Source organism: Choloepus didactylus, chromosome 2 (genome assembly GCF_015220235.1).
Source record: "Choloepus didactylus isolate mChoDid1 chromosome 2, mChoDid1.pri, whole genome shotgun sequence".
Lineage (NCBI taxonomy): Eukaryota > Metazoa > Chordata > Mammalia > Pilosa > Megalonychidae > Choloepus > Choloepus didactylus.
In genome coordinates, this window is record NC_051308.1 from 57310090 (window position 1) to 57453338 (window position 143249).

The following is a 143249-nucleotide window of genomic DNA, read 5'->3' on the forward strand; positions in this document are numbered from 1 at the left end:
ATACAATTCAACAGCTCTGTTTCTTTAGCAATCCTCTGTCTAGATGTTCTATCCATTGATGAGAGTGGTGTATTGGAGTCTCCAACTATTATTGTAGAGGTATCTATTTCTCCTTTCAGTGATCGTAGTGTTTGCCTCATGAATTTTGGGGCATTCTGGCTTGGTGCATAAATATTTATGATTGTTATGTTTTCTTGATGAATTGACCCTTTTATTAATATATAGTGTCCTTCTTTGTCTCTTTTAATTGTTTCGCTTTTGAAGTCTAACTTGTCTGATATTAATATAGCTACTCCTGCTTTTTTCTGGTTGTTGTTTGCATGAAATATCTTTTTCCAACCTTTCACTTTCAGTCTATGTTTGTCCTTGTGTCTAAAGTGAGTTTCTTGTAGACAGCATATAGATGGGTCCTGTTTTTTAATCCATTCTGTTTAGGCACAATTTTAATTGGGCTTAGCCTCTCCTTTGCAGTAACAAACTTCATAAGGGCAAGCCCCAAGATCAAGGGCTTGGCTTTCTAAACTGGTAGTCCCCAATGCTTGTGAGAATATCATTAATTTCCCAGGTGGGGAAATTTAATATTTCCACATTTTTCCCCAGTCCCTCAAGAGGGCTTTGCAAATACATCTTTATTCTCTGCCCAAATTAGTCTGGGATGTACTGGGCTTCACAATAACCTGTAAAACAAACCAGATTTCATTCCATATACAACATTCTATGTAATTTTGTTGTTTGAATAATCTGATAATACAAGTCAAATTATATAGTGTGTTACAGAAAATATAGATTTTGTCTCTAATAAACATTTCTTCCTTTGGTCTCACACAGAAGTTGAAGTTTTAAAAACACCATCAATAGTGTCCTTTACCCTTTAGTCTAATTTACCTGAGTCCTATCCAAGTTTATTTCATTCATATCTCTAATTGAAGTCTGATCTCTTTATTCAGATTTCTTAACATTTGTTATATGGGGTAATGCTGACATTCATAGCTGCCAGACTCTAGCTCTGAATTTCAGGTGTCACACAGAGACTCAAAGTTCCAGGGACCAATCAGATTATGCCAAAGAACCAAGCATCTCAGAATTTAGAAATAACCATTACAACTCAGAAATAGATGTAACTGCTATTAAGAAGTCACAGTCTAGGAACCTTTACAATAAGCCTTTCCCGGATAACTTATGCTCTCAGACTCAACTCTGAGAGCTTGCACGTTATAGTTAGTCCATCTTAGTGAAGCATTATAATGTTTTTTTCATTTCTGGTTTATTTCATGCAACATACCGTCCTCAATGTCCATTCACCTCATAACTTCACTCCTTGTAGCAGCTCAATATTCCATTGTATGTATGCACCACAGTCCACCATTCTGTTCATCAGTCGGTATACCCTTAGTCCACCTCCATCCACTGCAAATTGTGAATACTGACACCATAAATCCCATTGTGCAAATGTCCATTGTGTCCCTCTCTTCAGTTCTTCCAAGTATATTCCCAACAACCAAGTTGCAGGACCATATGGCTTAGTTTCCTGTGGAACCACCACACCGGCCTCCAGATGGGCTGCACCATTCTGCTTCCCCACCAACAGTGATTAGGTTCATCCATCTCTCCACATTTTTTCCAGCACTTGTATCCCTCTGTTTATCTTTAGATGGTTTTATTCACACACCATACATTCCATTCTAAGTAAACAATGTTTATCTGTATAATCACATAGTTATGTATTCCCCAACACTATCTGTATAAGGACATTTCCATTTCTTCCACAAAGAAAGAGGAAAGGCAAAAAAAGTAAAAAGAAAAAATGACAAATAAAAAGCAACAAAAGAAAAAATAAAATTAAAATAAATACAATAAAAAAGTCTGACAGCATCAACACTCTTTGTTGGGGCTTGCCATATTGCAGCAGTTTGTAATATATGGCTGAAATTTTCATAAGAGTAACCTCCAGAATGACCTCTCAACTCGATTTGAAATCTCTTAGCCATTGAAACTGCATTTCCTTTTTTTCCCCTTTTGGTCATCCAATTCCACAACGCCAAGGCCAGGCTTATCCCTGAGTGTCATGTACCGCGTTGCCAGGGAGACTTATACCCCTGGAAGTCATGTCTCACATGGGGGTGAGGTAGTGAGTTTATTTTCAGAGTTTGGCTTAGAGAGAGGGACCACATTTGAGTAACAAAAGAGGTTTTCTGGGGGTGACTCTTAACCATTAATTATAAGTAGAATTAGCTTTGCCATTACAAAAATAAGTTTCACAAGGGCAAGCCTCAAGATCAAGGGCCCGGCACATCAGAATGGGAGCCCCCACTGCCTAGGAGAACATCAGGAATTCCCCAGGTGGGTAAGTTTAATAGTTCCATTTTTTCTCTAGTCCCTCAAGGGACCTTATAAATACATTTTTTGCCTAAAATACTTTGAAATGCATCAGGGTATAACAGTAACTTGTACAGAATATCAAGATTTTATTTCTTATTCTAGGCTTCATGTCAAATAAAGTTGGATTAGGTTTTTTAAATAAACTGATTAGACAGGTTAAATTAGATGGTGTGCCACATAAAATTTAAATTTTGAACAAAATAAACATCATTTTTGGTCTCACACAGAAGGCAAAGTTTTAAAATACAGACAATATTATCTTTTACCCTGTATTCTGATTTACCTTAGTCTTAACCAGATCAGCTTTATTCACACTTCAGTCAAAGTCTGATTTCTTTTTCAGCTTTTTAATAGTTGTTATTTGGAGTAATGCTGACTTTCAGAGCTGGAGACCATGAACTCTGAGTGTCAGGTATCACGCAGATATCTAAAGTGCTAGGGAACTACCAGGTTATACAAAGAGCAAAACACCTCAGAATTTAGAAATAACAGTTAAAGCTTAGAATAAATGTGACTGCTGTAAGAGCTTACAATCTAAGCCCTGGTTTTCTTATTAGCATTTCTGAATGAAGCTTTTTTCAGAAATAACAGTTGACAGTTGTTTATACTGACAAACCATAACCGAGGTTTTGTCCTGTTTCACCTTTACACATTTACCAGGGTTATGCTAATGAACAGGTAAGACATATTTATATATTTGTTTCGCTTCTCTTTTAAAGTCCCCTTTTGTTGCAAATGAAGTTCTGACTTACAGCTGACTATATATACTTTTAGAGAAGCATTAGGGCAAAGCAACGTAACTGACAAATAAATTTGGCTGTTTTCATGATCTGCGGCCTTTTTTAAGAATAACTGAAACCATGACTAACAACATCATACCATTGTCTAACATCATGCAGATCAGTATCAGGATATAACATGGACAGTGAGAACATCGTCAAGTTTTAAGGAATTTTATACAATCTCTAAAGATATGAATAACATTTCACCCATACAAATTTAGCTAACAGAAGGATGAAAAAAATCCATTTTAATTATAGTAATGCTTCCCAAACACCTCCTATGGAATATGTTAAACTATTTTAGCACCTCACTTTTACAAGTTGAAAGAACAGAACTTTTGTAACAGTTTTCCTTTAAAAGTGAGAAGACTTGTCTTCTGAAATAAAGGATGGTAAGGTCAACATAAACATCAATAGTGATATTATTCCAGTATAAAATTTTTGTTTTCTAGACAGAGTACTCATGGTTAAGGAAAGTTTTTATAACTTTTCGTTAAGAGCAGACTAATAATCCACATTATTTTAACAGAGAGCAAACTAAACTTTAGTTTCATATGGCTGCAAGGTTTGACACAAAAACTCTTTTAAAAAAAAACATAAAGAATCATCAAATTTTTGGTCAACATTGACCGACAGATAGAATTCACTTTTATAAACCAACAATTTTCCATACCTATTCAGGGCTTATAGTCAGCAATGAGTACAACAAACAAAATTCACTTTCTCAAACCTTCTACAACTTTCCATGTTCATTCAGGGCTTGTAGTCAGCAATGACTACAACAAACAAAATTTACTTTAATCAGAAAATATGGTCATCATAGTATGGAAAATAATAAAAAAAACATGGTCTATCCCACCTATAGTTTTTATTTATCCAGACTTTATATAATCAGAAATAAATTTAATAATAAATTCAGAAAGCTTTTTGAACATGCATACTACCTTCCAATAACAGTATTCATGAAGGGGAGAAGAGACAGAGATACTACAACATAATAGAAGAAGGAAAAATTTTATGCTTAGGTTTGGAATGCAATCGTTATGCAAAACACCAGAAATGGATTGGCTTTTATAAAGGGGGTGTATTTAGTTACAAAGTTACAGTCTTAAGGCCATAAAAGCATCCAAGCTACATCATCAACAATAGGGTACCTCCACTGAGGATGGCCGGTGGCTCTGGAAAATCTGTGTTAGCTGGGAAGGCACGTGGCTGGCATCTGCTGATCCCAGGTTGTGTTCCACCTTCTCTCTCCTCTCTTGTGTATTCTTGGTTCTTTCTCCCTGGATGTTTCTCCCTAGGCACCTAGGAGTCCTGTCTTAGCATATCTGGGGGCAAACTCTGGGCTTCATCTCTTAGCTAAACGTCCTGTCTGCTTCTCCAAGCATGTCTGAGCATCAGCGTCAGCGAGCATCTGGGCCTGGAGCTCTTTTTAAAGGACTCCAGTAAACTAATCATGACCCACACTGAATGGGTGGGGCCACACCTCCATGGAGATAATCTAATTAAAATTGTCACCTACAGTTGGGTGAGTCACATATCCATGGAAACAACCTAACCCAAATATCCCACATGATTGGAACCATGTCTTATGGAGGGACATAAAATATTCAAACGGGCACATGTAGCCAGGCATTTATATATTTTAGACTCAAAACACACAAATGATTACTTCACATATGCCTAAAATTTCTTAGTCCAATTCAGCAATACCTTCAAAGTTTAGAAGAGCCAAAATTGAAATATAATTAGTTCTTTAATAATTAAGGGATTTCTATCCAGAAAAAAACTCAAAATTTTCAACATTATTTCCAAGTTCTAAATAATACCAGGAATATGTTTGTTCACAATGTTAAATTATGGCTTCTAAAAATCTAGTTCAAAACCCTATTTATTCAAATGCTACTTTCTTATTCAAAAGTCTTACAAATGTCATCTCTTCTGTGAGGTCTTCCTAGGTCATTTTAAATTAATCTGCTTTTTAAAATTCTTTAAGCATTTTTATTTCTTTATTCAGATAGTCAGCAGGTACTTTAAATACTACTGTCATGTACTGTGCCCTGGTACAAGTATATTCTAACTAGAATATAAACTCTTTGAAGCTAAGAATTATGTCTTTCCGATTCATGACAGCACTTACTAACCTGATTATATAATATACTCACAGAATATAATGCCTGATATTAACAAAGCCACTACAAATTCAAATTCTTCTGTATACGGGGGTAAGAAAATGACAAAGTAATTAAAAAGCCAGACTATTTGAAATCCAGGTAATCAAGGTTATAAAAATTTCTTTTATATTTCTTACTAAACTGATTTCTTATATAGGATATATTTGAGGCATCAGCATATCTTTCTTTTTATTACATTTTATATAAGTGTGATCATTACCAGATATATTACTCAGTTTATACAACCTGCCTAGTTAGGCTATTTTTAAAAGGAATTTTGAAAATGTACTTATAATACTAGCTTATTTTATCAGTAAGCTTGTACAAATTTAGGGAGAACATACTTAAGCAAAATAAAATTGTATTTATTCAATTTAAAAAGTCATCAGGAATTGGACTAGACTTTGCAACTGCAATTTTGTAGCTGTATTTGTTTTTTATTCCTTCTATTGGAGGCTAAAAAACTCTGTTTTCATAATATCCTAAAATTATGGACAAACAAATTCTGGAAAATATACAACAATTGTTTAATTTGTCACAAGCCTAAATCCAGGAAGAATTTTCTGTAGCTCTCAAAGACTTTTCATTTCATTTGCTGAAAATTTGGCAATTAGATCTTATTCAGTCACTCCTATGCTAAGGCTACTTATATTTTAATAATGATCTGATTACTAGGGTTACCATTGCAAAGGTATTACTGGAAAAAAATAATTTTAACAAACATGGCCTATTCCGCAGCATTTCTTCTATGCCTACTATTTCTAATTTCCAGGCTCAGTTGAAAGAATTACAAACCACACCTCCGCCATCTTTCTACACCCAGCCCTTCCCTTATAGCTGCCTTAGGTGGTAGGCCCTGGGGCAGGGATAGGCCAGACAAGGAAAAGATGAGGTCTGGTTTGTCAAACTTGAATTTAAAAGTTTTAGGTGAGGGTAGTGTGATTTGAGTTTCTATGCCCATCTTTTAATTATTTCCAATTATTAGATCTATTTCACTTAACACTGTGACCCGGACAATTGGGAAAGGTCTTTGCCTTTTCCAGAGGCAGCCCTCAAAGCATTCAGCTGTTTTAGGGAAATTCCAGGGGCAGTTTCTTTCTAATGTCCAGGTTTGTTTACAGTAATTACAAAACTAAGGCTCTGAACCCTGCTACTCAGAGGGATTTTCTTTTTGGATTTCAGGATTACTAATTTATATATATATATGCACTTACCATTTTAAAACAATTCAAATAAGGCTCTTTAAGAATTTTTTGTTAATTTTCTATTACCATCCAGAGGTATGAGAATATTCATTGAATAGGCAGACAAGACACAAACAGAAAGTTAGTCACGAGAAACAGAAACACAAATACTTTTGAGAGGGTCAAATAAAGGACTGAATATTCATTATCTAATCCCATTTCTGCTCTTTTGCAGAATTATAGAGTCATTCTCAGGCCATTTCTCCCCTAATCTTAAATCATATTGAGGTCAGATTGTCTTACAGAAATAAACCTTTTCCTCATAGGCTCATAACTAAAATCTTTCCAAGTTTTCAAAATGCAGCCCAAAAGACTACATTCAGGAATGCTATTGGAATTAGAATTTCCCATTGTAAAAGATTTTTTTGGAATCAATAAACAATTAGGAACACTTGACCAATGGAAATGTAGTAAGACACCAACTAACAAATTTAAAGACACTTGACAGTTACTATATATATTTAAGTAACACACCAATTAATAACTAGACCAAACACACCAATTAACAATTAAACACGCATTATTATATCTAAGTAACACATTGATTAACAAGTAAACAAGCAGTAAACACTTACTATACCTAGGTAACATACCAGTTAACAGTTAAACAGGCCTACTTAATTTCATTAAATACCGATCAATTGTTGGATGACTTATTTTTCAAGAGTACACTCAAAAGGCAAATTTGAGGCAGGGTCCTCCAACCCCGTATGGAATGGTACCCAGAAAACAGAAAGGCATATTGGTCAGAGCAAGGGGATCGTTCTGGAAGCGAGACCCAGGCCTTTAAGCGTAGTTCTAGGGGAATTAAACTGCCATATTAACTCCCTGAGCCACTTTTGCCCTGATGACCCACTCACCCAGTCAGATGTCCGGACTTGAAACTGGAAACGGTTTCTGTCTTTCAAACTTTTCAAGGCTCCAAGGGTCTGCAGTGCTGGCATGACAGAGAAAAACCTGATTGCCGAGTCTCTAGGTACTCCAGTGGCCGCAAAGGGCTCGGTTACTGTGCTTACCCATCTTACCGGGTTTCCGGATTCTCAGCATCATCCCTTCATGGTCGCCAAATTGTTACAGGACCAAGGTGGTGGATTCTTCTGCCCGATGGACTCAAATGACCAATTCCTGAGACACCGGTGTTTCAAAGAACAGAAAGAGTTTTATTGCTAGGCGTGAAGCAGGAGAACAGATGGCCTGTTGGTCCCAAATTTGTCTCCCTGAACTGCAGTAATTCTGATAGTTTTATGGTATCAAAAGATGGGCAGGTTTTAGGATAATGAGTACAGTGGCCCCAGATTATGTAATTAGAAGTGATCTAATTATTGAGCATGCGCAGGTTGATTGCATGCTTAGTCACAGAACATATGTAAGAAAACGGTGGCCTTAATATAATGATGGGTGTGATTTTAGTATTATAATTAGGTATAGGTCACTTGTAGGTTAAAGTCTAAGCTACTGTGCATGTCAGGCAGGCCCATTTTGGTGAGATCCAGCTTCGGTTATCAAGATAACTTTGGACTTGGGTGGGTTAGTTCTGGGCTGACCCAAAGCCCTTCATTAATAAACATTAGGGGCTGTCGTTAGTGATCAGAAGACTCTAAAGTCAAAAAACTAGATAAATGGGTACAAGTGAAGGTTAGTCACAAGGTTTTTCCAATCACAAGGGCACAAGATAAAGGCTACAGAATCATTACCAGAGATCAAGGCAGCTGGATTACAGTTCAGGTTTCAGGTATTTCCCTCTGTCTACTCTAAAATACCAGAAAGTAAAAAGGAATATCTATATAATGATTCGGTAATCATAATCAGTCCTTAAATCCTAACTTCTTGGTTACAAAAGTTTGTGATGCTTGGTGTTGGGTTTTAGAAAATGGGGCAAATAGTAGCATTTCCAGAGGTACTTGTCTAGAGACAAGACTTAACCTGGTGGTGTGTTTCCCAGAACCCCTACAGGGCCTGGGGAGGGGGCGTTGATCTTAGTGTTGAGGGGATGAAATTCAGAGCCCCTGACCCCCAGCAGAGTTTTACCAGAGAAACTTAGAAGAGTTTATTTGTTTCATACGATGGGTTTCTATAAATTCTTTCTCTGAAGAAATGGTCTGGGGCAAAAATAAAAAGAATATAAACAAATACATTAATTTGAGGTGGTGATGCTATGGGTGACACCGAGACCGTGGGTGGATTGGGGCATATCAGTGTGCCCTGCAGTGCACGGTCCTGTTGGTGACATGCAGCTAAGACAGAAAAACACAAAGCTGACCGTTCAGTGATGTTTATGGGGGGCAGGGAGCAAGAGAAGCCTCTCCTCCCTGAGGCTCAGGGCCTCCCTGACTTCAGTCCCTGCAACGCACCCGGTCCCTCCTTCCCATGTTCCAGGAATGGAAGCCCCTCTGCAGATCCCAGGACACACTGGACAGGCCCTTTTCGGGATCCCAGGTGAAGGAGACTGAAGCAACTGACACAGGCAATGATGTGGCAGGGACGGGGGCACACATGGCCGGACCGTGTGGACGTGGACATGCAGTCCTCTGAGGGACCTCACAGGGCCAGACAGAACCAGAAGTAATAACAGCCAGCATCCAGTGTCCTCACGGCAATGCTCTACTGATTTCCTTTTACAGATGAAGAAATTGGAGCTCAGGGAAGTTAAGGAACTTGCTCAAGTTGACACAGATAGTAAGTGGCAGAGACAGGATTCGAGCCCAGGCAACCCTCCTCTAGTAACCAGATATTCCTCCTCAGCCTTCCAGGTCACTTGATTTAGGCTCAAGGGCCAAGCACCAGATCCCCTAGAATCTGTAGTGTTTTGCCAGGGGCCCTGGAGTTCACGCATGCTCCAGACATTGTCTGCAGACAGAATAAGTAATATGTACCTGCTTAGGTCCCTTCATAAAAAGCATGGACATTTAAAACTATTACTAATGTCACAGTGGCCATTTATCATTGTTTTCTGTTCAATCAGTGGGTATGGAAAATATCACAATTGTGCAGAGATCATGAAATATACATTGTATTTCTAACCCTGTCATCTTACAGATGGGGAAACTGAGTTCCAGAGAGGACAGTCGAGGAGCAAGAAGGCTGGTCTGGAACCCAGCTTCCCTGGCTCTTGAGTCATTTCTCTTTCTCCAAAGCCCAGTTAGGTCTGAGGCTGCTCACGCTCCCCACCAACCTACACAAAGGGAGTCAAAGGCATGCTTGTCCGGCAGAAATTTAGAGAAACACTTCCTGTTTTCCTCCCGGTTTGGCAACCCAAGAGCCCAGTTTACTTTTCCAGAAAAGTGAGAATTGCTAAAGGTCATTTGTCAGGTTTGCCCAATCTGTGCCACTTGACATCCCCAAGTCCAGACCACACCCCAGCCCCTCCCCTCTTCCTCCCTCTGCATCCCTGCTTCCGACTTCCACACCCCTGGCTGGGGTCGAACAGGGTGGCCAGATAAAAGGACAGCAGGACTGTCAGGCTGGTCACTTCAGCCCCAGCATCTGTAGCTGAACCAGCACATAGTGCACTGTGGCCTGGGCAGGTGATCGCATCATCAGGAAGAGCGACTGGGCCTTGGGAGCAGTGGGCAGTAGGGACAGGGATGCTGATTGGCTCCTTGCTGCTGTCTATTGAGGAAGAAGAGGAAGCAAGAGGACTCAGGGGAACCTCCAAGGGTCGTTTGCTCCCTCCCCCTGCCTCCTGGCTTGCAGTCCCTTGATTACTTTTCCTGTGGGCTCTGGATGCTTTCATCCCTAGTACCTTTCTGTTGCAAGGGAAGGTTTTTCTCAGCAGGCTGAGAATGACCTCTCTGACCTCTGTTCTGGAATCCCAGAGTCAGTGAACCCTCCTGCATTGGGTATTTTTTTGTCTTTCCTCTGTTCTCAATTCCCTCCCTACTTTAGACCTTATCTAGGAGGCACCCACTGCCAAGGGGCTCTTCCCCGACCCACACTGGTTGTTCTGCAAAGGGTAGCATGGGGGTCATCCACACTGGATGTTCTCCCACATTTTCTTATAGGTTTCGTTAGGTTAACAGGAAGGTCCAAGGTCACCAGAAAGGTGAAATAAATCTCTTTTAAGGTGCCCTGATGAGCCCGAAGAGGCAGGGCTGGGGTGGGGGGCCTTCAGATTCTCTGCTGTCCTCCCTCCCATTTGCTCCACTTCAGGAGCCCTCCACCCAAGGGGGTCCAGCCTGAGCCCGGAAGCCCTCCCTCCAGGCTACGGCCCCTCCCTTCTGCCCTGTTCCATGACACCAAGTTTGTTCAGGGTCCTTTAACTTTACTCTCCCCCCAAAATACAAAGATCGCTGGTTTATAAAATGCTGAGGGACAAGATGACTGGCCTTTGCTTCTGGAATCAGACAGCTCAGGTTGTAAGTCTGGCTCTGCCACATCATCGTTGTGAGCCTTGGGCAAGCTGCTACTGAACCTCACTGAGATCTAGGTTCTCCCTATGTGAGATGAGGAAAATAATACCTCATTGTACTGTTGGGAGCACTAAGAGAAGGCATATGCAAAGCACCCAGCACACAGTAGGTGCTCAGAATGCTGGGCCATGCCCCATCCCCCACAGCCAAGCTGTCTTCTCCTCTCCTCTCAGCTACTCCCTGCCCAGTAGCCCTTAGAAATTTGTGCTACATTTTTTTTTTTTGCCATTGGGCCATTCCCTCCCCATTCCAGGACGCCAGCCCAAGGAGCCTCGAGCCCTAGGTCTCCAAGGATGTTAGTAGTAGAGTCAGTCTCTGTGGGGTGTGATGGGAAAATGGCAGGAGGTAGTTAAGAGTGGAGGGTGGAGGCAGAGAAAGGCAGGGGTGCTCACTGGGAGATCTAATCTCTCAGCCCAGCTCTTCCAAATTGGGTGTTCTCAGCCCTAGGACAGGTTTTCTTCCTGTTCCAGAAGGGAAGCTTTCTCTCTAAATGTGCCTCAAGTTAGGGGCTTTCTCAAAATCTTCCTGATTCCAAGTCGTCCTCCACCGACTCTCGCAGCCTCAGCCTGTGCGCCCTGCCAGCAGCCTGTGGGGCCCGCCCAGGCCAGGGAACGACCCCACCATCTGGCCTGGGTGAAGGGATGGGCATAGTGCCCTCCTGGGTCCCTACTGGGCAGAGGGAGTTTGATTTGAATGAAATCACCCTGAAACTACTCCCTCCCTGACCACCTCAGTCCCCTGCATTTCAATAAGCTTAATAGACCTGGGAAAGTGAAAATGACACCTTAACATTCTGCCCTCTCTCTGTGTTGCTTCAGGTTTGATAGCTCTGCTATGATCCAGTGGGGTAAGTGGTAACGTTCTTGAGGTTAGCCCTTAATTTCTTCCAGCCCCTTTCCTGGGCTCTGCCACATCCACACACATTCCCCTCCCAACCAACAAACCGAGTGTCTTCATCTCCCTAACAGCCCTGCCATTCCTTCTAACTAAAAGGTTCTTGCCTCCTTGTCCACTGGCTGAACCCCTTCACGTGGACAGGGCCACCTTACGTGTCAGCCTCTCTCTGGTCTTTCTGAGGTCCCCCCCACACCCCCCGCACTCTCATAGAACCTGAACACACTTTACAGGACATATCACAGGCTTATGAGGATGAACTTATGTGTCTCTCCCCACCAGACACTGAGCAACTGGAGACAAAACACCCAAGGTTTACTCAGCTTTATGTCCCAGTCCCTTTGCTCAGCAAGGAGAACACACTTGCCCCAGATCTGTGGTTGGGTGTGGAGAGGCAGAACTTGGGAGAGGCGGGACTCCCGGGTCCCCTTCCTGTCCCACCCCACACGCTGTGCGTCAGTGGCCCTGCGAATGTAGGCCCCTCACACCCCAGTCCTGCGGCTGCCTCCCCTTCCCACCATTTGGGTGCCCAGGGCTGCCTCCTGTGAGGCTTTGGGGCCTGGAGAGGCCCCCGACTGGGAACAGAGGCCCCCACAAAGCCTTCCCACACACGAGAGGGAGAGCCAGAGATAGACAGCCTTTTCCTAAATAAAATAAGCTCTTTGTTAGAACCTTAGCAGTGACATTTAATAAACTCTCCACAAGGGGTAACAAGTAAATGCAGACCCACAAAGAAGCATGAGCCTGGGCCTGTAACTGGAGCCTCCCCTCTGCTACCTCAGGCATCTGCATTTCAGTTGACACTCAGAGGTAGTCCAAGCCTTGTCTGACAGTGTAGGAACGTGCGGTGCTTATTTCCCCCTGGGCTGCATGTTTGGGTGCCCAGGGCTGCCTCCTGTGAGGCTTTGGGGCCTGGAGAGGAAGGTCTACTTTGGGGAAACTGCCTTCCAAACCCTGGCTGTAGGACTCAGACTCTGAGCCTAGTGACTTTCAAGGATGTCAAGGGGTCAGGGGACTTGGGTCCTGGCTCCCCGGCTCTGCCCCCTTAGTAGCTCAGGAGTGAAAGAGTGACACCCGGGGCAGAGGGTACGTCAGTCTCCAGCTGGCTTCTGACCCCCATTCTCTTCTTTGCCCCAACCGTTCAGGCTCTGCTGTGAAACTGGTCTGCTACATCACCAACTGGGCCCAGTACAGAGAGGGTGCGGCTCGCTTCTTGCCCAAGGATGTGGACCCCCACCTGTGCACCCACCTCATCTACACCCCTGTGGGCAGGAGCAATCCCCAGCTCAAGTCCACAGGGCTGAAAGCCGACGGTCTTCACAGGAACTTGAACGGCCTGAAGAAGTGAGCTGTAGTGGGGGGGTGGGAGGAGAATGTCTCCTCCCTCGTCTCAGAGCCAGGAAACTTTCCTACACTGCCATCCCTCCACAAACCTGCTGTGTGGCTTTGGACAAGCTCTTTGGGCTTTCCCATCCTTATATGGAAGAGGAGGGGGTTGATTAGGGGATCCCTAAGGGGCATTCTGGTATATGAAAATGGGATCAGGATTATGCAACTGTTTCCTCTGAGGGGAAAGCCCTTCCTGCTCCTAAAATCTATGCATCCTTCAGCTCCAGCCCTGTCACCACCTTCACAAAGCCTCTCTGACAGCCCATCCTGATGCTCTGTCCTCCACCTGGCTCTCACAGGAGCATGTCTTTTCTTTCCTAACCTAGAGCTTCCCCCCAGAGTGCACAGTACAGGTCTCGGCTCACAGAGACTTCCTTCTCTTCCCCCCATCTTCTTTCCTCTGCCCCTACCACCACCCTGCCCCATCAACCCTGCCAAGGCACCTGTCAGCCCCTTGCTTTCCCAGGCAGTGAGGGAAATACCAGGTAAATACCCACATGTCTTTCCCAGGAACCCCAAGTAGAAGCTCCTGCTGGCCATCGGAAGCTTGAACATAGGTACTCAGGGGTGAGTTGCCTGTGGGTACCCAGGAGACACAGTCAGCTGGGTGGGGTCCAGTGCACTAGTGAGACAGCCCTGGTCAGAGAATCAGGGGCCAGGCTGAGATGGGGGGGGGGGGGGGAGCTAGAGGGGAACCTGGGCTTTGGGGGCCGATTTCCCCTCTGGATTCTTGGGTGCCCCATCAGGAAGGCAGAGGAGCGGGCTTAGCTCCAGGCTGCTACAGATCCAGTCGTGCCAGAGGCATAAAACTGGGAACAAGAGCACAGTTCCCACCTCTTTCCAGGCCTTAGTCTCTTCCTCTATGAAATGGGTTGGGGCAGGAGTCCTAACTAATCCCAGATAATGTACAGGATCTGTATTGTCTGAGCTCTGAAATGGAATATCTTGTCCAAGAAAGATTTTTTGTTCCAATTCTGGGTGTAAAAAGCAGTCTGTGTAATTGAGCTTGAATGCTAAAAGTATTGGCATTTCTGGGATATTTTTGAAGATTTATGGAGATAATAGAACAGAATATTTGGAACTAGAATTTTCCTAGACAAGCTAGAATATATGGCTCCCAAAGCTATAAACTAGTCTTTCTAAAATTTTTGGCTTTATGAACACTTTTGAGAATCTGATGAAAGCTATGACTCATCTTTCCAAATAACCTTTCTCACAGAAGGTTTTTCATTGGAGTGCAGAGGTTCCTAGCCAAGGCCTGTAAACCGGTTAAGAATTGCTGCTATGCAAATTGAGATAGAGTGAGACTATAAAAAGCTTCAGATCTCAAGAATGCCAGGGTTATGGGGAAACTGAGGGAACAGGGGGTGGGAGGAAGTTCCTGGGGCAGCTTGGGGGATTTTGAAGAGATCCAGACTAGTGATCTCGGGGGCACAAAGCGCTCACAGGTGCGCGTTACGAGGTTGGTGGCCAGTTGACCAGGCAGAGAAGGACAGTGGGCCCCTGGGGTGCCCAGTTCTTCATAACTTGCTGCACTTCTCTCTTCCTCTTCATTGTAGAGGTGGAGTCCTCTTTTTAAAACCTCCATGCCAGGGTCACAGCTAGCTCTGATTCAGGGCAGGAGAATTCCCTGAGCGGGGACACGGTAGGAGGCTTGTGGGGCGAGTTTTGGGAAACAGGGCTTCTAGTGAGTTCTAGTGTCCCTGGTGATGTCAATATTTTGGGGCAAGAAGAGCTTCTAGATTGTTCTTTTTCCTGAGTCAGCCATGAAATGCACAGCAAATAACCCAGGAGTTTCTGAAGCGTACCCACACCCCCACACCCCCCACCCCGGACCTAGGCACTGGAGCACCCCTCACCTCACCTGCCTCTGGGCAGAGGGAGTTTAATTTGAATGAAATCGCCCTGAAACTACTCCTCCCCTCCCCACCACCTCAGTCTCCTGCATTTCAATAAGCTTAATGGACCTGTGAATGTGAAAATGACACATTAATGCCTTAACTTTCTGCCTTGTCTCTGTGTTGCTTCAGGTTTGATAGTTCTGCTGATGATCCAGTGGGGTAAGTGGTAACATTCTTGAGGTTAGCCCTTACTTCCTCCCAGCCCCTTCCTCACACGTCCCCCTCCCCGCCCAAGCCTGTGCTCCCCTTCATCACCTGGCAGGTTCACAAATACGGTGGCCACGGCCCAAACCGTCAGACTCTTGTCAACTTGGTCATCATGTTTCTGTGCAAATACAACTTTGGTGGCCTTGACCTTGACTGGGAATACCCAGAAAGCCGGGGGAGCCCTGACCCAGACAAGGAACACTTCACAGTCCTGGTGCAGGTACGGCTGGGCGGGGAGGGCCGTCCCCTCCTCAGGGTCAGCGGTGTCACGTGTTTCCATCTCACTGACCTGCCCAGGGGCAGTTTTCATTCTCCTGAGAGTGAGCATCTACGAGGGGCTCCCAGGGTCCTGGCCCCTGCCTCTGGGTTCTCTGAGCTGCCCCCACAGGACCTGGCGAATGCCTTCCTGTAGGATGCCCAAACCTCAGGCAAAGAGCGCCTCCTGCTGAGCGCAGCTGTCCCTGCAGGGCGATCCCCCATGGATGCCGGCTATGAGGTGGACCGAATTGTCCCATGAGTAGTTCTCAGGGGTGGGAGTGGCCAGGGGCAGATTGAGCTTCTCCAGGAGCAGGGCAGGCGTTCTCCTACGAGGTTATCATTTAGGGAAAGCCCTGGCCGTCTGCAGGCAAATCCAGGAAGGGCTCATGGTGTCTGTTACTCCTTTGGATCTTTGCCCTGTCCTTGGGAACTTACTCTTAAATGAAAATCCCCCTGGGAGGGGGAAAGAGTGACACACCAAGTGTCTCCATGGGAATGAGCTGTCTAGAACCTTGCTCCTCCAAGTCTTGTTTGTGGACCTGCAGCATCCACACCACCTGGAAGCTTGTTGGCCCGGCAGAGTTCCCAGCCTCACTCCAGCCCACTGAACCAGAGCCCGCATTTGAATGACAGCTCCAGCTAATTCGCAAGCACACTGAAGTTTGAGAAACACCAAGCTAGATTTCTCTCCCAGATAGCAAAGCAGCACTAGGTTTCCTGAGTGGGAGGGTGCCTGAGAGTTCTGAGAAGACAGTGGGGGTGGAACGTGGTAAGGGGTCAGTGGTGATGCAGACAGGATTCCCCTGTCCGTCAGTCCCGCCAGGGGGTCTTTGGAGCCTTGAGGCTCTAATGGAAAAGAAAAGCAAGAAAACCAAGCAGGGCATTGAGAAACTCATATGATTTTTGATCCTTTGTTTGCTTGCCAATTGTTTTGTTTTTTGTTCCATGCCACTGCTGGGGAGAAACCCCACTTCCATGTAACATCTTGGCTGATATTAGACACAGTGAACAGTTTAATGGCATCACACAAACAAGTGACTGATTGGGAGGCCCTCACTGAGCTTGAGTTTCTGGCCCAAATCTCTCCTGCTTCCTTCACACACACACCGACCCACCACTTCCTTCAGTGTTTAAGGTGGACTTTTCCTCCCTGGCACTGGATCATCCTCTGGAAGGTGCTTCCTGGGGGTGGGGGCTTTCTGAAGTTGATAACATCTCAGGGGATATCACTCAAGGCAGAACTACCCCCTGGAAAGGGCAGGCTGGGTTTCAGACTTGGGGTTGGGGGCTGGGGTTTATTGCCCCACTCCAAGACTTCCTCACTGAACAGGCTGGACATTTTTTTATAAGCCTGTTCTTTATTTTAAAAGTCAGAAGTGACCATATTCTTTTTCTTTCTTAAAACAAACAAAAAACAAGCAAGCAAACGAGGCCACAATTAAAATGCTTTTTCCTTTTTGGGAGGCCACCTCTCTGTGTATCATTGAGTGGGGGTGAGACATCTTTGATTTCCCTGACTCTTGCAAATAAATTGCACTTCTTTGGGCTGGCGAGTCGGGTCCCGTGGAGGCTTACCCCTCCACCCCCGTCTGGAAAGCTGTGTGGGTTCGGCGGGGAGATACATGCCTGCAGTGCCCTCAGCCTGGTGGGGAGACACACAGACAGGTGAGAGGGGCTGATGTCCCACCAGCATGCTGCTTCCCAGGCTGTGTGCCCTGGACCCGTCTGGAGGAAGGGAGGCCTTTTCCTTCTGACAAAGGGGCCGTCTGCTCCCCACACTGCAAGCCTGTGATTGCTTCTGGCCAGAGGAGAGGCTTTTCCAAACAGGTACAAAAGTTCTAGATAGGTTAGCAGGGGACCTTGGCCTCTGCCCTCTGAGAGCTCCAGTTTGAGCAAAGCCAGATTGTATAGACCAAAAAAAGGAAATAAATATAAACAAGAGTGAGAACTGCTCTTTACCTGAGCACTAAGGGGACGCAGTAACTGGAGGGCCTGGACTGACACAGGACAGCTTTGTGGAGGCCGTCAGTCTCTAATCCTGGCTTGAGGGAAGCATCCTCATTACTCATTTATTCAATGTGTTGATACTGGGCACCTCCTCAAGTCACAGGCCTGGGAGTGTCAAGGCAAGTTATTAGTGATGGGGGAAGTTCTTGATCAGAGGTGGGAGAGGAAGCCACGAACTCATTTGCTCTTTGTATTTGAGTTCGTAAGTGCCAGGCATTGCTCTAGGCACTGGAGATACAGCCGTAAGTCAAGCAGACCCAGCTCCCTGCTTTTGTACTCAGAGTGAAGCTTTCAGCAGCAAGAACATACCAACGACAATCACAGCTACCCTTCATTGCATTGGGTTAGGCCCTGTGCATACATCCTATCCTTCGATTCTCATACCTCTCTTACAGGGAGATCATTTTATTTTTTCCATTTACTAGGCAGGCAACCTGAGGCTCACCAAAGTTACATAAGTGGTCAGGAAGCCCTTAGTGGGCCGGGACCCTTGTCTGCTTCCTCGATTGCTGGATCCCGAGCTTCCAGGACAGTGACTGGCACCCCGTAGGCCGTCAGTAAATACTTATTTGGTGAATGACTCTAAAGCCCATGCACTTGGCTATCATGTCATGCAGCTCCTCTCACTGGGGCAGAGGGTCTAAGGCAGGCTCTGAAGAAGATGGGACAGAGTTGGAACACTAATAAAGATCCTTAAAGCTCCAGCTGAGGGAGTCCCTGCCCTCCTAGCTCTATCTCTGGAGGCCTTAGTCTTAGGTGGCCAGAACCAGGCTGCAGCAAAGAAAATGACCCCTGTCCCTCTTCTGTACCCTGATCCCCCACCAGGACTTTGCCGTGCAACTCTGACTGCAGAAGGGGGTCCCCACCAGCAAACTGATCTTCGGCATGCCCACCTACGGACGGACCTTCACCCTGGCCTCCTTGTTAGACTTGGGAGTGGGGGCTCCAGCCACTGGGCCTGGGAGCCCCAGCCCCTTCACCAAGGAGAGAGGGCTGCTGGCTTGCTATTAGATGTAAAAACCCACAGCAGCCCTGAGTCCTGTGGGGGGGCTGGGGTTGCCTGGGTGGAGAGAGGCCTCCTTCTCCCACAGTCTGTGAGTGTGGATGCCAGGGATGGAGAATTCTGACCAGATAAATTCCATCCTATCCCTGTCGTCTTGGCTTTATCCTCAAGCCCAGACGCCTCAAACTGAATCTAGGATTCTGGGTCACTCAGTCTAGAGTCTGCTAGGTTCTCCAGGCTCCCTCTGACAGGAATTGCCCAGTCCTTCATCTCTCCTGGTGGGGACGAGGATGTGCCTACTGGGGCCTCCTCCCTCCTGATCCCCAGCACTGGCCTCTGCTCTTGCAGGTCGGCTCCTGGAAGGGGGCCTCCAAATGCAGGATCGAGGACCAGAAGTTGCCCTGTGCCTGCCAGGGCCACCAGTGGGTGGGTTTCGATGATGTCAAGAGCTTTCAAGCCAAGGTAAGGCCCAGCCCTGCGGGCAAGAGGGTGGCACTGGGTGGCCCAAGGACTGTCAATAACATCAAACCTTTGCAAGGATGAGTCTCCTTTCAAATAACCCAATATTTCACAGATTTCCGTGTGATAGCCTTTGTACCTTGACATCTAATGACTAAGACATAATGACAAAAATTGACTCTATGTTCAATAACACTCTTGAAAAGATTTATATTTTATTAAATACAAAAAATTCTGCAGAAATATAAGGAGGGGAGTTACAGCAAAGCACATCATTTTAGTCAGTCCATTGGCAATATTTGGTGTGTGTTCAAATTATAGACCTTTTGATGTACTTTTGAACCCCCTGCTTCCTGCCCAATATTGGTGGCTCAAAGCTTTAGCACATCTATTTGTTTCCATGCCTCTCTCCCTCATGAGATCATTAGCTCCCAAAGAGGGATGCTGTATTTGTTTACCTGTATATATATGTCACATCAATTATCATGTGGGGCAGACAGTGGTAGATTCTTCTAGAAGTGAAGACAAAATGCTCTGGGAGAAAAAAATGCTCTGGGGGAATTGAGCAGGGAGCCTGTTCCTGGCCTGGGAAGGAGGCGGAAGGGTCATGGTGGGCGAGTGTTTGAGATGAGTCTTAAAGCAGAGAAGATGGGTAGGGTGTCCTGGGGAGGAAACCGCACCAGCAAAAACTTGGCAGAGAGGGAAGTGGAAGCTGGGTTCTGAGAACAAGATGTAGGCCCGTGTAGCTGGAACCTGAGGAGGGACAGGTGAAGAAGGAGGAGTGACTGGAGAGGGAGATTGGACCAGCGTGAGTTCCAGACCAGCCCTGCCCTCCAGCCTCCATCCCCACACCAGAGGCGAGCCCTGTGCTGGGTCCCAGTGGGAGCACCATGGACCCGGTGGGGTCGGAGGGCAGAGAAGCCTTCAGGAGGCCTCAGGAGTCTGGTCCAGGAGAGAAAGCCCTCAGGGAGAACACAGACAGGAGGATAAGAAAGCAAAACTTGATTCTGATCTTTTGGGAAGTGTCAACTGAGAAACAACAAATTAAGCTGCAAGGCAACACAGGCATTTATTTGGGGTCTTAGAATTGCAATTTGGGGAGCACAGATTCAGGGCCCCATCTTGGCATTTCCAGGTGAGGTTTCTTTTTTTTTGTTTTAATGCAATTTTATTGAGATATATTCACATACCAGATAATCATCCAAAGTGTATAATCAATGGTTCACAGTATCATATATAGTTGTACATTCATCACCACAGTCAATTTTTGAACATTTCATTACTCCAAAAAAAAAAAAGAACCATAAGAATAAAAATAAAAATAAAAAGAACACCCAAAACATCCCATACCCCTTATCCTTCCCTATTGTTTATTTATTTTTTGTCTTTATTTTCTTATTCATCTGTCCATACACTGGATAAAGAGTGTGGCAGTCGCAAGGTTTTCACAATTACACAGTCACACCGTAAAAGCAATATATATAGTTATACAATCATCTTCAAGAATCAAGGCTACTGGATTACAGTCTGATAGTTTCAGGTATTTCTTTCTACCTATTCTAATACACTGAAAACTAAAAAGGGATATCTATATGACCTCTTGACTCCATTTGTGATCTCTCAGCCACCGAAAATTATTTTGTTTCATTTCTCTTCCCCTTTTGGTTCAAGAAGTCTTTCTCAATCCCATGATGCCAGGGCCAGGCTCATCCCCGGGAGTCATGTCCCACTTTGCTGGGGAGATTTATACTCTGGGAGTCATGTCCCATGTAGCGGGAGGGCAGCGAGTTTACCTGCAGAGTTGGCTTAGAGAGAGAGGCCACATCTGAACAATGAAAGAGGTTTCTGGGGGTGATTCTTAGGCACAGTTATAAGTAGGCTTAGCCTCTCCTTTGCAGGAATAAATTTCATACGGGCAAACCCCAGATTGAGGGCTTGGCCTATCATATTAGTTAATCCCCATCGCTTGTGAGAATATCAGTAATTCCCCAGTGGGGAAGTTTAATATTTCCACATTTTCCCCCAGTCCCTCAAGGGGGCTTTTTTGTTCTCTGCCCAAATTACTCTGTGATGTGTCAGAGCATCACACTAACCTGTACAAACCAACCAGATCTCACTCCCTATTCAAGGGTCCATGTAATTATGGTGTTCAAATAAACTGACCATACACGTTAAATTATATAGTGTGCTACAGAAAATATAAATTTTGCACCAAATAAACCTTTCTTCCTTTGGTCTCACACAGAAGTTGAGGCTGTAAAACACAGTCAATATCATCCTTTACCTGGTAGTTTGATTTGCCTTAGTTCTAAGCAGATCAGCATCATTCATATCTCTAATTGAAGTCTGATCTCTTTTTTCACATTTTTAAACAGTTGCTGTATGGGGTGATGCCAACTTTCATAGCTGCAGAACTATAGCTCTGAGTCTCAGGAGGAACACAGATGCCTGAAGTTCCAGGGAATGACCCGGTTATACATAAAGAGCTCAGAATCTCAGAATCTAAAAATAACCACAACAACTCAAAAATAGATGTGACTGCTATAAGAGCTTACAATCTAGGAACCTTTACAATAAGCTTCCCTAATAACCTGTGCTCTTAGATCTTACACATTGTACTTAGTCCATAATAGTGAGGTGTTATAATATTTCTGGCTTATTTTCATTTCTGGCTTATTTCACTCAATATACTATCCTCAAGATTCATTCACCTAGTTCCATGCCTCACAACAGGCAAGGTTTTTGTGGTTGGTGGATATTTGGGGTACTCTAATTGTCCTTCAGCTGAGATAGTTAACTGAGTTCTTGATCTTGTGGAACATGACTGTTTGAGGTTTTGCAAACTTGGCAGTTTGTGATAACTGGCTGAGACCTGCTAAGAGTAAGCTCCAGGACTCCCAACTCCATTTTAAATCTCTTAACCATGGTAACTGTTTTGGGTTATTTCATTTAACAGAAGCTTAGATGTCCCCTGTGGTAATTGAACTCATCACGACCAGCAGATAGCACTCCCCAAACACTGCCCAGAAGAGGCCAAGGTGTTAAGGCTTCCAACCTGGGGAGATCCACACAGCCATCCACTCCCCACCTCTCCACACCACCACCCCCAACACCCATCCCAGGCCACACCTGTGCCAGGACAAGGGAATTCCAGAATGACTGAGGCCTGCAGATCATGGACCAGTCATGGACCTGGGGGTGCCGGAGAAAAAAAGCCCCTTTCCAGAGGAAGGAACAGGACCCTGGGGCCAGCCTGGCGAGCTTACCCCTCTCTTCCTCCCCCTCTTACCCTCACACATAGATCAGCTATCTGAAGCAGAAGAGGCTAGGTGGGGCCATGGTCTGGGCACTGGGCTTGGATGACTTCACCAGCTCCTTCTGCAACCAGGGACCCTACCCCCTCACCCAGATGCTGAGGCAGGAGCTGAGTGAGTGAGGGGGCCAGGGCCAGGGACAGAAGTTGAGGTGGGGGACAGGCAGATTGAAGCCTCTCAGCTCAACCACCGGTCCCTGGTCCCTCTGGAGAACTGACTTTGCCCCAATTCTGTGATTTCCCAAATTTCATCCAACCCCAGGTATTGAGGAAACTGTTGAAATGTTTCTCTTTTCCCTCTCTTCTTTTTCTTCTTCTTCCTTCTTCCTGGTTATAGCAATGCCTGCCCAGAGTGTTGTAACCAGGGCTTCCCTCCAGAGCTCCCGCAGCCTGGGAGCAGCAGCTTGCTCCTCACTCGTCAAGGAGAAAGCCTGAACGCTGCCTACAGCAAGGGTCTCCTCATCTCCCCCACTAGTACAGGCCCAGTGGTATATGGCTGCTGATTGGCTGTTGTCTGTCTGCTGCACGTGTAGCCCAGGTATTCTTTGTTCAGCTGTTGCTGCGGCTGTTGTCTGGCTGTTTTCTACCTGGGGCACTTGATTGTGCTCAGCCTGTGGGTGTGGGTTTTAGGCTGCTGCCTGTACTCGGCCTGTGGGTTCAAATCCTCTCTTGGGGACCCTTGGTTGAATCCCCACTGTCTTCTCAGGTATCCCTTATGAGTCTTCAGACCCCACAGAGACTGAAGTTCCTACAACAGCCAGCCCTCTAAACCCAAGAGTGGCCCCTGCCCCAGAGATGATGCCTTCTGCCGGGGCAAAGCTGATGGCCTCTACCCCAACCCTCAGGAATAGTCCAGTTACTACAGCTGTGCCGGAGTGCAGGTCGGGGCGGCTGTTCCTGCAAAGCTGCCCATCAGGCCTGGTGTTCAGCTCCTCCTGCAAGTGCTGCATCTGGAATTGGGCCCTTAGGCTCCTTCTGCCCAGGTCCCAAGCTACCTCCCCAGCTTTCCCTGGGATCTGCCATGTGGCTCCTCTGTGGTCAGGCTTTCTGCTCTCAGCCCTGGGTTATCTTTTCTGGGTCTCCTGTACTGCCTCTTTCACTTGCAAAACAAACCCTTCGGTTTGCACCTGCCTCCTCCCTGGATGTGGTGATGTACCCTAAGCACATTGTTGGCTCCCTAGGGAGGTGGGGAAACAAGAGGGGAGGGTGGCAGAAGGCCTGCCCAGGTTAGATCCAGGTTGGAGGGTGGTCCCTGTGCCAGGTCTTGCCTCAGCGAGCCCACAGTCCAGCAGGCAGCTTCCAGGGCCAGGCGGACGCTTCCGGGGCACAGCCCTGCATCACACAGGTTCTTCCTTGGCTCAGAAGCCTTTGAAGAGAGAGCTTTTCCTGCTGACCTCGGCTCAGGTGTTATTCCCAAGTTGCACACCAGGTGGCAGCAGAGATGAGCTTTTCCCTGACTGAAGGGCCCGGCTTGCCTTCAGCTCAGCTGTGAAATGAGAATACAGAGCCCTGGTACTGAGCACTTTGAGCTAAGTCCTGTCCTAGGCCCTTCACATGCCTTATCTCACGTGCTGCTCACACTAGCTAGATGAAGCAGGAACAATCATTCTCATTTTACAGGTATTTAAACCGTGTCCAGAACCAAGGCCTAAGTGGGCCAAGATGGGCCAATCTTATGTCAGCAACCACTGGGAGCAGAAAAGCATGCATACACAGTACTCTGGATAAATAAAAAGTCATCTAAATATTCCTTGCCGCAGAGGGCTCTCTCTTGGCCATTCTATTGGAAGGAAATTTGCATACAACCTGGCGGTCCAGCCTGTGGTTACCCCACCCCAGGCCTGGGGCTCGGGCAGGCCTCCTGGAACCGGGGCAGGTGGGAAGGGCAGGAGGCAGCCTGGCCCCTCTGTGGGTACAACCAGCCCCAGGTCCCTGTAGCAATGCCTTGCCCACTTGTACACCCTGCCTTTCCTCAGGACTTTTTTAATCTGCCTTTCTTCAGTCCAGCGCACAGGTCTACTTTTGCTTGGGCCTCTGAGGCCTCGGACCAGAAGGTTCCATGCAACATCCACATCCCGACGAGCCCTTGCTGCTCAGAAGGGAGTGCACGGTGGTGGTTTCCTTACCAGGCTGGTCCTGAGCCCCAGTCAGGTGCAGGGTTAACTTCTGGGCCTACCGTGTGCCAGCTGCCTGACTTTAGGCAAGGACAGGGCACCCCGGGCTCCTCGTCTGTGTCTGTCACATGGGGATAATCCCCCCTCTCAGGGGAGGCCATGAGGAAGGAGCCCTCCTGGTGATGTCCAGTAGACAGAGTCCCCCGTGAATGTCAACTCTTGCATCTCTGCTGGTTTTATCCTCAGGAAAGTATTACTCACGGCTCACCTTGACCTCTCTGGTCTTAACATCCCTTCCTCTCTGCAAACTCCAATCCCTGCTTCAGCTCATGCTAGCACCCCTCACCTGGACCAGTCTCCTGGTGCCATCCTGCCCTCTTCCAGTCCAGCCTCCACCAGCAACCAGGTCCCATCCCTGTCCCTCCTGTTGCCTAAGATCTGCTAATGGCTTCCTTCAGCTCAAAGAATGAGGTCCCTGCTCACCAGCTCAGCTCCTTGTCACCCAGCCCAGCCTCCCCTCCTGGCCTCATTCCATCATCCCCACCCCATGCGGTCACCAGCACCCCAGCTGTCAGCATCCACCTCAGCCCTGCTGGCTTCTCTTCTGGGCCCCCCAGGTGTCTGCCATCACCCTGCTGGCTCAGGCCCACCTCATTTTCTGAGTGTGTTCTGCCTGAAGTGAGAGTGGTACCAGAACTCTGAAACCCACCTGGACTCAGACAGAGGGTCTCATGACTTCGCCTTCGCCTCTCAACCCCACTGGGCTCCCAAGTCTCCCTGCAGCACTAAGTCACCAAAAACTACCAAGGGCTACGGGATGCCAGGCCTGGTACCTGGCTGGGCAGGGCAGGGACGAGAGAGCCAGGTTTTGCTTTCCTAGGGCTTACATTCTACTGGGGAGACAGACAATGAACAGATGTGCAAAAAAGATAATTCCAGACAACAGTGAGTTCTGGGAAGGGAGCAATCTGTGTCTAGAGAGAGAAAGGATGGGGCTGGGAAGGCAGTTTACCCAGTATGATCAGAGAAGTTCCCTCAGGGAGGTCACATTTGAGCTGAGATTAAAAAAAATGTAAGAGCTGCCCAAACAGTTCTGCAACCCAGCGGCCTCAAGGGTGAGCCAGGCACAGTTCTTTCCTGGCCTCCTTTGTTGGCCGAGCTTCTAGGACGGGGCTCCTGCCTTGGTCTCCTTTTCTACATGCCCCCCACTACCCAACCCCATTATCCTGCTGTGGCCCCAGCCCCTTCTCTAGCCTGGGTACTTTGTCCAGGACCCCAATCTGGAAGTTGTGATCCTAGCCTCAGGGTCCTCCAGGAGAACAACGCCCACTCCCCTGCCCCTTAGGTCAGCTGTTGCTTCAGTTCCCACCTGATTACGGACCTTTTAGTAATAGCCACTGAGGCCAGGGCTCCTTGGACACTGTTGTTAGCTTTAGAGTCAGCCTTTACCCCATGGTGAGCCCCCAGCCTCTGGCATGCTCTGCCGCCCTGTGTCCTGCCCGGTCCATCTCAATGCCCTCCCTTCCCACCTGCTCCAGGCTGGGCCAGGAAACTGCAGCAGGTGTACCCATATCCCGTGTAGTGACACATGCCCCATGTGCTCCTCGGGGGTTCCCACAGGCCACGCCCTCGGTGAGCACCTCTCCATCCTGTCTTTCACATCCGCCTGTGCTCTTCCTCCTTTTTCTACCCGGGCTCCTTCTAGTCACCCTTAAAGAGTTAGCTCATGGCTCACCTCCTGCAGGAAACATCCCCCGGGCTCCCCAACAGTCAGTGGCTGCTTCCCTGCCACCCTCCAGCACTGGGTCACCTATATAGATGTGTGTCTGGATAGTAAACATCTCCCCTAGGTGCTGAGCTCCTGAAGTCCACAATGCATGTATGAGGCTCAACAGAGATCCACAACTATCGAACCATATAATTTAAGATTTTTCTTTCTTTTATCCTTCCCCAGATGGATTCTGCAGCCAGGTTAGAGGGTTTCCAGACTGGAGTACCATTTCATGACATAGAGCACTATTCTCCCAAACCCTTCTGTTGAATGTCATTTGCCCTTTTAATGCTAGAGTCCACCCTAAGCCCTGTACCTCACAGGGGTGAGGCAATTAACATTTGTGGAGAGGCCAGGGACCGTGCTGGGCACATATGAGGCATGCAATAAATATTTACTGAACGAACAGTAAATGAACAGATCTGTGCTGCTGCATTTAATACTCACCATATCCCAGCAAAGTAGGTATCATTATCTCAGTTCACGCTGAGGGTTACACGGTCGGTGCTTGGCCAGGCTGGGACGTGCACGCAGCCTAGGTGAGATCCACAGCCCACGCTTTGCTCGCCGGCACACTGTGGCGTTTCCTCCCCTGTTAAAGGTCATGTTCATTTTGTTTGTCTCCTCGACCCTGTTGTTGGTGGGTAGACCTCAGGGACGTACTCTGCACCCGGCCACACACTGATGACCATGTGACTGTAACCCTGGCATCAGTCCTGTGGGACCCTGGGGGACCACAGGTGTGGAAACCAGGGCTCCGGGGTTAGGTAACTCGTCCAAGCCAAGTTCGCCGTGCAGTTGGGGCCTGACCCAGGTCCACCAGTGCTCTTGATCCCTGCTTCCTTCTGCACCCCTTCTTTACGCCACAGCTCCTGCCCTCCGTAATGTCCAATTTTATAGTTCAACTGGGCATGAAAGGTTGATAACACTTTAAACAGTGAACATGTCCCAAGCCTTTCCATGTGCCAGGAGCTCTGAGGGTCCAAGTGGTGTGCACAAATGAATGAGGCCACCCCTGCCCTCACAGGGTCAGCAGTTGGGGGGCAGGGGGGGCTCTAGTTTCCAGGAGCAGTGTCTACCGGGTCTGGGGAGGGGGTATCAGTGCAGCAGGGAGGAACGCTTTATCACTGACATCCTTCAAGGCTGAAGGCTCCGTCATCATGGAGATAATAGAAAGCAGACCAAGCCTGGCTTTATTACTGTTTTTAAAATTACCTACATACAAGCACTCTTATTGCCTCCACCAGAGGTGGACCCCTCGCTCCCAGCACTCAGTTTCTGATACACCAATGTCATAAGACAATTCCTCTTAGGAGATCTGAATCCTCTCCCATAAGCAAATAATGTTTTTAGACTTTCTCCCTTCACCCACCAGAATGCGCCCCCCCCGCCTTGTATTATAAATTGCATGGTGCGGGCCTTTGAAGTCAGGTACAAATGCTGCTTGCAGCAATATAGTGTGGAAGGAATCGTGCGTTACCTACTCTGTGGCGGCTTAACCCATGAACACACAGCCACCCTCACACCTGCTGGAACCCCAGATAAATAAGTCCACCTCCCCCTGCCACTGTCAGATGTCAGGCCCAGCTGTCCTCGTGGGCCTGCAGGCCACACACCCCCACCCCCAAGGTCAGCAGCTACCACCCTCTATTTCTAGTTTCACTGAGAGCTGAAACTATTGTTTTTATTTTGTTTCAATTATGAAATCTATCATATGCACAAAAGAGTGTTTAAAACGTATAGGTTTGGGAACTCCCGTGAGTCCGTCACCCAGGTAAGGAAACAGAACATTGCCAACATCTTCGAAGCTCCTGGTATGTCCTTCCCTCATCACATACCCCTCTAGCTAGATTTTGGCCACTCAGTCCCTCTCTCATTTTTCTTACAGTTCTACCACCTATGTGTGCATTCCTAACCAAGATATAATTTAGTTTAGGCTGTTTTTGAATGTTATATAAATAGGTTCATACTGTGTGTGTTCTGTGACCCACTTCTTATGCTTCACATAGCTACACAGCTGTCACTCATTTTCACTGCTGTCTAGTATTCCACCATATGTCTATACTGCCATTTATACATTCTATTGTCAATGGGCATTGGAGTTGTGTCCACTTTTTAACTAATGTGGATGATATTGCCAGGCACACTCTTGAGCATGTCTCCTAGTATGTGCATGTAGAATGTACCCAGGAATGGAACTGCTGGGATGTGGGGTACCTGCATGTTCAACTTTACTACGTGCAGGCAAAGTGTTTCCCCAAAGTGGCTGTACAAATTTTCCCTCCCATTAGTAGAGTGCCCATTGCATCCCCTCCTGGCCATTACAAGATCACATGCTTTATAGCAACCTGAGAGGTGTAAAATGGTATCTTGTTAGGGCTTAAACTTGCATTTCCCTAATTATTCATACATTTCAGCATCATTTCATATTTCTACAAGTCTTTTGTGAATGGTCCATTTGAATCTCTTGCCCACTTTTCTATGGAGTCTGTCTCTTTTTTATTGAAATGTAGGAGTTCTTTATATGTCTTAGCTCCTATCCTTTGATGGTTACAGGTTTGGCTATATTGTCTCCAGTTTGTGACTTGGTTTTTCATTTTCTTTAGGTATCTTTTAATGTCATCTGTGTCTTGATTATGAAATCTTTCTCTAGCCTGGGGTCGAGATATTGTCTATATTGTCATCTCAAAGTTTTGCATTTTTCTTCTTTTTCATTCAAGTCTACAATTCTTCTGAAATTAACTTTGAGTATGTTTAGCCTGTGAGACAGTATCCATATTTATTTTTTTCCCATATGAATAACCATTTGTCCCAGCACCATTTCTTGAATAATCTGTCCTTTATGCATGTGGATATGACCTGATTTGGAGTCTCTGCAGATGTAATTAAGTCAAGGATCTCCAAACGCAGTTACCCTGGATTACCTGGGTGGGCCCCAAATCCAGTGACAAGTGTCCCGATAGGAGACAGATGAGGGGAGGACACAGACACACAGAGGCAAGGAGAAGGCCATGTGGGGGTGGAGGCAAGGACTGAGTGACACCCACCACCCCCAGGCGCTGAAAGAGACGGGGTGGAAACCCCCATCCCCCACGGCCCCCATGGGGTGCATGGCCCTGCCAACACCTCAGTTTCAGACTTTTGGCTCCATACCGAGAGGAAATAAACTTCTGTTAACTCACAATTTGTGACAATTTATTATAGCAGCATTGGGAAACAAATATACTCTCTCTGAAATAAATCAAGTTTCCATATATGCAGGGATATTTTTCTGTTCCATTGGTTTATTTCCTATCCCTGTCTCAGTTTCTCACTGTTTTAATTACTAAAGTTTTGTCATAAGCCTTGATATGTAGCTGAAGAAGTCTTCCTACTATGTTCTTTGTTTCAGGAATGTCTTGGCTGTTCTCCATTTTTTACTGTTTCCTACCTCTGTTAGAATCATCTTGTCAAATGTCATTAAAAATTCTATTCAGGATTTGATTAGAATTGCATTGAATTTATAGGTCAATTTGGGAAGACTTGACACCTTTATGATTTTAAGTCTCCTAATTGAAAAACATGGTATATCTCTTTTATTTAGTTGTGTCCTCTTAAATGCATTTTAATAAAATTTTATCATTTTCTTCTTAAAGATTTCATACATCTTTTATTAGACTTATTCCTAGGTATTTTATAATTTTATTGCTTTTATAAATTTTCCTTCTTAAAAATTAAATTTTCTAACTAATTGTTGCTACTGTATAGAAATGCCATTGACTTTTTTTTTGCCATTGACCTTTGTGTACTGACTTTGTGTCCGGCAACCTTTCCAACTCTCTTCTTAACTTTGACTATTATTCTGCAGATTCTGTAGAATGTTCTATGTAGATAATCATATCATCTGCATAAATGAGTTTTGTTTCTTCTCTTCCAAACCTTATACCTTTTGATGACTTTTCTTGCCTCCTGCACTAGCTGAGCCCTCCAGGACAAGGTGGAAACAAGTGGTGATAACAACTTGTGGTAACAACATCTTTGTGTTCTTCCTGGCCTAAAAGAGAATGTCTTCAACATTTTAACATGAAGTATGCTATTGATTGTAGGTTTTTTATAGACACCTTTTATATGGTTAAGGACATTTCTTTCTATTCTTAGTTTGCTATAAATTTTTATAAGAATGAATGTTAAATTTTGTCAAGTATTTTAATGCATCTGTTAGCTCATTTATAGATTTTTTGCTGTTCTTTTAATGAGTAAATTATATTAATCAATTCTCCCCTTTTAACTGTATCTTATCTTCCTAGGATTAATCCCACTTGGTCTTGATATTTTATTTCTTTTGTACATGCTACACTTGATTCATATTTTGATTCACATCTTTGCATTTATATATTAATGAGTAGGGTGGGCCTGTGTGTTTCTTTCTTATACTCTAGGATGTCCTCGCCATCCCCATCTGTCATCCAGGCCAAAAATAAACTGATTTGGGGTATCAAGGTGCAGCCAACCTCATAAAATAAGTTGGAGGAGGTTCCCTCATTCCATTCTCTGAAAGAGACGTGTCAAAAGGAACGATCTGTTTCTTGATTCTTAGGTAGCAGTCGACAGTAAAACCACCTTGACTTGATGCTTTTTCTGAAGGTGATTTGTAACTACTGATCCAGGGTCTTTTGTGGTTATAGGACAATTCCACTTTCTATTTTTCCTCCCTCGGCCAAGGATCCCCCCTCCCTGCCCCTTTCCTCCCCGATGGGTCTAAGGGTGATAGGACTCGGCACTGAAGTGTGCTCCTGTTTTACTCAGAGCTTGGAATTTCTGTGTTGGCTGTGCAAGAGCCCTTACTGTCTCCCTTCCATCTCTCTCTCTCAACTGGTCCTGGAGGTAGTTGACTCAGACACTAAATTTGCAGTTTTCCCCAAGGCAGACCCAGATTGCTAAAGGTCCTGTGGACACTTGGCACCTCCTGGAGAAGTTGTTTGTCTTAGGCATCTCACCTCCTCCCACTGGGGATGGCCACAGAGTCCTCCAGGGATCGCCAGGGAATCCCGGCTCAGTAAACCAACTCCATCCACTCCCTTCTTCTTCCTTCTTCTGACCCAACTCCCATGCTCCCCGGGTCACAGCCTCAGAACGCCCCTTTCCCTGCACTGTCAGGCTCTCACCTGGGAGGGACACACGAAGGCCTCAGCTCCAGGGCCTGCTGTCACTGAGTTTGGCAGCGAGGTACAGGCCAGCACTCCCCACTGTGCTCAGGCCATTCTCCCTTAGGGGTTTTTGTTTTGTTCTTTTTTAGTAGACTACATCCACTTGTGTCCTTCAGGATATTTGAGCCTCCTCCCCTTATTCCACAACAATAGTACAGAGAGAAAGCAACATGTATTGAGTTCCTAAATGCTAAATGCTTTCCAGTATTTCAATAAAAAAAATTCCATCTAATTCTCACAGCATTTATTAAGCCCCTACCACATATAGGTGCTGTATGAGGTGCCAGATATATATAAATATATATATTTAAATAATTTCTTTTTCTTTCAAGATCCTGTATCAATAAACAAATAAAATCAAAGGAATCAGATAGGTAGGTATCATTAACTCCATATTATAAATGAAAAAACCAAGGCTTAAAAAGGCTAAGAAGGTTGCCTGAGTCAAACAGCTAGTAAGTGGCAGAGCTGGCAATAAACAGATGGATAGATGGATGAATGGATAGATGGATGGACGGATGGATGGATGGATGGATGGATGGATACTGATATTGGTTGGTAGAACACAGGATGTAACCTCAGGTCAGCTGACTACAAGACCATGAATGTCTTCTTCGCTACCCCTTCTTGTCTGGTCCCTAACTGCCCTCCCTCTCAGCAGCCTGGGATCCATATCTAAATGAATGAGGTCCTAGAGCACAGCCCTCCTTGCCCTTTATCCAGGTGAGTGAATGCTTTTCTCAGATGCGAGGTTCCAGGTTCCCAGGTACATACTCCTTAGGCTCACACATCACCAACCAAGGACAAGACACCTGAAGAGGTGCCAACACATGGCCCACACAGGTTGACTACTAAAAAGCACTCCATGTTCATTCAACTATGTTTTTGCTGTACATAAAGCACATTTTGTCCTTATTCACAGCTTGGTGCAAAGAGGAAAATAGCCAGCTCCCTCTGAATTAATTCAGTCATTCAGACAACACATGTTTTTTGAGCAGAGATATTTTGAGAGAAAGAGATCCCTTCCGAAGGCCCACTGTCACATTTCTTTAAGGCTGCGCCTCATTTCGTTCAGGGTGGGAGTGGGAAAAAGAGAGCATATGGGCATTCCTGTCATTCCCCTGCCTTCCTTGCCCCCCACCACATGGTGTGAGAGAGCTCAGGAGCTTAGGGTGGCATGTGACAGAGCCCCAGCCCCACCCCACTCCCTCTTCCAGGCTGTCCTTGCCATTCCCAGCTGTCACCCAGGCCAATAATAAACCGACCAGGCCCAGGAGCCAGAAGCCCGGAGCAGAGACCATCCTCCCAGCTCTGCCCCTTGATTCCTTGGAGACCACACTCCAGGGAGGGGCACCTGGGAAGGCGGAGGCCTCTAGAGAGAAAGGGCACAAGGGCCCAGGACCCATAACTATGGCTGTTACTACCCCTTGCCCACGGCCTTTCTCTGAAGTGGACAGCTGAGCACCGTGAGCCAGACACGTCCAACCCAGCCCAGACCCGTGGGCTGGTGGTTTTGTTTTCCCTAAACTCCTTCCTGGCATGGAGTTTCAGATCCTCAAACTGTAGCAATAGTTCATTCGACCCCATTTTGCCCTCTGTAGGGATGGAAAGCTCCATGTTATTCATTTTGTTAAGTTAGCTCTTAATTCCATATGTGGCTAATCTATGTCCATGGTTGAGCCCTGGGCCACCTTCTGGTGCACCATCCAGGGGTCCCTCTCTGAACCCCGCCTCACTGAGGGGACTCAGACTCCACAACATGAGCCAGGACAGGGCTTCAAGCTAGACACCTGGGCTCTCAAAGGTCAGTGCAGAAAGAACCACCCAGACTCAGAGGTGACCTGGTGTGGGGGGAAGGGCACAGGGCCCTCACCTGCCTCTCTGGGTGACCTTGGACCAGTCCCTCCTCCTCCAGAGTCCTCGGTTTCCCACCCCCCAGTGGACATGTTGGACTAGATGACCTGCTGGCCACAGCCAGCTTCTGGAGACCGCTTCTCAGAAAACAATGAAAGCCATCAAGAGCCAGCCGCTCCACTTGGCATCAAGTACTGCCCCCACCACCTGCTATCCCAACCAGAAGGCCCCTTTCAATATTTGCCTTGAGCTGAATGTGGAGTTCTTGCTCTGTGGCTCCCTCCATCTCTTCCATATCTCTCTCTCTCTCTCTCTCTCTCTCTCTCTTTCACTCTCTCTCTCTCTCTCTCTCTCTCTCTCTTTCACACACAGACACACACACACATAAACAGATGCAGAGGAAACACATTCCTACTTGGCCAAGCTCAGGTGCCTGCAACAGTGAGGGGAGGGAGTGCCTTACTTTACACTTTACACTTACACCAGATCCATCTATGGAGATTCCTCAATCTCCACCTGCCTTCTGTGCCATATCTGCAGGGGCAGTCACAGAGCCAAAACTCAGTCCTGGTGGCGGAGCAGGACTCCAGCAGCTCCAGAGCCGCTTGGGGCGACTCAGGGATCACTGGCCTTTGGAGAGCCTCCCAAACACCACTTCCCAGGAGCTGGAGAGGCCGCCCAGCACACCAGGCCTGGATACCTTGAGACAATCTCTTTCTAATCCTTTAATCCAGTGGTGGGAGCCATTTTCTATTAAGGGACAGTGACTTCAGTGGAAAAAAGAATCATCCAAGGGCCATACTATCATATAAAACTGCCTATTTTAGTTACAGATGCTTCTTCTTATTATTATTATTATTATTGTTATTATTATCATCATCCTCCTCCCTTTTAACTGAGAGCGATGTATAAAATATTAAACACACTTGATTTTAAAGGAAGACAAAACTATGTTGAATAAACATAATAAAAATTTTTTAACATTTTTATTCCAAATTTCAAGCAGTGAGGGGGAGGTAAGTTGAAAGAATGTGAGGAAAAGAGAGAATAATAAATTGTGGTAGAAAAAGAGAAACACAAAAAGACAAGAAACAAAGTGAGGAGGAGAGAAAGGGCAGGGATGCAGAAAAGAGGGAGAGAGAGAGACAAAGATGAAGTTAGGAGAGAGTGAGGAAGGCCCTTTCAGCCAACTGCAACTCATTTCTCAGTGGGCTTCGAGCTTCTGGCATGATCCCTGACCTCGTGATGCAAGTTATGGCTTCAGTGGCTCCCATTTATACAGAACCTGCATGGTAGGTGCTTATTTCTATTATATCATTTAATCTAATCTTCATAGGGACTCTAAAGTTAGGTCTTTTATCAAGAGGAAACTAAGACCCAGAAAAATTGGGTAACTTACCCAAGTTCACACTGCTGATAATTAAGAGTCAGGACTTAGATTCATAGCTAAGTGCAAAGCTCTTTACTTGATACCAGACACCATCTCGTATTGGCCGTCTCACTGGTATCCACCTATTGCACTGCTGACTATCTTTGTTCCATTGTCCCCTTTTTCACCACAATCCAGTCACTCGTCCCTTCCTTCTGCTCCTTGAGGCATTAAATCCATCTCTTCTTCTGCCTTCCCCACCCTCCCAGCTCTGTGCCATCCGTTCCCTCGGCCTGGACTGTCTGCGCTATGGCCTCCCCTTCTCCTTCCTCAGGTCTCAGCTGAAGGGTCACTTCCTCAGAGAAGCCTTTTCCCCACACCTCCTGGTCACTCTGTCACTTACTCTGACTTGCTATTTTTATCATGGCACTTGTCACTATGTGATGTTTTCCTTCTTGTTTATCTGGCTCCCTGTGCTAGAACATAATCTTCAAGTGAGCAGGACCTTGTTAATCTTGCTTATTACTGTATCCCCAGCAGCAAACACAATTTTTGGCACATTGTAGGTCCTTAATATATGTTTGGGGAAAGGAAGGAAGGAAGGAAGGAAGGAAGGAAGGGAGGGAGGGAGGGAGGGAGGGAGGGAAGGAAGGGAGGGAGGTAAGTAGGGAGGAAGAGGAAGGAAGGAAGGAAGGGAAAGAAAGAAAGAGAGAAAGAAAGGAACAGAAAAGAGAAAAGAAAGGAAGGAAGGAAGAAAAGAAGAAAGAAAGGGAAAGAAGAAAGAAGCAAACTACCTCTGTCGCCTTACAGATTCTGCTCCCTGCTGTCAGGCCCCAGGCTGCATTTCCCACATCAGCTCAAGGTCCCTCTCTAATCAAAATTCACCAATTCCACAAATATGTCCAAGCTCTTTGCTGAGGCTGTGGAAGGAGATAAATGAGATTTAACCCCAGGCTCAAGGCTGGATCTCCTGGAGTCTGCAGTGTGTAGAAGGGGCGCTCAGGCAAGCCCACGAAGCATTATAATTCAAGATGAGATAAGCCATAAGCAATGAAAAAGGAACAAACTAAACATGCTCGTAGGAAGGATAAATCCTCTCTGCTTGGGTGGTCAGTGAAGGCCTTCCCAGATAGAGGCGCCAGCACTTAAACAGAGCCTGGAATGGGGGCGCACACCTTACTGCAGCCTCAGGGGCAGCACATTAGCCCAGACAGGGACTGAGAGAAACCCCAGAGCCTGTGCAGACTGGACCAAGCCCAGGGCACAGGAGGGCGCGGCAGCATCAGATAGGGCTGGAGGGGGAGGTGGGGCCAGGCTGGGCAGGTCTGGGGACTGAACGCAGCTACAGGCAAGAGCGAGCCACGTGGCGACCCAGGCACCAAAGAGAAGCGTGCAGCCCAGTAGGAGGTGGGGAGTGGAGGGCCTCGCCTGCAGACGCAAGGTGGTTAACCTCATTTCTCTCTGAGACGCTCCGTGGAGCAGGTTTCTCTCTTTTCTTTAAGCAGCATGAAACACAAGCTCATCCACACACATGATTTCTCAACCATAGGAAATGAAGCAACTGTTTTTGAGATGACATCCCACCTCAGTGGAGGGCAGGGCTCCAGGCTATGGTCATTTTCCTGCCAAGTCAATTGTGTTTTTTAGGAAATAATTCTCCCTCTTCAGGATGCTGGCCTGTCAGGGAAGGGGGTGGAGACCTGAGGCTGTGGGGATGGGGATGGAAAGGAGGAATGAACGGGGTCCCCTATTGTTGGTTATGGACAGTAGAAGTTCTGGTGGGAGAAGACCAGGCTGAGAAAAAGATGAAGCCAACTTCTAGGGGATGTAGGCGTTGGAGGAAGGGGGCTGGATCTGGAATTGGTCCCAGCCTCTGCATCCCTTCTCTCCACCCTTCGGAGGTCCAGGGCCCCTCCCATGGATTGGCCATAACCCCAGCTCCCAGGATCTGAGGGGACCTGGGACCACAGACATTTCTTCCATGCCCTTCTCCTGGGTCCATCTCTGTAAATTCTTTGACCACATTGTAGTATAATTATCAGCTCATACAACTACCTCCTGCCCAGCCTGTGAGCCTCTTGAGGTTAGTAAGAATCTTGTTCCATTCCCCTGAAGCATCTGGAGCCTCTGGAACTGAGCCTGTAGGCTCTACAGATGTTTGGTTGGGTGAAGTGGTTGCAGCCATACCTTCTCAGTCTCCTCCACCTCTACCTGCTCGCCAATTTCAGCAGGCCTCAGGGCTTTCACATGGGCCTTTTTCCCTTCTCTCCCTAGATGACTGCATCCATTCCCACAGCTTTAAATAGCATCTCTATGCTAATGACTCCCACATTTATATATCTCTGGACTAGACCTCTAGATGTATATATCCACTGGCCTACTTGCTCTCTCCATTTAAATGAGCCATAAACAGCCCATCTTTAATAAGCCTGAAAAGGAACTCCTAACTCTAAAACCTCCTCCCACATCAAATATTTTCCACCTTAGTAAATTACCATGACACTCCTCTACGTGACTAAATGCAGAACCCCAAGGTTGGCCCAGACTCCTCCCTTTGCCTCGTCCCGTTACATCCAACAGTTTGCTGATTTTACTCCATTAAATGTCTAGAATCTGCCCACTTCTCTCTCCACTCCCACTAGCCTGGTCCACCCCACCAGTGTCTCTTGCCTGGATCCTTATAGCTGTTACGATCTCGTCTCTTCCACTCTTGTCCCACTCCACATCTATTCTCTAGGAAAAACAAGAATCAACTTTTCAAAACATAAATCATATCCCGTACTCCCCTGTTTAAACATCCGGTTACATACAGTTACTCTAAGAACAGACCCAGACTCTGCCTCTCTCCATATTGCCTCTTCCCTCTCTCCCCACTGCTCTATCTGCAATCTACCCTAGCCACATGGGCTTTCTTTCACATTTTAAAAAATTTCCCAAGCTCTTTCTTATGTCTGGACACTTGCACACATTATCCTCTGCCTAGATCACTTTTCCTCCTTCTTGACAGGGCTGACACCCTCTCATCCTTCTGATTCCAGCGTAAAGTCCTGTCTTCAGAGAGGCCTCCCAGACCATCCTAGCTGAAGCAGGTCCTTCCACCCCACCCTTCACCCTACCCGGCTTAGCCCGAGACCCTCAATTACAACTTCCTGAAAGAATGGAGGCAAGCAGTGCTTAGGCCTGGGCAGCTCCTAAGACGTCGAGGACCAGCCCCCTTTATTTTAAAATGTTCTCAAAACCGTCCACACAAACACCATATAGTGGGGTTTCTTTCTCCTCCCAAACTAGCTGCTGCACTGCATGAACACTCCTTGGCTTCCCACCTCCTAGATGTCCCTTTCAGTTTCAGGGTTTAAAAGCTAGTCATCGCAGGAGAACAGCGAGGAGAATGGAAAATAAGTAACCAGGAGCAGTGGCAGAGCCCAGAAAACATACAGAGCTGGGCAGTAAGAGCAATGGGCATGCTCCCTGGTCTATAGTTGGCTCCTGACGTCTTCCTTGGCAAGATCTGTACAGTTATCTAGGGCACTCCCACTTTCAGTGATGCCGTTCTATTGTCTGATTCCTTATCATGAATTTTCTCACAATATATTCAGTCCTGCTGTCCTTTTCCTCTTGCTGAGGGCAGCTTTTCTTTTTTTTTTTTTTTTTTTTTTTTTTATTAAATTCAGTTTTATTGAAATACATTCACACACCATACAATCATCCATGGTATACAATCCACTGTTCACAGTATGACAACATAGTTATGTGTTCATAACCACAATCTATCTCTGAACATTTTCCTTACATCAGAAAGAACCAGAACAAGAATAAAAAATAAAAGTGAAAAAAGAACACCCAAATCATCCCCCCATCCCACCCCATTTGTCCTTTAGTTTTTATCCCCATTCCTCCACTCATCCGTACACTAGATAAAGGGGGTGTGATCTACAAGGTCTTCGCAATCACACTGTCACCCCTTGTAATCTACATTATTATACAGTTGTCTTCAGGAGTCCAGACTGCTGGGTTGGAGTTTGGTAGTTTCAGGTATTTACTTCTAGCTATTCCAATACATTAAAGCCTAAAAGGTGTTATCTATATAGTGCATAAGAATGTCCACCAGAGTGACCTCTCGACTCCATTTGGAATCTCTCAGCCACTGAAACTATTTCATCTCATTTTGCATCCCCCTTTTGGTCAAGAAGATATTCTCAGTCCCACGATGCCGGGTCCACATTCATCCCCAGAAGTCATATTCTGCATTGCCAGGGAGATTTACACCCCTGGGAGTCGGGTCCCACATAGTGGGGGAGGGCAGCAAGTTCACCTGTGGAGATGGCTCAGTTAGAGAGAGAGAGGGCCACATCTGAGCAACAAAGAGGTACTCAGGGGGAGACTCTTAGGCACAATTACATGCAAGTTTAGACTCTCCTTTGCGGTAACGAGATTCATAAGGGCAAGTCCCATGCTCGAGGGCTCAGCACATCAAACCGCCAGTCCCAATGTTTGTGACAACATCAACACCAGTCCAGGTGAGGCTGTCCAACACATCCGCACCTTCCCCCAGATCCTCAGGGCTGGGGAGGGGGAGGCTGTAAATATATTTTTTATTATCTGGAGGGCAGCTTTTCTTAAACCCAGCAGTTGAAAGAGCACAGTCTGGTTCGGGTCCTTGCTCCACCACATAAAATCTGTGTGAGTTTGGGCAAATGACTTGACCTCTCCAAGCCTCAGTTTGCCCATCTGTAAACAGGCATAAGAACAGCACCTCCCTTCCAGGATTTGGCAGGGTGACCATCATCGTTATGTGTCGAGCAATTGGCACCCATAAAAAGTCTCCTCTTTCCCCTCAGGGTGGAGAAATGGTGTGAAGCAGTTTTCCAGCCAAAAGGCTGCTGGGCTATAGTGAGTAATTTAATACTTTAACCCAACAGTGTAAGCACGTAAGTGATATGGATGTTGGATGACTATGTTACATTCTTGATTCGGTTGCAGCCTGCACGGCGAAGCCATGTCACATCTGTAGTTGAGGAATGCTATCTCTATGAAGAGGTGCCAGTCACTGGGGAAAGGGAAAAGCTTTATTAGAAACTAGAGCTCAGAAGACTGGCCCTAAACAGGTAAGAGAGGGCTTCTCATCTCGTGGGCTTGTTCTCTTAAGCCCTAACTTGGGAGCAGAGGCGCATCCCTGAGCAGAGGGTTGTAAGACAGCGCCCTCCACGTGGAATCAGGGCTGGTGGACCCAAGCCCAGAGTTAGGAAAGAGGAAACCCTAGAGAGAGCAGAGATTGGAGGTCAGATTATCTGCCATCTGTCTCTCAAGGTGCGTTTTACCTTTGTTACCTCCAAGTCTCCCCTAAAGTCCTGTTTGAATGCTCGGACTCAGGCTCAGCTTCTGACCAGTGCCCCAAGGTCATCTCAGTGACAGCCCCTCAAGGAGACAGTGCATCCTGGTGAGTCTTGGGAACAGAGTAGGGATCACATGGTCCAGCTGCTCCTCCCCTTGTAGGAACTCTTCTCCTAGTGCCCACCTTGGCAGTTCTGCCTGGAGTTTGTTTTTATTAAGGGAAGTGGTATTTCTTTTTGACATTTCAGGGGCATTCTAGACCAGCAGGTTTCACCTCCTGGAAGCACCCATTTAGCAGAAGAAAGGTCACTTTCAGACATGTCCTCATGCTCCCCGAGCTTAGGCTGCTTTGGGCTGTGCCTGGTGAAACACAGACTGGGACCCGGGCTCCAGGGCGGGCTCTGCACCTGCGGCTGGGTGACTTGGACAGGTCCCCTACTCTCTGCCTCCTGTTGTCAAGTGGGGAACACTATCTCCATATTAGTTTCCCCTCAATGCTATAACAAATTATATCACAGGCTTTAGTGGCTTAAAATATATGAATTTACTATCTTACATTTCTAGAGGTTAGAATTCCAAAACAAGTCTTATGAGGCTAAAATCCAGATGCTGGTAGAGCACAGTGTGGGGCTGTGGTCACTGAGGCTCTGGCTTTGTATATTGCCAGAGTTTCTTTTCTCCTGATATTAAAAAATATTACAATGAATAGACCATTGTTTAGACAGGTTAGGGCTACACAGTAGTAGAGGAGATAAGGAGATAGTGAGTTTGTGTGTCCATGTCAGTGTGTGTGTATGCTGCATGTGTGTGTGTTCCATTAACTCCTACTTACCTCTGGGTACCTGGATGGAGGGTGGGAGGGCAGGGGTATCCAGTAGATGGGATTTTAAGTTTGTCACCTGGAGACAGAGAGAGGCCCAGTGAGGATCACTAAAATCACCTTTGTATTCACTACAGGTGGATCCAAGACATCCCTCAAAAGAGTGGTTTGAAATCACCATCAGCATCATCTAAAGAGATTTGTCAAAAATACTGTCTTTGGGCTGGAGAGTTCTGTTGAGCATGTCAGATTCCTGTACAAGCTATGGCAGTGGAGAGATACAGAGGAAGGAGGCACACAACCCCTGGCCCTCAAGAAGCATCAGATCTGGGAAGAAAAAGAGGACAGAATCCCTACCTTCAGGAATATCTCTGTTGGGGGTTGGGGGAGTCAGCCCCTGCCTACAGTGAGGCCCCAGTCTGAGAAGAAAGAGATGACACACAGGTACCAAGAGCACCACTGTAGAGGCAAGGCTCATAAGCCCACACGGATTCAACAGTTGTGAAATCAGAGTCAGAAGAAGAGCTTGGTGAAGGAGGGAAGGCTTGCAGGAGGTAAGTCTGGAAGCAGAAAGGGCAATAACTTGAGTGGGGTTGGCACCAGAGTTGGGGGGAGCTGGAAGAGGAGCTCACCCAGTCTGGGGGCTCGGTGAAGGGAAGGTGCCATCTGAAGGCTGACTCCTTTACACTTTGTGCAAGTAAACATTTTCTTTCCTTTCCTAAATGCCTTGGTTTCTGGTCCTCCTTTGACAGCTTATTCCTGGAGGTGCCATCAAGCTGTTGGCCACCTGAGTTCTACCAATGGAGCCCACAATACACTTTATCCAGACCTGGACTCTTTGAGTCCTTGGCTCATCTTCCCAGGCTCCTCTGGGAAGTCTCGTGTGCAGTGATGGAGTCCAGTAAGGACTCTGGATGGACACCAGGGCTTGGTGAGCTTCCCTGGTTTACAAAACTGTGCAATTGTCACACATCATTTCCAGGACAGCAGCACTGTCCATGACTCCACTGAGAGAAGGCAACTGGAAGCTCCATGCTTGGAATGTTCCTGGACCCTGCCCTATGCACCTCTTCCCTTGCTGATTCTAATCTTTATCCTTTTGCTATAATAGACTGTAACCATGAGAACAACAGCTTTCAGGGAGTTCTTGGTCTTAGGGACCACTTAGAGTGGTTGTAGGGACTCCTGAACTTGCAATTGGTGTCAGAAGTGAAGAAAGTCTTGTGCACCACTGCCCTCTAACTTCGCAGAGCTAAATATGACCCTTGACCAACTATGTTTCCATTTGCACATGGCCAGTTGCCACATTGGTGGCAACAGAAATGGAATCTGGGTTTTGAAGTTAGGGCCTATTAAAGCAATTTCTGTCAGGTGGCAGCTCACAGGGTATCTAGAATCTGGTTCCTCTGATACTCTTTTGGGTGAATGTGTTTGTCTGAGGATTCTGATATTTCCTTGCATTTGAGAATACAGGGTTGAAAAGTTTTAATGTTTCTATGACTATAGATAGACTCCTCTGTGTTTATGTATTTCGTGTTTGTGCTAATATAGGCTCTTTTAACTCCAGTCTCAGAGCCTTCATCATCCCAAAGTTCTGGCTTTTAAGTTTGCTCATTATGGTCCCAATGGCTGTTGATAGTTGCAAAAGGGAAATTCCTATACCAATGATAAAAGGAAACAAATCAGCTTTCTTTAATTTCTTTAAACAATTAAATAATTATTAATGTCTCCAGGAATTTAATATTAAGAAAGGAGATTAGCAATATTATGAGGATATAGACATTGAAAGAAAGAGAGTGCTCTGTTAAATTCAGAAGGAAATCCCAATATTACCCAGATTTTCAACAATGATGCTTCCCCACTGCTCCAAAGACCTAATGGTGCTTAATTGTATGTATTAACTGATCAACTTTCCTAAAAGATTTTGGTGATGCCTGTTTCCACATTAGATTCTGTTGCTCCATCAGTTAGTTCCTGCAACTGGTACAAGAGTTGACAAAATTTCAAATTTTATGAATATGAAAAAACGTGAAGAATTAGTAAATCATATCATAAGATATTGTGAAATCAAATGGAATGGGCTTCTGTTCCAAATGGATTTTTCCAAAATCAATATTATCATATTAAGCACCTATTTAAATGTAAAGAATTCAAATATTTATTTTTTAAAAATTTCCACTTTCATGTTTTAACTGTGTTGAATATTTTTTCTTGCTAAAATGTAAATCAGGGGAAAAAGAAAAAAGAAGAGTTTAATGACTGTGAGTTTAATGACCTTGGTTACTAGGTTACAAAATAAGAAGCAAAACATTACTGTTAACAACTTAAAAGTTTTAAAACTTGCTATATACTTGTATAAGAAGAAAAACTTATGTAATATTCTAATCAAGGTGACTCTTTAGAAAGATTAGAGTGATTTAATATTCTAGTTTGTTCAACTCTTGTGTTTATTTTCTCATGAAAAGCCCAATTATTTTGAATTTCCTGAATTTCCTCTACTGTTTTTGCTGGTCAGAAAAATTAACATCAATTTATTCAAGATTATAACTTTGCAAAATAAAGTGTTCAGCTAAATTAGTAAGTAGTATCTTTATAAAAAGATTTCTCTGTACAATTCTAAAAATTATATGGATTTAATGAGTCAACTTAAATTGTAACTTTCAAATCCTTAGTTAATATTAAGACTGTAAATTAATACTGATTTGCATTCATAGTAAATAATCTGTAGGTACTGGAACCACATAGGTTTAAAATGCCCTGCTATTATTCAATACATTGCATAGCCATCAGTTAACAGGTTGAAGAACTAGTAAAATGCTTTTAGTTATGTTCATATACAGATTGTTGTTGTTTTTTTTAAGAAATATAAAAGAATGTCTGAGACAATAGGGGATATATACGCAAGATAACGGATGGTGTCTGTTTATCAAGGGAAAAAATAGAATTTTATCTTTAACAAAAAATGTTCTGGTTAGGCCAAAACATAAAAGATAATAAAAGGCAAACTTGAGATTTTACCGCAAGTTTAGAAGGTCTGAGCGGAAGTAAACTATATTTTCTTAGGTTTATAATAGCTATAAATAATGAATTCGAAAGGGGCAATGGCATGTGTTAAATGTTTTGATAAAGTTGGTTCAGTGTTAATTAATCTATTCATTAGTTTTGTATTCTTTACTGCAAATTGTTACACAAATGCTATGCCAAAGAGTAAACCTAGAATTTGGATTTTCTGTCTGTTTATGTAACAAATTCCATCTCTTCCCAGACAATCCTTTTTATCACCCACATATTCTGCTAATTCTCTGTTCTTTTGGCATAGTTTTACATATCAGCAATTTTCTCTGGAAAGCCTCAGTTTTTGTTCTGGAGGTCTCCAAGTGACTGAAGGAGGTCAACCCACATTACTGAGGATAATCCCTTTTACTTAAAGTCAACTGACTATAAATGTTAATCACATCTATGAAGTACCTTCCAGCGACATCTAGACTAATGTTTGACCAAACAGCTGGACATCACAGACTGGCCAAGTTAACACACAAAATTAACCATCACATCACCTTTAAACGCTCGTGTTGTACATTCTTCTCTTGTCACCTCTGACAAGTCTTCCAGATTTTTACGTTGCCTAAATTCAGGTTTCATATTCAGAATAATAAAACTGTTAAAATGTCTTTTACACCTAATTGTAGGTTTTTAAGATAGCCATAGGGAACACAAAGATATAATCTTTCACTTTATAATAGTGAAGCTATCAAAAGTAATTATGTTAGACATTCTCTAGATGACTAGCTCAACACAATTTATAAGAGCCATCCTATTTATTGCTCTTTATCAAAAAGAAACATTCAGCTTTACTAGGTTAAGTATATATAAGTAAAATGTATTAATATAAATACTTTAATGATTCTGTTGAAAACACTCATACATTTCACTTTGAAAAGAAATATTCTGGTGTTCATGTACAAAGACTGACACAATAATTATCAACACATTCACTCCTTCAAAAGTTTTCAGCTTTTAGGTTTAAATACTCTTGTCAATTGGTGACATTCTTACTTTACGTGATAAAATAAAGCCCTGGAGATTTGTTAATGTCCTCGCTGTCTCCACACTCTCACAAAAATTGATCACATATTATACCTTAATGAATCTCCTCCATTCTCATTGATTGACCAGAGCCATTTAACCTGCTCATTCACAGAAGATACCTCCTTTTTCCTTGCATTCACCTAAAGACCTCTGTTAGAAGCTAAAGATCCGGAATTGAGCCTTCTGGAAGAAACATGAAAAGAACATCAAAGAAGGGCTGAACCGGGACCTCCTGACTAGACACACAGGACATACATCACGGGTCCAAGCTTCCCAGGATAAGCTGACATCCTTGCCACGGGCCTTTAGACTGAACCAAGTTGACTGAGTCAGAATCCTAGAGCAGTTTTGGTCTAGATTCTAGAACAGAGCCAGAAAACTAAGGCCCTCAGGCCAAATCCAACCAGCCACCATTTTAGTAAATAAGTCTTATTGGAGGGCAGGCATGCTCTTTTGATGACATATTGTCTATGGCTGCTTTCCCACTACAAGGGCACAGCTGCATAGTTGTAACTGATACCATATGACCAGCAAAGCCTAAAATATTTATTATCTAGCTCTTACAGAACAAGTTTGCTGACTCCTGGTGTAAAACATGCATACAACTTTGTAGAAGTGGACTGCCTATCCCAAGATCAATAAAACAAAAATTAATGTAGGGCTAAAAGTCTAAATGCACTGCTTTTATTACCATTCATATTTGATTTTAATAAATAGGAAAAAAACCCATTCTTTTTAATCTATTTCTCACCCTCAACTTAACTGATTATACCTATTCAAACTGGAATGAAGCATCCTTTAAATGGCATTTTGTCCCAACTGAACATTCAGAATTCAAAAGAAAAGCAAATCCCATGTGTCATCTTAATATAGATTATAAGCTGATCTGTCATCAGGATGATTCTAAAATAACAATTTTTGTAGGTTATAATGATATATATTGATTGGCTTTGTCTACAAAGCAATAATAAAGTCTAAATAATATGGAAAGTGCCTTGAATAAGTTCCTTTATGTTTGACCAAATGTCCTATTTTATAAATTTGAAAAAGAAAATGAAACCAAACAAATTGCATAGCTTATCCACTTCTAGAGGAAATTAATAATTATGACCATATGGGTTATTTACATAGGTTCAATAAGAATCTCTCCTTTTCCTTAGACTATAATTGGATATTGACATGCCAAAAATACCATTTGGTTGGATGTGACAAGCTCACTATTAAGAAACCACATTTTACATGTGGGAACGACATCTACAAAGTCTTCCCAGGAAAATGTGTCTGGTAAGTCTTTATGACTTATAAAATTCTAGCCTGACAGGCAGTAAAGAAACTTTTTTCCTGGCAGTCCAGGAATATTAACAAATATGGGAATCTTAGAGAAAACAGTGTGGATTAGGATGGCAGACATTCTTCTAACACATAAAAGTAATTCACAACTGTAGGGGTTTTCCAAAGCCTCTAATCAAAAGCTAACTCCAAAGCTTTAGTGTCACGTGGCTCTAGTTTTGTTAGCCATACAAAAAGAAGGGATTTATGTGTTAATCATTACCACTTGTTATCTTGTTATGTCTGTCTACATAAGTTGGTCATATAAAAGAAAATACCAATTTGAATGATATTCAGAAAATTGTTAAGCAACTTACGTGGTCTAATCCATTCTTCAGTGGCAGGAACTTGCTCACAAGGAAGGAAAACCTGTTCAAGAAAAACTGACACCTGGCTCTGCTTCCAGCACGACTAAGCAACACTGGGGCAGGGCTGGGGACACTTTGCCTTTGGAAATAAACCAAAAATAACTGGGTCATCTTGACTGATCCTGATTCTGACTGATAATAAATCTTGACTATTTCCCACACAAATGGACTCTGACAAAAACAATTTTATCCGTGAGTTCTGCTGTGCCGATGAGCAAAGATACGTTGCGCATACAGTGAAAAGTGAGAAAGCTGCTGATTTCTACCATGAACGCGGTGACCTTGAAATACTGGTTGTATTTGCGGAGCCAGTCTTTCTGAAGTCTGACTCCCTTTTGCTTTTCTCAAGTAACTCTTTTCTGGTCTAAATGCTTCTGCCTCTGAGTCTTCCTTGACAACATCTACCATGACCCGGTGCCAGGGCTAAGGATTCGGAAATGCATGCAAACTCCTGCCTGGTAAAAGATCACCATCTGAAGGAAGAGGCCTGCTTGTAGAAAGATAATTTCTCCCTCAAATACTTTGTGGGAAGTTCACAGCACCTTTGTTCACTCCTGACGCCTCATGCAAAAGGAAGGGATCTCCATAAGAGTTATGCTCACAGGCCACTCCTGGTCCCAGCAGCTTATCCTCTGAGCAGTGGCTCAGTCTCCTCGCTGGTTCCTGAGCCAACCTCCTCTCATTCCTCCCTTGCCCACTTTTTCCATGCCCCTGCCACTCTTGACTTCACCCACTTCCTGGATTGTGAGAGCCTCTTCCCACCCCAGGTGTTTGCTGCTTCTCCTGCCTCACGGGCTCCTTTGCCAGGCTCGCACCTAGTCTTCCTCCCACTCTGCTTAAGCAACATTTCCTAGGAAGTCCTCCCTGACCGCCCACACTCGGTTAGGAACTCCCCCCACACTTGGAATTTCATTGTCAAACTTCTGACAATGGCAATACAGAAGTTTACGTAATTCTTTGTTCAATTTCCAACTTGGCCAGAGTGCAAATTCCACGAGGACAGGGACCGACTCTGTTTACACCCACCTTTCTTTCTCCACCACCTACCACAGTGCAAGGCAACTAGTAAGTGCTCCGTAAACGTTTGCTGAATGAGCAAATGAATGGCCAGTTAGTGCGGGGGCCTTGGGAAGACTGGATCAGGGCAACCAAACCAGGATGCTTGTCAGTTTTGTGGTAACTCTTGAGTTGGTTATTCAGAGTGACAAGAACTATGACAGGAGATGAATTTTTGAGCACATTAGGTTAGGTACCATTTTGAAATCATTCATTCATTTATTCACTCATTCAGTTAGTATTTTACTAAGCATCACTGGGGATGGATACGAGGTGATAAAACTGACCCAGTCTTTGCCTTTATTGGGCTTAGAGTCTAGTGGGGGAGGCAGATGTTAATTAAAAAATACACACCCATCCACAAAATTAAAATTATAACCGAGTCAGGTAGTAGGAAAGAAAGGTACACGTTCTCTGATAGCTACAATAGGAGCCTGTGTTTTCTAAAGAGGAGATGCCTGCGTGAGCTGCAATCTGAAGGATGAATAGCCAAAGAAGTGCAGTTTTGGAGGACAATTCTTCATGGGCCTCACATTTCTGCACATTTTATGAGCAGAGGCACTAACTACCTTTGTTATAGAATATCTTTTCAAGGATGTTCATATGGCAAATCAAAGACAGACATGGAGAAAGAAAGGGTTTGTTTACTCTCCAGTATAATAAAGATATTCCCCTCCTGCCCACTATGAAAGAGTCAAATTTCTTAAGCTCAGGGCTCCTCAACTGTGATGCAAACCTACTATATAAGCTGTTCCAATATCACTGCCATGGGAAACTGAGCAAACATGAGGTTCTCGCTGCTTGCTGCATCATGGGTAATAAAAGTCCTTTGTGTTTGACCCGGGAGTCTCATGTCTTCTGCCAGCATCCATTTAATTGTGGCAGGCTAACTCATTAGCTTGCAAGAAGGGTACAGTCTCAGACCCTTCATAGTTACTGGCAGGCAAGTAGATGACACATACAAAGGCTCTACAGTGGAGAGAGTATCACAAGTATAAAGATCTGAAAGAAGGTGTGCATGGCTGGAGTAAAGAAAGTGAGAAGGGCCTGATATGAAATGAGTCTGAGAGGTGTCAAGACATAACCTCCTTGTCTAGTCCTGCTGAGGATGGCCCAGGAGGTGTCTTGATTTTTTGGTTGTGATAATGTCACCTTCATATGAGAACTAATAAATTGACCTGTGACAGGGGGCAGTGCACACAACAAGACTCCAGCCAATGTGAGCAGCAGGAATAATTTTTAACATAGGAAGAAATGAAAATAGGAAATGCTTTTGTAGTATCCTACACCCTGTTATGAAAATTTTTGCATGCATGCTATTTTGTAGTATCTCTTTTAGAGATTAATTTCACTTCTCGGTGCTCCAAATGAATAAGGAAAAGTTATCACTGGCTGTCAATCATCTTGGGTATGTAAAAGGAGCCAGTTACCTTAAAAGGGAGATGTGGTGACCCTTTAGTATGACTCTGGACAAAACACTTTTGCCCATCCCTTTTACCATGGAGGGGAAGGCTAGTTCCAGTTTTGGAGGGAAAGACAGGGAAAGAGGGAGAGAAGGAAAGAGAAAGGAGAAATAGAGACTTCAAAGGAGATGGTTTCAAAGCCAGTGTGGATAACAGCTGATAATGACCTGAGGTTATTGCAAAAATAAAGGGACTTTTTTGAGAAGTCCTTTGGCCCGTGCTGGCTCTCAGCATGTTGAACTTTTCACTCGCTGCCTATTAATTAATTTATATCCTGCAAAGAGTTGAGTTGCCCTAGATCTTGGGCCCCAAAATTTATCCATAAACAGGGGATAAACCATGCAGGGCCTTGTTAAGAAGTTTTGTTCTTATCCTAAGAGTAATGAGAAGTCACTCAAGGATTTAGAGAGGGATGAAGTCATTAGACTTGACTTTCAAACACATCCCTGAGAGAAGAGTGGAGACGATCGATCTTCTGAGATTATCCAGAGTCCACTGTCATCCCCCGTGGTACTCTACTGCAGCCCCAGGCTGGCGACCAAGACTTCTTCACTCTTCTAAACTGTCATCTCCAAGAAGCAGCAAGACAACAGCAGCCTCAGAACATTCTCAGGAATTCCCACTCCTCTCGGCTTTTCATTTAAAATTCAGCACATAAATTGCTAAAAGGAGGGAAGGTAGACCAAAAGGGAACAGCGAGGCCCTTTGCTCCCCTCCCCCTACATGCTCTCTGGCTCTCTGGCCTAGACTCTCCGAGCAGGGCTGTGGGAAATGGCTTGAAGACGAGAGAGAAAGTTTGAGGGGAGGAAAGGGGAGGTCTGGCAGGAGGATGCTGGGCCTCGGGCAGAAAGCAGCCTTGTTTGGGGCCCTTCGGATTACACAACCCAGTAATGCCCCATTTTCAACCTGGCTGAAGGCCTGGACTGAGGCCTAGAGATGCAAAGGGAGAGGCTGCCAGAGAAGCCAGGAAAATGCTGGCAAGTAAAGTAAGTCAGGGGCAAGAGTGGGGGGGTAGAGGCCTGTGGCAATGAAGCTGGAGATCTCCCAGATCATTGCCCTGGTGGCTTGTTTGCTTGAATGTTGCTCATGAAGACCCAACCCAACGTTTTAAAAACTCTCCAAGGTTTCTCAATCTTCCTCTAGTGGCCCAAAGTTCCCCACTTCCCAGCCCTTTAGTTATTTTATTGACACACAGCTCCATTCCAGTAAAAGGATGGTTTGGGGCGTGGGAGAGTGGAGTGAGGCAGGTATAAAGAGGAAGCTGGAAGCTTGGGGAAGAAGCCCTGTCCAGGGGGCTGGCACGGGAGCCCGTGGGCAGGCAGAGGGAGAGGACACGCCACGGCTGGCTCTGCTGCAGCCAGGATGGGCCTGACGGTGGCTCAGACAGGTCTCCGGGGAAGATAGGGGTTGTGAGTTTTCAGACTGGGGGACCCAGGCAGCCCACAGAGCACAGCCTCCCACCTGCTGGGGGGAAGGAGTAGGACAGGAGGGGGTCGGGGAAGCAGAGCTGGGTGAGGGACCCAGGCTGCAACGGGAAGGGAGGAGGCTGGTTTAGCCCCTTGATTACTTGGGGGGCAGGGTGGGGTGAACTTGCCAGTGACCTGACCCTGGATTTCCCTTTCAGGCTTTGCGGTCCTGGTGTTGCTCCAGTGTTGTAAGTACCCCACCCCCACCCCCACACCCTTTTTTTTTTAACACCCCCTTCCTTTTTTTTTTTGTTATAGCACAACTTACATATTTCAAATGGACAAAAAAATTAGCATCATTTACAGTATCTTAAGATAAAATGCCTTTGTATAGGAGCTTCTTTTCCAGTACTTTGAGGTCTATAAGCTGTATCTAGAAAATTCCTACTGTGGAAAATGAAGTTGCTTAAATCAAATGGAGGTGGGGGAAGGGCCTGTGGTTTTTCTTTGGATTAATTGCTGTGACTGTCCTTCAGGTGTCTGGGGGAGTTTCGTATTTTCTTTAGACATCATTAGACACCAAAGCTTTTGCAGGACAACTCTGATGCTATATGAATTCTGCCATTTTGCCAGCACTGTTACAGCTCATGGGTTCACCAGTCCATTTGAACTATTAACTCCGTTCACATAGATTTCTGTTACCAACCTTTCAAAGGGGTGTGCTTCTGGGTATTTGGGTCCACATTCTATTTTAAGGCTGTATATTCGGTTTTTGTAAGTCGTTCTTGGAGGCCCAATTGCCATCCCTGTCCATCTTGTAAATGCCATGTCTTTGTCACCTCCTAAACCCCAGCTAACTGTGCTGTCTCCTGCTCCTTTCTGGCCTTTGTCAAGTTCTTCCAACACTCAGAAATCACGAGGGACTTTTACTCCCGAGCCCGTGGTGGCTGCCATCTTGTGTCGCTGTCACTTACTCCTCCCTTTTAAGCCAGGGGAGACAGCGCTGCACTGAGGGCAAAGCACGGGTGTGGAGCTCCTGGCACCAAGGGCACTTTTCCAGTTCTTTCTATGATCCAAAGAGCTCATAAATACTTTTATGTAGATGTTTTTTATACAGCGCTCTACTTTTCTGTGTATTTGAACTTTTTCAAAATTAAAAAAAAAAGTTTTGAAGGCTCAGTTTCAGTGAAGGCTTTGGCTAATGGCCCTGGTGAGAACCACTCTCATGGGCCTATAGGCCACAGGTGAGTGATGCCCACTGGTTTTCCTCCATAACCAAAAGGGCAGAAAAGACTCAGTTTGCAGCAGGAGGAATTGGAGTTAGAGGAGAGGAAGAACTTCCTGGTCCATCTGGGAGACTGCCATGGCGGAGGGGGTTACTAGTGAAGGATGCTCCCACCTGGAGCCAGAGCAGACAGAAAGGAGACAGCCAAGGGCCCCCTGAATCAGCTACCCCAGGGCAAGGCCACCAGGCTGGCCCCTGAAGGCTGGGGTACTCTTCTTCACTGGCTTTCTTGGGCTGCATCCCTCCTCGCCCTCAAAGCCTCTGCCTCCAGGAAGTCTTCCTTACCGGAGCAAGTCCCACTGTAACTTTATGCATTAGCCCCCACCCTCCCATTGCTCTGTGCCCCATTCTTAGTGTGCAGAGTATTCATCCACTGCATTTGATCATTTCTAAACATTTTTAGAATCAGCCTTATCACCATCCAACAGGGAACTTCCCAGAAGCATTTAGATTTCTGTCTTCCCTCCCAACCCTGCCCCCCCTCCACCCCTGGGCCGCTTTGGTGCTCAGCTCAGGGCTCAGCCAGAGGGTCGCTGGCTGAATCCTCGCCCAGGCTCCACCTCAGACTTCTCCCTCAGGCTCTGCATACAAACTGGTCTGCTACTACACCAGCTGGTCCCAGTACCGGGAGGGTGACGGGAGCTGCTTCCCGGACACCATCGACCCCTTCCTCTGCACCCACGTCATCTACAGCTTTGCCAACATAAGCAGCAATGAGATCGACACCTGGGAGTGGAATGATGTGTCGCTCTATGACTCACTGAATGCCCTCAAGAAAAGGTTGGGCCATGGGCTGGACAAGACAGGAGGAAGACACAGGGTTACCTGGGTGGCCCTGGGGCAAGGCAGTTCTGCCCAGGAGGATGGGCAAGGGCCCAGGGTACCCACCTCTGGGTGGAGAAATGCAGGGGCTGGGGCTTAAATGGGAGGAGGTGATGAGGGCAGGTGTTGGGCAGGGTTGGGGGTGATACTAGAGGCAGACTATAAAAGAAGGCATCAGCTGAGCTCTCCTGGGAAAGGGAAGCCCGCTCCTTCCCCTGAGGGCCTCTTCAAAGACTGAATTCTCATGACTCTCTTCTGCCATACCTTAGGTGTCCCACTGCAGGGGAACAAGATATGGGTAGCATATCTTGGATAAAGTCCATGACCTCTTAGAATCATTGAATCTCAGGGCCGGAAGGAACTTAGAGGTCTAATCCATCCTCCCATCCAAAGCTGGAAGGCTTCTATGACCTCCCAGACATGAGGCCACCGAGTGTCACAGCAATTTCACTCTATCCCTGCCCTCCCCTTCTTCTTCTGCCTACAGAAACCCCAATCTGAAGACCCTCCTGTCTGTTGGAGGATGGAGCTTTGGCTCTCAAAGGTAGGACCCATTCCTCAGGAGGGGACTACAGAGGATGTAATAAAAGGGGAATGGGGGGTTGGGCAAAGGGGCCCCAGACTGGTTGAGCACAGAGGCCTAGATGCTTGTCAAGGATCTTAGGCTCAGGTACAGCCAAGGAACCAGAGTCCAGAGAGGGATAGGAACTTGCCAAGAATCACACAGCAAGTTGGCAGTGGATCACCTGATTCTCTGCCAAGCCTGAGAACAAAGAACTGATGGGGAGCTACTGCCATAAGGGCTGGAAGAGGGTGGGGAGTGGAAACGAATGGGAAGACTTGGGGGTGTGGAGAATGGGAGGACGTCCTAGAGTGGGTTGTGCTGGAGCAGGGCTTGAAAAGGGGGTGGGGTATGACCAGGATGTCTCCCATTTATTGGGCGCTTACTATATCAGGCACCGTTTCCAACCTTATCACATGTAATCCTCATAACAGTACTGTGAGCTCATTTTACTGTGACTCAGTTTATAACCCACCAAAATGGCTTGGCTAGTAAGTGATAGAGCCAGGATGGAAAACCAGAAATGCCTGGCTCTTTCTAAGATGCCTTAAGGTGGGTCTTGTTCCAACCATGTCTTCCTAGAGCCCCTCCTGGGCTCAGGATCCCAGCTCCCAGGCTCAGAAACCCTGCCAGATGCTGAGGGCACCTGCATATTGGTGCTGAGAACGCTACTGGGGTGATCTCGGTTCTAGATTTTCCAACCTAGCCTCCAATACTGAGAGTCGCCAGACTTTCATCAAGTCAGTGCCGCCATTTCTGCGGGCCCATGGCTTCGACGGGCTGGACCTATCCTGGCTCTACCCTGGACGGAGAGACAAGCAGCATTTCACCACCCTGGTCAAGGTGCCACTCGGGTCAAGGAAAGGGGCAGGGAGGTGGGCAGGCATGAGTGAGCAGAGTCGGTTAGAAGCTCTCTTCAACTGATGCCCTCCCGAGAGCAGGCAAAGAGGGTCCAAGGCCTCACTACAGGGTTCCAGGATCCTGTAGCAGGAACAAGAAAAGTTGCCCTGTGCCCTGGAGACCTCACACAGCAAGGAAGCCATCTTATGACCACAGTGGGAGGTGGAGGGGGACCCTAAGAGGCCAAAGGTGATAACAGAGTCAAGCATCTACTCACCACTTCCCACTCAGTGGTGTGCCATTGCCCCTAGGACACTCAGCTCCATCTGGGGCAGCCCAAGCATCTCGAGTTATCCCAGTGTCAGAGCAAGGGTCTAGACAAATTGTCCACAATACCAATTATAAGTCACTTTAATTTTGTGATTTCACATACCAGCTTGAACAAAGCACAGGCTGAAAGGCAAATTTCTTCCAACATTATCTGTGGGCTAGTTACAATCAACCACTGTTCTGATGTTCCCTTCAGCACCAGGAGTAATGAAGTGCAGACCAGATAGGATGTAGGGAGAAGACAGGTCCAAACACGTTAGAAAAAGAATGGGTTACCCTGAAGATAGCCCCACTGATGGGTCACTTCATCATTTCCGCCAAGCCCCAGAAGGTTGGGGATCACGGCAGATGGGGAAGACCCATGAGGTTGGCCAGAGATCTTGGCCTCCCTCAACAAGTCTCCTTCTCAGACAGCCTGGGCCCCCTCTCACTCACCTGTCTCTCTCCTATCTAGGAAATGAAGGCTGAGTTTGCAAAGGAAGTCCAACCAGGAACAGAGCCACTCCTGCTCAGTGCAGCTGTGTCTGCAGGGAAGGTCAACATTGACCATGGCTATGATATCCCCCAGATATCCCAGTGAGTCTCCTGCCTCCCCAGAAGCCTCTTTCCCCCACCTTGCCCTAGCACTCATGTAGAGTCAGGAGACTTGACTTCTAGTTCCAGTTCTTCAGCAAACTTGATGTGTGACCTTAAGTAAGTCTATTCCCCTCTCCATACCTCAGTTTCCCCACTGATCAAATGGGGCATAATGATCCCTGACCTTCCTTTCTCCCTTGGGGTGTCATGTTGGCCAGTTGAGAGAGTTGCTGTGAATGTATTTTGGAGAAGGAAATAGGAAAAGCTATACAAACTGGCCAGCCACAGCTGGGCATTTTCTCAGTTCCAGGTCAAGTAGAGTGCTGGGCTCTGGAGAGCCCACACAACAGTAATGATATTTTTTTCATTTCTAGAATGCTGGAGAGTCCTCCGGGTGCTTTCACACACACAAGAAACCCTCTTCCCAGTTCTCCCACCCTGTCTTCCTCACCCTGCCCAATTAAGCTTGTGACTATGAGAGATCAAGCAGCCTGGTTTCTTGGTAGAGCAAAGGAAAGATCTTGGAAACCCCAAAGAAAGAAACACAGGCCCTTCCATATGACTCCAGAATCTTCTCTAGGGTCTTAAGGTTGTATAGTCTTGATGTTTAAATTGATTATTTAGAGGGTAGAAAAGAGGTAGCTCGCAACCATTTGCCCAAACATCTGAAGCTCATACACTTGGAGTCTGCCAACAGTGCCCCAAGCCCACAGCCCCTGAGACTCCCAGTGCAGGTGGAAAACTTCCTCCCTCCCCCATTGTGTCCTTAGGCTCAGGTCATTCTTTGGCCATGCTCTTTCCCTTTAAGGCTGTCTGTTGAGGCTGCTTTTAACCTGTTTTCACCAAGAGGAACATGGCAGGAGTGGAGGGAGTAAGGTGAGATGGAGCACCAGCTCCCAGTAGTGTGCTGGAGGCACAGCAGAAGAACACTGTTCTTGCACTAAATAATTTAGTGGGCCCTAAGCCCACTCCCTGCTGTGGCAGAGAGGACGGGGTCCAGCAGCCAGAAAACAGATAGCTGAGAAGGGCTCGGTTCTCAGCTGCCCGCCTGTCCGGCTCACATCCCGCTGGGGTGGTGGACTGGAGGCCAAGAGCTTTCCTAATTTCCCACCCCCTCCCCCCACAGACACCTGGATTTCATCAACCTCTTGACCTACAACTTTCATGGAGCCTGGAGCAAGACCACAGGACATCACAGCCCCCTATTCAAAGGCCAGGCGGACGCAAGGACTGACAGATTCAACAACGTTGTGAGTGCCCAGAAGGAGGGAGGGCCAGAAGGGGGTCTGCAAAGATCTGCACATGCTGGTGTTCACACACCAATCCATCTAGTCCTCAGTACAATCCTACAAGGGAGGGGTTATGGGGCCCACTTCACAGAGAGAGAAACTGAGGCCCAAATTCTCTGCATTCTCCATGGCTCCTGGAATGAAGGAGGAAACACTCCATAGAGGATGAGCACATCTACGGATGTAGCTGCAGATGGACTGAGCAAAGGCGCAGGTTGGGGGATGGTGCAGAGCAGAGAAAGCACCGCAGTGGCCGGGGGCTCAGGAGGCTCATGGAGGCTCCACCTGCCATTCACTAACTGTGAAACCTGAGCACGTCACCAGATCTCTGCATCTGTCAAGAAAAATTAATCCCTTCTGATACCTAATAGGATTTTTTAAGGGCATGAAACCATAAAACGCATTTTAAAGTGATATTATTTGTTCCCAGAGGGAAGAGAACTCCCAGATGTACCATATACCTGTAATCCCACTCTCTGAGGTGGCAGAATTAATTGCACAACCTTCCCCATCTCCATACCAGCAGCCCAGCTAACTGCTTGTACTCTTCCCATCCTACCCTCAACCCAGGACTATGCTGTGGGGTACATGGTGAGGCTGGGTGCCCCGGCCAACAAGTTGGTAATGGGCATCCCCACTTTTGGGGGGAGCTTCACCTTGGCATCTGCAGAGACGGGCATCAGAGCCCCGGCCTCGGGGCCAGGTCTACCAGGACGCTTCTCCAAGGAGGAAGGAATGCTCGCCTACTATGAGGTAATGGAGTTGGGGGAGAAGGGAAAATCCCCCAACACCACCAGCAGCCCTGGGGAAGGTGATCCTTCCAGCCTACTCCATGCTTTTGCTTCCTTGGAAATCACAAAATGTCCCAGTTGACTTAGCACCCCTGACGAAAAGGAAGGGGTGCCGCAGACCTTCAGTTACTAACAGTCTCCCCCAGGCACACTGGTGCACACCACCCCCTAGGAAGAAGCTAAAGGATATCCCGAGGCCACAGAGTAGGGGCCTTCCTTACGGCCCAGGAAAGAACAACGGCCAAGAGACAGGCTCTTTTGCTTTAGTCCAGTCTCTGCTGTTCTGGCTGTGTGGCTTTGAGACAGTCTTCAGTGTCAACTCAACATTTCCCAAACCCCTGGTTAAGATGGAGAAAGGTGATCATAACTCTCCCCCAACTCCCAAAGCTCTCAGGCTGCAGCAGGCACAAAGAACTTTTTCTGGGACATTTGTATCTGGTTTTGCATAAATTTGCATGGAGCCTACAGTCTCTGGGGGTAGATGCAGCCTGCAAACTCAGTAGAGATTGAGATGGCAGGATGAAGCCAGGGGCTGAAGGAGATTTGGGGAGTGACATCTCCCGGTGACCTGCCAAGTCTCAGTGTGACTCCCCCCAATACCCCTGCCCTGTCTCTGCTCAGATCTGTGACTTCCTCCGTGGAGCCACAGTCCATCAACTCCTGGACCAGCAGGTCCCCTACGCCATCAAGGGCAACCAGTGGGTGGGGTACGATGACCCAGAGAGCATCAAAAGCAAGGTAGGCTTCCCCAGGGCCACACCCCAGGATTAAAGGAGGGAGAGGGAGGCCCTGTTCCAAGCAGCCAGGCGTGGGTCCCCCTGCACTTAGGGCTGGGCAGTGTTGCGGGTCCCTGGGGAAGGGCCCACAGGGCTGGTTCCTCCCTGTCCCTGTCCCTGGGAACTCAGCACTGCTCACTCCAGGCCTCCCCCGCCAGGTACAGTACCTGAGGCAAAAGCAGCTGGCAGGAGCCATGGTGTGGACCCTGGACTTGGATGACTTCCGGGGCTCCTTCTGTGGCCAGAATATGCGTTTCCCTCTCATCAGAACCATCAGGGATGCACTTGATGCGCCTTAGCCCTCTCGTCGTTCTGCACCCAGTGGGAGCCAGGGAAGCCTCCACACCCTGGCTCCACCTGCCCTGATCACCTGTCCTTTTTGAGTTCCAGGATGAGCCCCAGTCTCCCTTCCTTGGAACCTGCCTGGAGGGCCACAGATCTGAGATTTGAGCTCAGCTCTGGTGGACAAGGAGGTAGGGGTTTGGGCCTGGGGTCAGTGAGGCCTCAGAACCCTCTCGGTGTTAAGACACACGCTTGATATACACTCGTTGATTAATGAAAATGTTCACAGACCCCAAGCCTGCAACAGGGGAATTCTTTGACACAGTTACCCCCAGCCCTCCTTGCCCAAAGACACCATTTTGGCAAGCTCTACTGCCAAGTAGCCAAACATCTTAATACGAAGCAAATGGTCTTACTAATTATACCCTATGCAAAGCCCAACTTGAAACCTTCACCTAGGAACATAATCACATCTCCCATCCCACTTCCCTTTCCTAAATCCACAGCTGCTCAATAAAGTACGAAAGCTTAACAGTGTGTTGGCACTTGCTTCAATCCCTCTTGGTGGCCCCACTGGGCCCACTGGGCTTCCCACCCCCGTCCTTGCTGGATTCCTCTCCCTGAGGCTTGGTGGCCTGGGCTTGCAGAGGGTGAGGCCACCGTGGCTTCGGCTCCCCTGGGAGCCCCACTGGGAGGCCAGCAGCCTCACACTCACCTGCCTTGAACTGAACCTGAGAGGGTTGACAGCCTTCCAGGTCTTAAAGTCATTGTCATCAGTCTTCTTAATTAAGCTCCTTGATAAAAGAAACCTGTTCTGTTTCCTGAAGTACAGGAGACCTGGACAAGGAAGTCTTTTAACCCCAACACTTCATCTCCTCCGACTCCTGGGAAGACGGTGGGAGCCAACCACAGGGCCAGTTTGGGAAGCCCTAAGCCCTGGGCTCTGAGGGCCAGAGGGAAATGCAGATGCCATCTCGTGCACCCTCCCTCCCTCCAGGGCTGGAGTCCCTGCAGGGTGAGTGAGGGATGGCCTTCCAGCCTCTACCTGATGCCCCCAGTGACGGGCAGCTCATTACCTCAAAGGCAGCTCATTCCATTGCAGGGCTGAGATCTGTCAGGGCCTCCCCAGAACCACACTCCCTCACTCCTTCGACCATCCATGCAGAGATCAAGACTCCTCTGCTCAGACTGGCTGGGATATGAAGGGGATAATGGGCTGGGCTATGCTTGGAGACCAGTCAGTTTTCTAGCCTTCATGATTGGAGAACCTCTCACCAAGTTTTGGTGAATTCTTAGGGTCCCATACACATCCATATCCAAAGAGAACCCAGATGCACACTTCAAAACCAAACAGGATTCATTTGTGGATTCCCTAATTGGGAGATTCTTCGTAACTGAGGATAACCACAAATTGGCCAGATAGTTTGTGACACTGCTTTGAGGTATAGGGAAGGAAATGTCTATTGATTGCCCCAAAATCTGAAGCAGCTGGAGCTGGGCACATGCAACTGATCCCAAGGTCACAGTCCTGCTAAAGGCAAAGAAAGTGAGAACTTGGCCAGAGGCTCGGAGGGTACCCACTGGCCAGTGAAGCTAACATTACTGAATCCCTGGCCACTGCCCACCCCGCTCCACAAGGGTCTTTGAAACCCCAGGGGCTGTGAGCCCTCCTGGGCAGCCAATCCCCTGCGCCCTGGGCACCCTTCCCCCAGCCTCAGGCTGGCTCTCCCGGGCTGACTTAGGGTCCTGCTGAGTTAGTCACACACCCTTATAGCTGCAGAGTCAGAGTCAGAGGCCAGGGGTGGAGATTAGGTCTCAGACAGGACACTGAGTCACCCAGCAAAGGGCACAGGCACCCTCCACTGCCTCTCTCCAACAAGGTGGGGGCAGGGGAGAGACAGCCACACTCCCACAGTGTGTAACCCCTCCTGCACCCCCACCCCCACCCCCAGGAAGGGGGAAAATGTACATGGGCTCATTACAAGTCTGTCTGTTTATTTACTTATTTATTTTTAATTTGAGCTGGACTCTGGAGCCAGACTGCTTGAGAGTGAATTCAATTCTGCCATTTCCTGGCTGTGTAAACTTGGGCAAAGGGACTCAACTGCCTGAGCCTCAGTTTCCTCGTCTGTAAAATGGGGATGATAGTGAGTGGTAGGGTCGTGGTGAGGATTAACATACCTTGAACACCACCTGACATCTAGTAAGTGCTCAAAATATGAGAGCTACACTTGGCCCTTATCATTCATCCTACAGTCCTTTACAGAGTTCCAGCCAGGTGCCGGCTCTGTTGTGGGCGGCGAATAAAGTAGGCCCAGTCACTGGCCTCGAGGAGCACATACCCTCGTGGAGGGGACAGAGCAGTAAGCAAGTAACTTCAGAATCTCACCCTTGTAGACGCACACACACACATACACAGTGTCTGCCCTCTGTAAAACTCAGCAGGTCCCTGTGCTCCCTATTATCCTGGGTAATCCAACCCTATGTTTAAAGAACACACAGCCTTTTGTGACCCAGTAGGCCTAGGCCCTTGGAAATCATCCCAGGTGCACACGGAGCTTCAGCTAACAAGAGGTGCAGCTGAAATCATGCTCACAGCTAATCTGCTTTGAGTGCTAGACGTGGGTGGGTTGGGGGTTTCACACTGGAGACCGCAGAGGAGCCTCACAGCTGCCTGGTGAGGTAGGGGAGCAGCTCTGGCCCCCCCCAGACTCCAAGCTCAGTAACCCCCACCCCCACCTTGGAGTCGAGGAAGCTTAAGAAGTGTGTGTGCTCACTTGGTGCCCTGATCTTGGGCGCTAACACTCAAACAGGAGCCAGGGATCCTTGGAGAAATGGCTGATGCCAGGGCTGGGGCAGGGTAGGTTCAATATTTATGTATTTTTAAATAGTGGAACATATCATGTGTGCTAAGGAGGGCACAAAATGTATCTGTTTGTAATTTACAGAATTGTTATAAAATAAAAACCTGGGTAACCACCACCCAGGACAAGATATGACACATCGTTAGTGTCCCCTGAAGCATCCACAAATCCTCTGCGACCTGATCCCTCCACTGGAGGCAACCACCATCCTGACTTTCACAATGACCTTGATTTCGTTTATGGTCTTACCACCTATGTATGCACCTTAAGGAAGAGAGCTTGGTCTTGCCTGTTTTTTTTTTGTTTTTTTTTTGTTTTTTTTTTTTACCTTTTCTTCCTAGATTCTTTTTTTTTTTTTTTAATTTTTTTTTAATCATCATTTTATTGAGATATATTCACATACCACGCAGTCATACAAAACAAATTGTACTTTCGATTGTTTACAGTACCATTACATAGTTGTACATTCATCACCTAAATCAATCCCTGACACCTTCATTAGCACACACACAAAAATAACAAGAATAATAATTAGAGTGAAAAAGAGCAATTGAAGTAAAAAAGAACACTGGGTACCTTTGTCTGTTTGTTTGCTTCCCCTACTTTTCTACACATCCATCCATAAACTAGACAAAGTGGAGTTTGGTCCTTATTCTTGCCTGTTTTTTGAATTCAATGTAGATGAAATTATACTGTAGGCCTTTCTGTCACATTATGTCTGTGAAATCATCCATGTGATTTTGGGTAGCTGGAGTTCGGTCATTTCATTTCGTCTTTTGCTTCACGGCTGAATAAATGCGCCACAGTTCTCTATCCATCCCACTGTTGATGGACAGTTGTTTCCCCCAGATTTTGATTATTGCAAATAATACTGCTATGAACCTTCTTGTACATGTCTCCTACAGCCTGTGTGGTTTCTAGGGCTGGAACTGCTGGGTCATAGGGGATCACGTTTTCAACTTTATGAGATACTGTCTCACTTTTTCCAGAGTGGTTGTTCTAATCCACACTCCCAGCAGCAGTGAGAGTTCTTTTTCGCTCCACCTCCTCCCTGATGCATGGCATTTTCAGGCTTTTAAATTATGATGGCTCTTACAGTTTCATTGAATGAAAGTATCAGAGAATGAACCAATGGTTAGAAATTTGGTCATACCTGCCTCATTTCCCCCACTGCAAATGCCCATTCACATGTCCTGCTTCAGAGTCGAGAAGTTTCTCCTTCAGGGTCTCTTCAAGATCTGCCTTGCGACTTTACCCCACCCATCTAAGAGACTGTACATGATGTTCTCGGCAATTGTTGGGAAACTGAGGCCCAGGGCAGGGATTGGGGGAGGCGTCACCCAGAGAAGCAGTAACCAGGGGGCTTAATCCGTCTCCCCAGGGTCCCAAGCCCCTCCTCAGGCACTGCAAGTCCCTCCCTCTATAGAGCCCACAGCCTCACACAGCCTAAGAGGGTCCCCAGGAGGTGTGGGGTCTCAGAGGGTGGAAGCTCAGGAGCACCCCGCAGGGAGGCGGTTTCAGTCTGAGAATCCCTGGCCACAAGTGGGCCCCTGGAAGCCAAACCTACAGCTCTGGGCTCATTTTCCAGATGGAAGCGCTCTCTCCCATTGCTTTGACCTGGCCTAGGCCCCCAGCAGTGTCCCATCTCACCCGGTCTGGCTGCTGAGACCCAGTTGGGGTAGCGGAGGAGGTAGCAAGCTCCCCAGGGGGCCTTGTGGTCCCTCCCCTAGAGCTATTCCTGGCCTAGGTGTGTCCCCACCCCCTAGTCCCCTGCCTGACCTGACCCCACAGCTGGGAATAGTTTGGCTGGGGGTGGGGCAGCCCCTGGCTATATAAGCCTGGACCTAGGTGTCCCCGGCAGCCTGGTGGTCCAGACCCTTAGAAAGCCCAGTAATGACAGGAAAAGGCACCTCCGAAGCTGCCACCTGTGCTCCAGAGGAGACAGCCTCGGAGCCCACCATTGAGCCCTCCAAGGAGGGGGCAGCATCAGAGTCCAGTGGGGAGGAGGAAGTTGCCAAGCCACAGGAGCCTGCTTCTGATGCACCTGCCCCAGCCGCCACTAAACCAGCACCCTCAAGAGAAGGTGACCAGAGGTGGGGCAGGTGGAGGAGGGGAGGCAGGCATGGCAGGGAACGGGGAGGGCAGGGGAAATTCTGGGCCACAGACCCTTTCATCTCACCTGGTTTCTCCCCCAGATGTCCCCAGTACCCCACTGAGTCTGACTGTGGAAGATGTGAGCAGTAGCTCGGTGACCGTGAGCTGGGAGCCCCCGGAGAGGCTAGGGAAGCAGGGGTTCCAGGGCTACGTGCTGCAGCTCTGCCAAGAGGGAGGTGAGCTCTGGGCTAAGCCCAGCACACACCCAGGGTGAGGGGGCCTGGGGGGCAGCAGGAACCAGACCCCAGACCCAGCAGTTGGGCCGCTGGGGGAGAGAGACATAAGGAGGGACCACTGGTGTATCTCTGAAGGCAAGGGGATGTCCAAAATGACCTTAGGAGACTCCTTCTCCTCCAGCTCCAGGGAGCCTCTAAGTAACAGACAGAAGTGCAGGGTCACCGGGCTGCTCAGATGAGAAATTAAGGAGGGGCTGGGTCTCTGAGGGCCCTGTGTGGAGAGGCAATGCAGGAGATGGAGAGCAAAGTACCTGGAGAAGAACAGCTGTGAAAGGCACTGAGGGGAAAGGGGGGATGTGCTCTGGCCAAATTCCTGTTGACACTGCCCACCTTCCTGGCAGCCGAGTTGAGCCTGGTCTCCGGCTCTGCCCCTACCTTGCTGTACCACCTTGCAAATGTGCTTCAGCAACCCCATCGCTGGCCATGATTCCAGGAGAGCTGGGCTCTAATATCAGGTGTCTTTGATGCCATTTGATAATGAGAAGGCAGGGAAGGGGGAGCAGGGGGGAAATAAGGCCCAGAAGGGGAGGCCAGAGTCCCCAGGTCACCAGCAATAAGGGAAGCCCCACTGAGAAGGAGACCCAGGGCCTGGGTGCCACAGTTACACGGCTGAAGACCTCACCCTCTCCGCCTCCCTCAGCCTCAGAATGGGTGCCTGTGAATGCCCGGCCCATGATGGTGACGCAGCACACCATGCGGAACCTGGCTCTGGGGGACAAGTTCTTCCTGCGCGTGGCTGCGGTGAACTCTGCAGGGGCTGGCCCGGCAGCCGAGCTGGACCAGCCTGTCCACATCCGGGAGATCATCGGTAAATGCCCATCCTTTCACCTCCCGCTCCCCAGCCCTTCCTAGATGCCGTCTCTGATGGAGACACCGAGGCCAGCAGGCAGAGGGACCTGGGCAGTCATCTCCCCCATCCCCCACTCACATGCATCAGCCACATGCAATTGCTATCTTGCCTTAAGAGGTTCCTCAGCAGCAAAGGGGGCTCTGGAAGGAAAGAGGCCATTTCCCTGAGTGGTCCAGGCCCCGGTATGGTGGGAGGGTCTTCCTGACCCCCAGAAAGGAAAGCTCAAACCCTCTGGGTCACCTGTCTCAGGATTCCGAATCTCAAGAGTCCAGCTCTTCTTCCTCTTATCTAATCTCAATCCTTCCAGCTCATTTTCTGCTCATTTCCTATGGCCTGGGTTCTGGATTCTCCCAAAGGTTTTGGAAGACAGAGAAGGCCTTGCTTGCCCTTTGTTCCACCACGGCCCTGGTAAAAGGCTCATGTGGCTTCACCATCCCCAGAGGGCCCTAGAGGGCCTGGGAGGCGAGCTTTGTCCCCACCGTGGGTATTTCTATTTGCAGGGTGCTTTTGCCTCTGTCTTACCCTTGCTACCCTCCCAGGGCTGATCGGGTTTCAGTCTGTTAATGGCAGTGAGTCATTTGGTCTGGTCTGAGGTCTCTGGGGACAGGCCAGGGCCCCAGGGTGAGAGGGACATAGTCAAGCAGGTGGCCTGAGGCCTTCTCCCCCTTCCCTCTGGTTGCCCCACCAGGGGGATGGACGGTTCCTGGCCGAGGCTGGGGCAGAACCCCACAGTTCCAGAAAGAGAGGGGGTTCCATGGCCTTCATGGGGGCCAAGTTTGGATTCAAGGTAATCCTTCTCATATCTGAGGACTGAGACATGCACCAGCCATTGGGTTAGGGAGCTTAGATTATTGTGACTGGCCCACCTGAGCCAAGAACCTTATTTTCCAGGTGAAGACAGGCTCCAAGGGGCTCAGGGCCTCCCCCCCAGATCACCCAGCTGGTTAGTGCAGGACCTTGCATTCCCCACAGCCTTGTTCATGCCCTCCCCAGGCTGCAGTGGGGATTCTCTGGTCGTTTACAAAGGCCATCCCTGTACTTCAAGTCTGGGTGAGACCTTGCTCCACCTGAAAGCTGTGGAAGGGACAATTGACCCCAGCCGCCAGTGCCAGGAAGCCCTCCTGGTTGAGAGGATCCTGGGCCCTCCCCAGGTGCACTTTTCCTAAGAGGGCTAGCTCAAATCTGCATCCACTTCTCTGTTAAAATTCCTCTGGCCGGAGAGAGGGCGATTTCCTGGAGAGAAGAGCAGGAAGAGGCCATGAACAGGTGGGGAACAGCAGAACAAGGGGTGAGGAGGGCCTGTTCAGGATCAGTGGCCACTCAGCTGCCCCTCCACGGCCACCTGGAGCTGCCAAGCATTCCTGGCCCCCTGCAGCTGCCCCCAGAGCATTCCACCCTGATGCTCCAGGAGCCAAGGGTCGGCTCATCTAATCCTCAGGGACACGGTGTTCCTTCTCACTGTCTCCTCCCTCCCCACCCTGCATGCCATTGACCAACTGCTGCCACCAAGGAGACCCGGCCTGGCCCCCTGCTCCGGGAGATGGGACAGCAGCTGCTGCAGCTCCCCTTGGAATGCCCAGTGGCCTCAGTGTTTGCACCTGGTTAGGTGACGGTCAGGAAGTAGGCTCCCAACCGTAGCAGGGGGCTGAAGTAAGACTACAGGAAGGACTTCCCAACTGGGAGAATGAAAGGCAGTAGGAGGAGTGACAGAGGGGGAAGGAGGTATCCCTGCTCTGGTCTCATTTAAGAAAGGAGAGACCCAAATCCCCCCAATATGGTCTGGAGACAGAGGAGTGGGCCTAGCAGGGCTTTTCTGCATCTCCTGGCAGGGTTTAGGTTTAAGAGGAACAGGGCATGGCCTCCCTTTCCTGGGAGCGCAGTCTGACCGGCACAGCACCAGCTCTCCACCAGGGGGAGACAGGGAGCAAGCCGGGGCCCATCCAGAGCCTGGGAATGCCGGAGCGAGCGGCAGGGCAAATTCCAGCCTGGCAAGGTCGAGGCGTCAAGGGAGTGCCCGGATGCTTACCAGTTCACACCATGGAGGCCCTGCCCTCCCTGGAACCTCCTGGCTCTCAGCTGCCCAAGGACTGTAAGGGATTTGGGCCCCTGGACCTTGAGCTTGAGCTTTGGCCTTCCCACAAGGAACAGCCGCTGCAGCTGGCCAGCACACACCAGGGCCCTCCCACCCAGCCGGCGGCCCTCCGCAGCTGTCCCCTCCCTTGCCTCTGGAGTCCCCCATTGGCTCTGCCCTTGGCTGTGCTAAGCCTGGACTCTCACCTTGATGCAGAGGCCCCCAAGATCCGCGTGCCCCGCCACCTTCGTGAGACCTACATCCGCCAGGTGGGAGAGACGGTCAACCTGCAAATCCCCTTCCAGGTGAGCATGCCTCCTGCCCAGGGTAAGAGCCCCATTTGAGGTGTGTCAGGGAGCCCAGGAAATGGCAGGATCCCCAGGAGGGTCTGCCTGGGACCCATCAAGACTCATGTGCAATTCTCCAGCCTGTGGACAAGGCAGGTGGTTTCCCAGGGCCGGCTGCACACCTGGGGCTACACACCTGGGCAGCACCTGTGCTGCCAGCCTCTGCCGCCCTTCTCGGAAAGGACCAATGGGGCAGGTTTCCGGGACACAGCTCCAGAGACCCCTGGAGGTGGGGAGGGTATTCCTCGCACCTCCCTGCACCCACCCACCTTTCAGGGGAAGCCCAAGCTTCAGGCCTCATGGACTCACAATGGCCACGCCCTGGACAGCCAGCGGGTGAACGTGCGTACCGGGGACCAGGACTCCATCCTCTTCATCCGCTCCGCCCAGCGCTCTGACTCGGGCTGCTATGAGCTCACCGTGCAGCTGGAAGACCTGGAGGCCAAAGTGGCCATCGATGTCCTGGTGATTGGTACGGGGCCTGGGGAGGGAGGGCTGCCTCGATGACTGCCCAGCCCGGGGCTGAGGGCTGATGGGGTCCGGCCATCGGCAGGTGCAAGGGGCCAAGTCTCAGGTGAGGGACTTGGTGGTAAGCCCCACCCTCACCACTGCTCTTCCCCGCACTTTTGTCCTGCAGAAAAGCCCGGAGCCCCCAGCAGCATCAGGCTCCTGGATGTCTGGGGCAGCAATGTTGCCCTTGAGTGGACGCCACCCCAGGACACAGGCAACACGGAGCTCCTGGGCTACACTGTGCAGAAGGCAGACAAAAAGACAGGGGTGAGGCCGGCTGCGGTGGAGTGGGGTGCAGGAGGAAGGGCTGAGTGGGGTCAGGGCAGGGAGCCACCAAGGTGGCTGGGAAGGCCCATCCCCCCTAAGAGTCTAGGACCGAGTCCTTGTTGAGCTACAACTAACCTCACTCCCTACATGGCTTTTGGCAAGACCCTTTTCCTCTCTGGACCTCAGTTTCCTCATCAAGACCACAAGGGAACTGGTCTAGGCTCTCTGAGGCCTTTGGCGCTTCTGGAGCCTTAAAGTGCATGCAAATCACCTGCGGATCTTGTTAAAATGCAGATTCTGATTCGGGCCCAGGGTGGGACTGAGACTGCATTTCTAACAAGCTCCCAGGTGATGCTGAGGATGTGGTCCATGGGCCACCCTTTGAGTAGTGAGGTTCTAGTTTTCTGAGGACCCCAGAGAGGTCACTTAAGTGACTCAGCACCCCATACTCCAAATTTAAGGTCCTTTGGGCCTCCAGTTGGATGACTCAGCACCCCCAGGGTTGGAGGCGGGGGTGAGCCCCTCCGAGGAAGGGAGGCTGCAGGATGAGCAGGGAAGGGCTGGGCAGGAGCGAGGGGATGACAGGACCAAGTCCCCGCAGCAATGGTTCACGGTGCTGGAGCGCTACCACCCGACCACCTGCACCATCTCCGACCTCATCGTGGGGAACTCGTACTCCTTCCGTGTCTTCTCGGAAAACCAGTGTGGACTCAGCACCTCGGCAGCCATCACCAAGGTGCTCGCCCACATCCAGAAGGCAGGTGGGTCTGCGCCAGACGCCCGGCAGGGTTGGCACGGGGACTCCCTCCCCCCACCTCCTCCTTGCCCATGACATCTCAGCACCCTGTGCTCCGCCTTTACACTGACACCCTCTCCCCGGAACATTCACTGCCCTCCCCACCCCACATCACAGCTCTGCGTGCACACACATTCACAAAGAGTGGCTGAAAGTAATGGATGTGGTCGAGTGATTTTGACAAACACATCCGAGCAAATCCATGCACATGAGGGTGCCCCTTGGGAGGCTGTGTACTTATGCTAGAGATGCCACCAGGCTGCCAACATCAACATCCCAGCACTCACAGGGTCTCATGCACAGTGTCCCAGGGGGACTGCTTGGAAGGGCAACGTGCACCTGGAGAGGTAGACTCTGGCAAGTTTGCCAAAAGAACAAACCTCAAGAGCCCAAAACAACAGCTCCTAGATGGATGGAGAGATGTGGGTGCTTCCTGACTCCACACAGACACATGACCCTCTTGCATCAAATGCTGACTCCCCAGCCCTCTCTCCCTGTCATCTGTGAGCTCCAAGACCCTTCCCACCTACAGCCTGTGTGGGCTCAGGAAAGCTCACTCTTTAACACCTGCCTGAGCTGCACAGAATTAAGAAAATTTTGTTTAAAAAAGGAAAGTCAGTGATGTCTCCAACTTCAAAAAGAAATGAAATGTGGGCTCTGTGGGTGGCTCGTCCCTCCACTCTGTGACAAGGTCATCTCATGTCCCTGGTATCCCTGCCCCTTCCCTCCTGGCCCACTCAGCTCTGAGAATTTATACCTCTAAGTTCCCACAAATTTGGCTACGCTTTGCTTCCCGAGATCCCAGGGATCTGGGGTCCTGCCTCTGGGCTCCAGAGGAGGGGGGCAGGGATGACATGGATTGTTACTGCCCTACATGATGCTAAGATCCTCTTCCAGACTGCCAGCTCTGTCCTTCCGTCCCTTACGCCCCAACCTCACTATGTGATATTAGGGCAAGTGGCTCACCCACGAAGGGCCATCTGTCAAATACTGATGACAAAGCTTACCCTTTCCGAGGAATGCGAGGCAGATTAAATGAGATATGTAGGAGTAAGTCACAGTAGTTATTTTAGGCAAGTGGATGAGACTAGTCCTAAGAGGTGTCCTCTATTCCTGTAGCCTCAAATTCACGATTTGGCCCCTTTTTCCCCCTTGAACCCAGATATTGCTGCCAAACCTAAAGGGTTTATTGAGCGAGACTTTTCAGAAGCACCCTCGTTCACCCAGCCCCTGGCCGACCACACTTCCACCCCTGGCTACAGCACTCAGTTGTTCTGCAGTGTCCGAGCGTCACCCAAGGTGAGGGGCCTGTCCCTGCTGTGCCCTGGGCTATTGGGGGAGGCTGGGGGTTCGTGGGGTTCAGGAATCCACCTGAGGAGTACCCCCAGCCCAGCTCTCCTCTGCCCATGCTCTCCCAGGCCAAGATCATCTGGATGAAAAATAAGATGAATATCCAGGGGGACCCCAAATACCGCGCCCTCTCTGAGCAAGGCATCTGCTCCCTGGAGATCCGTAAACCCAGCCCCTTTGACTCTGGTGTCTACACCTGCAAGGCCACCAACGTGCTGGGGGAGGCATCTGTGGACTGCCGGCTGGAGGTCAAAGGTGAGGGTGTGAGGAGGCTCGCTCCTTAGGGACCCTCCCATGGACCGGAAGGCAGCAGGAGCCACCTCTTTGGCACTGGACGAGACAGGGCTGAGGCACTGAAGAGAAGGCAGGAGAGAAAGGGGTAGTGAAGACAGAGGTCAGGCTGTCCAAAGGCCCCTCCAAGCAAGACGGTGCCGAATATGGGGAAAGGAAGTAGTGGAGTTGGCCGTGCTTAGGGTGACAGCATGGGAACTTGAGACTCTTTTGCTCCCTGTGGGTCCCTAGAAGACCCTCTCCCCTCCCCCAAGCTCTAACCTGCACCATCCCTTACAGCGTCAGCCACACACTAAGGAGATACCAGAGGAGGCTGTGATGAAGAGCAAGGTAAATGGCTGGACCCACTCCCTCTGCTAGCTCTGGGGGTGGTACCTAGCAGAGGGGGCCCGGGAGCAGGCAGTGGGAGTGAGGAACGAACGGTGGGGGAGTCAGCTCTGGGTACAAATCGGCACTCGCAGGCAGCCAATACCTGTGCAGCTCTGGGGGTGCTCCAGACACAGGGGAGTGATATTGCAGGGCCGGGGCAACGGTGGTGAGGCCTGGAAGGGGGTGATTCAGTGGGGCGGGGAATCACAGGATAGGGGTCTGGTCCTGGCTTGGCGTGACCTTGGGCAAGAGCTTTCTCTCTGGACCTGTTTCCTCATCATAAAAACGGGGACAACAGTCCCTGCCCTGCCTTTCTCCCCGGGTGGCTCTGAGGCTCTGGAGAAGTAAAGCAGTGTCCTGGAGCCGAGGGGGACAGAGCTCAGACCTGGGCCTGGAGCCCTTAGGGAGGGGGGCCTAGGAAGGGAAGAAGGCCCTGCTTCTCCCCACCCTGCATCTGCACCTTTTCTGGCAGAGCCCGGGAGCCCAGCTCTGCCCGACCCCAGGGGCTCAGGAAGTGTGTCCTCTGCCAGGTGCCGCAGACCTGAGGGAGACCAGAATCCACCCCCACAGGTGCCTGAGACCTGTTTCTGGAGTGACAGCTGATGGAACAGCTCCCTGGTTCCGGCCTGGCCTCCCTTCCTACCCAGGCTGGAGCCCAGGACCCAGGAGTGGGCCTAGCAGGCCTCAGGCCGGCCTTCCCAGACACGAGGGCCACCTGAAAGGTGCAGAGATTTGCACATCCCTGCAGAGGGGTGTGCAATGGGCAAGAAACGCTCAAATAAAGGTGTGCAGTGTTGCAGTGTGGGGGCCTCTGTGACAGTGAGCATCGTCGTGAGGAAGTTGCCAGTGGGAGGGGTCTCAAGACGTTAGGGGGCTTTTCCAGACATGTTGTGATGTTCAGGAACCTGCTCTTGGATCCAAGGTTTGCCCCCCACCCCCGAGTGTGTAACTGAAGGAGCAGACGCAGCCTCTGGGGAACCCTCCTGGCTCCCAAAGCCCCCACATTCTCTCACCCCTCCCTCCCCTCCCCTCCCCAGTTTCTTCCCCACCCCCTACCATTGCGTCTTCTCTGTTGAGATTGTCTTGTTTGTCCCCCAGCAGTGGTGGGCAGTAGGTAGCCAGCAGTGTGCTCTCTCTGAGGGTTTATAATCTTTTATTAGTTTTGTGGCCCATCCTGGGAACGAGGGGAGACCCGCCTCTCAGAGAGGGAAGGGCCTGGAGATGGCGTTGACACTCAGAACCCAGTCAACGTCGTGACCCCCTCCCCCCCACGCTCCCCTCCAAGCAAGGGGTGAAGTCTTGGCAGGGTGAGGGCCAACCCCTTTTCAGGTGCCCTAAAGGCCTGGAATCAGAAGCCCCTGAAACCTGGGCTAAATGCCAGGGGCACCAAATGCCAGCGAGACCTTCCCCAGCCCCATCTCAGTGGGTGACTCCTCCGGTCTGGGCCTGTCAGCTTAACCCAGGAGCACCCACAGTCAGCACTGGGAGCCTCGAAGGACCCTTTCCCTTGTCCACCCCCTCCCAAGAGTTGGCATGTCTGGGATTCTCCTCTGCATTTGGCTAGAAGCAGCAGAGACAGGTGTCACCTAGTATCACCTAGGAGAGTCCAGCAGGTCATCGGGGGCTGGTGGCACCCAGATGACAGGTAGTTGCACCCCAGGCTTCAGCAGAGGACAAGAAGGGTCTCAGTGCTGCCACCTGGTGGCTGTTTGAGGCCCACACCTATCTCCCCCTCCCCTCCCCTCATGCCCCAGGGCTAAAGGAGGACCCTTCCCCCATACCGCTCTGAGCCCCCACCCGGGGTCCAAGAGCTGGCCCAGAAGAAAGAAAATGTCAGAAGTGATTTCTGGACCCACTCTGCCTCTCCCAAGTATAATCCTCAGCTCCTCAGGGCAAGGGGAGCAGGCACCCTGGCACATAGCAGAGAAGCACAGCGTCTGCCACAGGTGGGGAAAGAGGCTCCTTGGCTTCCTGCCCTGAGCTGCTTCTGGCCACCTTCTGGCCTCAGAACAGGCCAAGAAACAAGTCAGTACGTCCTCCATCTCCCTCCTTCCCTCCATCTTGGAGGGGATCCTCTCCTCTCCTTAAGCTTGGCCCTGGGGCTGCACCACTAACACCCAGGAGAAGCAGACTCCCCACCTCACTGGGGGAGCCCAAGCGTCTTCTCCCAGGTTAAGATGGCTCTTGTCAGTCGCGGTCTCCCCAGGACCTGCCCGGCCCTGGAGGGCTGGACTACACGTGGATCAGGCAGGTGGGGAGGCTCCAGCCGCTTTCCTCCTCCCCTCAGGATACCGGGTTCCTTCCCCCCACACTGCTCTCCACAACCTCCTGCAGCACCCAAAGGTGCAGGCCCAGTGACTTCCTGCAGAGGGCCCCTGCTCCATGGGCATCTCTTCCCAGCCCCCCCCATCTGTGCCTGCACCCCACAGGCCTGGCCAGGGAAGGCTCGGGGAGACCCAGCTGGATGGCGGGGTGGGCGGGGCTGTGGCGCTGCTGGATGAGGGGCCAGTGGCAGTGGGTGTCTAGTCGTTGGGCCTGTCTTCCGGGAGGTCCTCGTCCACGGGGGGTACGGGCTGGCAGCGGAAGTGGTCATTCCAAATCTTCAGGAAGGTGACCCGGAACTTCTGGATGCGAAAGGCGTAGACGATGGGGTTCATGGCCGAGTTGCCGTGCGTGAGGAAGATGGCGATGTAGATGAGGATGCTGGGCTTGCGGCAGGAGGGGCAGAAGAGGGTGATGCAGTTCAGGATGTGCAGGGGCAGCCAGCTGAGGGCGAAGAGGAAGAGGATGAGGGCCAGCGACTTGGCGATCTTCAGCTCCTTGCCATAGTACTTCTGCGGGTCGCCAGAGGAGGCCGACACCTTCTTGTTGAGCTGCTTGCGGATCAGGTAGAAGACCTCCAGGTAGATGAGCACCATGAGGAGCAGCGGGGGCAGCACCCAGACGAAGAAGTTGAAGTAGACCATGTACTCCATGCTGATGACCTTCTCGAACTCGCACTTGATCACCGGCTCCCCCACGCTGCCGTTGGCCACCCAGGCCTGTTCCACCTCGCTCAGATTGTTCCAGCCGAACATAGGGGTCAGGCCCACCACGAAAGAGAGAATCCAGCAGCCGGCGATAGCCACCGCAGCCCTCCGGGGGCTCATCACGGTCTTGTACCTGGGGGAGAGGCGGGCAGAGGGTGAGGAGCTGCATCCCGGCTGCCATGAAGACCCCTGGGCAGCCCACCCAGGCCTGTGGGGCTCCAGGAGGAGGCCCCTGCCCCATCCAGCCCCCCGGGGTAGGGAGGGACATGCTTTTTGCTTGACGGCCAAGGCCTTCGGATCTAAGACTTAGGCTAGAGCTTGCAATGTGTTGGCTCATCTCTCTTGCAGAGGGAGGGAAACTTGATTAATGATAATGAAAATAATAACAGAAGATAACAAAGGACCTCTTTAGGAGTTTTAATAAAGATAACCAAAATAGAAATCACTCCCATGGGTAATCTCATTATCACTTTCATGGGGTAGGAAAACACTGGCAGAATGAGGGCCCATTCTGGACAGATGAGGAAACTGAGGGTCATCTGCCTAAGGCCACACAGAAGGTGGCAGCTCTGTCCAGCGGTTCCTAACACACGTCTACACTGACCAAAACAGCCAGGTGATTAACAAATCACTCCTCCCCTTGGGCCAGCTGGCCCACGGTCAGAAAATACCTGCCCATAACAACCCTTCTTTTGGCCCTGTCCCATACTCCCCTGCCACTGACCCATCCCCACCTCCATCTTTCCCAGCCCTCCCCCTTCCAATCACTGTACAGTGCTCATCTCCTGAGGGGTTGATCTCAAGGGCATTAGGAACCAGCTCTGCACCTCCAAGCTAACTGGGAATTATTCACTGGAAAGAAAGCTGATGCATTCACTGAGCATTTACTCCATGTTAGATACTTTCATTTATTCAGCCATTCATTCAGGCATGCATTTGTGCATTCATTCGGCAAACATTCATTAAGTGCTTTCTTTGCCAGGCATTGCTCTCTGTGCTGGGAATACGATAAAAGACTCCCGCCTCTAGGTAGCTTATGTTTTGGGTGAAGAGATGGATAACACAAAAGTAAGGGAATAAACAAAACAAGACAATTACAGGTTGTGATATGTTCCTTGAAGAAAATAGGACAATGTCAACGGACAGAGCTTTCCTGGATTTTTTTATGTCAAGACACATATAGAAGATTAAATCATTTGTATCATACATGGTAAACGGATGAGGCGCCATGGGGCCAGAGATGACTGGCCACAGCACTAGACTCTGCCTGTGCCCCCACCCCAAGGACTGAGGGTCTCAATATTTCAGGGGTTTCCATTTCCTTTCAAATCATACAAGCCCACAGCCATCATGTCCTCTGCCCACACACCAGCCTTGGAGCAAGTGCCAAGGACTGGGGCCTGCCCAGCTCTGTGCCAAGAGCTGGCTCAGTGGTAGCAGCTTGCCTAGTTGTTTTTTTCCAGTGCAGCTTCTGAGATGGATGGAGAACCCTCCAGAACATGTAAGCAGCTGCTGAGGACCGTGGGTGTGACAGGGGAAGTTTCCACTCTGTCTCCTTCTGCCCCGTGCCAGCAGGGGCTGAGGCTTTCTCCTTTGCAGTGATGATCCTTAAGTTCCCTCTCACCTGGAACAACACCTCTCCTGGACTCCCCACCATCCGTCAGAACCCCACCCTTCTCCAAGAAGACTCCAGAAGGGGGGAAAGGGGGGGAGGAGCACTGGGAATGATTTGGAAGGGTTGGGTAGAAACCAGATCTTGGTGGCTGATCACTGGGAAGTGACCTCAGTTCTGATCAGCTCCTCATCAATTCCAGTGGGGAAACTGAGAACCTGAAGGACCCCAGATTGACACAGGAGAACGCTTCTGTAGGGGCGGGCCCCCACCACACCCAACCTCACCACCCACCCTTTGTGATTGTAGGACCTTTGTATCCCTCAACCAATCAAGGGCCCTTGAAAGCTGTGGCCTCGCTGAGTTTCCTTCCTTCCTCCTCACTTCCTTCCTTCCTTCCTGTCCTTCCTTCCTTCTTCCTTCCTTTTTCTTCCTCCCTCCCTCCTTCCTTCCTTTCTTTCTTCCTTCCTTTCCTTCTTTTTTGCTTTTTTAGAGATATTGTGGGTTTACAGAACAATCATGCATAAAATACAGGATTCCCATTGAAGTTCTTTCTTAAACATAACCTTTGCCCTTTTGCTATAATTGAAGCCCATTACATCTTCTTGTGTCCCCAGAAGAACAACCAGAGCCTGGCATATACAATAGAAGTCACCTGGCACATACACTAGAAGTCAGAAGATCCAAATTTGGGCCCCAGGTCTATCAGAAAAATTCCTATTTCAGAGGATGAGGATCAAATGAGATAAATATGCAAAAATGCTCTGTAAACACTGTACCAATAGGAGGTGTGATCATAACTAATTCATTTGTCTGAGCTCCTGTACCTGCAACCCCTAGAAAAACTGAAACTTGGAAAACCTCCAGCATCTCTAGATGCTCCACAAACACAGACTACTGGTTTTCAAATGATCTTGCTCAGGTCTTGTTCCTGATGAAGTGAAAGGGTTTCCCACGTCTTCCCAGATAAAAGAAGTTCTGGGCCAAAGGGTGAGGGGCACTGCCACAGCTGTCACAAGGTGGAGAGGGGGGCAGGTCTCAGGGCGAGCCTCACCAGGACCAAATGGGGCTGTAGTTGCATCACCATCGTCACGTCTATTGTTTATATCATTTATCATTTACAAAACCCTTTACACCCACAGCTCACGTAATCCATGTAACCACCATGTAAGGTGAGCACAGCAGATAATGGAGTCCCCATTTCACAGATTAGAGACTTGAGGCCAGAAATGGTCAATAACCAGGTCCCCAGATTCCAAGACCAACTCTCCTTCAGGACACCAGCCTGGCTGTACGTCATTTGGATGTGGAGATGATTGGCAGGTTGGGAATATCCCTTTTAGAAGAGCTTTAAAATGGGAACATCTGGACCTGTTCAAAGGGAACTGTCCGGAGGCAGGGGAATGGACAAGATGACTTCTGGTGCTGCCATCCAGCCTGTGGACTGGGATATGTCTAGCCCAGGACCCACATACTGGCAATAACAACCTGCTGAGAGAGAGGAGATGGATACTGACAGTGTTCCAGGTGGGACAGAGGGAGGAGGAAACTTCTAGCCAGAAGGTTCCTTCCTCCACCCTTCCCCCTTCCCCCTTTCCGACTGCCTGGAGCCCAGGGGTTAAAGCTTTCCTGGGGCTCCTCCAGGACCAGGTCCCAGCAGACCCTGGGGCGTAGGGTATCAGCTCTGATCTGTTTTTCTTGCTATTTTCTCCTTTGTGGGAAAGGGCTGGACCCAGGACCTTGCTGAGGTGGGGCAGGCTCTCACAGGAAGGGCTGTCTCTCAGGGCCAGGGGAGCAACTCACCTCTCCTACACGTGGGAAAGGGAAGTGGAGGCTGCAAGTCCTGGAGCGCCCATGGGGTGGGGCATGTTGGATGTGCCTCCAACATCTGGAGGTGTCCCTCCCTAAGTTAGGGTCCAAGGCCTCCCCACCCCCAGGGCTATACTGGGGATTAGCCAGAAAGATCCCTGCCTCAGGAACATGCAGACTCAGGCAGACTCAGGAGGAAAAGAAAAGAATGGAGACTTTAAAACCACCACGCAGGGCCTATACACAAGCCAAGCAGGGCAGGCAGCTCCTTAAGGATGTAATTGAAGAAACCAGGAGATCCCAACCCTCCAGGGATCTCCCTCACCAGTGCGTAAAATCCCACCATTGGTGAACTACTCCTTGGGTTAAAAATTGCCCTTTCTATACATTATGTTTAAAATCGAAGACAACACTGACTCCATAGTATGAATTAGTTTATTAGTCAACATCTTTGTCTCCATGATAATAACATGAAAAACCCGGGTACCTAGAGTAATGGGGTACATTTCTGAGAGGGAAAGGGAGAGTTTGAAGAAAGAGGTGGAAGTAGGGCTACTTTGAGTTTCTCCGTGTATGGTATTTCATACCATAGCTGCTGCAAGAGTGAGTGAGTGTGGGTTAGGGGTAGCAATTAGGGAAAGAGGTCTATGAATCCTGCATCCAAGCAGGGCAAGCCAGAGGAAGCCCTTGGTATTTCCCTGGGCACCCTGGCACAGCTGCTGAACAAGGGGAGGGAGACCCTGGAGGACATAGGAGGGAGTTCAAAAATGATAATTAGCTAATTAATAACAATAACAGTGCTGATACGAGTTAACAATGTGGATGATTTCTATGTGTTGGGGACTGACTGTACAAACATTCCTTCATTGATACCTCAGCATAACCCTGTAAGTTAGGTGCTATTACTATTCCCATTTTTGGATTATAGTAACTGAGGCTCAGAGAGGTTCAGAAAGGTTCAGAAACCTGCCCAAGGTCACTCAGCCCATCAGAGGCAGAAAAGGAATTTCTAAGACTGAGATCTGTCAGAGTCCCAAGTCCATGCTGGCCCAGCTTTGCTACTCTGGGAAGGTAGAGGACAAGGGAGGCTTAGAGGGTAGAGGCCCAGGGCAGAAGAAAGGAGTCATGATAAGGCTCCAGGTGAAGGCTTGTCTCCTCCAGGAAGCCTCCCTGGATTAAGTAGCTCTGTGTGCGCTCTCACCCTGCTTGAGACCCTCACTTCCTCAAAATCTGACCTCTGTGAGCCATTGGACTGGGCGTCCCACGAGCTTCCCAGGTTCAGGTGCAGGCGATTCTAGTTATTCACGGCAGTTATGCTCTATAAAGCCACCCTGAACAACGAATTAGTGAATATTGAACCTTTGCTCCCAGGGAAACACAGGGTTAGGTTACCATATCCTATTCCTGTCACAACATGCCATTAACTTGTCGATACCTAGCCTTGTTTTATGTGTGTTTCTGTTTAAAGACATCTTATTTAATATATATTCTTGGTTCATTAACTTTGAACTCAAGGCCAACAGCACTATAACTCATGCCTGAAGAGTCTAACTAATGCTCATACTTTCTCCGTAAAGCACATTACAGCCTCCTTGAGCTTAGGAACACTAGACAGCACTCCAGCACTACACTTGGGACCGTTAGAAACAGTGAAATTACCAACAAAAAGCACAAAATGCTTGCAAAAAAATTATCAAAGATGGAATCCATGAATAATGAGGAGCGACTGTATTCAGCTGTTGGCTGTCTTGCTCCTGCTGGGGGCAACCAGGCAGTTGAGGCCTCTCTCCTCTCACTCATTAAACAGAGAGTCATCCAGTGCCTTTCAGGTGTCAGGTATCAGGTGCTAGATTGAGGAATATAAAAGAGACCAGGCTCTTGTGAAAGTAACATCCTAGAGGCAGGGAGATGGCCACAGATCTGTAATCAAATTAAAGCAGATAATTTCAGAGAGTGAAAAGATCTACCAGGTGAAATAGACAGGATGCCATGAGTGAGTGACAGGGCAGGGAGACAGGGAGAACACCTCGAGGAGGAGACAGGAGCTGAGAGCTAAATGAGCACAAATGAATTCAGCTATGCAATTATCTGGGGCAGAACCTTCCAGGCAGAAGGCCCTGCCAGTGTAGAGGACCAGCTTGGGGGAGCTTGGAGTGTGGGGGAATCAGTGAGGCCAGGTCAGGTCAGAGGTTGGTCATTAATGCCTTGAAAGCCACAGTAAATTCTGTTGGATTTATACTAAGTAAGGGGGGGGGGGGGGCAGGTCATTTTAAGCAAAGGAGCAATATAATCCAATTTCAGTTTTTAAAAGATTACCCAGGCTACTGTGTGGAGAACGTTTTGTAGCAGGGAAAGAGTGCAAGCAAGAAAACCAACTGGGAGGCTGTTGTAGGCACCCACGCAAGAGATGAGGTGGTGTGGCCTAGATACTGACAGTGCGAGTGGGGAGAAGTTTTTGGCTTTGAGATGTATCTGGAGACAGGGCCGACAGGACCTGCTGCTGATCTTGGATACTGGGGTGAGGGGCAGAGTAACTGAGGATGAGTCTCAGGATTTTATCCTGAACACTGAGTGGAGGACAGCGGCAACCCCCAAGTCTCCCCGACCGTCTCTCTCTAACAGGCCCCTCCCTTCCTCTGAACCCCACTCCACTCACCTGTGAACCCAACACCTTGCTTCTGGACACTCCCTTGTATGCATATCTGGGGCACCCTCCCACCTCACTTCCTGCTCATCTGCCTAAGATGTCTGGGAAGGCTCATTCCCTCTTCACCTGGGTCTCAGCTCAGGTGTCGCCTCCTCAGAGAAAATCCCTGACAATCCCATGAAAATAGCCCCTGTCACACTGAATCCTCTGGCCATTATAGTTTTCTTGACATATGCATATATATTCTTCATGCAAATATTATCTCTCTCTCCACTAGAACATTAGAACAGCATCTTTATTTTGTGTGTTCCCTGCTGCATCCCAGGACCTAGAAGAGAGCTCAATATGAGTTGAATGAATAAGTATGTGCAAAATGGATAAACAAACCCATGTATCCATTTATTCAGAGATGTTTGATTGATGAGCTACCATGTGAGTGCATCTCAGGACACTAGGAGGATTAAATAGCAAGTGCTCAATTAGAGATGGCCGGATGAAAGAGGCATGGCTCTAGCCCTGGAGGCAAATCCCTCATTCATTCTCCACTGTGCAGGGAGCTGCAGGGGATCCACTGCTGAGACAGACACCTTGCTATGTCCTGTGACATAAGGCTGCTGTGACAAGGGCCTCTTATGACAGGGATGAGCAAATGTCACCAGGCCACCAGCCAGCCACCAATGTGTCCATGGTGGCCCCTAGCCCCAGCACTGTCCCTGCATACTGTGAGGCCAGCACAGGCTCCCCTGGCCAGAACCAGCCTCCCCAAAGTCTTCCAACCACAGCCCGAGAAGCAGTGTCTCCATCCCATGCTAAATCCCAGCAGGAATCATAAGCATGCCTGAGCTCTCCCATTGGTCCTTTGCCTCATGAATAGTCCCCTTCCATGGATGAGTTCACTTCTAGCTGGAGGCCAACTGTGCACAGAGGAGAGCTCTTCCTGGACACCACAGGGGACTGATTTGGGGGCAGACTCTGACAACACAAACAATAAGCCTCCCTAGAACAGGAAAAGCTCAGAATGCATTCAGACGACAAGCAGACCACTGCACCAAGGCAGGCAAAGGAGCATCTGACAAGAGGTGAGGACTGTGGGAAGACGGAGAAGTGGGGAGATCCAGGAATCAGTTCCCCTACGAGAACAACTATTAAACAGGCAGGAACTGTCTGAATCAGCTATTTAAAAACTCCGGAGTCCACTAGAACACTGTGCAGCATCCAGGGAAGAGTGGGAGGAAGAGGCTGATAAATAGCAATAGATACCACTAAATTGTTTTCCTGGGCAGCAGTTATCAGTGCCCATCCCCAACTCTCATGGCAGACAGCAGTGGGGTCTGGGCCCTGGCATAGCTTGCTGGTGCCAGAAATCCACTTCACCAAGATTTGGGGTGGATGTGGCTGATCGCTGAACACAGCTTTTGATTAGCAACTTCAGATTGCTGTGGCCCCAGCTCTGAGAGTGGCCATTGTCCCAAACTGCCCTGGACAAAAGCAGCGGCAGAGTCTTAAGGACAGTAAGCTTTCTCAGACCTGCTGAGGGTGGGTGAAGGACTATACTTTCTGGGCAAGTCAAGAAAGTGCAGCTTTGGGAAGCTGTGGAAGAAGCTCCTGGCACCCCTTCTGGCCTCACCCTCATTCCCTCTCTAGGGCAGTTTGAAGCCAGCCAGTGTCTCTTTATGGGAGCCTGGCCTTGTTCCGGCTGGGAAAGACTGACTTGGGAAACTCCTCTCTGGTGTGCCCCCCTCCAGGCTAAAGCAGCTTGAGACAATGAAAGCAGTATGAAAAACAACTGAGGTGGGCAGTTTGGGGCAAAGGCTTACTTGCTTTAAGTCCAGCAGTGGAAGACCCCAGAAAGGAGAAGGTCTGTCTCCTGGGAATTAGAGAGCTCCTAAGCCACAGGAAAGCACAAGCCCAGGACAAGACACAGGCCCGGAAAACATAGGGAGGACCCTGCACTTTACATTTATCTTGGGCTGACTTTCCTGATAGGAGGGTTTATACCCAAGAAAATCTCTGTCATATCACCAGCTGTTTAAAAACTCAAGACCAGACATCTCAACGAATAAATCCCAGAGTTAACATTTTAAAATATTAAAATGTACAGTGTACAATAAAAGATTGCAAAACAAAGAAACAGAAAATGATGGCCCAACGAAAGAAAGAGGATAAAAGTCCAGAATACCAATGAAGAAAACCAGACTGCGGACATACCAGACAAAAACTTTAAAAAGATTATCTTCAATATACTCAAGGATATGAAGGACAATACATAGAAAGAACTAAAGGATATCAGGAAAACAATGAATGAGCAACATGAGAATCTTAATAAAGAATTAGAAATTTTAAAAAGGAACCAAACAGAACTACTGGAGTTGAAGACCACAATAACAGTGAAAAATTCCCAGGAGGGTTTCAGCAGATTGGAGCTGGCAGAAGAATCAGTGAACTTGAAGACAAGACAGTGGAAATGAGTTAGACTGCAGAGCAGAAAGAAAAAAGAATTATAAAAAGCCAAAACAGCCTAAGAGACCTCTGGAACACCACGAAGCTTACCAATATATGCATTATGGGAGTCCCAGAAGGAGAAGAAAGAAAGGGGCAGAAGGAATATTCAAAGAAATCATGACAGGAAACTTCCACAACTTAGCAAAAGACTTAAATATGCACATCCAAGAAGCCCAGAAAACACAAAACAGGATAAATTTGAAGAAAAGTACACCCCATCACATACTGATCAAACTGCTGAATGCAAAGGAGAAGGAGAGAGTTCTGAAAGCTGCAAGAGAAAAGCAACATATTATGTACAATGAAGTCCCATTAGATTAAATGCCAATTTCTCATCAGAAACCATGGAAGTAAGAAGGGAGTGAGTTGAAATACTTAAAGTGCTGGAAAAAAAAAAAATGGCCAACTAAGAATTTTATATCTGGTGACACTTTCTTTCAAAACTGAGGAAAGATTCATACATTCCCAGATAAACAAAAGCTGAGGGAGTTCATCACCACTAGACCTGCCCTACAAGTATGCTAAATGGAGTTCTACATGCTGAAAGGAAAGGACACTAGAGAATGGTTTGAAGCAGCATAAAGAAATAAAAACCTCTGTCAAAGGTAACCATTTAGGTAATTATAAATGCCAATACCATTGTATGGTATTTTTTGGTATGTAACTCCACTTCTTACTTCCTACAGGTGCTGAAATGCAAATGCATAAAAAGCAATGATAAATCTATGGTTTGGGACATATGATATACAAAGATATACTTTGTAACAAGTAAAAAGGTGGGAGCGAAAGGGTATAGGAACAGTGCATTTGTATGCTAGTCAAGTCAAGTTGGTATCAAATAAAATATGATTGCTATATATTTAGGATGTTAAGTTTTAACCCCATGGTAACCACAAGGAAATTATATGAAAAATATATCCAGATAGAAATGAGAAGGCACTCAATATGGTATAATACAAAAAAATCAAATACATATGAAATATTAGGTATTAGCGGAAGAATTGAGGGACAAAAAATGTGTCAGACAAAGACTAAAAAGCAAAATGGCAGAAGAAAGTCCTGCATTATCAATAGTCTCTCTAAATGTAAACAGATTAACTCTCCAGTCAAAAGGCAGAGACTGGCAGAATGGATAAAAAAGCATGACCCAACTTTATGCTGTCTACAAGAAACTCACCTTAAATTCAAAATAGGTTAAAAGTAAAAGGATGGAAAAAATATATGCTTTGCAAGTAAGCCAAAAGAGAGTTGGGGTAGTTATACCAACATCAGATAAAATAGATTTCAAGTCAAAAAGTTACCAGAGGACAAAGTCAGTCATTATATAGTGATAAAGGTCAATTCAACAAGAAGACATAACAATTATAAATATACATGGACCTAACAGCAGAGCTCTAAAATGTATGAAGCAAATACTGATAGAATTGAAGGGAGAAATTGATGACTCTACATTAATAGTAGGAGACTTTAATACACCACTTTCAATAATGGATAGAACAGTAGACAGAAGGTCAATAAGAAAATACAAGACTTCATTGATAGTCTAAACCCAACTTGACCTAACAGACATACACAGCACACTTCACCAAACAACAGAATACACACTCTCCTCTATTGTGCATAGATCATCTTCAGGATAGACATATCTCAGGCCACAAAATGAATCTCCACAAATTCAGAAATGTTGAAATCATACAATGTATCTTCTCTGACCAGAGTGGAATGAAGCTAGAAATCAATAACAGACAGAGAAATGGAAAATTCACAAATATGTGGAAACTAAACAACATACTGTTAAACAACCAATGGGTTAAAGAGGAAATCACAAGGGAAATTAGGAAATATCTTGAGGCAAATGCAAATGAAAATACAACATACCAAAACTTGTGGGATGCAGCAATGGTAGTGCTGAGAAGGAAATTGATAGTTCTAAATGTTTATATTAAAAAAGAAGAAAGACTTCAAATCAGAGACCTAACCTCAAAACTCGAAGAACTAGAAAAAGAAGAGCAAACTAAACCCAAAGCAAGCAGAAGGAAGGAAATAAAAAAGATTAGAGTGGAGAGAAATGACAAAGAGAATAAAATAACAGTAGAGAGAATCAACAAAACCAAAAGTTGATATTGTGAAAAGGTCAATAAAATTGACAAACCTTTAGCTAGAATGATGTATATAAAAAGAGAGAAGTCACAAATGACTAAAATCAGAAATGAAAAGGAAAACATTATTACCAACCCCACTGAAATAAAAAGGACTATAAGAGGATACTTGAACAACTGTATGCCAACAAATTAAACTAGATGAAATGGGCAAGTTCTTAGAAACACACAAACTACTTACTTTTACTCAAGAAGAAATAGAACATCTCAACAAACCAATAACTAGTTGTTCTGATTTGCTAAATCTGCCATTGTGCAAAATAACAGAAATGGATTGGCTTTTATACAGAGGATTTATTAAGTTACAAATTTACAGTTCTAAGGCCATAAAAATGTCCAAACTAAGAATGGCCGATGGAGTCCAGAACCCCTTATCAGCTGGGAAGGCAGGTGGCTGGTGTCTGCTCTGGAGTTCTGGTTTCAAAATGACTTTCTCCCAAAACAGTTCTCTCTAAACATTTGGAAGTGTTCTCTTAGTTTCTCCCAGGCAAACTCTGGGCTAGCAAAAGTCTGCTTTCAGCAGCTATCTCCAAAATGTCTCTCTCAGCTGCAGCACTGAGCTCCTTCTGTCTGAGCTCTTATAGGGCTTCAGTAAACTAATTAAGACCTACCCTGGATGGGTAGGGTCAAATCTCCATGGAAACCTTCAATCAAGAGGTCACACCCTAATCAAAAAGATTAATGAATCTGCCCCTACAAAATTGCATTAAAGAATATGGCTTTTTCTGGGGGACGTAATATATCCAAACTGTCACATTCCACTCCCTGGACCCCAAAAAGACATATTCTTTCCAAATACAAATACATTCATCCCATCACAATATCACAAAAACTTAAATCATTTCAGTAACAATAGGTAAGTACAAGATCTTATCAAAGTCTATTACAGGCACGCTCTGTCCTAAGGCAAAATTCCCCTCTGGCTGTAGACTTGTGAAACTTAGAACAAGTTATTTGCTGCCAATATTTAAAAGAGGGACAGTCATAGGATAAACACTCCCATTGCCATAGGGAGAAATTAAAAGGAAAACAGGGTTCATGGGATGAAAACAATTCCTAAAACCTGCAGGGCAAACTCCATTAGATTTCAAAGTCTAAGAGTCAATTACAGAATGATGTTTTATCCTTGGGGCTTGAGAGAGCAGGAGTCAAACCCTTTTCAAGGGCCTTTGCAGCAGCTCTCCAAATGCTGGGGTGAGTGCTCCAACATATCCACACACTGGGGAGACCACCTTCTTCTCGGCCCCACCCTCCTCAAACATCAGGGTGCCACCAGGACTCTGCCTCTCCAGGGCAAAGGCTCTTCACTCTCCGAACAGGGGGGTGGTGGCCAGGCTCTCCCCAGTTTCCAGGGAACTTGCTCCACCCTCTCTGAGGCCTGGAGCAGCAGCAGCACTCTTCCTGAGCATTGAGGCAGAAGGCCCGCCCTCTGCCTCCAGGGCAAACTCACCCTTTCCACATGCTTGGGTTGCTCTGCTCGCTTTGCCCGAGATTTCTTGACTCCAGACCTCAACTTACATGGTTCTGTCTTTGAAGAAATTTTTCCTTCAATTTGTTCCTTCTCCGTCCCCTCCAGTCCAGACTGGAAGTGGTTCCATTTATACAGATCTCGCAAATAATTTGTTGGCTTGGTGTGCAGCATACAGGGGTCAAAACCATCAGACAATAGGACTTTCCACAAATCCTTTCTGGATAACTCCATCTCCAATCCTGGCTTGTACTGAAATGGTGGTCGGGTTCCATGTTTGGTTAAATCCTCACTTCTCCTTCTGGGATCTCACTTTCTGGAAGCCCAGAATTTTCCAAACTATCAGTTTCTGGTTTCTTTGTACCCAAGAGTTCAGTTCTTAGCTTATCTCTTTCCTTTCACATTTTACTCTAAGCAGCAAGGAGAAGCCAGGTTGCATTTTTGACATCTACCTTCAAACTCTCTTCAGCTAAGTATCCCAGCTCATCACTTTCAAATTCTGTCTTCCATCCAGCAACAGGACACAATTTTGCCAAATTCTCTGCCACTTTAAAACAAGGATCACCTTTCCTCCAGTTTGCAAGGACACATTCAATATTTCTGTCTAAGGCCTCATCAGAGCTGTCTTCAAAGTCCATATTTCTACCAACAGTCTCTTCAAAGCCATCTAGGCCTTTTCTATCAAGCTCCTCACAATTCTTCCAGAATCTTTCCCTTATTCATATAAAAAGCTGTTCCAAAATGTTTGGTATTTGCAAACTCAGCAGCACCCCACTTCTCTGGTATCAAAATCTGTTCCGGTTTGCTAATGCTGCCATTAACAAAATACCAGAAATGGATTGGCTTTTATAAAGGGGGTTTATTAAGTTACAAATTTATAGTTCTAGGGCCATAATAGTGTCTAAACTTAGGCATCAACAAGAGGATACGATGGAGTCTGGAAAACTGCTGGGAAGGCACGTGGCTGGCGTCTGCTCCAGGGTTCTGGTTTCAAAATGGCTTTCTCTCAGGATGGTTCTCTCTAAGCATCTGGGGGTGTTCTCTTAGTTTCTCCCATGTAAACTCTGGACCTACTCTGAATGGGCAGGGTCAAATCTCTATGGAAACCTTCAATCAAGAGGTCACACCCTAATCAAAAGGATTAATCTGTCCGCCTGCACAAGATTGCATAAGAATATGGCTTTTTCTGGGGGACATAATATATCCAAACCATGCACTAGTAAAGAGATTGAGTCAGTCATCAAAAAACTACCCAAAAAAAGAAAAGCCCAGGACAAGATGGCTTCACAGGGGGATTTCACCAAACATTCCAAGAAGAATTAACACCAATCCTGCTCAAACTCTTCCAAAAATTGAAAAGGAGAGAACACTCCCTCATTCATTATATGAGGCCAACATTATCCTCATACCAAAGCCAGATAAAGATACCACAAGAAAAAAAAACCATAGACCAATATCTCTTATGAATATAGATGCAAATTTCCTCAACAAAATACTAGCAATCCAAATCCAACAGCACATTAAAAGAATTACACACCATGATCAAGTGGGATTTATCCCAGGCATGCAAGGGTGGTTTAACATAAGAAAATTAATTAATGTAATATACCACATTAATAGAATGAAGGAAAAACAAAACATGATCATCTCAATTGACACAGAAAAGGCATTTGACAAAATTCAGCACCCCTTCTTGATAAAAAAAAAAAAAAAAAAACACTTAGAAATCTCATAATAGAAGGAAAGTTCCTCAACATGTTAAAGGGCATATATGAAAAGCCCACAGCTAACATCCTACTTAGTGGTGAAAGACTGAAAGCTTTCCCTCTAATACCAGGAACCAGACAAGGATGCCCACTATTACCACTGTTATTTAACATTGTACTGGAAGTCCTACCCAGCACAATTAGTAAAGAAAAAGAAATAAAAGGCATCCAAATTGGAAAGGAAGAAGTAAAACTTTCCCTATGACATGATCCTATAAACAGAAAATCTTGAAAAATCCACAAATAAATCTCCTAGAGCTAATAAATGAATTTAACAAAGTGGTGGGGCACAAGATCAACACCCAAAAGTCAGTAGTGTTTCTGTACACTAGCAATGAACAATCAGAAGAAGAAATCAAGAAAAAAAATCCATTCACAATAGCAACAAAAAAGTCAAATATTGAGGAATAAATCTAACCAAGGATCTAAAGGACTTGTATACAGGAAACTACAAACATTGCTAAAAGAAATCAAAGAAGACCTAAATAAATGGAAGGACACTCTGTGTTCATGGATTGGAAAGACAAAATATTCTTAAGATGTTAATTCTACCCAAAGCAATTTACAGAGTCAACTCAATCCCAATCAAAATTCCAACAACCTTTTTTGTAGACATGGAAAAGCCAATCATCAAATTTATATGGAAGAGTCCCAAATAGCCAAAGCCATCTTGAAAAAGAAAAACAAAGTTGGAGGACTCCTACTTCCTGATCTTAAAACATATTACAAATTCACAGTAATCCAAACAGCATGGGACTGGCACCAGGACAGACATGTAGGCTAATGGAATCAAATTGAGAGTTCAGAAATAAACCCTTGCATTTATGGCTAACTGATTTTTGATAAGGGGGCAAAGACCACTCAGTTGGGAAAGAATAATCTCTTCAACAAATTGGCTCTCCATTTGCAAAAGAATAAAAGTGGACCCCACCTGTGCCAGTTTGAATGTATTATGTCCCCTCAAATGCCATTATCTTTTATGTAATCTTGTGTGGGCAGACTATCAGTGTTAATTAAATTGTAATTCTTTGAGTGTTTCCATGGAGATGCGCCCCATCCAACTGTGGGTGATGACTCTGATTGGATAATTTCCATGGAGGTGTTGGCCCGCCTGTTTGGTGGGTCTGAATTAAATTACTGGCGCACTATATAAGATCAGATAGAAGGCACGAGCTTGCTACAGCCAAGAGGGACACTTTGAAGAAAGCACAGGAGGTGGAGATGAGAGACAGTTTGAAAATGGCCGTTGAAAGCAGACTCTTGCTCTGGAGAAGCTGAGAGAGGACAAATATCCCAAGTGCAACTAAGAGTGACATTTTTGAGGAACTGCAGCCTAGAGAGGAATGTCCTGGGAGAAAGCCATTCTGAAACCAGAACTTTGGAGCAAGATGCCAGCCACGTGCCTTCTCAGCTAACAGAGGTTTTCCGGACACCATTGGCCATCCTCCAGTGAAGGTACCTGATTGCTGATGTGTTACCTTGGAGACTTTATGGCCTTAAGACTGTAACTGTGTAACCAAATAAACCCCTTTTACAAAAGCCAATCCGCCTCTGGTGTTTTGCATTCCAGCAGCATTAGCAGACTAGAACACCACCTAACACCATGTGCCAGTTTGGATGTATTATGTCCCCCCAAACTCCATGTTCTTTGATGCAGTCTTGTGTGGGCAGATGTATTAGTGTTGATTATGTTGGAACCTTTTGATTGTTTCCGTGAAGATGTGACTAGTAACACCTTTGAATAGGGTGTGACCTGTTGATGAGATTGTTTCTATGGAGGTGTGGCCCTGCCCATTCAGCTTGGGTCTTGATTTAATTACTAGAACCCTATAAAAGCTCAGAAACAGAAGGACATCAGAGAAGCTGCAGCTGAGACACACATTTTGAAGATGGCCGTTGAAGCTGACACTGACATTTTGGAGAATGCCATTTTGAAACGCAACCTGGGAGCAAGCAGACCCCAGCCATGGGCCTTCCCAGCTAACAGGTTTTCTGGACGTCATTGGCCATCCTCCAGTGAAGGTACCCAATTATCGATGCCTTACTTGGGACACTTTTATGGCCTTAAGACTGTAACTTTGTAACCAAATAAACCCCCTTTATAAAAGCCAATCCACTTCAGGTGTTTTGCATAACGGCAGGATTAGCAAACCAGAACACACCATATATAAAAATCAACTCAAAATGAATCAAAGACACAAATATAAGAGCCAGAACTATAAAACTCCTAGAAGAAGACTTAGGGAAGCAGCTTCAGGACTTTGTGTTTGGCAATGGTTTCTTAGACTTTACACCCAGAGCACCAGCAACAAAAGAAAAAAATTGATAAATGGGACCTCATCAAAATTTAAAACTTTGTTCATCAATAGACTTTATCACAAAAGTAAAACAACAATCTATACAATGGGGGAAACATTTGGAAACTACATAACCGATAAAGGTTTAACATACAGAATATACAAAGAAATCCTTCAACACAACAACAAAAAGACATCACACAACCCAATTTTAAAATGGGCAAAAGATTTGAATAGACTCTTCTCCAAAGAAGATATACAAATGGCCAAAAAGCACTTGAAAATTTATTCAACATCATTAGCCATCAGGGAAATAAAGTCAAAACCACAATGAGATACCATTGCACAGCCAGTAGAGTGGCTACTATTAAAAAAAAAAAAAGACCCAGAAAATTACAAGTGTTGGAGAGGATGTGGAGAAATAGGAACACACATCCATGGCTGATGACAATGTCAAATGGCGCAGCCACTTTGGAAGGCAATTTGGCTGTTCCTCAAAAAGTTAAGTATGAAATTACTATATGACCCAGCAATCCCACTTCTATGTATATATCCAAAAGAATGAAAGCAGGGATTCAAATAGATGTGTGTACACCGATGTTCATAGTAGCATTATCACAACTGCCTAAAGACGGAAGCAACTCAAATGTCTATCAACCAATGAATGATAAACAAAATGTGCTATATACACAAAATGTAATATTATTCAGCAGTAAAAAGAATGAAATTCTTATATATGCAACAACATGGATGAACCTTGAAGGCATCATGTTGAGTGAAATAAGCCTGGTACAAAAGGACAAATATTGTATGATCTCACTGATATGAAATAATTAGAATAAGCAAATTTATAGAGTCAGAATCTAGAATATAGGTTACCAGGAGATGGGGTAGGGAAAGGGAATGGGGACTTAAGGCATAAAATGTACAGAGTCTCCATCTGGGACAGTGGAAAAGTTTTGGTAACGGATGGTGGTTATGGTCGCATACATTGTGAATGTAATTAACAGTACTGAATTATATATTTAAATATAGTTAAATGGGAAATGCTAGGTTGCATATATGGTACTAGAATAAAAAATTTTTTAAAAAAAGATCCATAGAACTGCACAACACAAACAGTGAACCTAGGTTAAACCATGGACTATAATTAATAGTACAATTATAAAAATGTGCTTTCATCAATTGTAACAAATGCACCACACCAAAGCAGGATGTTAATAATAGGGTGGCATATGGGAGGCCTATATTTTATGCATGATTATTCTGCAAACCCTTAACTTTTCTAATTAAAAAAAAGAGAGAGAGAATGAGTGTGGGGGTGGAGGCCCTAGAGAACTCTCTTTGGTCCACCTGGAACTGCCAAGCAGAGGAGCCTCCCCTGGACAAATAAGATGGGGTCCATGCTGGGCCTGAATCTGTCTGTTGGCAGACTTCACTCCCTGCCCTGTTCAGTATCAGTGTGGGGCTGACCCCTGCAGGCTGCATTTCCCAAACTCCTGGGTTAGCTGCATCCATGGAAGGCACTGGCGGGAGACTGGAAGGAGGAGGAGAGAAGCCAGGATATTTCTACCCCTCTCTCTCTGTCCCACACATGCCCTGGGCAGTGGTTATATCTCCTTGACTTAGTCCCACCGGGCGGGCAGCCCCACCGCCGCTCCAGCTTCCATCTGCTGCTTCCGGCCCCAGGGCTCCAGGAACTCCCCCTCCTCCCTTTGCCTCTTCGCCTAGGGGTTGCTTTCTGCTAATCTCTTGGTCTCGCTTGGCTTCTCAGCTGATTCACTGCCTGTAACCAATTCCTGGCATTAAAGGCCCTCCGTTGTGGACACCTAAAATGATTTCTGTGTTCCTGGTGAGACACTTGAGTATTTGGGGTTGAAGGTGGAGCAGATGAGATTAAATATAAGTCACCACAAAGAACTCCCAGCCAGAGGTAAGAGGCAACTGACCAGGCTCTTAATCGATGCATGTTCTCTCAGAAGAGGAAAGAGAGAGTCCACGTGATGGGTCTGGAAAAGGCTAAATGTGGGTCCGTCTGAAGGCAGGGATAATGAAATGTTCTGCCAACTGCTGAGACCAGCGCAGGGTCCTGGGTCCTGGCAGCCCCACCTCCCCTCCCCAGCTCCTGGCCTGAGGCACTGGGTGGTAGGACAGGGCAACTGAGGAGGGGACAGGAGGCAGGCAGGGTCGGCACCTTTCTGCAATCCTGCAGTTTGGATAGGCAGGGACTGGATTCTTCGTCCTGCCTTCCCTTGTCCTTGGCGTCTGAGAAGGAGCGATATTTCTTAGCACAGGGCCACCTCCTTCCTGCCTCTCCTCTTATCAAAGATCTCAGCCACTTGTAACTGGAGACTTGAGTCTCAAGACCAGGGAAGTAAAGCTTTCAAACTATTAAACTACTTCCTGCAGAGAAATTCTTCCTCCCAAAGGAGAACAGGAAACCAGATACAATCAAAGGCTCTGGGCACACTCCAGGGGCCAAATATTTAACAGTAACATTGCCCAGGGGAGTGCGGCTCAGGGTCTCTGAGGAGGGGGCCAGGATGTCTGGGTCCTGACGGTCCTGCCTCGACTCCTGTCCTTTCCAGGTCCTGTGGACTCTCCACCGTTGTTGAACATCAGTCCCCCAAAGGAGGACCACTGCGGTACCCCAAGACCAGCCGTCAGGGCTGCAGAGGAGGGGCAGATGGTCTGAGCTCCTTGAAAGCAAGAAGCTGGATTAATTGATTAGGTTATTACTATAATGGGTCTTGGAAATAGTTCCTGGTCACTTGCCGAGAACAAATAACACTGTAGCCCGGTAAGAAAGACAATTATATTCATTTACGTGACTCAATAACACCCCCTGTTCTGAGCAGCCTCTCCCACCCTCCCTCCTTCATGGGCAGAGCTTACCTTCTGGGCTCTGGGAGGGAGCAGAGGAAACACAGCTCCCACCCTTAAGGAACTCTCAGTCTGATGGAGGAGGCACAGCTCCTGAGTGCCAGTCTGAGGGAGGAAAAGCATAGGCTAAAACACACAAGGCCAAAGTTCCAGCTGTGAACCCCCAGACTCAAAAGTCATACGGGTAACTGGCATCATGAGTTCAGCCACAGACCTTGAGATGAAGCATCTCCTCTCTCTGGATATTTCTCTCATCTCTACCAGGAGGGGTTTAGATTTGTTCAGTGTTCTGAACCAGAGGAGGCTGTCAGGGGTGGGATATAGGGAGGGAGGTTGTTAGAATTTGGGGAGACACATTTTGCAAGTGTATTTGCCTCCCATCCCTTTTCCCTTTCTCCCAGTCTAGGACGAATAAGAATGCTCCAGCACAGACAGGAGGCCCAGCCATGTGCACTCTGAAACAATGCCCTAGGTGATTTTTTTTTTAATTATTAAATTCCATTTTATTGAAATACATTCACACACCATACAATCATCCATGGTATACAATCCACTGTCCACAGTATGATAACATAGTTATGCGTTCATCACCACAATCTATCTCTGAACATTTTCCTTACATCAGAAAGAACCAGAACAAGAATAAAAAATGAAAGTGAAAAAAGAACACCCAAATCATCCCCCCATTCCACCCCATTTGTCCTTTAGTTTTTATCCCCATTTTTCTACTCATCCATACACTAGATAAAGGGGGTGTGATCCACAAGGTCTTCACAATCACACTGTCACCCCTTGTAATCTACATTGCCCTAGGCGATTTTAAGATGCAGCCACCTGGGTCCCATCCCCAGAGGCGAGCCAGCTCTGAGTCCCAAGGCCGGGTGCAGCCCCTCAGCCAGCAGTGGAGGCGGGGGGGAGGGGTTCATGGGGTGGCAGCGGGGGAGGCGGCCTTTGAGGAGGAAGAGGTCTGACACAACTAGCAAACTAGTAAAGCTAGTGAGGCCAGGATGGGGACAGGACCAAGGCCAAATGGCCCCACCTGCCATGGGTGACTGTTTCTGACTCATGGGTGTGACGGAACAAAACCATCCTATCTGTGCTCGGATTTAATGACCTGTGAGTGCAAGCGCAGCGAGGCCTTACTAGGATGACCGTGGTGGCAAAAGAGGAGAAATTCCTTTTCCAGTGAAGTGGAAAGACCTGACGTTATGGGGGAAGCGAGGCTGACTGGGTCATTTGGCTCCCCGTAGGCCTCTCTGGCCTTTATAGAATGTGTTCACTTACAAGAGGCACAAGGGACCCTCCAGTCCTGGCTGGCACGTCTGCAGGGCCAGGGCAGGAGGGCAACTGAAATCTGCAGAATCCCCGGGCTCAAGAGAGCACAGAGGCGACCATGCTGCCCATTTTGAGGGTGCCCACATGTGGAGCAGCCGATGGCAGGACCCCCAAAGAAGGGCAGGCCACCCTTGGATTACTCCATGGTGGGGGGTGGGGGCGGGGTCAGGAGCACTCTACGGGGAGTGCACTGGCCTTGGGTGAGACCCCTCCCCTTTCAGGTCATCCGCAACCTCATCTGGATGACGAGGGTTTGAATGAGAAGTTTTCCCAGCTCTGGCAGGTCATGGTTTTCTTCTTCTAGAATGTGTCAGAACCGAGACGTAAGGAGAGCTGAGCTGGTGCTAGCAGAAGGGAAGGAGGCGAACTGAGAGACAAACTCCTCTCTCCAATCTGGGGAGGAGGAGCCCTGGAGGTGTAGTTGAGAAGCACATATCACTCCTGAGAAGGGAGTCCCCCCATAATGATTTCACACTCTAGCTGCGCCCCCACCCCCACCTTCCCATCAGGGAAAGGAATATTGAGAGCAACATGGAATGGAAAGAGAAATATTTCTGAGTGAATGAATGAACAAATGAATGAATGAATGGAGTATGCTTTGGAGTCAGATCTGAGTTCAGACTATGGCTACGCTAAATAACAACCCCTGGCCTTGAGCAAGTAATAATTATTTAAACCTCAGTTTTGCTCCTTGGCACAAGAAGACTTGCAATGCAGGCTCACTGTGAAGATGGGGCTGGATGTGTGTAATTCATCCAGGCACTGTGTCAATAGCAGCACATGGTATCTACTGTTAATCTCCACTGGGAAGGCATCCCTGATTTTACTGGAAAATATACTCAAAGCTCTTGAATAGATACAAAACAGGTTGCAGGGACACAGATAAATAAAAAGTTGCTTCTGTTTCACTTTGGAAGCCAGATCACATGGCTTTAGTTTCCATTTTGCAGCTAACTCCCCCACCTAATTTAACCTTGGTACAGAATCAGTCTGTGTTCCCAGATCTGACTCTACTGCAATGTCTGGGTCTGGGGTTGGGGGTGGATGGGGACTTAGGAATTTGCTCAGCACAGCACTAAGCCTGGCACAGGATACAGAAAAAGCCACAAGCCCTGGATAACCGTGGTGAAGCTCTACTGGGTAGGTGGCCAGCATAGAGACTGGAGGTAGGAGGAGAGAGAGTCGGGCAGCCCATGCCCCTTCCCCTACCTCCCTTTGGCACATTCCTTGGCCTGTCTGGAAACATGGGATACTCTGCTTGAAGGCCTGTTTCCACCAAGGGACCGTAATCCAACTCCCTGCCAAAGAGACCCGAGCAGACTCCAGATCAGCCAAAAAGCAGTAGCCAGGCTGGGGCCCAGGAGGCAGGTCTGTTGCCCTAATGCCAAGAGCCAGGAGACATGGTAGGACATACTCCTCCCAGACCTTCCTGGCCTGGGAGAAAGGGGATGTTCTGCTCCCATGGGGGTTTGAGTTCTTTCCTTGTTCCTGCTGCTCCAGACCTCAGAGCTCCCTAAAATTCACACATCTGGCCCTCTGCTCTAGGTCAGCAACAGCTGGCAGGGTGTAGGAGGTTGGGAGGTGGACAGAGAAGACAGAGCTCTCCACCTTGGGAATCTTTACAGAGAAGAAAGCATCTGTCCCCACCTTAGATCTCCATTCCGCAGCTTATATTCCTACATTGAAAAGTCCTTACCAGGAATGCTGGTTTGAATATATTGTGTCTCCCAAACGCCATTATCTTTGATGTAATCTTGTGTGGGCAGATGTTATCAGTGTTGATTAGATTGTAATTCTTTGTTTCTTTGGAATGTGCCCCACCCAGCTGTGGGTGATGACTCTGATTGGATAATTTCCATGGAGGTGTTGCTCCGCCCAGTCGGGGTGGGACTAAGTTGATCAGTGGAGCCATATAAATGAGCTGACATAACAGAAGGAACTCAGTGCAGCTGAGAGTGAACTTTTGAAGAGGAGCTACAGCCAAGAGGGACACTTTGAAGAAAGCACAGGAGCTGCAGATGAGAGACAGTTTGAAGTCGGCTGTTGAAAGCAGACTCGTGCTCCAGAGAAGCTGAGAGAGGACAAATACCCCAAGTGCAACTAAGAGTGACATTTTTGAGGAACTGCAGCCTAGAGAGGAACGTCCTGGGAGAAAGCCATTTTGAAACCAGAACTTTGAGCAGATGCCAGCCACGTGCCTTCCCAGGTAACAGAGGTTTTTTTTGGACACCATTGGCCATCCTCCAGTGAAGGTACCTGATTGCTGATGTGTTACCTGAGACACTTCATGGCCTTAAGACTGTAGCTGTGTAACCAAATAGGCCCCCTTTTATAAAAGCCAATCCAACTCTGGTGTTTTGCATTCTAGCAGCATTAGCAAACTAGAACACCAGGGTCTAACTTCAGTCCGTCCCACTGCACCAGATCCCCAGGAGGCACTGTTCTTGGGACCTGGAAGAAGCTACAGTCGCATTCTCCCAGTCCTAGCTTTTTCTTCCCATCTCACATCTGGGTTAGTGGGCTTTTGAGCCCAAGTAATATCTATACCAACCAGCCCCCAGCCGTTCCTGTTGTCCTTCCTTGGTGTCTCCCAGTGCTTCCTTTGCCTTATGTCTCACTCCATGAGTATTCACTGAACCCCATTGCGAAGCCAGACAGTGGCATGTATATGAAGTTAGAAGCCACCCCCAATGAAGAACGAGTTCTTGCAGCAGCACACACAAAGGCTTAGCAACAAACAGCTGCTTGCCCTGAGCCCCACCCACCCTTGCCCTCCCAGCTCCCCTGCATTTGCGCAAGGCTTTCCCCTTCTCTTCTGCCCAGCTCCAGGGATGGGCTAGGGTGAAGGAGGGGCCCAGATGCAGTGGAAGGTAGAGAGGCACCCAGGTTCTCCCAGGTGGATGCAGGCAAGACAGATCCCCCTTCCCAGGACTACATCCAGCAGGAAAAGGGATGTTGGATCTTCTGAATCAGGGACTCCTTCCTCCCCAACCCTACCCCCTACCACCACCACCGCCATCACCACTATGTGGGACAATCAGTAAAATTCTTTGTTTTCTTCCTTGAGCATATAACTGCAGAGACCATGTGCTATTCAATGCTGTATCCCCAGCACATTCCATAGTACCTGGCACACACAGTAGCACCCAATAATATTTGGGGAAGGAAATGAAATTATATAAAAATGCTCAATTAAAACCAGAGAAGGCAGAAAGAGAGGGGAAGGGGAGAAATAAAGAACAAATGCAATGAATATAACAATTATAAACATGGTAAATATTAATCCAACTATATCAGTAATCACTTTAAATGTGAATAAAGTAAGAGGGAGGGTAAGGGAAGCCAGTCTGAGGCTTCTTGTCTCAACAACAGCCTCCCTCCTTGCAGGCCAAAGAGCCCTGCACCCAGCAACACGGATGAGGGACCTTTCAGGGAACCCTCGAGAGTCCCATTTTAAGGTCCTGCTTCAATCACCCAGCACCAGCATATCCAGCCAGTTAATTAGGTGGTTCTAGCAAGGGTCTAACTCCACTCCCTCCTGCCACAAGACCAGCCCATGCTCTTCATTGCCAGAGCTGGGTGGACATGGGGAACAGCCTGTTCTCCTCCTCTGTGGGAAGCTGGCCTGGGCCCCTGCCATGTGCCCCGAGAGAATGGAGCAGCCCAGAGCGGCTGGCAGAGCCCCACGGCAGGAGCCTGGCCAGGCAGCTTCTCTGGGGGTTGATCAATAAACTCTTTTTCAGTCTGCAAAGCCTGTGTAAATCACTCACATCTGCCAGGACCCCGGAAGAGGAAATCTCACATTATGATGTATGGGGAAGGAGGAAGCTTAGTTCAGTCAAAGCCTTCTTTTTTCCATCCACCATTCATGAAAACTTCAAATGCTGGGCTCACAGCTGGAAAAAGAAAATGCAGCGAGCCAGCAGTAATGGTCCTTGGGGGACTCGATCAGGCAGAAAACTGGCAAGACGTGCCCGCAGCCATGGCGGAACACAAGGTGTGGCAGCTGGGCACACATGGGGTGATGTGCACCCAAGTGGCGTCCCTCCCTGACCTGAGATATACCCACCATCGGCCACTGCGCAGAGCCACGTCCCGTGAGGGCCTGACCTGGTTGCCAGGGAAGCCACTCGGGAACAGGAGATGTGGCAACAGGCATTAGAGGGCCTGGTTTGAATCCCCGCTCCACCAGACTTGCCATGTTGGCGCATGACATCACCTCTCGGAACCTTAGCTTCCTCGTAAGTGAAATGGAGCTAATATCTGCCCAGCCCACCTCCAGGAATTTCCAGACCTACCATTTGGCACTGAGCTTTACACACGCTCTCTCATTTCCTCTTTCCCCAGTGAACCTAGGAGGAAGGCACTGTCATCTCCAGAGATGAAGAGATGGGTCATTTGCCCAAGTCATGCAGCTAGTGTCTGGAATTGAAATTGCAACGCAAGTGGGCAGGTCCCAAAACCAGGGTGCTGTGCTTCCTGCATTGATATTCCCACGAGGCTGTGAGGAATTTGAGGACCTGAACTATAGTCCTGCATTCTGCTCTATTCTTATTACCCAGGCCTCTTCAACTGTAAAGTACATATGAATCACCTGTGGGTCTTGTTAAAATGCAGATTCTGAGCCAGCAAGTCTAGGGTGGGACCTGAGAATCTGCATTTCTAACAAGTTCCCAGGAGGTGCCAAGGCTGCCAGTCCCCGGATCTTACCTAGAGCAGCAAGGCTAAGGGCACTCAGCCCAGTTTCTGGCACAAAAGTAGTTCCCCCAACCCCTGTTTGGGGAGGAGGATGACTGAGGGAGCCCAGGCAAAGAAAGGGCATTGTCTTAGATCTGTAGGAAATAGGCATTCAAATCCCTGCAGGGTCCATCTCAAATCCACCAGTGTGACCTATTTCTCTTAATGGACTGCCACCTCCGCCCCCATATGAGGAGAGACAAAGCTAGAGGTCAGGATGGGAGAGAGAGGAGTAAGGGGTTCTGGCCTCAGCCCAGTGGGTTGAGAGGTAAGTTATACATCAGCTTGAGAGGTAAGTAGAGCAGGTTTGGGTGTTGCCATTTCACCGATGGGAAAATTGAGGTCCAGGAAGGCACAGTGCAGCCAAGGGCACAGCTGGGCTGGTTAGCAATTGAGCTCAGACTGAACCCCGGTCATCTGACTCCAAGTCCGGTGCCCATTCCAGGATGCACTCCACCTATCAGAGGGGTGGCAGGGAGGGTCACCCTGGGACCCAGGCCGGGGCTTGCTGGGCTCCGTCTCCAGCCCATCCCCACCTCTCTCACCTCCGTGAAGCTCGTGGGATGATTCTGTTGCAGTGATGTTAGCAACACTTCCTGATTTAGCTTCCCAGCTCTTGTGATTGAGGGTAGCCATGCAAATAAGCACACGCAGGCCCTCAGTCCTGACAGAAAAACAGGCGGGGCTGAAAAGAAGTCAGGCGGCAAGTCTGGCCTGCGCTCCCAGCAGTCTCCATTCTAGAAGCTCAGCCTTCTGAGATGCTGACTTCTCTTGTCAGCTGCACCCTTCTGTCTCTCCTCGGCATAGACGCTCCCACAGGACTGGGGGCTGCTCCCCTCAGTCTGGGAACCCCTGAGGAGAGTGGGTGGGGAGTAGTGGGATGTATTACAAAACAGCATTTACTTTAGTATCCAGCAGGCACATACTGGAGTCCCAATTTTGCTACTTACTAGCTGGTTAACAATTTTCAAGTTACTTTACTGCCTGGGTTCTCTATTTCTTCATTTGTAAAATGGTGATGATACATGCTCACCAGACTAAATAGAATTAAAACCAGGCTGCATTTTCCCCTTCCTCCAATCCTCTCAGTGCCAGGCAACCTCCCAGATCCATGGAGAAGCTCCAAGCAGGGATGGCCATGCCCAGGCCCTGAACCCGGAGCAGGGACAATTACACACCCTCACATGTGGGCAGGGCTCTGTACGCCTCCCAGCCATGCCACAGGCACTTCCTGAGGGTCGAGCTGGCCAACTTTAGACCTTGGCATGCTCCTAAAGAAACTTCTCAAGCCACAGTGGTAGACGGGTATGTAACACTCCACCCCAGACACAACAGAGAAAGACAGACAGAAACACACACACACACACACACACACACACTACTACCCATCCCCCCTCCTCCCTCCAGCCACAGCAGGAAAGGAGAGGAATGGGCCCCCATGACGCAGGAGATGGATGCTGGGATTACATATCTGTTTTCACATATAATCCTCTCAGCCATCCCATGAGGTAGATATTATAATATCCAATTTAGGGACAAAGAAGCTGAGACTCAGGGAGATTGGCCAAGGTCACATAGCAAGTCGGAGAGCTGGAAGGGAGCGGAGCTCTGCCCGCTTTTGACTCGAAGCACTGCTGTTTCCCCCCACCCGGGGGCAGTGGGACTCGGTGCCTCCCGCACCCCTTCCTTTCTAGTGGACCCCGGATCCCGGCAGCCACCCTGAGGAGTAGGGCAGTGGCTGTGTGTCCAGAGGCGAGGCAGCCTGTCCACGGGGCCCAGGGCCCAGGTCCCAGCCCCAAGTCTCCCCTCAGAACTGGGCAGATGGCGGGGAATCGCTTCTCCTCAGCCTTCCCTCGGCGGGAGGCGGCTCCCCTGTTTTTGCTTCTCCTTTTGGGTTTTTCCCTTGAACACTTTTCTTCAAGTCTTTACTGAGGACTGAGTTCAAACTCGGGGCCTGGGGGGGGGCCTGAAGACAGTGCACAACCTGCAGACAGGCTATCAGCAATGGCAGGAGCGATGGACTCAGGCCCCGGCTCTCTGAAGACCCCGGAAACCCGGCAGCTGCCCTGTGGTTGAGGAGTTAAAGCGCGGAGGCAGCCTGCAGGGTCAACCACCGTGAGTTTCCTCTCCACCAGCCCTAAGGCCCACCTCTCGCCCTCTCTGGTCAGGGAGCTTTTGGGGCCAAGCCACCACACCGGGGCAACTCCCTGCCCACCAACCACATTGGAACCTGAGACTCGGCTCATTGCCCAGCTACCAGGAGCCGTGCATGGCTCCCAGCAGACGGTAGGCAGCGTGGCATGACACCGGAGAGGGAAGAGGCTGTCTCTTTAAACATCAGTTCCAAAGGCAAACCTGGCCCCTCTGCCAGGCATGCGTCACCACCACTTCCTGACCCTCCTCACTTCCCAGCGGCTCCTTCTGCTTCGAACTCTCTGCTGCACTCGCGCACTCACAGCGCTGCAGCAGACCAGGCTCCTCTGCCTCCTCTGAGTCGGGCCAGTCCTGGGGAGGTGCCCGGAACTGCAGGCCAGAGGCCAGATCAGGAGGGATGGGGGGTCAAGTCACTCCCGCCCTCCCCACACGCACACACCCTCAGACAACTCACCCCTGAACAATGAAGCCATTCATTGAAGCCATTCTTCCCCTTCAGAGAACACTGCCTCACAGACAACTCTTTGAGGTAGGGATTGGGATTATGCCCAAAATACAGAGACCTGGAGATGTAAGTGATATTCCCAAGGTCACCCAGTAATAAGTTTTGAAGTCAAGGTTCAAATAGAGGTCTTTCCACTGATCTAGTCAAGTATTCTTTCAGCAATTCCAGTTACACTTATCAATAATGTCAGCAAGTTATTTAACCTTTCCAGCTTCCTCAAGTGGAAAATGGAGATTATATCATACTATTAGTACAAAATGCTGTCAGTACCTATTCATAAATGCGTGCGAGGATTTGAATCAGATAATCCCTATAAAGTATTTAGCCCAGGGTCTAGCAAAAATCGCTTGCTACTGTTACCATTCATTCAATGATTGATTGGATCAGTTATTGGAAACCAAAAAATGGGCAGGAACTGGGCAGGGCACTCTGGATGTGGAGATGATAGGGCTGGACCCCACCCTCAAATTACTCACAGGCCAGGGAGGAGATAACCACAGTGCAACTTGAAAAGGGCTGTACTAAAGGGAAGTGCTGGGAGCTGAGGGACATGAAGGCAAAACAAGGAAGGCTTCCTGGAGGAGGTGTCATCTGAGCTGAGTGTTAAAAAATGAGTAGGAATTAGACAAGGGAAGGGAACAGCATTCTGGTGTGTGTGTGTGTGTGTGTGTGTGTGTGTGTGTGTGTTGCTCTTAAATGCCAAATCCCCTTCTTTTATCTTCTCCTCAACTCCAAGCCCTGAGTAGGTCAAGAAGTGCCTGGCTGGGAGGCAGGGAAAATGAGTTTTGAGCACAGATAGAAGGAGGTGTGGGGCCGAGCATCCCCGGTTAGGGAGTGACCTTGGCTGTGTGTGCCTGGGTACACGCCAGGACTGCTAAGCCTCCTGCCAACGTGGCAGCTGGTAACTTGTCCGTTTCCCCATCTTGGCTGTGGGCCTGTGTCCTTGTAGACAGGACTTGTGTCATCAGAAAATATTCATTGACTTGAACATGTAAACCGTGCTTGTACAAGAAGGAATAATGGCAGGGCATGGGGGCGAGAACGGGGGTGAGGCACAAACAGGAAACAGAATAGCTTGGTTGAGACTCTGATATGGACTGTGGAGAATGGGACAGGGGGGTAAGCAAGCAGAGTGAAGGAAAGGTCTAGAAGCTCAGAAAATTATTTTTTGATTTGTAAAAATAAAAGTAAAAAGCTGTAACCCCCGCACTGCCTCCCCCATGTGCATGTGATTACACACCTCCCCACTAAGAACACAGACCCCACTAAGAATCTGAAGCCCCTGTAGCCTCCTGTCACAAGGAAAGGTGTGTGTGTGTGTGTGTGTGTGCGCGCGCGCGCGTGTATGGGGGGGGCTACCTGTGTTCACACCCTCACTCCCAGCCTGTCATCAGCCCCTGGGGCCTGCATGTTTTCTGTGTCCCCCCCAGTCCTTGCTGGGTCATTGCCATCAAGGCAGCTCTCCTTAGGAGCCCCTAATGTGATGCTTTCCTTAGGGTCTGGGGAGGGAGGGCAGGGAGGCCTTGTGTTTACTCTGCAGAGGACCGGGAGCCCCTGCAGGTGTGTCTGCCAGCACAGCAAGTCCCCAAACACCTTGAATGGTTTCCTCCCAGGAGGCAATTTAAGGAGCCACTGGTCCCCAGGGGAGCCCTTGCCCTGGCTTCCTCAGCTGCCGGCCTCCCCAGGAGACTCACAGAATGAGGTCCTGGGAGGAAGACAGGCGTGGAGGTGCTGTTCACACCCTGGAAAGGGGGGCATTACCAACCTCTTTCCCCTTGTGTTAACAGACAGTGTGGGCGTGGGAGGGAGCCAGGCTGGGAGCCAGGAGATGAGGATACTCACTCCCAACTTGCCGGGAAAGCTTGGGTGAGTCCCTTCGCCTCTGTTCCCTAGAAGCCGCCTCCAACCTCTCGGAAATGTCATTAAATAACGCGCCATTCTCCATCACCTGCCCTTGCCCTCTGTGGGTGAATGTGAAATATCCAAATGACTTCTTCCCAACCTGGCTGCTCCATCTCCCCCACTAAGGCACCGTTCTTTCTCCATTTGAGCATTCTTTCATTCCTTCACACCACAAACATTGATGAAGCACCTACTATGTGTCAGTCAAGCATGTATCAGGTACTGGAATACAATGAGCGGGAGAGTGAATCTGAAAGAATCACACTCTGCCATCATAGAACTTGGTGTATGCAAACTCATTTTGACAATACCTGAACCCATCGGGATTACAGAGGTCACATAACAGGAACTAGCAATTGAAAAACAAGCTTTGGATTATTTGGCAATAGGAATAGTCTTCCTGTACTGAGAGCCTGCTATGTGCCAGCCCTTTAACATGCAACCCTGGGAAGGAGGTATTAAGGTATCTGCTTTGCAGAGGAGGAAATGGAGACTCAGAGAGGTTAAGTAACTTGTCATAGATGACCCAGCTCTAAGTGCCTTTAAAGGATCTTCACACAAATCGTCAGCCTGGGGAGACATCTCTTGCTCTTCATTTCCAAGTGTCTCTCTGTGAAGCAGGAGGAGGGAGGTGCCTCTCTGAGAGGGGCCAGTGATTAAGAATATCCAGGGTAGAGGAACTTTTTTCAAATACACCTTCTCCTTTCCTGCCCCCTAAGAGAATCACTGCCTGGTGAGTTATTGTTCACACTGGGTGAATGTGCATCAGAGGCCTTGATTCAGTTTGGGTAGAAAAAAGGGTTGGAACCAGAACCAGTTGTTGCCATGCTGCAGCCTCAGCCTATGCTCTCCCGGGGATGGGGAGCTGAAAAGTGGAAACTGCTGGCCTATGAGAGCAGGCTTCACACCAACCTGCACTGCAAAGCTTCTTCTGCTGTGTGGGGCAAAAGGAGTGTTCGTGCATGGATGGGCTGATGGGGCTGCTCAAGCAGGCTAGGGTGACAGACACCTAGCATGCCCCCTGAAGTCTTGGGTCTCCCCCTGTCCCACCCACTCTGCCCATCAGGACTGGGCTAGAGCTGGTGCTTGATAACCACCTGCTAATTGATTGACCATCCTCTTGGCTGCATTAGCTGAAAAAGCTGCTTCTCCGGGCCTCTCAGTGCTCTGGGGTAGCTATGAGATGACCCTGACTGTGGGGTGGGAGAGGAGCAACAACTGTGCAGGGGATTGCAGGGACAGGGTTGGGAAATGAGGGTGGGAAGACACACAGTGTCCAGGGACTGGGCCCCAACCACGTGTTACTGAGGATGGGCAAAGACTTGGGCGGATGGGGTTGGGGGATGTCTTAGCTATCCAAGAAGCATTCCATTCGGAAGGAACCTAGCTGGAGGGAAGAACCCCCAACTCTACTGCCTTCTCCTGGGAGCCCAGAGCCATGTGCCTTTACTACTGTGGTCCCCAATGAGAAAGCCAATAGCCTCCTGAGAAGTGGGGTAGGAGCCGAGGATGAAGAGCTGGAGATGCCTAGGGAGCTTGCTGTATGTTCAAGGTACCCCCTCCTAGAGGCTGTGTGAGGCAAGCAGGGGCCTATCCACCTGACCCCACAAGGGGCTGGGGCTGGGAATGAGCGCAAAAGATCACCAGTGGACCTGCCATCACATCTTCTCCACCCGAGTATCTAATAGGGTCCTGGTCTCTCCACCAACCTCTTCCTTCCCTGACCTTCCCCATCTCCAGAACTGGCACCACCTTCAGCCTGGTGGCTTAAACTATAAACCTGGGGAGTCACATTTGGCTCCCTCTCCCACCCTGCTCACCCAGTCCACTACCACTTCTCTCCATCTCCAGTGTCCACTCCGCACCTGACCCCACCCCAGACTGCTGCAACGCCCTCCTAATTGGTCTCCACACAACCTCTCTGACCCTGCTCCAGTCCATCCTCCACACAGCAGGCAAGGGTGAATGGGGTGAATTACACCATTAGTATTTCAAATTTAAACCACCCTTGCATATATGGAATAAACCCTATTTGGTAGTGATGTATTATCTTTTTTATGTTGCTGGATTTGATTTGCTAAGGATTTCTGACCTTTTCAAATGCAATTTAGATTATGTCATTCCCTGTTGAAACCATTCAGAGGACTCATAGTGCACTTAGAATAGATTTCAAACTCTTGACCATGAACCACAAGGCCCACAGGCCCTGCCTAAGTCCTTGGACCCATGTGGGTCTCTCAAGACACTGAGAAAGAGTTTTGGAGAAGCCATGAAGGGCTTGTGACAGACAAGTCCAGGTGGCTTCCTTCTTCCCATTCTTCTCTAGTTGTGATTGTAGCTGTCTGTTTACATGTGCATTGGCTGCTCTTTAAGTTCTAGCACTGACTTCTTGAACATAAAATACCCAATACGTGGCACGGGATCTAGCCCTTCTGGGCTAATGAAGGCAATGAACTCTCTACCTCTTCCATGCCTGCACTGTGTGGCTGCACATGGCTGTGATAAACACAACCACGCTGCCTGGTCTTACTTTAAACTCATCAACGTGAACTTGAGCTGGGCCCTTAATGCTTCCCCCCATCATAAGAGACATCCCAGGTCCAGTCACTCTCCCATTCCCTTGGGAATTATTTCACACTTGCTACTCTCTCCAACACCTCCTCCCACGTCCTCACTCTCAGCTGATGACCTTGCTTCTTACTCCACTGAGAAAGATGAAACATTCAGGCGAGAACTTCACCTATCAGCCTCTGCACCCACATACTCTGCCTTCCTGCCTGTTCCCATAGATGAGCCTCCATGTGTCTGGCTAAAGCCAATCCCTTCATTTATGCCCTGCCTGCCTAAATAGTGGCTACGCTCCACAACTTCTCTCCTTTACTCCATCACTTTCACTCTCTACCGGATCATTTCAATAGCACACAAACATAATAACATCCCTCCTCTCTTAAAAACAAAACAAAACAAAATGCCTTACTCCCACTTCTCCTGTCAGCTACTTCTCCATTACTTTGCTCGTCTTAGCAACAAAATTCCTCAGAAGAGTAATCTATACCTGCTGCCTCTATACCTTCCATCTCTCTTCTCTCCTGAGTCTTCCCCAATCAGGCTTTCCACCTCTACCCCTCCATTAACATTGCTCCTGTCATGCTAAATCCATTCACAGTTCTCAGTCCTCACTGCGCTCGACCCATTGGTGGAATCTGAAACAGCTGATCTCTTGCTCCTCCTTAGTACACTTTCCACACTTGGCTTCCAGGACACACTCTTGGCTCTTGATTTTCTTCCTACATCATGGTTCTCCTTGGTTCTTCCTTGCTGGTGCTTCCTCTTCTCCCCACCTTCTCAATGCTCAGTCCTTGGTCCTCTTGTATTCTTCATCTGAACTTTCTCTCTTGGCTGTCTCAACCAGCTTCATGGATCTAAACCCATCTACATGCCAATAGCTCCCACATTTTTATCCCCAGCCCAGACCACTCTCCTGAACTCCATCCTTGTACATACAACTGTCCACTCAATATCCCACCGAGGCATTGATAGATGCTCTGAACTCAACATACCTTAATCAGAACTCCTTTTATTGCTCCCAAAACTTGCACCACCTGCAGCCTTTCCTACTTCCAATGATTCCAACTCCATCTTTCCAGCTGCTGGAAATTTTATTGACATAGGAAAAGCATATAATATAAAACCAGAGAATAACCTTGGGGTCTTACCTGACTCCTTTCTCTCATACCAACATCTAACCCATAAGCAAATCTTTTGGACCCATCTTCAAAATATATCCAAAATTTAAACAAATTGTAGTGCATTCATACAGTGGAATTCTACACAGCAATGAGGGGTGAAACACACCAACTACTGTTCATTCAATAACAGGGATAACTCTCAGACATAATTTTGAGCTTCAGAAGTCAGACACAAAAGAGTACGTACATACTACTTGATTCCAACTATAAATATTCAAGGGCAGGCAAAATCAATGTATAGGATACAGGTCAGAATAGTGGTTATAGATTGGGAAGGGCATGGTGGGGCACCTTCTGGGGTGAAACTCCTAAATATCAGTCTGGGTGGTGGTGACATAGGTATATATATATATATAAACATTTATTGAGCTATATACTAAAGATGTGTGCACTTTACTGTGTGAAAATTTCACTTCGAAAAAAAAAGGAAGTAAAAGGCTAAAAATATAAAATGTACCTCCAGAATTAATGTACATCATCTCACCACCTCCTCTGCTATTTTCCTGGTTCAAGTCACCCTCCCCTCTTGCCTGGATTACTCCAATAGTTCCTAACTAGTCCCCTGCTTCCATCCTTGCTCCCTACAGCATATACTCAGCATAGCAGCCAGAGTGATCCTTTAAAATCTAAGTCAGACCAAGTCACTTCTCTGCTCTAATCCTGCAATGGCTCCCCACTTCCCTCAGAGTAAAAGCCAAAGTCCTTCTGGGACCTACAAGGCCCTGTGTGGACCAGCAGCCCATTACACTTACGGCTGTACCTCCGACCACTCTCCGCCTGTATCACTCCGTCCCAGCCACCCGGGCCTCCTTGCTGGTCCCCAGGGGTCCCTACAGTCCTGCCCGACTTAGCCCAGAGGGGTCACGGACTGAGGAACACCAGGCACACCTCTGGGGATTTGCAGCTCCAGAGTAAAGGAAGTCGGGACATATTTAACCTCATAAGAAAATCCTTACAGATAGGAAGATGGAGTCTTTGCTATTTGCTAAGAGGCATTCCTCAGGGTTCTAGACTTGGCTCTGATCCTATGAACAGTGTGAATGGGTATCATTGTAGCGTTATTTGTAATAATAAAAAAGTGATAATCTAAATATCCAACTATATAAGAAGGGATTAATAAAATGATAGCCAAATGTTCACTTTTTTAAAATGTTTATGTCATGCCTGCTGTGTGCCAGGCACAGGGCAAACATGGATATGAGAAAAGATATGGCCCTGGCCCTTCAGGTGCTTACCAAGGCCCAGAAGGATAGTAAATAGAAAACGGCCTGGGTGATGCGTGATGAAGGGAATAGTAGATCCAGCCTGGGAACCTAACAAAGGAAACCACCCTGCTCCGGGTGCAGGGAGGTCAGGGAAGCCTCCCAAAGGAAGGGCTATTTTAGCAGAGACCTAGAAGTTGAGCAGCAATGTATGACCCAATATCACGCCATCATAAAAATCCTTACAAAATAATTTTTATTGAAATGGGGAAATCTTATCCTATCATGCTAAATGAATACAATGGGATATAGAACCATATATATAGATACTCTCAACTATGTAAAAATAATCTATCTATATATATACATGGAAAAAATTTCTGGAACATCAAAATGTTAACAGTAGTTAGCCGGAGGTGGTAGATTACTGGTGATTTCATCATCATCTTTATCCTTTCCTATATTTTTCCCAAAATGTTCCACAATAAATGTGGATTGCTTTTTGCTTAGAAATCACCCTGCAGGACCCCTGGCTGGAAGGGGTTCTCCAGAAGGCATCTTGGCCATTCTCCTGCTTCCGCACAGCACCGACATCTGGGCGGTTAGCCTCTCACACACTCTGAGACTTTCTGGAAGCCATTCCAATGCTGTCTGGAGGAAGCTTTCATCCTTGAAATGAATCCAGATCACCCCACATCTAAAGCCCTCACCCCACTTGCTCAAAACACTCTTCAGCAGAACCCACCTGAAAAATATCCCTAGTGCAAACAAAGAAATTCTTCTTCATCACAAAGCTACTCCCATTTCCCCTCTAAGCCTACCACTAATTTGCTGACTTAACCTGCCGAGGCTGCATTTTTCTCTTCTGTTCCTTGAGGAACAGGGTGACAGCTAACAACTCTTCCTGCTCCAGCCTGCTACTTTGAAGGCGGGGGAGCAGGAGTCAGGACTCCAGGAGGGAAGAGCTCGTGGCTGAGTGGCCTTGAGCAAACACGCACCCTCCCTGGGCCTTGGTTTCCATTTCTGGGGAGGGTGGCAGGGGGTGTTGGGCTTCAAGCTTCCCACGGCCCGTCTTCTCTCTCAGACGCTCTCGGTCTATGACTAATCCATCTCTAGACAGAAGATGTGGAGATGGCCTGGCTTTCCTGGAAGCAGATGGCATGACTAGAGAGCAAATGTTCTAGTACCCAGAAGGCCACAGCCCATGGCCTGCTAGGGTATGAGTGCAGTAGGCACTTTAGTCATGGAGAAAATCCCAGGAGAACCTAGGACCAGGGAGGAAGGGCTAAACTGATCCCCTAAAAGGGAACACATCCTAATCTACCAGATCGCTTTCCCTGCCAAAGGTCTGGCCCAGCAGGCTGGGTCTCCCTGGGCTCGGCAGCCCAGCCAGGCAGGCTTCCAGCTGTGGACAGAGGCAGGGCTGCCAGGGCTCGGCTGCCCACTGGAGTGAAGGTGCCTCAGGAGGAGGGAGGCAGGAGCACCAGGCATGAGCTAAGCAGAGTACAGAGGCCATTGGCAAAGATCAGAGGAGCAAAATCACCCCACTAACTGACAGCCTTGGGGGAACTCCTCCATAAATCCTACAGCTTCTTGGGGCTAATTCAAGATGCAGAAGATCTTACTGGGTAAATGCATCAGTTAGAGAAGCCTGGATTCAAACCCTGTTCCTGACAAGCTGTTTATCTGGGTAAATTACTGTGTAAACTGAGCCTCAAACCTCAGTTTATAGAGTTATCTATAGATTGCGGATAACAATACCCTCTACCACAGAGAGGCTATGAGCAGTGAAAGAGATAAAGCATTTAAACACAGCATTGTGCCTAGTATATAATCACTGGGAGCTAAAAAACCCACAAAATAACACCCTTCCAGGATCCCAGCGCAGCACTGGCAAGAGTTATGATAAAGAACCACAGAGAGCTAGAGCTAAAAAGAATCTGAGACCTGGAACCCAACTGTTTTGTTTAACAGATGAATAAAAAAAAAAAAAAAAAAGGCTCAGAGAAGTCAAGTAACTTATCCAAGTTTGCACAGATAGTTGGTGAAGGAGCAGGGTTCAAACTCAAGTCTGTCTGACTCCCAAATGCCCTCCTCCATCCCCATCCAGCCGTGGACAGCCCTTTCTAGGGTCTCTGGAAGGAGCCCTCTGTTGGCACTCCTCCCTGCAACCTGCCTACTGGAGTAGGCATCAAATCACCACCACAGCCACCTTTGACTGGCTTGTCAGGGCAGAGAGCCTGACACCTGGGGGACCTCTGTGGAAGGTGTTCCCACAGACCCTGCAGCCCCCTGACTCCTGCTGGTCAGAGGAGAGCAGAATGTGCTGTTTCTTCTGCTGGGGAGGACCTGAGCAGTGACAGGCATGGGCCTAGAGGGGCATGTCACCTCAGCCCAGCCTCCAGGATCACTGCAGCTAGGCCCCAGCAGCCTTTCCCTAATTCAGGAGAAAGGCTTCTCTGAGCAAGGCAGGCCACTCCTAGGCTCTGCTGGTGTGCAGCTCTGAAAGAACTAAGTCAGAGCTGGCGGGGGCAGCTGTGGGCAGAGACCTGAGGTAGAGGAAAGGTCCAGGCCACAGCAGGAAGATTAGAGGGTAGATAACTGGAAGGCCTTCCTGAGGCTCAACCAGGCGAGCTCTGGAAACTCAACCATTTCAATTCAATGTTTGCTGAGGGTCTGCCAAGTGCCAGACACTGTGTGAGGAATCCTGGAGAATTCACGGAAGCAAACAAGATGTGGTCACTGTCCAGGTCCCTGCCCTCCAGGCACTGACAGTCCAGCAGGGGAGAGGGAACATGAATAGACATAACAGTACTTCAACACCTCCCTGGAAATGTGTTATGTGTGAGTGTGTATGTGTGGCCTGTAAAAGTTGTCTGTATAAGAGTGGGAGGGGAATAGAGGAAGGGGGACAGGGCTCGTCTATCAAGACCCATTTTGAGCCATGTGTCAATAATGATAATAAAACCACAAACACAAAAACTAGGTTTATTGCTTTCTAAAAATAGTATTAAGTGCTTTATATGTATGAGTTCATTAGCTTCTTCCAATAACTCCAGGAAGTAGATACCATTAGCTCCCCTTTTATAGATGAGAAACTAAAGCTTAAAGAGGTTAAATAAGTCCCTTTCCCAAGGTCATGCAGCCAGAAATTCAGAGTAAGGATTTGAACCCAGGCTTGTACACCCTACATCGCCCCCCAGAAGACAGCCCCCCCAAGATGTCCCAGCTCTGAGGAGCAAAGGAGCTTCTCAGGAGGAACAGCCTGAGGTTCCCACCAGCCCGGCCGGCCCCATCCCCACAGGGCATGCTCTGCCCACCCGTGGCCTCTGTCACACCAGGACCAGGCCTTTGGCCTGCCTTGGCACCCACTCAGCAGACAGAATTTCCCAAGCAGCCTTCCCACATCTGCACAGCTGTGGGAGTTTACTAATGTGGTTACACTTTGTTATAATGGTCGAGCAGAGGCCCAGCCCATTCTAATGGGCTGAGACCAGCTTCATCTGCACAGGGACTAATGGCAGCGGTCGCCCACGGGCAAGTGCATGAAGGCCCTCAGGGGCTGAGCCTTCAGGGATCCTGGACTGCCTTCCTGGCCCTCCCCTCCTTGGCAGCAGTCTTCAACCCGCCTTTCCTGAGAGACCAAGGATGAGGAGGAGGGACTGGCATGGAGGTACTGGGACGGGGGAAGTCAAAGCTCTGCTCCCAATCAGCTTCAGGAGATCCTCTGGGTCTCAGTTTCCCCTTTTCCAGCCCCTGCTCCACCTCCCTTATAGAATCATGGCGAGAAGAGGAAAAAACAGAGAATGAAAGGGCTTTCAAAAGTTAAATGTACACAAATGTAACTCAAAGGGGAGAAACATGGGTGTCTCGGATTGCCTGGGAAGGCAGCCAATGGAGGTCAGAGGCCCCACGTCCCAGACATGGGAGCTACACCACCGATGGCAGGTGCCAGAGATGACCAGAGCTCCCCAGGAGAAAGTGAATCAACTGATGACAAGAATTTGAAGAGGGGGCAAGCACGCCTGACTAGAGTGTCCCAGCAGGCCAGTCCCTGGCAGTGTGCCCAGGCACTCACTGGCGCTTGGTGGCCCAGGCACTGCCTGGTGACGACATTATGGCCTGGCAGGCCCGGGCAGGGAGCTCCAACGTGGACTAGACACCTGCACTGAGGACTGACACCATCCAGCCACCAACCTGGCATTCCCACAAGTGCCTCTGCTACAATGGGCAAAGGCACACGGTTTTGCAACAGAAACAGGAACATGAAGAGCAGGCACCAGCTTTCCTCCCTCCTCCCGACTGTGACAGAGATCCCGTAAGTGGGAGTTGAGCAGAGGCAATCAGACCACTGGGGTTCAGCAGGACAGCCCCAGGGGGTGAAGTGGCTGGCACAGAGATATCCGGAGAGCAAGAGAGCTAGTCTTCAGGAAGCCAGCCGGGGTCTGGTTGGAGGAACAGCACTCCCGTCCCCTGCATACCACTCCCAGCATGTCCTTGCCCCCACCCCGGCTCTCTGCTGTATCCCTTCTGCTTCCTGGGAGACTGGTGGAGCTCAGCTCACTCCCACCCGGCGCTCACTGGGACCTGGTCATGGTGGCCCCTCCAAACCTACCACCACCCACTGTAAGCCTGACAAGCAGTCTTGGATTCTGTAGCCGTGCCAGGAAAGCTGCAGCAGCTCCAGCTCTGGGGTCCTGGGCAGTGCCAGGTTCACAGTCCTCCAGCTCCCAGGTCCCCTCCCACTTCTCCCACTGCAGCTCAGCCTGGCACTGCAGAGCAGAGGACAGGGAGGCAGCGTGAGGACTCGGGTACAATTCCCCGGAGATGCCTGGCTTAGGTGTGGTCTTGTGCTCTACCTCTCATCCTCCCTAGATGGCCCTCAAGGCCACCCAGGACAACATCTCATGCCACATAGAGCCCTGGGCAAGGCAGGGTGCCTGTGTGTTTTGGGGGGGAGGGGGTTGCAGCATGTACCACCTGCTGCTGTAGACTCACCGAAGTGGGATCTTGACCCGGAGGTAGCGGTCCACAGCAATCGCCAGCAGGGCCAGAATGGAGCTCTGGGTGAGGATGAGGACAGGGCAGGCGACCATAAGGCAGGTGTGGAAGTAGGTCTGTGGCCCAATGTTGATGAGGATGGCGAGTGGGATGACTAGGGCACCCACTGCCACGTCAGCAACTGCCAGCGACACGATGAAGCAGAAGGTGGCATCCCGCAGCGCTGGGTTCACTTTCACTGCCCAGATCACCAGTACGTTCCCAGGCACGGAAACCAGGGCGATGAGCACCTCAATGCCAATGTACGCGGCCTGGAAGGCCGTGATGGTGGGCGGCATGGCGGGTACAGGCTGGGCACATCAGCAGGCAGGTGCCGGGAGGCAAGAGGCAGGCACCTGTGGTCATGGAAGCCCGGGGTAGGGAGGCCTGCCTGGGAGTGGCAGGAGAGCCCAGGCAGCTCTGGAACTCCTGCTGCCCTTTGGAGATGTGCCCCACTTGGCACATCCGGTGCCTGCCCAGACTGGCGGGGGTACCCAGGCTCTTTCTCTGCCTAATCTTTGTCCCCTCCCTCCCCTTATCATCCCCAGACGTTCTATTCAGCAACTTAAAATAGCAGAGCTTGCTCCTCCACTGGCTTTTCTCATCAGTTGTGAGGCAGCTCCTAGCACACACACAGCCCACAAGGGTCCCTCATGCCTGGCTTTGCCCACCCACAGAACAGGATGCAGGAAGCTCACCATCCTGCCTGCCAAGGGGCACGAAATCTCAGCAGCAGTGCCCAAAGTTCTGGGCACCTGGTGGCGCCCAAAGCTCCGGGGCCGCGCTGGGCAAGTCTGGGCTCTGGGCACCGCGGGGCAGCTCATCGTCCTCCAGGCTCCCGCCGCAGCGCTCCCAGCCCGGCCTTTCAAGCAATCACATGGTGCGGCAGAGGCTCAGCCCAGGACTCTTTTAAAGAGGTACGCCCCTGTTTCGCACCTGGGACGAAGGCAGCAAATGTGGGTTTGGGGGCCTGAGCCCAGGACAAGGTCAGGGCGCGGACTGCCCACCCCGCGGCGTGCGCACACACATGCCTGCGCCCACCCACCTGAGGCATGGCTTGTCCCTGGCTCCTAGCAGTCCCCTGGTTCCGCTCCAGCTCTGCCAGGGACTCTTGCCCACCTCCTACCCCAATGGGGCATTCCAGTCCCTTCTTTCAACCATTTACCGCCCCCCTGGGGAGCCCCAGGGATAAACTGAGGCACAGACTTACCCAGGGTCTCCAAAGCTGGCAGAGCTCCTGGCCACCTGGGCTGCGCTGCCCAAGTGGCCCCCCACCCCCCACCTCGACGCCTTCGGCAACCGCTCGCTCCGGGAGTGCCTGGAGAATCCAGGGTCGGCCTCTTAGGTCCAGGGGGCTGGTAGCTGGCTGGGACGCGACTCGCGCGCCCGCGCCTCCATCGCCCCCGGCGCGGGAGCTGAGTGACAATCGGGCTCCGCGCGCCGGGAGGGGGCGACGGCGGCGCCCGCGGGCCCCTCCCTCCTGACTTTCCTCCCCCACCCCCTCCTCTAAACAAAGGAAGTGATGCTGAATGAGAAAGAAAAAATATGAGCTTTTTGAAAGGTCTGATGTGGGAATCCAGCCCTGGGACTGGGCAGAGGTGTAGCCACAGGGTCTCCACTCCCTCCCTCCTCAGTGCGGATGCCTGAGGCGCTCGCTCCACCCCTCAGCGCAGCATCTCACCGGCTAGGCTCCAGGACGCCCCCCTCTCAGGCCACCCAACAGTCATTTGGAAGCCCTGGCACCCGTCCTGGGCCCTCCTCCACCTCTCAGTCAAAAAAATCCTGCTCTCCCTTGAAACCAGCCCCTGCACTGTCTCAGGAACCCACATCCTTGGAGGGAATGTTACTTTCAGGCTCCACTGTGAGTCATAGTCCTTTCTCATCCATCTTTCAGAACTGCCTTTTAGTTTATTAGCAATTTCCATTTTACAGATGAGGGCACTGAGGCTCAGAAAAGTGACCTAGTTTCCTAAGATCCTCTCCATCTGTGTCACCTCCTCTTGTGTTCCTTTCATTTCATTCAAAGCATAGTCCCTAAACTGTAAAGCTGGAGCCCAATCCCCTCCTGGTATAGGTGCAGACTCAGGGAAGGAAGGGACTTCCATACGGTCACACAGCAAATCACAATGGAACCAGAGAAAGAACCCCAGGCTCCTGATGCCTGGCACAGTGCTCTCCCCACTGTGCCCCGATCCCGCTCTTGGCGGCCTTGTGCTGCAGATTCCGTGTTGGTGGCTCACTGGGCTGACTAGACCACCCCAGGGGCAGACCCACACTCAGAGTGGGTGCCTTGGGGGAACCCAGACCTGAGAAATCCTGTACATGGGTATTGGGAAAGGCAAAGAGAACCAAGCTGGGGCCCCATAGTGCCAACTGGGCACACCCTGGCCTCTGGGGTACTGCCCCCTTTTTGAATCTGAAGATGCCTCTGGGATTCTGCCAGAGGAGGGTGAGCAGACTGATTCTGCTCAGAGGTCTGCCAACAGATATGTACAGGAATTAAATAACACAAAGTGTATGTAAAATAAAAAAATAAAAATAAAAAAGAACAGGCAGGACTGGAACCCAAGTGGCTAGGGGGAGGAGGTGTGGGGGGGTGGCTGGAGGCTTCTACCAGAAGGTAGAAGCCAAATGTGGAGAAAGATAAATTCCATGTCTGCCTTCAGGGGGAGCAAGGAATCTGTGCTTCCAACAGCAAAATTGCATCCCTTCCCTAGAGCCTAGTTCCAGAAAGGAGATGTAAACTCTCCTTCCCCCTTTTTCCTCTCCACTTCCCCTGCTGACTTCCTCAACATTGACAAGTGGCATCCCAACGTTCTGCCCACTCCCCAGCCCTGTGAACATGCAGGTCTTTGTATCCATCCCTCTGCTGCTCAGTCCTTTCCTTAGACCTTTTTGGCTCAAGTTTTCCCAATCCCAGTCCTCTCAGCTCTTCCTAATTTTTGCTCAGTTCCCAGCATCTCAGAAATCACCCAGCTGTCAGAAGCCTACAAAGACCCAGGAAGGCCCAGCTTGGCCTACTGACATATAATAGATACATTTGCATAATATCTGTAGGTAATTTGTTTGTTCTTCAGTTCTGGACACAATAAGCTAAAACCGTCTTTCCTTCACACCTTCCTCCACCTTTGCCCATTCCCAGGGCCAGGCCTCGTCAAGGGATCAGACCAGCCTGTTTGAGAACAGGACTGGCCAAGACGGGGTCCACCGAGGGAGCATCCATGCTGCACACAGGCTCCTGGGCAGCACAGCCGTTCGGTGCCATGAAGAGCCCTTGACTCAGAGTCATTAGAGCTGGAAGTCAGGTTCCAGCCCTTATCTACCACTATCTGTGTGGCTTCAGGAAAGTCACTTTTTCTCTCCTGGCCTCAGTTTGTTCATCACTAAACTTAGATGAATTGATATCTGTAGCTATTTCCTGCTCCAACAGCTGCTAAGTCCATTCCAAAGTGGCAAAGGCAGGCTCAGATGGACACCATGGGGACTGGGCCTTCCCCCCTAGAAACCTTCCAAGTCCCACTACCCCAGCCAAAGTCAGATCCCTAGGCTGGGGCAGGGGGGCTTGCAGTGGGGAGTAACTGAGGGAGAGCAGAGTCAGAGGTCTGCAATGGAGAGAAGACAATGTAGGAGGTGCAGATAGAGCAGGTAGAACCAAGGTACCCAGAAGGCCAAACTTGCAGGCCTTCCTGTCATGTCCAGGACCTCTGGCTATGAGAGCTTCCCTATACCAGGGTCCAATCATCCTCTGAAGACATAGGACCCTCCATGCTTTACCCTGCCTCCTACCCTGCCTTGCTTTCCTCATCTGTAAAATCAATATAGGAATGCCACCTCACAGGACAGTTATGAGGATTTGGTGAGCTGACCTATGGAGATTATCTAGCACGGAAGATTTCATCAAAAAGTCAAACAGGCAACACTATGCAGGTGGGGTAGGGGGGATGGAAAGGGTAGGGGAGTGCACATTTATGGAACCTGCTGTGTCCAGCCAGAGATGCTAGAATTGGCATCAAATCCCACAGGTACCAGGTCCAGGCACCCTTAAAGGTGCCCAGTGGAAAGTTTCTATTTTGCATGTGACTTTGGGGGCAAGTTAATGTCACAGTAAGTATAAAGATTCCCAGGGCCTGTCCTCACCTGTTCACCTCGTGGCCCTACTTCTTTCTTCCCAAAGCCCCTGTCCTGGGTTTCTCCATGGGCCCCTCACCACATACCTGCTGTCACTCCATGTCAGCAGGGGTGCATGGGGAAGAGGAGGGGGTGAAGCCAAAGCATTCCTGAGGGGCCACTCTACTGAGCAGCCCTGCACTTTCTCCTTTCCAGGAGTGCTCCAAGGTGGACTCAATGTCCCAAGTCAGGAAAGGCCTGCCTAAGGAGGCTGAACCCACCCCTGCCCATCCCTTAGGATGCCAGCAGCAAGGGGTGGGGGTGGGGGGTCAAAGCTTGGCTCAGCCCCCAGAGGTTTGATGAGGTCTTAGGATTCACCTCTGTCCCTTTCCAACAGGCAGGAGGTTATTTTGGTCTCTGACTCATTTTTTAGCATTGTTCTGGACAGTGTGTGTGCCCAGAGGAGGAGGAGAGTTGGACAAGGACAGGCAGGTTCAGACAAAAAGATTTCTAGATGGCAGGGAAGCCCACAGCCTTTCCCCCATGGTGCCCACCTTCGAGCCACATCCGCCCCCTCAGCGACTTCCTTGAAGTGCCATCCTGCTCTCCTTTTCCTTTCCCCCTCCCCTCCTCAGATATGAAATCTGGGTTGCCCTTCTCTCTTCCTCCTTCCCTCTCCCTTCTCCGAGGTCCAAGACTCCTGTGGGGAAGACACTAGGTCTGTGGGCCGGATCTTCAGCATGGGCTGGGTATCCTCTTGTGTGTGTGTATTTGTGAGGGCAAGGGGGGGCCTGTGATAGGTCAAGGTCATTCAGTCCACATCCCTCCAACAGCATGGTTCCTAAAACCTGAAGCAAGGGTGTCACGTTCATTTCTTTCTTAGCCTCATCATTCATTCATTCATTCATTCATTCATTCAATTCAACATTTAGTGAGCCCATTTTGTGTACCAGACAATGAGTAAGCACAGGGAATATAGAAATAAAAAGCCACAGTCTCCCCAGTGTCTTCAGAAAGAGCTCACAATCAAGTGGGGAACAGCAGGCATAAATGACCCCCATGCCGGGTCCTGCCTGTCAGGACCAGGATGCCCTTCCTCCACTAACTTCAGTCTTTCCTACCTCCACTGACAGGTGCTTCCTTCTGAACTTCAGCAGCGGTGGAAAAGAGCTAATGCCGGTGCTGGAAGGATGGCTGGCAACCTCTAACTTGGGGTTTTGATACTGTGCACCCAGGACCCTGTCAGGTCCGGCAGAGGAGCCTCGGGACCACCAAGGCTGGGAAAGAGGGTCAAGTCATGGGATCTCAGCGACCAGTCCCTGCTTTAGCCAGATCAGCTCTCTTTTGAGTTCACCTATGAGTTGCTGGTATTAGATTTTATTAGCTCCACGGCTTTGAAAAGCTTGAAAATCTGAGCTCCAATCCAAACCTTCCAGGGTACAGATAAGGAAGCTGAGGCTGAGAGAGAGAATGAACTTGCCCAAACCCACCCAGTGTCAGGGGAGAACCTGGAGATGGCCCCAGAGGTGAGCCACACCCTGGTCCCTGGCCCTGCTATCACCTGGGGAACCCCTTGAGCACCCAGCCCTTAAAACAGAGAACTTGGTGAAGTGACAGTTCTTGGCTTTTCTCTACCTCCCCATCACAGGGGAGGGAGGCAGTGGCAGGCAGATATAAATTTATATATTAATAGCCCCTCACAGGTGCATAGCAGTTTAGTGTTTATAAAGGAGTCCCCACATACAGTATCTTACTTAACCCTCACCACACACCTGTGGATAGCAAGCAGGTGTTCTTAGTCCCTAATCACAGATGAGAAAACTGAGGCTGAGAGAGGTGAAAGGAAAGCCACATGGCAGAGCCAAGTCTGGAACTCAGGTCATCTGAGGTCTGAACCACTTGTGATGCGTTTTACTCACCAAGGCATGTGTGAAGGTCGGGGGATTATTGGAACCATGGAACCAGATTGGTCTGAATGGGATTCCTATAGAAGGAGAAGCTCAAGGAGCCTCATTCATTCATTGATTTATTCAGCTGGCATTTATCTCAAGCCTACCATGAAGATGACACTTTTCTAAGGTGTCTGCCAAGAACTCAATGCTTAGGAGATGGGGGACAAGACTGGTGTCAAGCGCTGTTTAGAATTAACTAGAGTTCAAGGTGATGGGTTCTAGGTGCCATAGACAAGGGGAGAGCACATCCAGGTGACATGGACTGGGAAGGTTTCTTGGAGAAAGCAACACAGCCTGGGCCTTGGAGGAGGGGGAGGATAATGTGATTTGTGGAGAAGAGTTGGTGGCACAGGGGAGGATTCTGTGTGCTGACAGAAAGAGCAAACAGCCTGGGCAAAGGAAACAGGAAACTGCCTGGCATGTGTGGGTAAGACGAGGGGCTTGGCTGGGCATTGCCTCAGGCTGGGCAGCGGGGTGGCTGTGGAGCCCCATTGCAGGAAGCCTCCCAGGGGAGGGTGAGCAGATTGCAGTGGGCAGCGCACCCACTTACAGCCAAAAAGTCTTAGCCCCAGCCCTGGATCCACCCTTCACCACTGGGTGACCCAGACAAGCCACCACATCTCTCTGAGCTTCAGTTCTCTTAGGCATAAAAGAGGAATGAAAACATTACCCATTTTGTGTATTTGAAGGTGTTTCTCAGGTTGTCGATCTGGAATATCGTGGTCTATTCTGTTGGTAACAGGAAGCCTCTGAGGATTTTTTGCAGGGTTCTGGAAGGACCTGAGGGGTGCATTAGAAAGATCATTCAGTAGTACTGTACAGAGGGAACTGGAGGAGGGAGAGGGGGACAGCAGGGAAACCTGTCAGAGGCTACACCAGTCTCGGTCAACCATGATGGAAGCAGGGGGATCAAAGAAGGACATGGACAAGAGAGGACTCCCCATGCTCAGGAATTAGCCAGGCAGAGCAGCCAGGGGAGAATGGGGAGGTGAGGACAACTCTCAGATTTCAAGCCTGGGTTCCTGGGGAATTCTAGTGACTATAAGGGAGATAAGAAGGAGAAGCTGGCTCCAGGAGTCCAGTCATGGACAGGCTGTGGGGGTGATCTGCCCAGGGGAACTTCCAGGCAGAGGCATCCAACAGGCTTCTAGAAATGGCAATGGGGCAATCAGAGCTCAAGCAGGGTCATTTTAACCAAGGTGGCAGGTGAGGCCCTGGGAGGAATGAGCTCACCCAGGGAGAGGGCTCAGAAGAGAAGAAGCTGGAAAGAAGCTGGGCTATGCTCACAGGAGCTAGAGCAGAGAAGCCAAGAGCACCAGGGATACAGAGATAGAGCAGCCAGAGAACAGGATCAGGCTAACAAGTGTTCCAGGAAGAAGCAGTGCTGAGTGGTTCAGGGCTGGAGAACAGGCAGGAAAGATCTGAGGGGGTAAGAAGGGAGTGCAGACCACAAAGAACCCTTAGGGGAGGGGTGGGAGTAAAAGCACCATCTCACCGGTTAACGCCGGAGCAAGTGGGGAAAGGCAGAGGCTGTGGGTGCAGACAAGTCTTTAACAGAACATTAACAGGAAAGAAAATAAAAGGAAGATGGTTAGCTGCAGGAGAGTGAGGTCAAAAAGAGGTTGGTGTTAGACAGGAGGATCTGAGCATGCTCACAGGCTGAGGAAGGGAAGCAGTGGGGAGGAGGAGGCGAGTGGGCGGGAAGAGAAGCTGAGAACAGCCCCCACTTGCTGAGGACCTAATAGTAAATGACAGCTGGCTGGGGATGGAGATCTGGAAGCTCACAGATCTGGAAGTATCTTGCTCTCCACAATCTCCAAGCCCCTCTCCCCTTCTCCTTGTCCCCAGCTGAGTCCTGAGGGAGGCGCCAAAGCCTTCCACCCCAACCCCCTCTCCTCTGAAACTTCTCAGTGCCCCCCATCTCTGCCCTCCTCTCCAAGACCAGCAGCCGTTTGTCCTGACACATTGCACATCAATTATAGAATCAACCTTCTCCCAGCACAAGCACCTCTTCATCTGTCAGCCCCTGGTCCAGACCCCATCTCTGACTCCAGCCCACAGGGCACCAACCACAGATTTCTTGGCTTCTCTGGCCAGCGAGATGCCCCTGTCTCTGCCCCTACCTGGAAGACATGGACACTGCTCCACCTTCTCAGGGGCACAGTAGAGCTCATGCTTCCCTGCACCACCCTCTCCAACCCCAACAGCATGTACCCAGTATGTGTCTTCCTGAGGTGCCTCCCACACCAGCTCCAGGGGTGCAAGGGCAAGTGATTCTCTGCTTGCCCTCCCCTCACTGGACAGAAGGGGAAACTGAGGCAAGGAAGATTATGTGACTTCTGTTGGAGGTTAGACAGGCCAGCATCTGGACTCCCTGATGCCACCCTTATTCCTTCCCACCCATCAGCAGTACCCTTGCCTCTCCAGAAAGAGAAATATGCCCACTACTTCACTATGATAAGAGAGGGAGCAGACAGCCATCAAGACTGGGAGAAAGTGGGGAGAAAGGACAGAAGTAGGGTTTCCAGATTAAATTCAGGATGCACAGTTAATTTTTATCTTACTTTTTTTTAAATAGCTTTATCAAGATGAGATTTACAAACCATAAAGTTCACCCATTTATGGTTTTTAGTATGTTTACAAAGTTATGCAACCATCACTATAATTTAATTTGAGAACATTTTCATGAACCCAAATGAAATCTTGCACCCATTGGCAGTTACTCTCTAACCCACCCACCCTTGCCCCCAGCCCTAGGCAACCACTAATCTATTTTCTGTCTCTATAGATTGGCCTATTCTGGGTATTTCATATAAATGGACACATACAATGTGTGGTCTTTTGTGCCTGGCTTTTTTCACTTAGCATAACGTTTTCAAGGTTCACCCATGTCATATGTCATAGCCTATATCAGTGCTTCATTCTGGCATATAATATTCCATTGTATGGATATACCACATTTTGTTTATCCATTCATCAGTTGATGGACACTTGAGTTGTTTTTACTTTTAGGCTATTATGAATAATGCTGCTGTGAACACTTGTGTATAGGTTTTTGTATGGACATCTGTTTTTCATTTCTCTTACATACAGACAAAAGAAAAGGTAGAACCATGTGCTCAGCTCTTTCTCACACTTATCTCACATATCATCACATTGCTTAGTTAGGAAGTTATTATGATCCCCTTTACCAGATTAAAATACTGAGGCTTTAGCACAATATTGTGAATGTGATTAATCCCACTGAATGGTATGTTTGAGAGTAGTTGAGATGAGATAGGAAAGTTTATGTTGTGTGTTTCCACAATTTAAAAAAAAAAAGCATTAGGTGCTCTTTTGGTAATGACAATCAAAGGCAATACATGATCCTGCACTGGATCTAATAATGGAGGAGAAAAGGCTCAAAAGGACATTACTGGGATATAAGAAAAATGGGAATAGAGACTGTAAGCTTTATATCAATATTAAAGTTCTTAAACTTGATAACTGTACTTAAGATGGTCACATATGTGAATATCCTTTTTCTTAGGAGATGTACATTATGTGTTCAAGGAGGATGATGTATTGTACTGATTCTCAAATGTTTAGGAAATAAGATAGATAGATAGATAGATAGATAGATAGATAGATAGATAGATAGATAGAACAATACAGCAAATGTGGCAAAATGTTAACCAGCTCAAGGTTATCTGGGTAGGGGTATGCTGGAGTTCTCTGTATGGGTTCTATATTATTTTTGCAACTGTCTTACAAGTTTGTAATTATGTCTAGAAAAAAATTTAATTAAAAATAAAACAAAAGCAAAAACACGAAAACAACAGTTAAAAAAAAAAAAACCGAAGGCTCAGAGGGAGGTCCAAATCCACCAAATGCTAGAATTAAGATGTGCTCTCAGGCCCCATGATTCCCAGTCCTGGCTTCTTTCCAGTGCACCACTGATGCCCCTGGCAGAGAGCATGCAGTGCACCCCACTAAATGTTTGTTTAGAATTTAGAATTTGAAAAGCAACATGATCACCATGTGAACAATGACCTCATCACTCTGAACGCCTAGGTAGGTGCTTTGTGGATTGTGACCTGGGGCGAGGGCATAGATGGAAACAAGAAGGCTTCTTGGAAGGAGTGAGTTTCCCCTCCGCCCAGCAGAAGGCTAACTGGTGTGCAATGGGCAGTCTCCTCCACTCTACCACCGGAACCTAGCGAGCCTGTTGGCGCCCACCGTGCACATGCCTTCACAGTGATTCCTCCCGCTGAAGCCCTGCCCAGCAGGGATGGAAGCCAGGACGGAAACACTAGGCACTCAGTCCATCACCCTGAGGAATCTGAACTGCTCAACATTTCTGGGAAAAGAAGAGAGAAAGGACCTTTGGGAAACAGACTTGACCACAGATTCTGGCTTCAGCCCATTCTTCAGTGCCAGACTTGTTCCTGGCCCTAATTCCCCGATCTGAAGCAGAACTCTAAATGCTAGTCTGGAGTTATTCCATTCAGATCTGTCTTGCCCCCCTGCATCCAAGGCACTGTTACCAGACGACACTGGGCGTGAGAGAATTTGCACTAAGTGCATTTTCCTGAGGTCAGGGTGGAGAGGTGGTCTGTGGCCTGAGCCTGCCCACTGTCCTACAGCCTGGGCTCCCTGCACCCCTCTGGCGGGCCACCCCAAAGTCCCAAAACCCAAACCAGAGGGAAAAACAGGAGTTTGCTAGAGGTGTCCACCCTGTACCAAAAAGTTACTCATTCTACCAAGACAGGGGAGCTGGTAGGTCAGACAGGATGGGAGACACAAAGAAACCCTTCAGAGTTACTGGGCTTTTCTCTTCCAACCACTGTCCCTGACCCAAGAGCTGAACAGACTTCATCCAGGGCTTAAAATAACCCCTGGTGCATAGGAAAGCTCAAAAAAAACACCTATTGGATGCTGAACGTTCAGAATAATAGTATAATAAATAACAAGAAAAATCTAACGATCCTTTATTTTTTTAGAACTTACTTCACCCTCACAGCACTGCTGGTGAAGTGAGTATAATTATTTTCCCATTTCGCAGAGGGGCAGGAGGTGTGTGGCTCTGCCAAGCAAACGGTGTCTGGAGCCGCCCAGCTCACGGCCGTTGCCTGGGGCTCGGGGTCCCCCTACTGGCCGGACCGATTCCCGGGCGTGGGGCGAGAAGCCGGGGGTAGGGCCAGACCCTACCCCGCAGCGCCGGCTCCCTCCTCCAGCACTCTCGATTCCGTTTCCCAAGGCTGGAAGGAGGAGACAAAGCTGGGATCAGGATTCGAGCGAAAGCGGGAGGGCACTGCGCAACGCTACATGGAACGGTCCATCTGTGTGTGCGTTACGGCTCAGAAGATGGGGAGACCGTGCCTCGACCCCGGACCCCCTGCGGCCCTCCCGGAGCTCAGCTGGCGAGCACAAAGGCCAAGGGGGCGGCGCGGAGCCAGGCCCAGCACACCTGCCCGCCGGGGAGAAAGGCGGGGCTCGGGCTTGGACCCTGGTTTCCTGATGCCCAGCTCAGTGTGCCTTGTTCCCACGGCACTTCCTTGTCCCTTGCTTCCAGTCAGAGCCTCCTAAACCAGCCCAAAGGGGTGAAATCTCCAGAGCAAAGAAGTTCCCAGCTTCCTTTACTTTGCACCTCTCATCGTCTAGCTGCTCTCAACTCTGACTTGAGAAAAGCTAGCTAAACCCATCTACCCTTTTTTACTTCTGGAAATGTCAGACTGCTTGCTCTCAGCTCTGCATAGAACCCTTTGTGAATTCAGTCCTCCTCAGAGGGTATAAGTTTGATCTCTAGAGAAACAAATTTGGCATCACATCCCAGTTCTTTTCTTTCTTAGTGTTTGACCTTGGGCACATAACTTTACCAAGAAGCCTCAGTTTTCTCATCTGTAAAATGGGAAGTTACAATACTTTCCTAATGGGTTGTCAGGAGGATTCGATAATAGCACTGTGCCCTGCATACAGTGAGTGTTTGGAAATGTTAATAATCATTATGATTTTCATAGTTCTCTTACCTTTCCTACCCTTTCACTTGACAAAAGAGAACTGAGGGAGGGGTTACTGGAGACAGGAATTCTAGACAGAAAAGCATGGAGTGCTCCTGTCACGTACTTGAGACTTCCCCCAATCGGGACACTTCCTTGTGTTCCTATCCCCTGTCTGCAAGGGGAGGGATGGCAGCTGCTCCCCTCCCCTCCCGGTGCCCTGACCCAGGCAAAGAACTGGCCCAGCTGCTGAAACGGCCCGAATGCCTCGGGTTTAGGGCTAGGTAGAGGACAGCTGAAGAAGGAGGAGGGGGATGATGGGGCAGAAAAGGCCACCCTTCTCTCTCATGCCCACTTACCCTACAGACTGCCTGGCCCCTCAGGTCAACCTGTGACCTTTGACCTCCCTCCTGGCCCAGCTGGGAGGCTGGAGAGAGGAGGGCCCCTTCCTTCCCTCCCTTGTGGTCTGCCCTCTCATGCCTCCACCCCCATGGCTGGTCACCACACCCCCACCCCCGCAGTGCCCCGGCTCTCTCCTGCCCACGTGCAGCCCAGCTGTCACTACCTCTGAGCCAGGCACTCCGCCCGCCTGCCCGCACCCCTCGTGAATCGCCAGCATTCACACTCTGGCCCCAGAGCCTCCACCTGTTCTCCTCGGTCTGAGCGGCAGAGCTGTGTGGCCCCATCTGTTGTCCTCCATCCAGGACTCCATGCAAGAAATCAAACTTCAGAACCCCCAACTTCCACCTGCCAGGAGCGGGGTGGGGAGGACGGGCTGAGAGGCAGGGCCTGATTCAGGCAGCCCTCGGCTCCTGCAACAGTGGGCCTTGCTCTGCCTTGTCCCAGGCCCACCAGCAACTGTCTGAAACATCCCACATTCCAGCGTGAAGAAAACAAAAAGCCCCTTCTGCCCAAAGAGGAGATCTGCATGTTTATCAGCATTCTCTTATTACATCTCATTTATTTATTCCTGCCACCTAAACCAGGGACCAGTCAGTGTACAATGGTCCCAAAAGAGATACAGCAGTGGCATAATTTTTTAATTAATTCTTTAATTACATAAGAACATATTATTACATTTATCTTGGTAAAAAAAAAGATATAACCATTGCATACCACACTAATGCAAAATGTTCATAATAGGGAAAACTGTGGTGGTGGGGTTATATGGGAACTGTACTTTCTTCATGATTTTTCTGTAAACATACAATTGCTCTTAAAAAAGAAAAAAGAAGTAATCTCTATCTTTGAGGACTGAGTGGTGGAGAGGGAGGTGGGGGAGGAAGGAAAGCAAGGAATTCTCCAGGGGTGGGGGTGGGGGGCATTGCAGAATTCAGGCTCAAGTTCCCTTTGATCAGTCCCCCAAATCCAGACTCTTCCTCCTAAACACAAAGGTGACCCTTGTTAACAGTTTATCTATGTCTTTCCAGGCATCTTCTACATATTTGCAGATTATATATATATATATATGCCACACACACATACATATATGTATACACATAAATAGGTCACAGATATATATATATTAGATACATATAAATCACAGAAAATATATGGCATTGTTATGTGGGTTTAGGTTTGGGGTTATTTCCTACATAAATAGTTAACTATAAGTAAAAGTATATTCTACATTAGTACCTGTAGATCAACAACAAGCTCTTTAAGCCTACTTAGCATGGGCACATCATGGTTTATTTAGCCATTTCCCTGTTGATGAACATTTCAATTGTTTCGCATTTTCTCACATTACTAACAATGTGTCCCTGTCACAGGCTTGAGCAGTCCCCAACCTGTTCACCCCCTGCATTCCTATCCCCTGTGAAGAAAAAGCTTTATCATTTACACTGTTTTGAAGGTATAAAAACAGCAAACATGTCCTGGAGGGCATTTTGTTACAAATTTTTTGTATTTATTTTCTGCAAAACGTTGGGTCCCACTAAGATTATTTCTGTATCCAGTTGGGGATAAATTACTGCAGCCAAGGAGGCAGAAGGAGATACAAAGGAGAGGGATGAAAGGAGAAAGGGAAAGAAAAGTGAGCTGGAAGGAGCCAGAAAGAGAAAAAAGTAAAAGAACATGCTTCTTACAGCACTCTCTGCAACAGGAAAAAACTGGAATTGTCCAACAGAAAGGAAACAGTTAAGTAAAATTTGACCTATCCATTCAATGGAATATTATGCAGCTATTAAAATAATAATTATGAAGACCATGTAGGAACATGGTAAATGCTTCTGCTATTAAGTTAAAAAGTAGACTACAAAATTAAAACTACATTATGATTACAACTCTGCAAAATGATGTGGGCATACAAAGATGGAACAAGAACAATCTGATTTGTTGTAGTGGCAGAATTGCGGGTGCACTATAATTGTTTACTTCCATTAATGTTGCAATAGTATTGTTTAGGGCAATATGTGATTAATGTCAAAGTTAAATAGCAAGAGGAAGCAGGAAGGAAAAGAGAGCGAATAATAGAAAAAGAGGAAAAGGGCAGGAAGGAGAGAAGGGCACAGAGGAAGAATTGAGAGGGGAGAACAGAGAAGAGGGGGGCGGGAGAGAGAGCTGAGGGCTGGGCCCCGCTGCAGCAGCCCTGCCAGGCCCAGAGCCAACTCCGGCTCTTCTTCCAAGCCCTTTAGACTGAAGACACAATTTCACTGTGCACAGAACATGAAATTTCTCTCTAAACCTCCCTCTGTCTTCCCTCTAGGATTTTTTCAAGCCTACCAAGGAACCAGGGATATCAAGTTCAGGACTGTTCTTAAGGGGCTCAGGGTCCAGTGGTTGGGGAAGATGGGGACATAGATACATGAGCAAACAATTACAGCCAATGGACAAACGCTCAAATAGAGGCCCAGTCCTCTGGAGGAAGAGGTTGGAGCATCCCAGAAGGCTCCAGAGAGCAGGGGACACTTGAACTGACTCTGCAAGGATGGGAAGGAGATTGTCGGGCAGAGAAAAGGAGGCAAATCCTAGGAAGACGGAACCTGTGCAAAGTCACAGGGGCCTAAACACACACACACACACACACACACACACACACACACACACACACACGTATTTAGTGTGGCTAGACATAGGTTCAGGAGGAACAGGCAAGAAATGAGGCTTCAAATTTATGCCAAGAGCAGTGAGAAGCCTGGAAGTGTTGATCACAGCAATGGAACACTTTGACTTATCCTTGAGAGAGAGATGACCCTTGAGGCAATGAGAGAAAGGCACATGGGGTTGGAGACTGGGGCAAGGCACAGGGAGGGAACATCTGTTAAGAGGTTAGTGTAAAAGTTCCAATGAGAAAAAGTAAGACCCGGGGGGAGTGAAAAGGGTGGCGGTGGTTGGATTAATCCAAGAAATTCTTATGTAGAAATGATAGACTATTTCGCTCAGCAGTTGTCTTGTAAGGGCTTGCTATAGCATTAGCTATTTAGAGATCCAAGACAATCCCTGTCCTACGAGGGGAAGATGGACAGGGAGACAGAGGGTTACAGATCAATGTGAAAAGTGCTACAATAGAGACAGGCCAGGGAGGGAGCAGCCACAAGAGCCCTCAGAGTGGACAAGATGTGGGAAGGCAGGGTGGGGGAGCCCAGGATGACTTCCAGCTTTCTGCCTCCGATGTTGAGTGGGTACTGGAGGCATCAGATGAGACAAGGAATAATTTTGATTTGGTCCCCTCTCTCTTCCTTTGTCCCCATCCCATTCAAAGAAGGCGGATGCAGCTTAAGGAGCCTATAATCTTCCCAGTTGGATGAATTAATATTTGGAATGCCCCTAGAATAGTGCCTGGCACTTACTAAATGCACTATAAGTATGAATTTTTTAAAAAAGAAAACAAGTAAAAAGTGCAGAAAAGTAAAACATGATTCATACTTGTCAGAGTATCCCTTCCTCTCTCCATTACAAACAGTGGCCCCCTGGCCCTGAAGGTCAAAAGTCTACCGAGAGACTTTTGATAAATCTAGACCTCAACCTCGCAGGTAGAAGATGAAGGAAAGAAGGAAGGGAAGGAGGGAGGGAGGGAGGGAGGAAGGAAGGAAGGAAGGGCTATAAACATGCAAAAATAGCTCACTGATGGTAGGTGGAGCTCCTGCAATGAAAAATGGGGGCAGAGGAGTCTCAGTGCTTTAGTCCCATTGAAAGGAGGTTGGATTGCATTGTTTATTTGAAGAGGATATACTGTGAACTTTGCAAATCACATTTATGGCATGATAGCAGGGAGAAATCACCAAAATTGTTAATTGTCTGTGTTCTTGTGCTTTAACATTGTCAGTTTACTGAGATTTTGGAAGAAGATGAAGCAGAGTACGGAGGCATTGTTTATGTTGATGCGGTTGGGTGGTGAAGTCACAGAAACTTGGAGAGATTTACTGAACTGCTTCTCCAGATGAAGGACCACGAGGGAATTAAAAGGCTTTGAGGGACCCAACTTGTCAGACCTCAGGCGGCTCACATCCTACTGATGTGACAAGACTTGTAAACACACTAACCTTTAAAGAGGAGCGTGCTGATGTGCTGGAGGAAGGGCCACAAGAGCCAAGCTGGACACAAGAGCCAAGTGGCTGGTCGCTAGAACCTGCTGTTGTTTCTTATCGCCTGACTGTCCTGAGCATGATGAAATCACCAATGGTAAAGGAAAACAGTGCTAATTGATGGGCATATTTGGGAGAAATTCTCATATTTTGACAAAATGACTCTTGCTTTCGGTTTCTACATTTTTTACTGTTTTGAAGCTAACATCTTATCGAGTAATTATATGTTCCAGGCACTACTCAATTCATTCGAGCCTCACAGTAAACCTGTGGGATGGTGCTAGTATTATTCCCATTTGACAGATGATAAAACTGATTCACAGAGAGGTTAAAAAACTTGCCCACAGGCAAAGACTTTTAAGTAGGGGCAATGGCAGGATGTGTCGGCACTCTTTACCATTTTTTGTATAAACTTGAGGATGTATCTAAATTATCAATTATCATTCCCATCAGTGGAGCTTCATTTCCAAGGAATTTATTAAACTGAAAGCAAATTATTCTCACCAAGAAGACTCAATTTTCCTACAATTTTAGAAAGCATTAGATAAATCCTAGAACCTAAAATGTTTCATGTGTGGTCAAACTCTAGGCAATGTTTGGGTCTGTTTTCTCTTTTCATGAAACAACTGAGATTATTGGTGAGAACCATCACTGCTGATGTAAATCTGGAGTCTGTATTGAGATATACCCTGACTGAGCACAATCCATGATTCCATTTGTTAAATAGCTGTCCTCAAGGACTAAAGTTATGTTCTCAAAATTGAATCACAGTTAGTGCAGGCCTATAAGAGTGCAGTTTTGTGTAAACGATGTTGATCCACCTGCTTTTGTACCATTCTTATGTTGCTGTTAAAAATCTGTACATTTGTTCTGCTAGCTTCAATATTGTCATTAATTTCAAAAGCTCATGGACTTCAGTTTCTGAGGTACAGCAGAGTAGTTTACTGATGAATCCTCTCACTAAAAAGAACTAAAGTCCTGAACAAAATATTTAAAACCTCTTTTAAAAAGCATCAATGAATTGGAAAAGAAGAAAAGAAACTTGGAAACCTAAATTCATATGAAAGCAGGAACCCAGGGAGATAAGCCTACCACTGGAGTCAGCATTTACATTGAGTTTCAATTTTTTCGAATCTTGCAGGACACAGGGGTCTTGTCAAAGGGCATTCAGAGAAAAGATATATAACTTTCAAGTAAATGGCAATTAAACTGATAGCTCTTCTTATCAATAGTGAGAGCCAAGGGACAGTGGAATAATATGTGCTAAAGAAAAAGTAACTCTCAACCCAGAATTGTTATAACTAGTGAAAATACCTGTCATGAAAGAGAGAGATAAGAAAACATTAAATAACTCACAGGTTAAGGAATAAATAATAATGGAAATTTAAAATATTTAGAAAATCTTTAAAATAAAGACACTATATGTCAAACGTATCAAATACAACTAAGGTGGTACTGTAGAGGGCAATTATAATCTCAAAGACTTATATTAGAAAATAAAACAGCCTGAAAATCAATGAACTAAGGACTGAACTTCAGAAATTCAAGAAATAACAACATTTAAACTCAAACACAGCAGAAGGAAGGAAACAATAAAGGTAAGGACCAGAATTAATAAAATAGAAAACAATAAAGAGAATAATGCCAAAATTAGGTTTTTGGAAAGTCTAATAAAATTGGTAAAACTGATAAGAGTGAACAAGTAAAAAAGGGAAGCCACACTCAACAATATTAAGAATGAAAAGAGGGCAAAACTACATATGCTACAGAGATTTAAATGGATAATTTAAAAACATAATAAGACAGTATTAAAAAAAATTGTGTCAAAACTTTGAAAACTTGGATGAGGAGGGAAAATTCCTAGAAAAATATAACTTACCAATACTAACTCAAGAAAAGAAAACCTGAATAGTCTCATAACCAATAAAAAAACTGAGTCATTAACTCTACCAAACATTCAAGGAACAAATAATTCCAATCCTACAAAAACCCTTCCAGAAGTATACAAAAAGTTAAATAGTCAACTTATTTTGTGAGCCTAGCATAATCTTGATACCAAAAACCAGATCAAGAAAAGTATGAAAACAGAATGTTACAGGACATTCTACCCATTAGTACAGAAGCAAAAATCCAAACAAAATATTAGCAACCCAGATACAACAACATATAAAAAATCTGCTAATTCATGACCAAGATGGATTTATTTCAGGAATGCAAGTTGATTTGTCATTTAAAAAAACAATTACTGAATTCACCACATTAACTAATTAAAGTAGAAAATTTATCTCAATTGCAGTGGAAAAATCATTTGATTAAATATCCATTCATGACCAAAACTCTTGGCAAACTAAAAGCAGAAGGGAATTGATAAAAATATATATATATATTTTTTTTAAAAACTCAGAGTAAACACCAAACTTAATGGTGAATTCTTGAATATCTTTCCTATAATATCAGGAACAAGAAGAGAACTCACATTACAACCACACTGACCTGGAGGTTCTAGTTAAGACAGGGAAGGAAAGAAGGGGAGAGGTGGGTGAGGGAAATTATAAGAATTAGTAAGGAAGAACCAAAATTGTTATTTTTTGCAGATGGTAAAATTATCTATGTGACAAATCCTACAGAATCCAGAGATCTATTATAGAGTAAGTAGAAGCCTTTGGCAATGCTACTGGACACAAAGTCAATATACAAAAATCATTTTCACTTAATTTAATTTCCATAAACCAGCAAAAATAGATAGAAAATGTGCATTTTCAAACTATGGTCATTCAAAATAACAACCTAATATAAAGTAACTAGGATTAAATTTAACAAAAGATGTGCAAGATTTTTATGGAGAAATACTCAAAATTTTATTGTAAAACACTAAAGGAGAATTATTACCTCACATAACAAACACTGATGAAGAATCAACTTTCTTGCAAGTAGTTCTAATGCTCTACTATTATCCACTTACTAAATCCTCACAATCACCCCTGTGGGAAAGGTACTATTATTATATTCATCCCCATTTTATAGATGAGGAGTCTTGAAACTATACAAAGGTCACACATCTACTGAGTAACAGAGCTGGGATTTGAATAGGTAGTTTGGCTACAGAATCAGTGTTCTTCATCTTGTTTTTTGTTGCCATTCTTAATGAACTAAATAAACGGAAATGTCATATTTATGGTTTGGAATACACAAATTATAAAGATGTCAATTCTCCCCAAAACTAATCTATAGTTTCAATGGAATTCCAAACAAAATCCTAAGAGGTACCATAGTGGTTCAAATGCAGTGTCTCCCAAAACTTTGAGGCTCACTAGCAGTGCAGGGGGCAAGTCAAATCACTGCAGTGGCTCATGTTGAAGCCAACGATTAGGCCACCCCATTTATTAAACATCTACGAGTCAGACACTGCTCTAGAAACTCGGAGGCAGGGATGAACAAGGAAGACATGGTCCCTGCTGTCATAGAGTTTTAAAGCTAGAGGGACACTTTTGCATCTACCCATGAAAAAGTAGACGGCATCAGATAATTGCTCATATGAGAAAACTTTAAAAGCTGGATAAAATACAAAACAAAAAACAAAAAACAAAAACCTCTCTATGTAGTGAAGAACATCAATGGCAGTCAGGATTAAAGGTCCAAGATCCAAAGAAAAGGAAAATGTGCTTAGTTAAGCCCAATATTCTACTGACAATTTCCCATCAAAATATTTGCCTAAGTTGTGCATGTGTGAAACAATGCTTCAAAAAACCAAGTAGAAATTTTGGTAATACTTATAGTCCTGGAGAGATAAAATTGTATTTCTGAACCTGCCAGGGCCTAAGCTTTCAGTTTAGACCACAGAAAAACTATATCCTAAAAGTATGAGTAACGTGGAAACAGACTGGCCTCAACTGGATCAAGTTGAGATGACCATTATCTAATTGCTTTCCAGAATAAAGTTAAATTTTTATCTGAAGGAATTTGGCATCATAAAGAGCTTTTACAGTTGATCAGGAACAATATCAAGCAATCAATAAAAAATTGATAGCTCACAAAAGATTGCAACACTCCCCTCCCAAAACAACAAAAACCCAGACCCATAGGTGATTCAGATTTTAGTGCTGAGTTACTGGATACAGTAACTTTAAGGTGCTGAATTACTGGATACAGATTTTAAAATAACCATCATTAATATGTCTAAGGAAATAGAGTTAAAGTTAATATATTTCATCAGAGCATTAGAATATTTCAAAAAGAATTGAATGGCAATCCTAGGACTAAAAATAAAGTAATAAAAATTAAGAATTGACTTGATGGTTTTAAAGCAGATTAGACATAGGAGAAGAGAAGATTAGTAAACTAGAAGATAAATCAATGGAAAATATTCAGATTACAATACCTACCTCCCCCCGCCAAATGGTGGTAATATGTGAAGGACATGGTTAAAAATCCCAATATGCATATGATTGAAGAGCCAAAAGGAGAGGAATAAAGAATAAGGTAGACGCAGTATTTGAAGAGATACTGGCTTAGAATATTCCAAAATGGAGTCACAGATTTAAGAAGATCTAAAAATACCAAGAGAAGAACACCGAAGTACATCATAGTAAAACTGGAGAGAACAAAAACAAGGAGAAAATCTTAAAAGAATTCAGAGGGGGAAAAAGACATATTGTTACAAATGTGTAACAATAATGCTAGCAGTGGACTATTCAACAGAAACAATGAATATCAAAAGTCAATAGAAGGACATCTTTAAAGTGCTGAAAACAAATAACTGCCAACTTATAATTCTATAAACAGCAAAAATATCCATAATAAAGAATTTTCAAACAGATAAAAATAGTGATAATTAATTACCAGCAGATCAACACTAAAAAAATATATAAAGACAGAAGTAAATTGATCCAAGATGGGAACATGGTACTACAGGGAAAAAATGAAGAATGCCAGAAAGGAATCATCTATAAGTAAATCTAGATGAATATTGAAACAATAATGTCTTGTGGGATTTCAAATTTATGTGGACTCAAAATACATGATAATAGTATTAAAGGAGGGGCATAAAAGAAGTTAAAGTGTTGTAAGATCCTTACATTGTTTGGAAAATAACAAAAATATTAACTGAAGGTAAACTACACTTAGTCACATGTGCGTAACATAATTAAAAGAGAAATAAAATAATATATAACTAATAAACTAATGGAGAGCAGGAGTGGAATGGGATAGCAAATAAAATACTTGATTAATCCAAAAGGAGGCAGGAAATGAATAGACAACAAATAATAAGGTGGTGGATTTAAACCCAAATATATCAGTAGTCATTTTTAATGTTAATGAACTAAATATTCCAAATAAAATTCAAAGACAGACTGATTTTTTTAAATGCTGCTTACAAGACACACACTTCAGATATAAGTTCACAGAAATATTAAAAGTAAAAGGATATATCATGCAAATACTAACCAATAGAAAGTTGGTGAGGTTACACTAATATCAAAGTAGACTTTAAGGCAAAATATATTACCAGAGATAAAGATCTGAGTGATAATTGAAAGGATTAAAAAAAAAATACAATCACAAGATATAACAACTCTAAATGTGTACATATCTAATATCAAGCCTCAAAATATGTGAAGCAAACCCAACAAAACTAAAGGAGGATCTAAGATGGCAGCATAGAGAAGCCAGTTAGCCCCCCCAGTACAACTAATAAACAACTCAGGAACAACTATAAATAATCCAGAATAACTGCGGGGGGACAAACATGACCATCCACTCATCATTCACCAACCTGAATTGGGAAGAATGCCTGAGATCACAGCATAAAATCTGTAAGTAAAAACTGCAGATCCAAGCTGGGAACCCCCTCCCCGCATGGCCCGAGCTGCAAAGCCTCATGGTGCTAGAGAGGAGCTCTCTCCCATCAAGCAAATATAGCTCAGCTGAGCTCCAACTGGGGCTTTAATTAATAAGTGTGGACTGCTCGCTAGGAGCTACAAATCCCCAACAAGCAGGCAGAAGCTTTGGGTAATGACTGACCTTGGAGAGCCACAGGGTCACCATGAACTGGCCCTGAAGGGGGATTTCTGTCCCTGTTTTGGCTCAGTGGAGAAAGCCTCAGCCATTTTCAGTTCCGAGAACTCTGACCCAGATAAGGGTGGAGATAGCACAGGCAGAGTCTATTCAAATGCTAATGACCTCTCCCTAGGGGGGTTATTTCCCTAAGAGGAAAGGGGTGAGGCCCAGCTCTAATACCCACATTCCATTCAGAACCAGACCCCAGAGGCTGGGGGAAAACAGCCACGGGCCACACTTCCTTACACCAGTCTGGAGTTACAGGCTGACAGGCGCCAACTGCTGGGCAGAAAAGCACAGTGACCTGAGGCATCACAGAGTGTAACAATTTTCTAAAACACACCATCAGGGAAACTGGATACTGAAGATTTCTTCCTTCTGGGACCTGAGCCCATTTTAGTCTGGGAAAACCTGATTGGGGTAACCAAGGAAACCATGCCTAGACAACAGAAAACTACAGCCTACACTAAGAGAAACAAAGTTATGGCCCAGTCAAAGGTATAAACTTACACTTCAACTGAGATACAGGAACTGAAACAACTAATAATAAGTCAATTCAAAAAGTTTAGGGAAAATATGGTGAAAGAGATGAACTGTATAATGAAAACACTGGGCGTACGTAAGGTAGAAATTGAAAGTTCAAAAAAACAACTGGCAGAATCTATGGAAATGAAAGGCACAATGCAAAAGCTGAAAGACACAATGGAAACATAAAGCAGCAGATCTCAAGAGGCAGAAGAAAACACTCAGGAACTGGAGAACAAGGCACCTGAAAGCTTACACACAAAAGAACAGATAGAGAAAAGAATGGAAAAATATGAGCAACATCTCCAGGAACTTAAGGACAAAATGAAAAGCAAGAATGTATGTGTCATTGATGTCCCAGAAGGAGAAGAGAAGGGAAAAGGGGCAGGATCAATAATAGAGGAAATAATCAATGAAAATTTCCCATCTCTTATGAAAGACATAAAATTATCGATCCAAGAAGTGCAGTGTACCCCAAACAGAATAGATCTGAATAGGCCTACATCAAGACACTTAATAATCAGATTATCAAATGTCAAAGATAAAGAGAGACTCCTGAAAGCAGCAAAAGAAAAGCAATCCATCACATAAAAAGGAAGCTTGATAAGACTATGTGTGGATTTCTCAATAGAAACCATGGATGCAAGAAGGAAGTGGGGTGACATATTTAAAATACTGAAAGAGAAAAACCACCAACCAAGAATGCTATATCCAGCAAAACTGTCCTTCAAAAATGAGGAAGAGATTAAAATATTCTCTGACAAACAGACAATGACAGAGTTTGTGAACAAGATACCTGCTGTACAGGAACACTAAAGGAAGCCCTGCAGACATGAAGGAAAAGACAGGAGTGAGAGGTTTGGAAAACAATTTTGGGAGATAGTAGCACAGCAATGTAAGTACATGAACAAAGATGACTGTGAGGATGGTTGAAAGAGGAAGGTTGGGACCATGTGGGACACCAGAACAAAAGATGAAGGATAAAAACTAGGACTGTGTAACTCAGGGAAACCTAGGGTGCTCAATGATTGTAATAAAAGGTACAAATATGTTTTTACATGAGGTAGAACAAATGAATGTCAACATTGCAAGGTGTTAAAAATAGGGTGGGATTGGGGGAAAATACAATCAATGCAAATTAGAGACTATAATTTACAGAAACATTGTATTGTGCCTCCTTTAATATAACAAAGGCAATATACTACAGCCAAATGCATATGGGGGGTGAGGAATAGGGGAAGGGTATGGGATTCCTGGCATTGGTGATGTTGTCTGACTCTTTATTCTACTTTCATTTAATGCTATTTTTCCTTTTGTTGCTTTCTAGCTGTCAAGTTTTGTGTGTTTTTTTTGTTTGTTTGTTGTTTGTTTGTTTTCCTCTCCTTTCTCTTTTCTTTTTCTTTTTTCTCTCTGCCTTCTTTGACTCTTCCTCCTTTGTTGTGGAAGAAATGGAGATGTCCTTATATAGATAGTGGCAATGGTGCTGAATACATAAATACGTGACTATATAGGGAACCAATGATTGTTTAGTTAGGACAGAATGTATGGTACATGAACAAAACCATCTTAAAAACAATAGGTTGATGAATAAACCTTGAGGACACTATATTGAGTGAAATAAGACAGACATATAAAGGCAAATATTGCAGGATCTCACTGATATGAACTAATTATAATATGTAAACTCATAAACATGAAATATGTTACCAGGATATAGAATGAGGCTAAAGAATGGGGAGTGGTTGCTTATTATGAGCAGAATGTTCAACTAGGGTGAACTTAAACATTTGGAAATGGACAGGGGAGATGGTAGCATGTTGTGAGAATAACTAACAGTGCTGAAAGATGTGTGAAGGTGGTGGAAAGGGTAAGCTCAGAGTCACATATATCACCAAAAGGAAAGTTGGAGATCAAAAGATTGGAATGTATAAAACAGTGAATCTTGTGGTGGACAATGTCTGTGATTAACTATACAAATATTAGAAATCTCTCTCATGAACTAGAATAAAAGTATGACACTATAACTAGAAGTTAATAACAGAGAGGCATATAGGAAAATATATATACCTATTGCAAACTATATAGTACACTTAGTAGCATTTTAACATTCTTTCATCAACAGTAACAAATGAACTGTACCAAAACTATGAATCAATAATGGAGGAGGCATGGTTAGGGGTATGGGAGGATTTGAGTTTGCTTTTTTTGTTTTTATTTCTTTTCTGGAGTAATGAAAATGTTCTAAAAATTGAAAAAAAATTGTGTTAATGGATGCACAGCTGTATGATGGTACCATGGGCATTGATTGTACACTTTGGATCTTTGGATAGTTGTATGGTATGTGAACAATCTCAATAAATATATATTATATATATATTGCACAAAAAAGACCAACAAAACTAAAAGATAAAGAGATATATCCACAATCATAATTGGAAATTTTACCACACCTCTATTAGTAACTGATAGAATAAACACCAAAAAAATCAGTAAGGATAGAGAAAATTTGAGTAGCATTGGCATGATACAAGATTAATGTGCAAAAATCAGTAGTCTTTCTATGTACTAGTAATAACTTAACCAAGCAGGCAATTAAGAAAAAATTCCATTCACAATAAGAAATAAAAGAACCAAGTATCTAGGAATAACTTTAACCAAGGATGTAAAGGACCTAATTGGCATGTTTAGAATGCTAAACCCAGCAATTTTATAAAACACATTCTTTTCAAGTACACGAGACATTTACCAAATATCAAATGATTTAAATAATACAGATCATGTCTTCTGACCACAGAGGAATTAAACTCACCACGAGTAAAATAAATAAATAAATAAATAAATAAATAAAACTAGAAAAATTACCAAATGTTTGGAAATTAACAACACACTTCTAAGTCACTTATACATCAATGAAGAATACACAATGAAAACTAGAAAATATTGTGAACTGAATGATTAAGAAAACACAATATGTCAAAATGTATGAGATGCAGCTAAATAGTTCTTAGAAGTAAATTTATATGCATACATTAGAAATAGTCTTAAATACATATTAGAAATAAAGTCAGAAAATTGATCATCTAAGCTTCCATATGAAGAACCTATCAAAGAAAGGCAAGTTAAACTTAAAGAAAGTGGAGGAGAGAGTATAATCAAGAGAAGAGCAGAAATCAACTAAATGGGAAACAAACATACAATAGAAAATCAACAAAGCCAAAAGTTGGTTCTTTGTAAAGACTAATAAAACTTAATAACACCTAGCAAAGTCAGAAAGGAAGAAGTAAAGCTTTCACTATTTGCAGGTGGCATGATCCTATATTTGGAAAATCCTGAGAAATCTATGACAAAGCTACTTAAGCTAATAAACAAATTCAGCAAAGTGACAGGACACAAGATTAATGTGCAAAAATCAGTAGTCTTTCTATGTACTAGTAATAACCTAACCAAGCAGGCAATTAAAAAATTACATTCACAATAACAAATAAAAGAACCAAGTATCTAGGAATAACCTTAACCAAGGACATAAAGGACCTGAACACAGAAAACTGCAAAACATTGCTAAAAGAACTCAAAGAACTAAATAGGTGGAAAGACATTCCATGTTCATGGATAGGAAAGCTATATGTCATTAAGATGTCAATTCTACCCAAATTGATCTACAGATTCAATGTAATACCAATCAAAACTCCAACAACCTACTTTGCAGACTTGGGAAAGTTAGTTATTAAATTTATTTGGAAAGGAAAGTGTCCTTGAATAGCCAAAAGCATCTAAAAAAGAAGAATGAAGCAGGAGAATTTACACTTCCTGACTTTAAAGCATATTATAAAGCCACAGTGGTAAAAACAGCATGGTATTGGCACAAAGATAAATGTACTAATAAATCGAATTGAGAGTCCATATATAGACCTTCAGATCTAAAGTCAATTGATATTTGACAAGGCCCCCAAATCCACTAACTGGGACAGAATAGGCTCTTCAATAAATGGGGCTGTGAGAATTGGATATCCATATACAAAGGAATGAAAAAGGATGTCTACCTCACACCCTATACAAAAATCAACTCAAAATGGATAAAAGACCTAACTATGAGCCAGTACCATAAAACTCCTAGAAGAAAATATAGAGAAACATCTTCAAGACCTAGAGACAGGAGGTATCTTCTTAGACCTTACACCCAAGGCACATGCAGTAGAAGAGAAAAAATAGATAAATAGGAATTCCCCAAGACTGAACACTTCTGTGCTTTAAAGGACTTTGCCTAAAAGGTGAAAAGGAAGCCAACTCAATGCAAAAGAATATTTGATAACCATCTATCTGATAAGTTTTGATATCCAGTATATATAAAGAAATCCTACAACTCAAAAATAAAAGGACAAACAACCCAATTATAAAATGGGCAAAAGATATGAATAGACATTTTTCCAAAGAGGAAATATAAATGGCTAAAAAGCACATGAAAAGATGTTTATCTTTATTCAGTATTAGGGGAATGCAAATTAAAATCAAGAAGAGATATCATCTGACACCTATAACAATGGCTGCTATTAAACAAACAGGAAACTACAAATGTTGGAGAGTGTTCTGGTTTGCTAATGCTGCTGTTATGTAAAACACCAAAAATGGATTAACTTTTATAAAGGGGATTTATTAAGTTACAAATTTATAGTTCTAAGGCCATAAAAGTGTTCAAACTAAGGCATCAACAGATGATAACTTCACTGAAGCATGGCCAATGGCATCTGGAAAACTCTGTTATCTGAGAAGGCACATAGCTAGTGTCTGCTGATCCTGGGTTGTATTCCAGCTCTTCTCTCAGCTCCTGTGCACTCTTAGTTCTTTATCCCAGGATGTTAGTCTCTAAGTGTATGGGGTTCCTCTCTTAGCATATCCCAGGGCAAACTCTGGGCTTCATCTTGTAGCTAAACGTCATTCTGTCTGCATCTCCAAGTATCTCTAAGTGTCAGTGTCAGCTTTCAATGGCCTTCTCCAACATGTCTCTCTCTTATAGGACTCCAGTGATTTAATTAAGACCCACCCTGAATGAGTGGGATCCATATCTCCATGGAGATAATTTAATCAAGGGTCAGGCCCACAGCTGATTGAGTCATATCTCCATGGAAACAATCAAAAAATTAATGTCTGCCCTCACAAGGTTGCATTAAAAAATATGGCTTCTTCTGGAGGACATACTATATCCAAAACTGCACAGAAAGGATGTAGAGAAATAGGAACACTTATCCACTGCTGGTGGGAATGTAAAATGGTATAGCCACTATGGAAGATAGTTTGGCAGTTCCTCAGAAAACTAACTATTGAAGTGCCCTAACACCCAGCAATTCCACTACTTGGTATGTACCTAGAAGATCCAAAAGCAGGGACATGTACAGATATTTGTACATCAATGTTCATAGGGCCATTATCCACAATTGCCAAAGAATGGAAACAATCCAAGAGTCCATCAACAGACGAGTGGATAAATAAAATGTGGTACATATACACAATGGAATATTATGCAGCAATAAGAAGGAATGAGGTCCTGAAGCATGTGACAACATGGATGAACCTTGAGGACATAATCCTGAGTGAAATAAGTCAGACACAAAAAGGACAGATATTGTATGATTTCACTAATGTGAACTAACTAGAACATGTAAACTCAGAGTCTTAAAATGTAGAATATAGGGTACCTAGAGATAGACAGAAGCTAAAGAAGGGGGAGTAGTTATCTAATATGTATGGAATTGTTAAGGAGGTTGAAGTTAAATGTTTGGGAATAGATAGAGGTGAGGGTTGCTCGTTACTGGGATTATAATAGTGCCATATTGTAGTTGAATTTGATTGAAAGTGGTTGTTTAAAGTCATTTATGTCACCAATTAACACTACAAATATAAATAAGTTCTTGCATGAAGTACTACAAATTAAAAAAATAGAGGAGTATATGGAAAAAAACATAGCTATTGCAAACTATGGCTATAGTTAACAGTAATATTTTTAAATTCTTTCATCAATGGTAACAAACTTACTACATCAATACTATGGGTCAACAATATGGGGGATAAAAGGTATAGGGGGATTTGTGTTTTATTTTTTAATTCTTGTTTATATTCTTGAGTAATGAAAAAGTTCTAAAATTGATCACAGGGATTTATGCACAACTATGTTATGATACTGTGATTCAGTGATTGTATACTTTGAATGGTTTGTGTGGTATGTGAATATATCTCAATAAAATAAAAAACTGATCAAACATAAAACATAGAAAGCATATATTGCAACATCAGGAATAAAAAAGAGGACATCTCTATAAATGAGATCTTACAGATGTGAAAAATATGAAAGAATATTATGAACAACTGTGATTACATTTTTTAAATTTTCATGAAATGAAAAAAAATGCTTGAAATACACAAGTTACTAAAATCAACACTAAAAGAAATAAAAATTTTGAATTGTCCTACTTCTAATGAGGAAATTAAATCTTTAATTAAAAATCTTCCTATAAGGAACACTTTAGGGCTATATGGCTGCCTAAGTGAACTCTTCTAAGTATTTAATGAAGAAATAGGCACAAATCTTACACAAACTCTTCAAGATAATAGAAAAAGATAAACACTTTCTCATTTGTTTCCTGAAGTATATTTCAGTTTCCTAGGGCTGCCATAAGAAATTACCACAAGTGGGATGGCTTAAAACAATAGAAATGTGTTCTCCCGCAGTCCTGGAGGCTAGAAATCTGAAATCAAAGGTGTCCGCAGGGCCATGCTCCCTCTGAAGACTTTGGGGGAGAATTCCTGGCTTCTGGTGCCTCCTGGCATTCCATGGCTTTCCTTGGCTTGTGGCTGCCTCACTGCAATCCCTGCCTTTGGCTTCCAATGGCCTTCTTCCCTGTGAATGTCTGTGCATCCTCTCCTCTTCTTATAAGGACACCAGCATTGGGATTAGGGCTCCATTATTACCTAATCTTAATCCAGTAATGCCTCACCTTATTTCCAATATTTCCAAATAAGGTCACATTCTGAGGTTCTGGATAGACATACATTGCTGGGGAACACTACATGAGGGTAGCATAAT

At 47.0% G+C, this 143249-nt stretch overlaps 3 protein-coding genes and 2 pseudogenes across 6 annotated transcripts; 3 read left to right on the forward strand and 2 right to left on the reverse strand.

Annotated features, from left to right (window-relative positions):
- The first annotated feature begins 8734 nt into the window (after window positions 1-8734).
- LOC119511665 lies at window positions 8735-24978 on the forward strand (annotated as a pseudogene).
- A 25368-nt stretch (window positions 24979-50346) lies between these two features.
- On the forward strand, window positions 50347-58660 carry CHI3L1 (chitinase 3 like 1). Of its 2 annotated transcripts, none has more exons than XM_037825012.1 (10): window positions 50347-50416; window positions 50794-50823; window positions 52439-52640; window positions 53170-53226; window positions 53937-54087; window positions 54869-54990; window positions 56117-56240; window positions 56850-57032; window positions 57692-57808; window positions 58005-58660. In XM_037825012.1, the coding sequence occupies exons 1-10, from the start codon at window positions 50383-50385 to the stop codon at window positions 58143-58145; spliced, it is 1161 nt and encodes a 386-aa protein (XP_037680940.1). In that variant the 5' UTR covers window positions 50347-50382; the 3' UTR covers window positions 58146-58660. The 2 variants fall into 2 exon arrangements, with proteins under 2 accessions (XP_037680940.1, XP_037680941.1); XM_037825013.1 differs by lacking the exon at window positions 50347-50416 and adding an exon at window positions 50430-50556.
- On the reverse strand, window positions 51047-51529 carry LOC119527341 (annotated as a pseudogene).
- A 4225-nt stretch (window positions 58661-62885) lies between the features above and the next one.
- On the forward strand, window positions 62886-71029 carry MYBPH (myosin binding protein H). Its single transcript, XM_037812103.1, has 11 exons — window positions 62886-63075; window positions 63188-63322; window positions 64023-64190; window positions 66520-66608; window positions 66927-67122; window positions 67288-67427; window positions 68029-68188; window positions 69386-69522; window positions 69642-69828; window positions 70144-70194; window positions 70764-71029. The coding sequence occupies exons 1-10, from the start codon at window positions 62886-62888 to the stop codon at window positions 70158-70160; spliced, it is 1419 nt and encodes a 472-aa protein (XP_037668031.1). The 3' UTR covers window positions 70161-70194; window positions 70764-71029.
- A 348-nt stretch (window positions 71030-71377) lies between these two features.
- On the reverse strand, window positions 71378-114516 carry ADORA1 (adenosine A1 receptor). 3 transcript variants are annotated; one of them, XM_037825015.1, is made up of 4 exons: window positions 114240-114516; window positions 113728-113965; window positions 112988-113385; window positions 71378-73395 (listed from the first exon to the last, which is right to left on the reverse strand). In XM_037825015.1, the coding sequence occupies exons 3-4, from the start codon at window positions 113326-113328 to the stop codon at window positions 72756-72758; spliced, it is 981 nt and encodes a 326-aa protein (XP_037680943.1). In that variant the 5' UTR covers window positions 113329-113385; window positions 113728-113965; window positions 114240-114516; the 3' UTR covers window positions 71378-72755. The 3 variants fall into 3 exon arrangements, with proteins under 3 accessions (XP_037680943.1, XP_037680942.1, XP_037680944.1); XM_037825014.1 differs by lacking the exon at window positions 113728-113965; XM_037825016.1 differs by lacking the exons at window positions 113728-113965; window positions 114240-114516 and adding an exon at window positions 92418-92510 and having other exon boundaries at window positions 112988-113036.
- Between the last annotated feature and the right edge of the window lie 28733 nt (window positions 114517-143249).

Excerpts from the sequence above, each read along its gene's own strand:
- CHI3L1 (XM_037825012.1), top strand. The coding sequence starts at position 50,383 with ATGGTTTGGGGCGTGGGAGAGTGGAGTGAGGCAG. Across the intron at positions 54,088-54,868 it reads ATTTCACCACCCTGGTCAAG|GAAATGAAGGCTGAGTTTGC; the intron begins GTGCCACTCGGG and ends TCTCCTATCTAG. Across the intron at positions 56,241-56,849 it reads CTGACAGATTCAACAACGTT|GACTATGCTGTGGGGTACAT; the intron begins GTGAGTGCCCAG and ends CCCTCAACCCAG.
- MYBPH (XM_037812103.1), top strand. The coding sequence starts at position 62,886 with ATGACAGGAAAAGGCACCTCCGAAGCTGCCACCTGTGCTCCAGAGGAG. Across the intron at positions 63,323-64,022 it reads GCAGCTCTGCCAAGAGGGAG|CCTCAGAATGGGTGCCTGTG; the intron begins GTGAGCTCTGGG and ends CGCCTCCCTCAG. Across the intron at positions 66,609-66,926 it reads ACCTGCAAATCCCCTTCCAG|GGGAAGCCCAAGCTTCAGGC; the intron begins GTGAGCATGCCT and ends CCCACCTTTCAG.
- ADORA1 (XM_037825014.1), bottom strand. The coding sequence starts at position 113,328 with ATGCCGCCCACCATCACGGCCTTCCAGGCCGCGTACATTGGCATTGAG. Across the intron at positions 73,396-112,987 it reads CGGGTCAAGATCCCACTTCG|GTACAAGACCGTGATGAGCC; the intron begins GTGAGTCTACAG and ends CCTCTCCCCCAG.